Here is a 111,315-nt window from a genome sequence, read left to right on the forward strand (position 1 = left end):
ATTTTGCTGCAGATAAAGTTTGGGACTCTTTATTTTAACGTAAATATTGTCTGTCACTGTTCAAACAGCCACATTCTCCTTCCTTTTGAAAAAAAAGCTGCTGTTGTGAAACATATCACTTCCTGTGTGCCACATGCTCCTCCCACAGATATGTGGATTTTATCCAATATTGTCCAAATGGAAAATCTTTGTTGAACTCACGTCGACTATTAACACCACTCGTTTAAAGACCATCCTGTCCAGCTCGGTGTGCCTTCTCGTGTGTCATTAAGCAAAAGGCTTGACCCTCCTTCAGTTCACTTCATCATGTGGATGGGAATCTGGTTAACGTGAGCAGCAGTGACTCTCCAGCTCTGCCATATTGATCCCAGCTCTAATTTTGTCATTTAAGTGTCCCTTCGTCAATTAAATCACTGTTGGAGCAGACACTAATGTCCATGATACTGGATCAATTCTAGTCATTGACATTTTGTATTGGTTCTCTGCAAGTCGTAAAATAAATTAATGCAGCTTTTAGACTCTAGATAGGAAGTGTAGTTCCTCTGAGACACTGGGTGAAAGGGTAATTAGTCCACTTTCTTTAGGACACGTTATCGCAGGTTCAGACTTGCTACGGTGCTTTTGTCTCCCTCTTCTGGCAGTGAGAGTATTACACAAACACAGTCTGATACACTGACATTTCTAGTTCCAAGATAGGAATTCATTATTTAGGTAGAGTAAATGCAATAGCTAAATAGCCAACTCCAAATATTTTAACGTGTCGAAGAGCAGTAAGGGGTCATCAGTCCCTCCTCTTCTGTCAGGGAATCTGTGTTGGTCCTAGCCGTTGTTCACTTCCAGTAATTCTTACTCTGAACGCAGTTTGTTTTCTGGTTTATTACAAACATTTTATTGTATGCTTGGTTTCTGTGAGGCATCCCTGTCAGCTCACTCCCATTGGTTATTGTGGGTTTCTGCTAGCTGACCCAATTCTTCATATAGACAAATCTCCCCGATGTGACATTCGTTAACATGTAAAAGTCCTGCAACCCAGCTTCAATCAGGTGAAATGATGTTGTCGTTTACATGTGGCATGCAAACAGTCAACCACGTGTTGTTAAATTACATGCAGCGAGAGCAACAGAGAGGTGTTTTGTTTTTCAGATAAGTGACATCTCCTCTAAATTAACAGTCTGTCTCATTTGATGAAGTCTCCAGATTGTAGGTTGCGTTTCATTGAACATAATTTCGGCTCCATTGTTTTGTTTTGAGAGATGCCTGGCCATTTACTGTTTTTAGCACCGAATCAGTAATGTGTAATTAGTGTAATCAATATTAGTGAAATGAATCCTCCCCATGTGGGGCCTCTGGGCTCCCTGCACAAAGGGTAGAAAAACAACATAATGCTTTACCAGTCCCACACTGACGTACATAGAAAATAACATTCTCAGTTTTAGTGAAGTTTAAAAGACTCCAGTTATTAATCCTCTTTAGTTTTTCCATCAAATCAGCTCTGACTCTTAACTATTTTTGCACAATGTACACTCCGCTACCCTGTGAGCTTTCCTCCTTATCCTAAATGGGACAAAAGCTTGTTATATTTAAAAGGCGCTTGTCATTGCTCTGTGCTTCCTGCCACCGCTGATGCCAGAGTGGGAGTGATCTGAGTTTGAGCATTGTCTGATCTGGCGTAGGCTGGTTTCCATCTATCAGTAATAGCGCATGATCAGAGAGAAATTTCAAGTCTCTCCCTCACCCTTGACATTGAGTGCTAATTCATTGGCAATTTGCTTCTAAACATCTCGGAACAAATTGTTTGCTTGCTTGTAGTTTTAGCCCTCTGCGTTCTTGCTTTCAAAATGTCGAAGAAATTTGCTCGGCATTAGACGAGAAGACATTTCCTCTCTGCATGTTTTCTTAACCTTGTTTGCTTCTGTTGCTGCAGTTCAAGGATACTTAGAAGAGAATGGAGTGAGTGAAGCGCTGGGGCGATATAAAAACACCCCCTGTGGGCTAAGACCTGTGGTAAATAGATTTGACTGTGTTTTATTAAATTTTTTTGGGGGGGCGGGGGGGGGACATTTAGTAACCGCCGGTAATCCAAAGAGAAAAGGAAATCAAACGGAAAGCTAAAGAAGACAGAATGGTGTTAAATGTAAGGCAAATGAAAGTTTTTAGATTAGAATTTTAGATATGTATATTCTATTTTAAATCTTAAATTTTGATTGAGCATTGTTATAAGAGAGCCTGTGACCCAAGCATTTCATTGCAAGCGACTGCTTAATGTTATCGTTGTGCATATGACAATAAACTCTTGAATCTTGAATCTTGTTGGACAGATACCATATCTCAGTGGGTTTTACCAAGGTGTGGAATGTGCTTAGCAAATGCCTACCTCCACATCTCCCCTCGAATCGGTCACACCCTGACTGACAACTGCAGACATCTCCTGCTCCTGTTCCTCATGTACCAGTAAGAGTTGCCCGCCCTGCTGCTCTGGCAGCGAAGAGCCGCTGAGGCAATCTGAGCAAAGGCATGTTATACTCTTATCTGTCAGCACGGGCCAGAGACAGGCGACACTTTCCTAACACGGAACCAACTGATTGCAACAACTCTTTATCTCCTGCAGCCCCACAGCCACAGAGATCCAGACAGCAGAACCAGAGCCCCTGCCCTCCCTCATCCCCCCCAGGCAGAAACCAAAACCCCATAGTTGGATTTTGATAGATCTGGTCCTCGGCCTTGGGCGAAAGCAGCGATGATTCCTCCAAGTGTTCATGTCAGATATATATGGGAGTTTGGGCTCTTAGTCACAAGAGTAAAGTGAGTACAGTGGATACAAATGTGCACACAGACACATGCACGCTCCTGTATAGATGTATAGATCTACAAACACCAATACAGTGGAAGGTTTTCTCCCCGTTTTTCAATAAAAAGCACCACTGGATATAAACTGTGGAATCTGGACCAGCCAGACTAACTGGCTCGTTTCATATCAAATAAAGATGGGGATCTAGCATTAGCACCTCTCTTCCATAGGTCCAGTGAGGATGTTTGTTACAGCCACTTCATTACATGTCCTTGTTTGGTAAAGTGTGTTATTATGACGTGCTTTGTATAGGCAAATATTCAGTCAATGTATGTTTGAATGGTGGACTATGCTAAATTATGTTTCTATCATTGTTTTAATGTGTTAGAATACATTGAAATTGTTGCAGCTTATAACAGGTGATGTGCTGTAATTGGGTTTGGTGCACATGGGTTAAAGGTTTTGTGATTGAGAGGTCAGCGAAGGATACGATCGATACAGATTTTTGATGATGTGATATTTAAAAGGATATAGCGCCAAGTAATAGAACATTAAATCAAACCCTTGTTCAAGTGTTTCTGCCTTAAACTAGAGTACACTGGGTTTTCACAAGAAAGTTGACTTTAATTTACTGGAACAACAACAAGACACGAAGTGGACCAATAGGAGCTGGGATCATAATAAACAGCCAACACCACTTATCCTTTGAGGGTCCCATGGGACTAAGGCCAATCCCAGCTGACAAGAGGCGGGGTTCACCAGTATATCACAGGGCCAACATACGTAGACAAATAACCATCTATGCTCACATTCACACCTCCGGGAGGAAGCCGGAGTACCTGGAGGACACCAACACAGACACCAGGTGATCATCAAAGTAATAAGCCAGTGTCTGCCAGACGTACAGATCATAGACGAGACTGAAATGCTGTTTCTCCCAGACGGCGGCGTAAACATACGAATATACAAGCAACACAACGGATAAGAGCTAAAGCGAAGCACACAAAAGAAATACACAAGCAAAAAAAAAACTGTAGGCACAGGTGAGATGCTGATAGCAGCTGCAGTGAATAATTACAATGCAAATGGGATAAATTGTGCAAATACAGCTTAATGCATGGATTTGCAAGTTATGTATATCCACAGGATGAATAATTAGCAGGAGATGTATTGAGTCTTGAAAGTGACAACTCCACACATGCACAACCACCTTGCGCGTTATAGATTGTAACTATTACTCTGAATCACAGAGCAGCACAGCCTCAAATGACAATGGCATGGCTAACAACATCTGTCCCCCAGCTGTTACCTGTCTGCGTGAACAATTTGAGGCAATTTGAACTGACACCGTCATTTATTATCAAAGAGAGATATTAAGCTGAGCCTTTAATAAACTGCAGGTTTACTTCATAAAAAAAATCATTAAAGGTTAAAATGAGTGCAGGTCTCATTCACACAACAGCTTAAACAACCAAAGCATTTTTCAGCGAGATTGTATTTCTTCCCACCCACATTTGTTTCTGATGAGGGAATTTTAAGGAAAACTCAAATCGATTCATTCCCACACATGGAGCTCCTCGTGCATCAGTTCATAATTTACAACCTGCCTCTAAAAGAGAGTATTATTGTACAGAGAGAAGGAAACAGTCCCGATCTTTCTGTCACCGCGTGTTTGTCTCTAAACGCACATGTAGTAAAATAATACAAATATGACTGAGTGTGTTTTGACAGAGCTATAACTGGACTGGAGATATTAAACCTGTGTGTATTCTCCTCAGGTGGATGTGGTGACACGCCGTGTTTTCTTTCTTGAAAGCTGGAAGCATGCAGAGGCGTCTGGACCAGCGGTGTGACATCTATCACCATATTTCATTAGCTGCTGGCTGTGTTTGTATAACCCCACAGCTAAATGCAAGCAGAGGAGTCGGCGGTGAAAACAAACCTTGCACAGATGGCCGACAGGGAAGGGAAGGAAAAATAGCTTTCAGGATGTTGCTGACAAAGCAGACATAATTCATTAATACGTATAGTGTACTCTTTCCTCTCAGTTTCTTTCTCCTGACACACACATGGCGGTAGTGGAGGGGACACAAACATTTGTCTTTGAACCCAGTGATCAATTAATTTAGACAATACAGCTTTCATTAAAAAAAAAAAAGGAGGCCAGACTACTTTATTTTATTTTTTCTGTCTGTATAATAGCTAAAGTGCTCTTTGGCTTGTTTGTCGGTTTGTGGAAGAATGAAAAAAATAATAAACATAATAATAATGTTCTAAGAGCTCTTTGTTTAATTTGGTTTGAGGATGAAGGTGACTGCAGGGCTACAACTCATGATAGTCACTTTTAATATGCTATTTGGAAACAGACAAGCAATTAAGAGTTTAATTGTTTTTACCTGATGAGAGCAAAAGACAAATGATACGGTCCAACAGTGAATACATGGTACGTGATTTATTTTTTGTCTTATGAGGCAGTGATAAGCACAGGCAGATAAGTACTTTGACCGGTACCAGGGAGTACATGGGAAATATTTGAATGGTGCAATTAATTTGACAAAAAAAAGAAAACGATTTAATTGAAAAATATGTTAGCTGTAATACCTGAACTCTGTGCCAGGGTTGCGGCCCGTCCTTATTTGAAAGGTTGGTGGTTCGTGACTGATAGACAAAGCCCTGGATTTTGTTTTTCTGTTTGTTTAGTTGTGAGTTATCAGGATTACGCAAAACCTATAGGGCAGATTACCACAGAACTTGGTGGAAGGATGTGGTATAGATCAGAGAAGACCCCAATAAACTTTGGTGCCGACCTGGATCCTGGATCAGGAGGCAGATCCAGGAATTTTCTTTTACTGTCTTCAACTTAGGGGATTTTTCAATATTTGCGTTGATTTCTCAAAGAATAAATAATGGATCTTGATGAAAATCAGGCATGTCTATGGGACTGAGATTTTGTGCAGATCCAAAAATCACATCCATGGATATGTGGACACCTGTGTATTTTTTGCATGACACTTTTTTTTTAATGTTTTGTGTTTCTGTGCAAAGGACCATCTTGAAAATTAGATTCACCTCAAGGTGTTTATCTTACTAGTAAATAGAAATTGAACACATTACTTTTAGAGAACTATGACTGACATGATGCAAACAGAGAAGAGCTGCACACATTAACAACAAACCAAAATGGTGTGTTTACACGTTTTGTTTGATTGATCTGTTTCCAGCACCTCAGTGTCAAGGCTGGAGCACTTTCAGTTTCTTATCTCTCTGGTTTACATCGTCACTCCACCTCGCACCTCCTTTTATTTCCCATCCGGTGATTTCGGAGTCACTAAACTCTTGGGTTTTTATTAGCCGCAGAAGCTTTTTCTACGATCTCATTCCATTTGCTCCATCACCACTATCTTCGTCTGTTCCACCTCTGCTCTATAGCTCTCCCCCCCGCTTCTCCATCACTCCCCTGCCTCCCCCTCCCTCTATCTGTATGAAGCTGTTCCAGTATGTGATCAAAGCACAGTGTGCTAGAGTTCTTTCCTCCTTCTGTCAGAAGCAAAGAGACATGGGAAACAAAGGATCCACAGTAGTCTGCCACAAATAACCTCTTCCCAGCACAACACTCACTCACTCACACACACACACACACACACACACACACACAGACACACACACGCAAAAACGTACATACCACTCAGCCAAAGTGGCAGCGGCAAAAAAAGTGAGTAAGGCAGATCAGTTTGAAAGCAGCAAGTGCACGCTGCCACTTGTTGGGTCTCTATAGTGATCCCCGGCATAAAAGGATGCAGCTTCTAATTATCTCCTATTCACACCAAACTGACACGACACACAAAGAATGACTCGCCTGGTAGGGGAATCGCCCGCTGCTTTGTGCTGCAGAACGGGAGTTTAAAATCTGTCGCAGCCTAAATAAGAACATGAGGAAATTAGAATACAAGAATATGCGGTTGTGTTCAGACTACTCTGTTATCATTGTCCACGGGTTGGGTTTTTTCCACGAGGTCTGCTGTCATTTGACCATCTATTTTCTGAGAGCCAATCAGGAGAACTCTGAATGATGTTCCAATTTCCCCTTGAGCCAGGTCCCATCGAGCCTGTGGGTAAGATCTTTAAAGCAGCTACACTGCAAAACCACAATGTTTGCATCCCTTTTCTGCCTTCCTCCCTCTGCACTCACATCCAGCAGCACTCCACTTGCCCTCCATGAAACTCTCCAAGCTCCCCCTTCACACTTACATACCACGTTATGCAATGTTTTTTGCATTAATCAGAAGCCAAGTTAAGTCTTTCAGATCAGATGCCTCGTTTTTAAATGAGACCTGCAGGTCCAACAAACCCTGTGACTGATGTTAGATCTGAACAGAGCATCGGAGAGGAGGCAGCGGGACACTTTGATATTACTTGTTCCAATTTAGCCTCCAGCGACAGCAGAGTTTAATGAGAAATGTCTGTTGTCCTGTGTGGATGCTCGTAGATCCGGTGGCCAACAATGAGGGTTACTGCAGCAATCTCTGGGAGAGCAATGCAGGGACTAGACTGTGTAACTATGGTGAACAAAAAAAGTTGTGTTATGATAAAGAGGTCTAAGTGAGACGCTCATAACCAGAGTCATCATATAAAAGCACTTTATAGGGATGAAAAACAACTCACATCATCCACATTCTCCTTTTCACATCTTTCTTTTCTGTTTCTTTTTTTTCTTCTGTATCGACAGAATGTCAGGGATTGCGGCACCGGGACTCTCCAGTTACCAAGTCCCTGCTCCATGTCTGCTAGGCAGCGGGGGAAACTGTGTGGCTCATTATCCTCCATTAGGGTTTTTGGCTCAATCAGCGTGGAGGCAGCTCTGGGACGGATAATGAGAGTGGCTGAAATCACAGAGGAAAGGCTGCAGCTAACAGCCTCACAGAGCAGGTGCCGCTCGAACACAAACCACACTGTGCCCAGTGCATCTCCGCCAGGACTGCAGCGTACAGTGACACAGACATGCACATATACAGTATGCGTGCTATATGCCCACTCATGCACATCTCTGCACACACAAACAAAAGCAACGCGCCTACACACAAATCGATGTCGTCGTTCAAAGAAGAAAAGCAAAACAAACTCCCTCTGACAGTAATGAACAGAGCCAGGCTCAGTAATGAGGCTGATGCTAGTTGACATATTGTGTGAGGACTGTCGTCTATGCACTTTTCTCTAGAGTAACACTGTCGCCACAGAGATCTCACTTGCCCCCACTTAAACACTTGTGTCACGTATTAAAGGTAACAAGGCTTTCACTCATACACAAAGTTCATCCATCTTGATTTCTGACTCTTCCATCGAGTTTCTGCTTCACAGGCAAGAGGCTACGCTCGAGTTGTTCTTCAGGGCCACTCTGGTACGTCTGGAGTGACACTGACACGTGTTTACTGTGTAGCTCAGAAACGAATGTAAAAGCAGTTGTTTCTCTGTCCCTCTCATTCTGTATCTCTCTCTGCAGATGGGCCTATTGCCTCCAAATTTACATGGGCGACAACAGCGAATAGTCCTATCGCACAATTTCACACCTTCAACGGTGGAGATTATGCTCCATTAACCTTCTCAGATTTTGAAATGTTATCAGTAAATTGTTTTCATGCTATGGATTAATCTGCCCTTTTTGTTCATAATTGGTGTCTTGTCGCCCATTTTCTGTTTGAACAGATATTTGGATGCGTCCACAGATATTGTTTGTACATCAGCTCTTCATTTGGATGAAACACTGCAGTTACAGTGTTTGAACTACAAACATAATTGCCTGGGGAACAACAGATTGACCGTTGACAAAACGTTTTACCGCAACAACCTATTGTCCAAGCACAGTTTAGCAACCATCATTAGGCACCGCATAGCTGTCGAGCTGTGGTGGTCTCAACAAGCTGGAGCAGCCTCTGGTAACAGCGAATCACATATAAAGTGAGTTTCTTTCTTTCCCTCCAAAAGTTATCAGAGCAACAGTGAAAAGGAATGAATAAAACAGTGTGTTTGCCTGCAAAGCTTAATTAGATAACCAGCCAGAGGTGATCATCAATCCATCAATCCATCCATCATTTATAACACTTATCCTTTAATGCAGCACTCACACGTAAGTGTTGGAAGCTTCAGTAGATACGCTGCACATTCACTTTGAATGACGTCTTGCATTGCGATTGCATTGCTTTGCTTTGCCTGGGCTGTTGTGCAGTTAATGTTGGACAAAGCTCCACTTTTCAAGCGGCAGCCCCAGTAGCAGCCAATCCATTAGCATTGCATTGACAGCTAGCAGGAAAGCCGGCTATGTTGTGTGTCCCGAGCAGGATACTATAAGTATTGTCGTCATGATGATCACGCCAGTGCCAAGCATGGAGCAGGCCCACCATCCCTCTGTAAGGGTTGCATGGGGTAGACGCTAATCCCAGCTGACATTGGGGTAAAGGCGGGTGTAGATGGCAGGCCACCAACCCCATCACAGGGCTGACGTATAGAAACAACATGATCAATTTAACATGTCTTTAAACTGTGGGAGAAAGCCAGAGTAAAGCAGACACGCAGAGAACATGCAAACTCAAATTACTTATGTCACATAAAATTTTGATTGGTAATCTGTGCTCATCATCACTGTAAAGTGCGTATGTGCCTCGTGAGATCAGAAAGCTTGACATACAGTAATCAAGGAGGATGGGGATGAGCCAACAGTCTGTTGTGTATTTTCTTGCTGCAACAGGCAAAATGGCTTTTCTTTAAGTCATTGAAGTTGTCAGGACTAAGTGCTCTACTGCCACAAGCACAGATATGTACGGTTCACATGATACACTGAACATTTCGTGTCAGTGGACTCTACATCCCCTTCGTTTCTGAGGCCACCACAGCCGATCGCCACACGGCTTCTTCACTGTGGAAGAAAACCCATCATCCGCCGCGATACCTCCCTCTCTTTGTTGGCTGCGGGCTCACAGACTGAGTCAGACTCTGAGGCTGCACTCTGTGGAGGGCTTAGGCTGAGATCTGCTCACTAGCTCAGCCATCTAAGCGCTACAAATGACCCACAATATGCTAGAGTGCCCACAGGGGAAATAAAGCTTCCAGACATGAGACTCCATCACCACTGCGCTCAAGTGCGGGAAGTGGAGGGGCAGAAAGCGTTTAACCATGCTTGCTTCACTGGCCTCCCGCGTCTTGTTAAAGGCCTATGGCCACTTATGACAGAAGGGATAGGCGAGATGATGAAATGCAATGGGCCAAGAGGAAAGGGTCTCGGCTGAAGAGGTCTGGGAAGTGAGGGGGAAGAGGATCTGAGAGCAGATGGGAGATTTGAATGGTCTTAATAAAGACAGGGAAAGTTATGCTGCTGCCCACACGCAGCTTGTGTGTGTACGTGTGTGTTACACACTGGAGCCTGAGGGGCTTTGTTCTGGGGTGGAAGGAAAAACATCAGGGCACTTACTTTACCTGTTGCACTGTTGTACCAAAAGTGATTCAGCACTTATGTTGCTGTAGATATCAGATCAACTTTCAATTACATTCCCCTCCTACCAAAAACTACTCATCTACTCACCAGCAGCTTCATGTTTATTGTTGTGGGGAAACATAAATCCAGTCTCTCTGTGCTTAGCTCCACCAACAATAGCAAGTTATGAATAACAAAAGTATCTGTGGTGCAATTTTCAGGTTGTAGAGATAATAACTTCTGTGCTAGATGTGCTTTTATGATAACTCTTAATAATGAGAAAAGCCCAAGTGTCACGAACAAGATTTACAATGACTGACTTATATTCATGGCTCCTAGTAAGTCATGACAGGGTGACAGTGAGCCGACATCATGCCAAGATCTGGAAACTGAAGCAGATAAATTGTGTTGATCTATCAGCCAGTTTATTATTAATAGAACGGATTTACACGAAACTTGGTGGAGGCATAGACCCTATATGCATAAGATGGACGACATGACGGCTCACCAAGGTGAAGCCAAAGCATCTCGATCACCACGTGGTAGCTGGCTGCAGTATAGGTCACAAATTTCCGCGAGAATAATTCATGGATCATGATGAAAAGTCAAGCATATCAGGACTGATATCTATGAGTATGTGCAAATTGGTGCAGGCTTGATTCAATTTAAGGGGACTGTTGGACCTTGGCGAAGCTATGTGCTCTACCGTGTGCCATTCTAGATTACTCTTGTACCATTCCTGTTGTGACTTCAAAATGGCCCATATTACCAAAACTGGCAACCTCACTGCGCCTAGCAGACAATGGGAGCCTGTTGTTAGTCCTAAAACTCCATTTTATCTGCAATTTACAATAACAACCCTGACTGTTTTCCTGTACCTTTTTTATAATAGAGTGCTCATTTCAGGCAGAACTGGCTCCCAGTGAGTTTCGAATGGGTTCCATGCAGTCAGACTGTCAGGATACACATGTTGGCAGAGCCTCGCTGGTCGTCACCCTGCTGTGAGAAGGTCAGCGCCACGCTGATACAGAGAGCCACGCTGCCTCCCCTGGAACCACTCCCACCCTTATCAACGTGCATGACGGCTACCATTTGTGACAGGATGATTTACCACTCGTGCCATGCTGACCAGAGAAATATAAGATCCAGATTTTCCCCTACCTGAATTTACTGCCGGTACTGTTGTTGTTCTTTAGGAATCAAAATCCTCTCCAGTTTATGGAACGAGGCAAAAGACCCATTTGTGTGTGAAGTGGCTGGGGCAATAACGACACACAAAGATGAGGCCTGCACCAAATTGCATACGAGTTTAAACACCTTTGAGTACTCACAACTGCACTGTATCTTTTAACATGCTGCCCCTGTGTCCTCACTCATCCTCCACCATGACCAGCGCTCAGGCATCCAGAGGAAATTACATTCTTGCAGCAGGAGATGTCCTCTAGCGAACCATCTTCTCGTCAGCCTTTGGCCTTAGCTGTGTTATTCTCCCAGGAAAAGATGAGGAAGTCTTATCGCTGCGTTTCTCGAGTGAAATGCTCGCAGCGTATGTCCAGGATTAGGATGATGGAGAAAAAAAAGTGCCACCATCTCCCCTGAACTTATTTTCAAGACATGTTTCTGCAACTAAAAGTCAATTGAAGATGTTTGAGGCTTGGAGTAAATTCAGCCATTCCCTCGATGAGATGTTCATTATTGTGAAAATAAGATACAATCAGGCAGAAGATTTTCTTGTCTCGGTCAATTAGTTCTTATAGAGGCTGATGTAAATTAGCTTGGAGATCTGAGCTCTGTTAACTAAACATGTAGCAACCCATTAAGAAGCCGATGCTCGACTGTTAAATGCAGCAATTGACAATTGCATGTCGTCGTAGGCCCCGTCTGGAAGAAATAAAATCACTTTATTAACAAAACTGATGTCATACTGTCCACGTGTGATCTGGAGATTCAGTTCAGTGTCATTTTAAAATAAGATAACAGCAGAGAGTGCAACTGGAAGAATGTGATTTGACAGGTCACAAGAATGAGAGACTCTCCGAGAACAAAAGCACGTTTAAATATGACAGATAATTTGAACCTTGAGATCAGAGCATTCATCAGAATTTGTCTTTGTTCTAGTTTTTTTAATCGAATACATTCGCTCATTACAGACCATGTGAAGTAAATGACCTGTTAAATGAAGAAATTTCAGCCGTGACTTATATGTTGAGATTTTAGATTTCTACCGTGTTTCATTAAGTATTTTCTGGGGAAATGTTGGATTATTAAAGTCAAGCTAATGATCTGTTAATATGCCATCCTGTTATGGCTTAATGCAGGGGCACATGACGAATAACTATGGCTGTAATGATGAGTTGATTTATTAAGACAGAGTATCAGGGCCATTTAAGGGGGGAAATTTTTTGTCCCAAGAATAAAGTTATAATTTTAGTCAACATGTCATTTTACAGGAATATCATGTTGCCTGTGTTAAAATGAGGAACTTGACACTTCTTGATAAGTTTTAGTCTTAACTCTGCAGCATTATCAGTAGTATCAGGACTCTGAAAAGAAAGAAAATGTTTGGTAGTGGTCGTCTGGTGGTTACATCGTGCTATTTAAAGGGGTTTCGTAATTACTTAAGAAACAATGCGGTTTAGTAATCCAGATTTTGGATCTGGGGTGGGAGAACTAAAGTGAGCTGTTCTCCTTGCTGTTCCCCTTCTTGAAGTATTATAACTTTTTTTCCTCATTAACTCCCAATTTTCTTTTCTTCAATATGATCGATTTTTCAAGCAAAAGCTGCCAAATAGATGATGGTTCGGATTCTCAAATGTGAGGCTCTCACTGCTTTGCTTGTTTGTGTTTTCTGATATTAAGACAGTTTATTTGTCGACCAAATGATTCATCGGGAGAGAGAATAATCATTAGTCGCAGCCCTACTACTGACAGACAACAAAACAGCTATTATACAGTAATCCTAAATCCCAGTTTCAACACATCATCCACAGTGACGCATCCAGAGGAGGAGTGTTTGAGTGCAGTGGATTAGAGGTGATTCAGGGATGTCAGTTTGTCGGAGGTGTTTGGAGGAGGCAGGCAGAGCGGGGACAGCGGTGCAGCACAGAGATCACGAGTCCTGACCACAAAATGAACAAGTGAGACCTGTGCTTCTCAAACAGAGGAGAACCCAGGCATGGATGATGTCAGTCTACATACAGAGATCACTGTACTTAATAGACATCCATAGAGCATAACAATGACTGCCCACTTTTAGAACAGCTCTGGTTCCTGAAGTACATTTTTCCATTCATTTTCTCCATTGACGTTCCAGAAAATCCTTATATAAAGAGTTTAATATCTGGAATGAGGCCGACCAGCTACGAGATGATTCGCGACCATAAAAGATTTGATTCTGGGCAAAAGAGAAAAGATTGGAAAATGGAAAAAAGGCAAAGGTAGAAGACTGTACATCATTAGTTCAATAGTGAAGAAGCTACGTGGTTGCTCTGTGGTAAACGTATTCGATAACATGATTTTTGCGGTTGTGCTAAACATTTCCATTTTCCGCGAGCTCAATCAATGCTTTGATGTAAGGCAGGCCTTGTTTATGCCTCTTTATTTTTCACAGCTTTTATTCTCAACGTCTACACTTGTATGGCCTGCAGATGAAAATTAGCCTCTGTGGCTAACTCTGTCATATTTCAGAAATGTTATTAAGGTGCATTGTCAGATAAATCAATAAAGTAAAGTAAATTCTCGGACTTGTTGCTTCCGACATTGTTTCCCAATCTAGTTGCTCTACCTCGGATGATTGAAATATAATGGCGGATAATCAAAATCTCTATTCAGAAAATGAATGGGATTTATTCCTCCACCATCACGCTGTTGAGCTCTATTGTCGAATGGTTATCAATTCAATCAACGACTTTTACCTTGTTCTTCTGCTCTGTGACTCAAAGCCTTTCCTACCAGCTGTTAATAGAGAGCTGGTCTATAAAAGCAATTACATGACTCGCATCATTCCTGATGATGCTTTACATCATCGTGACTCCGTATGGATGTAAACTGATTCATGCATTAAGCGTTACAGATTTATCATTCGGGCTCTTTGATGTTTCTTAAAATAAGAATGTGTGTTATGCTGTTGCCTCCACCTCTGTTCCTGGCTCCAGTGCCACCTCCTACCCTGTTCGCCTCAGGGGGATTTATGCCATCCTCCGGTTTGAGGAGAGAGCTCGGGGACTCATAATCTGTGTTCAGCTGTCAAGATGATTTATCCAGCCAGCTGCAAACATATGGCCCTGTGTGTGTGTGTGTGTGTGTGTGTGTGTGTGTGTGTGTGTGTGTGTGTGTGTGTGTGTGTGTGTGTGTGTGTATTACATGTATATTTGTGTGCAGCGTTGTGTGCTTGTAAGCATATGTCAGTGCAAAAAAAGAGGGAGACGGAAGAAAAAAGAGAAGCTGGTGCTGGTGAATGTGCTCATCCAAAATACTTTCACTTCACATGAGCATGATTGTAATTTCAAGCCTCTCAGGGAGTCATCATGTGGCGCATTGACTGGAGGAAGATAACTGGCCGAGGCAGCCTTACACATCCGTGTTCTATTCTATCTACACATAGAGCCCACTGCTCCCGTTTCGGTGTGCGTGTTGTCTATAACAAGAGGAGCTTATTGCTGCAAATGTTTTATGCACTGCACATAATGACTCTGTGTCATATCTCTCCCCCCTACTGGATACCTGCTGTCACATCTTCAGCGGGTGTGCACACAGATACCTGCCGTCCCTGCAGCGAAGTCCGCTAAGCCAGCTGCACTTGCTCGCAAAGATAAACCGCTAAACCTTGAATGACACATCGAGCGCTTTGGCGTGCGGACACACACACAACCTCATCCACGCAGGTTTGCACAGCTATCCTTAATGGGACTTTGCATCGACTTCAATTAATTGTGGACAACCTAACCAAAAGTTTATGCCTGACCTCTACTACAGTATAACCAGTTCATGTCTAACCCTCACCTTAAAGGTTCAGAGTGTAAGATTTAGGTGAAGGAGATCTATTGGCAGAAATTGAATATAAAATAATCTTAGTGATGCTTTCACTAGTGTGTTTCATCTAGATTGTACCTATTGTTGTTTTCTTTACCCGAGAATGGGCCCTTTATGTTTAAATACTTTATATTTACATCTGGAGCGTGTCCCCTCTACGGAGGGTGCCATGATTTTTACAGTAGCCCAAACTGGACAAACTACACATCAGTTTTTATGACAACTGAAGTGAGGTGAGGGGTATTCAGCTGCAACATGCAACTTCACCACTAGTTGTCACTAAATTCTTCACACCGAACCTTTAACCTAACCACAATTCCTACTTACCCTTAAACTTAACCAAGAGCTCAGAGATTACCTTTTGCCTCATTGAGATCAGGCTTTGGTCCTCATGAATGAGGTCTAGTTGTCCTGAGAAGTTCATTGTTTATGCTGGAAAAAGTGCCAAAGAGGAAACAAAAGTAAGAACACATACTCTCTCCCTTTCATCTGTCATTTTCTCTCTCTTTTTTCATCTTTCAATGACTCACTTTTGTCTCAGCTGGGCCACTTCTAATTCTTCTAATGCAACAGAAGCATAGCTCTCATTATGTCAAAGCAATTGTTTACAGATTATTGCCATAGTTGTAGCAACTGGAGTTTTCCCTCACATGTAAATTGCACAATCAAAAATCGTCAATGTTGATAGATACGTCAAACTTGTCTCAAAACTGTTGTCTGCAGGATGGCAAGGATAAGAGGCTGCAGTGATTACAGCTGGAAACACACAGCTGATGAAACAGTGGGAGATATAGCAGAGAGGAGATGAATGGGTTGAGTGAAACAGACCTGAGCCTCTAAGAGAATTTTCAAATATGCAGACGTGTGTGGGTGAATAACAGTGATCAATATACAGGGTTAGGAATCGTGTAAACATTAAAAAAAATGTATCATTTGACATTATTTCCATATTTTCTATGTGCAATAAAGTTTCATTGCCATCTGCAATATACGATACAGGCGATTCAAGTGATTTCATCATGTGCTGTACAGTTCATATGTCATATAAACCACAAAATCCTGAACGAGAGAGTAAAAAAAGGTACATGAGGAGGTTTGTTATTATATATACCATCAACAGGGCTACGTTTTGTTGAATTCTTCCCATGACGCATTTCAGTGAAGTCAACATCAAATGTTTGTTTCAACACCAATAGTAGAAGCGAGTTAGAAAATAAACATGCGGCTCCCACATGTAGGAAACTGAAGCAAACAGCAGCTGGTTGATGAGATCAGGACGAATCCACGTGGGAGTCAAGCAAAACTCCAAACAAGAGCAATAACTTGTGTTTTCCTTCTCTTCACACACGACCACATGATCTCAGTCTGCCGAGATTAAGCATGAAAAAGGAGCATCAAGCCATCGCTTAAATACTACAGCAGTAAACGGCCGTGACAATGGCAGCTCAAGATGTTTGCCTTCAAGGATGGCTTCTGCATACGGAGCAGGTTGGAGTGGATGACTGTGTTGACTTAGTATTTTCAGATATCTTTGGTTTATTTTGATTTTTCAGTTTTGATTTGTGCGATATATAATCAGGTTGCATTTCTGCCAGAAAGCCTGGAAGGCAAACGTCTCGCATGTGCCATAGAAAAGATCCTCTGACATCTCCACCCTCGTGGTTTCACAACAATTCGCACCTCCATTCATGTGGATCTGATGACTCTGTTACATTACTCCCACGTGAGCGCAACAACTCTCATGTGACACTGAGCAGCAAATCAGTCATTTAAATGATCACCCGTTGTTCAGTCAATAGAACTGCACCGGCCCTCTCACTGAATCGTATTACATGATCTGTGGGACATGTACAATTTGTCTTCTGGCATCTGGAATGTCTTTTAAATAACCTAACTAGGTTTACATGGACAGCAATATTCAGACTATTGACTTTATTAAGAATAAGACATTACTCAATGATATTTACGTGTGCTGCTAATATGAAAATCCATTCATATTTATAATCATATAATTTTTTTTCTATCTTTATTCGAGAGTTTGTTTCTTTTAGTTTAAGAGTAGTTGCTCTGCTTGTGCTAATACTGTGCGTTACACTCAAATATTTTGATATAGAGAAAGGGTAAAAAAAAAACGTGCATATTCCCGTTTACATGTTACATAAACATTACGGCCACTACATCATATGTCCAATGTTCCTGCCAGCACGTTAAAACCACAGCCTGAAACAGCTTCTTGGTGTTTTCTTTCAAATTTTATAAAAAGGCCTCAGCACCTTGTTATTGTTTACACTTGAACCCAGGGCATATGTTGTCAATCAGTTGGTAACTGCTGTATGACGATGTCGCAAAATACTGTGAAAATGCCAATAGGATGTTATAATGTGATTAAGATACATAATCTGGTCTCCTCATACATAATGAGGTCAGAACACTCCACATCTCTTAATTTGATTATTGCTCATTCTGGGTATGACCTTATTCAGGTTCAGGTCATCAGAAAATGCTGTTTGCATGTCAGTATCTAATTCATATTGTCTCAATTAGGTTACTATCAGAATACTGGTGTCCATGTAAATGTATTTGTCAAATAAAAAAAAATAAAGATGAAGGAGAAGTTGCTAAAGCTACGAATAAGAAGATGATTGAGGCTTCTGTAAGTTAAGCAACATAACTGGCAGTGGAAGCATTGAATCACTGACAAAACAAACTGTCCAGGGCTGCAATGATTATTTTCATCATGGATTCATCTAACCCTAACCCCTGACTCTAACAGAAAAAACACCAGAATTTAAGAGCCCAAAAAAAAATTTGCTTCAATATAAGTAAACAGAAGATGTGATTTCTTAAAACTTTGATCCTGTGAGTGAGTCAGTGTGTCAGAGGAGGAAGGGGGGGGGGGGTGCAGGAGACCTGGGGGGGTGGATAGGTGAGCCACGCTGTGGGTCAAGCATGGAATCACACCCTGTAGCACTGGCTACTGTGGCTAGAGAAAACACTGCTAATCTGATCAGAGTAGGTCAGGACACATATATGCGCACACTCACAGGCAAGTACACACTCTCACACACACACACTCCATTCGTAGCTTTGGCAGAAGCGCACAGGCTCCTCAGAGTGTGAGCAAAATGACATTCAGTGGCGTGAAAGAGAGGGAGAGATGAAGGGAGGTTATCAACGGTCCATTTGGAAACATCTGGGTCCACACTCAGTATCTCCCTCCCTCTAATAAACTTCCTCTGCATCCTAATTTTCCCTCCATCCTGTCTTTTCCATCTTTCTCCAGCAGCAAATCTCTCCTCTCCATGTCACCATCCATCCTTCCTCCCCTCTCTTCCTCCTTTTTCCCCCCCTCTATCACTGCCCCCAGAGGCCCATATACCCCTCTGGTTCTGCTGTAATGGCAGCAAATGCAGAAGCACAGCGCTCCAAAACACAACAGGTACACACAAGTGCACACACGCATGCACACGGTTTGATGTGAGGTTGGTTTCTAATGCCATCGTCATGGTAACACTCCCTCGCTCGCGCAGACGAACACAGCGCATATCCCAGGAATCTGTGTGGATTCTTATGTAACTACATAAACCCCACGCACATTCGCAGAGACAGACAGACAGAGAGACCGACTGACGGACAGATAGATGGGAGTGAGTCAATGCAGCACAACATAGTGAGAGCATCTGTCATCAATGTTATACCTTTGACAAGAACAGTATGTACCACTGTTTTACTTCAGCCTCATTATAAGACACACTCCAGCACACACACGCACCCACCCACCCACACATGCACATAAAAGAGGCTTCTTCAGCGCTCCACTACGTAGTGAGAGGTGGAAATAGCTGTTTAACTAGTTGTGGCAACACCACAGGTTCATGTATCAGCATAGTAATTAGTACTTGTCCTCCCTGAAGGCGATGTACATGGAGATGGGGTTGCCTAAGTGAGGGAGCGGGGGAATGGAGAAATGAGAGCGGGGTCAGTAGAGGCATCACTATGGATATAATAAAGTGAATGGTAATTTCTGGTTTTAGAGCAACATGGGAGTCATGGAGGAAACAAATGCGGAGATAAAGACTCTCTCTGGCCTATTAATATGCATTGTATGGGTTTAAGTGCAAAGGAATGAGCAAAAGTGCAGGTGTGAACGTGCATAAGTGAGGCTGTTTGGGGGAAAAGGGAAAACTCCTGGACGCTGCTCTCCACCTCCTCGACTGCAGGCACAGAACATTTGTATGCGTGTTTGGTGATGCTTTGTTCTCCCCAGTGCACAATAAGACCACATGCCTGGCGCGTGATTTATTGATTTATGAATAAAAACAGGACGCCAAACAGGTGAACATGGTTTGATCCATGCCTCGTCTTCATTGAGTCCGAATTTTTCCGCCAGGATGACCTAAGAGGACGAAGGTCAGCCGTTTATGTACACAAGTTAACGTCTGCACAGGCTCCACATTTAGCAGCCTGCAGAGTTCCCTCAAGAGGGAGCTGCTCAGTCATTGATCAGACAAGCTCTACACCTGTAACACCTGTGGGAGAGGAGAGTGACAGCAGCAGCTGTTTAGACCTGCAGCTATAAGGCAGGTTTAAAGCTGTGGCTTTAGGGGATACAGACCTGGTGTTTCTCCTCAAAAATGTAGCTTCACATCAGGGCCACTGTGGCTACAGGGGGGGGGCTGTGATTGGTCAGCATGGACTTCCTGTGATTTCTCTTACAAGTAGAGATTAATCGGGTTGAAAACATGAGGCAAGTTGGAAAAGGCTCAGTACTGTCTCCTAATCATTCTCTACGATCTATGTCTTCTGCACACAGGAAAGTTTCAAAGGACTACGTGGACCCAAGGCAAAAGGGACGTGGGGGGGGCTACATCGAACCAAACCAACGCCTGTGTGGCGAGAGTGTGGATACCTGACCCAGGTCCCGACGGGTCGGGCCAGTTTCAGACAAACATTTTGAAATTATGAAATGATATTTGTGTTTGGGTCGGGTGCGGTCACGTTGGCAGGGCCATCTACTGGGATTTCTTATACATTGCATGTGCCTGTTAGAGGGGAAAGCATCGGGCTCGGCTCAGGTTCGAACACAAAAAAAAAATGCATGACAAAATGTTTGGTTTTGGGTCAGGCTCGGTTAGTTCTGTCTCTGGCTTGCACAGGTTCAGACAAAACTGCAGCCCGATCCACTCCATTACACTCCATTCCCCCCCCCAAGAAAAGAAATGATACCAAACCAAATCAGTCCAATCTTCAAACAATTCTATTATTATCAAAATTATATTCAAAGTTAATACTGTGCACACACATGAATAAGAGTAAAGTTGTGAAATTTAAGTGCAAACCTCCACATCCATCCCAGGCCCATTGAAAATGTTAACGTTTCAACCAAACATAGCCAATTGTAGAATTTAAAGGGGGTTCTCACAAAACTGTCATTGCTGTGCACTCACAAACAATTCCCTCTTTGGCCTGCCCTGTTTCAATACTCCTAACTTCGCAGGTAACAAAACAATCTCCACCACAGCAACAGCTCTCTGTGGTGAGTTAAAAATGAAATGCGCTGGCACAATGAATCAGTGCAGACCATCCCACCACTGAAAGTATACAAACAGTTCCTGATGGGAATTAAATGAAAGAACTATTTTATGAAGCATCTCTAAGTATGCCAGTGTCACCACCTACAGGTAAACATTTTACAACTACTGTTATTTTCATTATGTGTCTGTGATTGATGTTTTAGGCAATTTATTTTATACAATCTGAAGCGAAGTAACTGTGTGAAACTATCGTCAAATTCATGTGAAATAATCAAACAAATCTGATGCAGAGTCTGTGAAATATCGGGCTTTAAAGAATTTTGAAAACTCTCTAATACCACAGGGCTGTTTTTTTTTTTATTCAAAATTTGAACTTTTAATTAATAATGATCTCACCAAAGTTTTAAAATGAAGTGCAGCAGACTGTGTCTTGTTCTCTGATGGGGGCCTGTCTGTAAAATGCACTGTCACTCTGTTTCATTGCCTGTTGCCCTATCGGAAAATTAGGAAAGTCCTTCATGCAAATAAACGAGAAAAGACACGATGATTGGAAAAAATCGTGACACCAAAACCACTAGTGTGGACTGAACATCACCTCGTGGAGAATGAATAATAATATCTGACAGAAGCGTAATCAAAATAACAAAAATGAAATCAGTTCGATTTGTCAGAACCACGTCAATTCTACAACGTACTTTGGGATGAGGTTCAAATTGAATTGAATGCATTGCTTATTAGTTGTCATTATTCAAACTATGGCAAAACAATACTTTTTCTGTCTTAATATCACATAATTGCTGAAAGTATTTACCGGAGACTCCCTCTGTTCTAACTGGCGAGTGTGTTTTCTTATTGTCAGCGAACGAGCAGTTCAGTATCTGCAGTTTTTATCTCAAGTTGCTTGAAGGAGGTGAGGTGAGGAGGAATGCTAATCAGCGGCCAGTGGCTCCGTCACAACTGGCTCCTCTAAATCATCATGTTTGCTTCCCAGAGGAGCTGTGGGCCAATCATCCCCCCCCCCCATCACTCCAAGAAAGAGTGTGTGTGTTTTGTGGCACAGCCTATGGTGCATGAAATCTGACTGTCAGGGTCTGCTGACTCACCTGCCTGCAGACACGTAGAGACGCATTTGCGCGCACACACACACACACACAGACAGAAGCTGGTAATTGGGCTCATGAAGCCAAAAGGACAAGAACGGCAAAAAAAATCTCACTTCCCCGTCTTTGTGTAAGTGTGTGTGTTGAGGGTGAGAGTGCTTTTTTCTGTGTTTCAGTTCAAAATGCCCTGGCATACGCTCGCCCTCCTAAAACCAGACAATTTCCTGTGAAGCCATCGGAGTGTGACAGCGGCAGGTGCCTAATGGGCAAAGCTTTAGGAAACAGGGCATTACCCAAATCCAGCAAACTCAATTGTATTAATCCTCGGGATTAGCAGCTTTAATTCTCAACACGTTTCCAGTTTAAAAGTCTTATTTCCTCTCTGAAAATGGAAGCCGCATGTGAGGTGAATATTCAAATGTTTCAAGTGCGGCAGAAGAGTTTTTCTTCTTGTTTTTAGTTAGTAAAAAGAATGTTGAAACTTTGGGCCATGACAGCACATTATATATTTCCTGGAGAAAAAGCAGAAGCACAAGTCTGGGAAGTCAGGACGTCGTTTTTCAACATGTCCCCTCAAATCTCTGGTCCAGCTGTCAGTTTCGTGACGACCATGGTTCTGGCTAATTAACCCTGCGATCAATCCCTCGTTGATACTAAAGACCCATTATCGTAACCCCACTCTGCAAAATAACCCTCAGACTACTGAAAACTGTCAGAATTAATCTACCTTTCTGCCTTCCGCCTGTCTCTCTTACACTTACACACACACACACACACACACACACACACACACACACACACACACACACACACACACACACACACACACACACACACACACACACACACACACACACACACACACACACACACACACACACACCTTTCAAATAACGGATTTAGATTACAGTGAGCAGCCCGAGCGTCATGACGATAAAGTGTGTGTGTGCTCCGAGGGCGAGCCTTATTGGAATTCATATGATGTTTGTTGACTCCCTTCATATAAACAGGTGGCTGTGTGGAGATAACGTGCAGCATTTTGTGCCGACAATGATGCAGCCGCACGCACGCACGCACACACACGGTGTTGTGTATGTTTTTTAATCCTAAAGCAGTGACAGGGAGTTGTTTTTTTAATCTCTCTATTTCAGAAGAGAGAGAGCGCCGAAGCCTTTCAGGTGCATGAGCAGGGATTCCTGAACAGATGTCACCTTGTATCCACCCGGTGTGGAGCTGCAACGGCAAAACAAAACCAGGTTTGTTTTTGTTGCCGCCGCTGCAGAAAAAGGTGAATAATAAAAGGCTCCGTCGCTCTGTTCTCCGTCGCCTGCCTCCTGCGTCTCCACAGACCCACGTTCGGTTAACTGTCGTGGCTCGATTTCACCTATTTAGACAACTCCCCAGGTCGCATGAGTGGACAGGAGGCCCCTAAACAAAGAAGAACACATTGTTTTGAAAAAGAAGAGGGAGTGAGCAAGGTGGAATTGTGTGCATGTGGTGTCTTCTTTTGTTTTTTTCAAACCTGAATACATTCAAACACACACACACACGCGCATCCTTTATTCAACTCCTCATTGTCAAGGTAACAAGAACCCAGGCATCATCTTATTGATCCACAGCTCCCTTTGAATTGAGGATGAGAACAAGACAGAAGCCCCGAGAGCGTGTGCGTTTCTGCTGAAAGTGTGTGTGAGCGCGTGTTACTTTGCTTTCCCTGTGTGTTATTTCACTCTTATTCTACCTCTGTGTATGAACTGTGCTTTATAAATAAAATTGCCTTGCCTTGCCTAAATCAAACAGACTTTCAGACGGCGCTGGAATGATTTAGAACCCTTGTTAACGCTGCTTTATATAAGTCTGTGTTTTTTCTATTTATTTTACCTGGGCTGCGGTTCACTATCTATAACTGTTGCATAAATATGTATTTTCTCTTCGGATGATAAAGTCAGGTCTCCAATTAGTCTCCTCCCTGGTTCTATTTCTGTCCAACATGACCTGTTCCAGAGACGTGAAGACGTGGCACTTTCTCGCTCACCGCTCTAGACGTTTTAGACAGTTCGGTAATAAATGACCAGATGCCCTCGCTTTTGAAAAGCCAGTGTGACTCACACGGCCCACACTGCCTTCATGTAAAGTTACAGTAAACCACTAATAGCCCTCTTGCTGTATAAGTTCACGAAGGACTACATGATCGCTAGCCAGACAGATCGATGGTGTACAGCAGAGAAGCATGAAGTACTTTGAGCTTAACGAAGGACTTCAAAGCAAAGGCCTCAGCTTGTGTCTGCGTCATCACAACTGTCAGACTCCGAAATAACAAGGAAACTGATTGAGCTGGAAGACCGGTCAATACCAGTTGCATGGCAGAGATTGTGAGACTTGACTCACGCTGCTATGGAAGTTTTCTGGAAGCTGGTGAAAGGAGAACTCAGGCAGCAGCTGATGTCTTATGCAGAAGATTTTAATGTAGACTTGATGCATCAAGGAGACCAGAAGGTGGAACAATATACAAACGCTAACAGAGTAACATGAGCAATTGTCCCCCCCAAGTCTGAAGATGTCTCCCACAGCTTCCCCATCTATCTCCCTCACCCTGCGTCACTCATTCCAACAGCACATCCATGAATGGCTGATGTTACATGTAGGTGTTGGCATCCTATTGGGTAGTTAAGCCTAAAGTCTGTATTCCTAAATCACATTGTGTCCTTACGTCTTGCCACTGGTGAAATACGCAAAAGAGTGGGAGTTGGTGCCTCTCTGTCTGGGAATCTGAGTTAGATATGAAAGTCCATGAGCGTAGACACTACAATGTTCTGTTGGGTGGTCCTTTATCTGTAACCTGACCTTGGGTACTGCTTGGAGAGAGAAAGGAGCATGTGTGGAACCAGGAAGGCCCCCACTCTCCTTATGGTGTACAGATGTAAATTGTAATATACATAATATATCGTGGTATATACAGTAATGTGTGAGGATGGTAAATATTCCTCATCACACACTTCTCCCCCGAGGTGAGAGCAGAGGGACCCTTTAAGACGACAGTGATGTGTTAAAGCACGATGACGATCAGCTGCTGAGCATTATCCCATCTGTGTTTCTCTATAGGACATAAAGACATCCTCAAAACAAAAAGATTTGCTGCAGAAAAGTCCTGACACACGAGTGCTGTTTTAGCATTTATAAGCCCGTTGGATTGTGGCACCGTCCTGGCAGGAAACAGCAAAGAAACTTTGTTTGACGACTGCAAATGGACTCAGGTTGATACGAGCAGCTGGCTTGTGTTCATTTTGTTTTAAACTTTAATGGGCATTTGGGTGGATTTTTAATGTTTCTGCAGCATGCCTTTGGCCGGAGGTTTAAAAAAAATGTATTGCACAAGCGAGACTTAAGTTACACGGTATTAAACATTCATGTGCTGAGCGGTTTTTACGATCCCAGGTGAATTAAGCAGAAGCTGTGCACAGCGTTTTAAAGCTGAATGCAAAGTGTTGGCCGGTGCTTGCTCCCGGCTAGTTTAGCCTGCAACGCTATCCCACCATCCCCAAAGTCACGTCTCTGTTACCATAACCAACTCTGAATCATTCATTGTGTATTTGTACTTCATACACTACTATGTAAATGTTGAAGTTTGCAACTGTTTAAAATGGAAAGCAGTGGGCCTGTGCTCATTATCAACAATGAATGATGGCTACTAGCAAAAGCACCGAGAAAGACAAATGAAGGATACTAAAAAGCTATGGGCTGACAGCTGGAGAGGTGTTTGATATCCAATGTGTATTTCCCTGCGCTTGATGTGTCCATGTGCTCAAATACCACCAGACCTGCTCCACATTCGCCCACCCTACTTCCTTTACACTCACGGTAATCTATTACTATGTCTGTGATCATTTATTACCTATGCCAAGGAGGTTATGTTTTTGTATGCATTTGGTTTTTTGTCTGTCTGCTAGTAAATAAAAATCCGGATCAAGTGAATTTAAATGTGGTTTCATTCAGGGACTGTTGGGTGTAAGCAGAAGTTAGCTCCCTACTGAGTGACGTTCTACTTTCTAGCTATTTTCCTCTTTTCCATTGCCAACATGTTTATTACTATGTAATACAGATGATCAGTGTTAGATCAGTGTGTCATTCTATTCTACTCTTCCTGCTGTTGTGTTACGAGCTGCTGTTAAATTGTGTCATTTCAGCTCCCTCTACTGTTCATTTGCATGTCCTTGTACTTTTGGATTTATCTCTTATGTGTTTGACAGGCCTGTAGATGTCAGAGAGTTGGATTTACAGTCTGCCAACACGACTGCACCAAATGAGACAAGCTTGCTACACTGTGTGAGGTTTGGTGGATGTAACCCCAAAATCTGATATTCAGACATACATTGAAAGGGAGAATTAAGAAATTTTGGAAATATTTCATGAACAATAATCACATAACAAATGTAAGATGTTTATCTGGAAAACAAATCCCGACTCAACACAGACATAGCTGACATCAGATCCTGAAGAGAGACACTGACCAGCCACAGTCTGGACATTAAGAGACAAATCCAGAGAAGGTCCCTTTTACAGCAGCAGAGACTAAAACTGAGACATAAAACTGATGCTGCAAAATACAAAGAAGAAAATAGAACTGAAATGATGGAACAAGCAAAACTGTACAACACTCCCAGTGTCTTAACTTAGAGGATTTGCAGGTTTGCTATGAAGGTCGTCTGGCTTTGGACAAAATGGGACATTTAAAACTTCACCTTGTGCCTTTGGAAAAAGTGATCAGTATTCTCCCCCAAATTCCTAAAATGTCACTGATCAAATTGAAAAATTAAGAGGTTAATCTGTGATGAAATTAACTGTTAGTGGCAGAACGAGCAGATATTTGTAAAACACAAGTTGTGTGAAATAAATTAAACTAAACTAACTTAGGCTGGACTGATGTTGATCTACACTGCAACATGCACGGCCTTAAACTTAGGGACATCATTTGAACCCATCCTCAACACTCTGTTGCTTTTTTTTTACTAACTTCTTACTGTAACAACTTACCACACTCGGTTTTGTTCCACTCAAGGCAAGAGATCACTTTTCATACTGCTTTTGGGTTTGGTTTGAACAAACGAGAGAATATGTTTGTCTTGCACCTCGTTTGCTCATTTAATTAAAAGAAGCAGGGATTTAAAGGACTGATCATTTGCGTAATCCTTTCAGGCCCTCACTTGTGCACAAGCTTAATGTATGGCAATTTATCCCTAAGCGAAAGAGTACGAAACACCAGAGGAAGGAGAGGAGGGAGGGATGCTGTTGAGACAAGATGTATGGAGGATATTTACTCTGATGTGTTGAGATTCGCAAACAAAGCCCTAAACACACACACACACATTACTCTCTGATACCTGATAAGATGCATCACAAACGTGTTTTGTATTTATAGCAGCGCTCTAATCTTCCATCTATGTCTCCCTCTCTCTCGCTCCCTCGTCCCTCATCTCAGTCTCCATCTCCTCTCCTCCCTCTCCGCCGCTTCTGTCCTCCTCTTTTCATCTCTGTCACTGTCCTCCAGCTGGCTAGGTGAGATAACTCCTCCACGCCGATATACCTGCTGCTCATTGGCCTGCTGATAGAACACGGGGCACCAATCAAAAACTGCATCATTAGTCGTGGAGAGATCATGAACGGAGGGAGTGTTCTTATCTGGTCTTGTGCACTTTCCTAACCCATCTTACACAGGGGGAGAAGTTAGCCTTCTTCCTTTCTGCTGGTTTAAGGCAACTCTCCTAAAAAAACGACTCCACTGTTCGTCTGCTCCATTTTTCTGAACAGCTAATTCTTCCGTGAATACAGACTAATCAGATTCATTTGAGAGATAAGTCAGCACTCTTACTATAAGTGACAAAGTAAAAAGACACATTCTCTCAGGCCTCTGCATATCAGAGTTAGACGTCTTCCATTCTGTTGGTTTAAGGCTGATTAAAAGTGCCGGGCAGGATTTAATTTGTGTGAATGTGGTGGGTAATTACACTTCAGCCACAAGTTCTACTTGTGGAATAACAATGTCTCGTAGCCCACTCTAGTGCAAACACTTCAACTCATCTTCTGTCAATTTGGATAATGGAAAGTAACTTAAGCTGATGGAAAGTGAGCCTTGAGATGTGTCTAAGCCTGTTAACAGTTCACGAGTTTCCCTTATAGAGCACAGCCAACGCTCTGTATCCAATGAGGGAAACTAGAATAGCACATACCTCCACCATGGCCCAACAGTCCATTAATGAAACCACATTTAAATTCACTAGATCTAGATTTTTATTTGGACCTGCACCCAATTGCCCACACTCATAAATATCAGTCAGATTCTTTCATCAGGATCCATGAATTATTCTCTGAGAAATAAACAAAAATGTGGGAAAACGCCCTACCTCGCAATGTGAATGAAAGTGAAAAATAGCCCTGGATCCGCCCCCTGATGCACACCACCGTGGTATCCCGTCCAGTAGTTTTTGCGTAACCTTGTTTACAAACCAACAAACAAACAGACAGGGGTAAAAACCTCTTTTGCAGAGGTACAAATTAAAGAAAGAGGATAATTGATTGTTGAAAGAATAGCCATTTAGCGGATTAGCTTAGCATATCTTATCATAAAGACTGGACACAAGAAGAGCCTGCCACTGCCCAAAAGGTCACAAAATCCTTCTCCCAGCACCAACAAAGAAAAAGAACTGACACATTATCTAGATTTTGAAAAGGGGGAGTCGTGGTTTCACAGGCATTTATTTAATTGTCTATTTCTTGAGAGTGTGTTATTCTATAAATTAAGCGTCCACATATACAGTATGTTTATCCATGCAGGGAAAAAGCAGACCATTTTCAAAAGTAAAAACCATGTTAAATCCAAGTTATCCATGTTGACAAGAACATGCAATAATAGACCAATAACATCAAGGTGATAGTGTAGGTTACACTGAAGAGGACACATTATTAATTAGACACAAGATCCTAAATCATGAGCACGATTGTGACTCCTCCTGGGCTCAACAAAGCACCTGGCAATAAATCCATACATTTATAAATTAACCTATTAAAGCACATTTCCCAAAATGTCAAACTATTCAATTAAACCTCTACACCGGCCAATGTGCATTAAACACAAACCCCACAGAGACCTGCGCCTGAATATTAAACATGGTGTGAACTTATTTAGTCACTTTATAAATGTAGAAAGAATATCCTCATATCCTCTGTAACCTGTTAATTTTTAACATGAATTAAAAAGTATAGAGAAAACGTGCCAACAGATTAAAGACACGAGTGCATTGCACGTAGGACACTGCAGGTTTAGTTTCCATATGAACAACAATAAATGTTCATTTACTTGAAACAACAATATCTGGATCTCTTTGCCCAGTTATTTGAAATACAGGAACATGACATTAGGATTCAAGCTGTTACAGGCAGTTATGATGATAGACTGGGGAATGAGCTCGCCCTGGTGGTCACTTAGAGACTGTTCACCTCATTGCGGCGCTCAACCAGAAAAAGTAAAATAGTCCTGTGCTGCCATCCAGTGTTTACACCACATGTGAGCATGACTCTTTACTGTGCACTAACAAAGCCTCCATAACATTTAATGACTATAACAATCATCCATGCATCTTTAGAAACATCTTAGACTGCAAAGTGCTGCCATCCTGCGGCTGACAGCGCCTCAAAGTGTGCGGTCGTACCACTGTTACTCTCCACACTGTCAAACAGCACAGATACTTGATCCCAGGAAAAGGTTTACTGGTCGATTGCCATCCGCTGACAAGCAGCAGGCCGTAAGATTTTTTCCGACAGGTCATTTGGCTGCAGAGTTTGACCTTTGTTGGCGTGCGTCTCCTCTCCGAGCCTCAGATATGCTAACATTCCCAACAGAAAGGTTAATAGGAGGGCTCGGCTCAAATTTAGAGAAGGTCAAAGATTTTCTCCCCCCCTCCTCCCCACATCCCCACAACATTACAAAGAAACAAACCGCTCAAAGGAGACGGGTCTGAAAGGCTGAGTCAGTGAGTGATTTGGAGAGCGCTGAAATATAATTAGCTCCACTGGGCCGACACATATAGGTTAGCCCGGATGATTAGGTGTTGTGTGTAGCATTTAGCGATCCTTTTGTCGAGTTCAAGTGTAACAAGGCAGCATGTGATTATTCATCTTGTTTGTGAGGCCCACGTGCTCAATGGCCGCTTCTCAATGAAGCAGTTCCACACTTTAGCCAGCAGGTGGCGATGCAGGCTTCTTTGCAGAGCACTCACAAGAACGAATGACCTCATCATGACGTGGGGTGTAGTCCAGTAAAACCCAAAGTCATCCAGGAATAAGAAGCAACACATTAACACAGGGATTAATGGGCACCCACTTGCTTGGCTCACTGGATCATTTCAGAGGTTGATGTCATGTTGACTCATCATCTCTATTCTGAGATGAGCCGTCTGCTGTGAGATGCATGTCCCCAGTGGGTTGGCATCAGCAGCCTGTAACTGCACCTCTGAGGGAGACTAAAGAGGGAAGACCAGCAGGCTTCATGATGTCAGGGACGGACCAGGAGCTCCACACATCACAGCTTTATTAGAGCCTGATGTAATCAAGAGCCGCTTGATCAGTATGTGACAAATTAATGCTAAAACCACTGTCACACACACTATTAACAGCTAAAATGTTGCCAAATGTTTGTATTGTTCATTTGTTAAATCTTTAATTGTGTGTTTGATCTCATTTTTAGTGTTTTATTTTTATGTCTGTGTCAATGTTAACTATAGCAAAGTACGAATTTCATTGTGTGGTGTACATTTGACAATAAAAAAATATAATGCAATAACTGTTTATAATTATTACTGACAGTGTATATAATAATTTAATTGTAATAGGTGGCGATAGAGCTGCAACTATCATTTACTTTTATTTAGTAATCTTTATTCTATTTTATCATTTATTCTATTATCATTTATTATCAAAATTAACTGTTTCATTAATAAAACGGCAGAATAGGAAGAAAATATCCCCAATACAAATTCCTAAAGCTCAATGTGATTTTGTTTGTCGTATCAAGACATAAGTTTCCTATCATAGGGGACTAAAGCAGCAAATATTCACATTTGAGAGATTGAGTGAAGTTCATCTTTAATATTTTTTGCTTGAAAATTGTGAAAAAAAGTTTGAGTGCATCTCACGGTCAATTTTGTGTGTCACTGTGGTTTGTTCAGTTTTGTGAAAATGTTAAATTTGAATTTTTTGTATATATACAAAAACCCTTCTAAGGAGAAGCATCTGCTTGGGCTATAAATGCTGTTGTATCCGACAGCGGCCCATTCTATATATTGCTCCATATTAAAAAGAAAACATTACCCATGATTTTTTCCGCATGACTTATAGAAGAACTATACACATTCATATAGAGCAAATACGATTAACTTCATTAAGTTTGAGCATCATGTATAATTGTTTTCATGCTGTTGTGTGTATGTGCGTGTATTCGTCTTGTGTTGTCTGTGTGAAGGCCCTTTTAAGGACGAACACTGCAAACAAGCTCAGGCTATAAAAGCTGAGGTATGTGGCATTGGTCCATGCCATGTGCTCGTCCTGGTAAAAATAAACCTTATAATATATAAAGAGACTCTTGTGCAGTGCTATCTTTGTGCGACTCTATTAAATACTCACAACACTTCACATACTGACACCATACTTCGCATTTTGACACTCAGAATTCACAGTATATGTGGATTCTTGTACTGGTCATTACGATGACAAATGGGCAAAATCGTCCTTTTCTGCCATCTCATGCTGTTTATGCCTACTCAGCAAAAACACTATATGATAATCATAACAATTAACTGAATAATTTAACATAATCTAAATGAGATGATCTACATGGCACAGCTGTTTCCTATCTGGGGCTCCTTCCCTCTAGTCTCTTCCCCTGAGAATATTAATATTGATGACAGGGAGGAAGGCTGACCAAGCTCTCAGTAATTCTCTCTCTCTCTCTCTCTCTCTCTCTCTACCATCTCTCTCCCTCTGCCTCCCCCTCCCTCCCTCTTATACCCACACCCTGGATGCAGGCAGGCGTGCACACACCGGCAGATTGACTCAGCTTCCGCATCGCTCTCCCTTCTCCATCTCTGCGGCTCTTTCCCTCCCTGCTAGCTCTCCTCTCCTGGTGGATTTTTAGCCCAGTGGCTTCGTGGAACACCGGTAAGAAAGACTCGTCCGTGCTTCGGTCTGTCCTTCGTCTGTGGGTGTCTGTGTGTCTGTCTCTGGACTGTGTTTTTCTGGGAGTCAGACAAAGGATTGGGGTGTGGCTGGATGAGGAGAAACTGACTGCTGATGACAGCAGTAGAATGTTTTGAAAGACGAATGCTGCGGCGGATGATGATGATGATGGTTGTGATAAAGAAACAATAGAGCAGATGTTTGGATGAATAGGTTTACGTGTGAATTTAAAAAGATCAGATTCTGACTAGTGTTGTTCATGTCAAGGCTTGGAGGAGGTGGATGCACAGCAGGCACCATTTGCAGCTCAGGGTAATCGAGAAATGATTCGCCATGCCTCTTTCCAAGAAAAAGAAAACCTACGAAATCTGGCCATGAGCCCAGTGTGGCTATTTTCTATGTCAAACTGATTTTATTAGGCTCCTTTTCAAATTCAAAGTGGTGAGAATGATTTTACAGCGGCTTGGTTTGCAAATGACCGGCTGCAGGCTAGTGAGGGCTTGTCCCATTTGCACAGCAGCCTCTTTGCCCAGCGGTGGTTCAAACAGGCGTGACCGGCCCAGACTGTGCAAGACAGACGAGTAAAAGACCTGAGGCTAGGTCAGGATTATGACTGCAGAGGAGCCAGTGGAGCATCGCTTCCATCCAGGAGGCTGCAGGGGTGGCTGCAGAGAGAGAAGGAGAGGGAGAGGGAGAGGGTGAGAGAAGATGGAGAGAGAGAGAGAGAGAGGATGCAGAGGTAGAGAACAAAGACCTCATTCTAACAGAGAGGGAAAAGCAAAGACAAAAGAATGAAGAGACAGCCTGAAGAAACTAGGCACATGTTAGCTGCATAGCCATTTTGTAGAGAAGATGGAGCATGTGTGGGAGGCAGCCACCACTCACAGGCATCCATGTGGACGTGTCTGAGCTGCACAGGTCGTAGCCACTCCCTTTAAGTGCAGCTGCTTGAAAAAGACCATTGGAGAAATCGGTCAGAGCCATCTCGATTTCTGACAGCTCTTTTGATCACCTCAACATTTACAGCCCGAATCTAACACAGATTTATACACTCCTTTGTTATTTCATGCTGCATTATCAGAAAGATGTCCGACAGGAAAGGTCAAACCCATGTGCTCAGGTATCATTCTCATCTTTCGCAGCCAAAATGTCTGACAAGCCTGATATGACTGAGATCGCCCGTTTCGACAAGGCAAAGCTGAAGAAGACGGAGACAAAAGAGAAAAACCCTCTGCCCACCAAAGAGAGTGAGTGTCCCTCCTGCATTTATGAATGATGTTTAATCCTATAACTCTTTTCCTGTCAGTAGCTCCTCATCACTTCCCGCGCCGCCCCAAACGACCACATGCTCAGCAAGCAGAGCAGCGAAAAGACGCCACATTGCTGCAACATCAGCACGTTGCTGATGTTGCAGCAACCCAGAAATCAGCATCCCCTCCCTCTCTCCCTCCCTCCCTCCATATTCACTGAACATGTGTCTGCTGACCAACACTATCCTCTTCTCGTCTCTTTCAGCCATCGAGCAAGAGAGGAAAGGCGATGCCACACCTTGACTTCTGAGCACAAGAAGAAAAGAACGCTGAGATGCCACAGCAAAAAAGCACTTTGTTTTGATTATCACAGTATTTCAATCACTTTACTTTGTCTTCAGAAAAAAAAATGGGTGCTGTGGAGCTCCCTGGGGTGCTGTAATGGTATATGGCACCCTCACAAGGGGGCTCTCTTGCCACTCAGCTGGAAAAAAAGCTTTAGCCTGGGTGCTGGTCTTGCACCGTTAGCCTACAGCTAACATGTCTCCCTAAATTGCCAAACTAGGAGGTGGTGTTGTGATGTAGCACAGAAAGAGAGGGAGAGTAAGGCAGGCATCCAGGCTGAAGTGGGGGGTGGGGAGCAATCGGAGTTTAATCATGTGGGATGTTTTCTTAAAAAACTTTTTACTTTTCTTTATGAAATAAATATGAAGACGTGGAACCAGTCGATCCTGTGTATGTCTCTGTCTCCTATATGTCTATGATGTGCAAACTGCAGAACCTATGACACACACACACACACACACACACACACACACACACACACACACACACACACACACACACACACACACACACACACACACACACACACACACACACACACACACACACACACACACACAGATTAAATAAAAAATTGTGATGATACACGTGTCACATGTCAGATATGGTGTAACACTTTTTCACCAGATTTGTGAGGAGAAGTCAAAGCTTAAAACACCAGCAGGGTCCATATTTAATAATGGTTTAATATAATAAGGGTTCGCTACAAACTGTTTTACACCTTAACTCTAATATTAATAAAATAATAATGTGCTCCATGAGGATTGGCTAAAATCATACACATAAGCATATGCATATAAACAGAGTACTAAACCTACACATTAATAAATTAACTACATAGCTGTACAATGCAGGTTTCAATTTCTCAAAATCATTATGAAAAGTAGTTTCATCTTCTCTTGTAAAATTGGATCAACAAGGCAGCTAAGAATCGAGCTGCTTAACTCGTGGGTTTTCACTTGGCTTTAGAGCTGGAATGATCACTATGATTCATTATTTGATCATTATTTAATCACCTGTGTTATTTTCTGGCAAGAACTCCAAAGGTACTGTGGTGTCGTATTGAATATTTCTGATGATTCCTGTAAATAAAGTAGCTTTAGTTGTTGAACTGATTTGGACATGACAGCCAATCTAAAGATGTCACATAGGGCTCATGAGCTACTGGAGTTTTCACTATTTTCTGACATTGTGTTGACCTATTAATCAATTACATATTAATGGAGAACTGCGGATTAACCAGTAGTGAAAACAGTCTCCATTGTAGCCTTTCCCTCGCCATCGTCAATAACTGTATTGTAACAATTATGTCAACATATAATATTAAACAAAACTATCACTGAAAAAAAGCTACACCACCATGGAATAGGAAAAATAATGTATCACTGTGCTTAATAAACTTTTACAGTAAAAATACAGAGATAACATAATAAAGACTGATAACACAATAATATGCAGTTTTTAAATTATTTATTACAGCTTATCCATTTATTTTAAATCCAATACCAACAGATCACTCTATACTGATCATTTATGGCCCTGAATCTCCACCTCGCTGCTTGTTGGTGTGACTGACTGGCGTCACCAGACCTGCCACCCTCCCTCCACTCTGTCAAAACTGTCACCTCCTGCGCCTTTACTGCTCCATTTCTCTCACTCCGCGCTGCCATAAATCACGCATCAGCGCACCTCGACGTGTCCGAAATGTCTGTTACAACAATTTAATTAACCTGCATGTTTAACCTCCTGTTATTGTAAGCACAGTGTAACTCACAAAAGGGACTGACCCCCGACGACAGGACTGTCAGGTTTGAGGCTGTGCTGGAATTCACATCATGGAAAAGTGGCATGTAGGTAAAAATCCACATGGAGCGTTTACATTATTAGAACTGATTTTTTTAAATGGTGACAATAACATTTACATTAAATTATTATTTTCACAGTTGAGCCATTTTTTTTTCCTGATCATCTTGGAATTAACGATGTGAAAATAAACCTATTTCTTTAAATGCAACCTAACAGCCCACTTGGTGAGAGTTTCGATGTTTAGCGGACCAGTGCAGAAACACGCCCAGCTGCAGAGGCTGCCATTGTTTGCACGTTGTTAGCTCATTTAACCCATTAAAATAGTCACTCAGGGCCAAATTATGAAGCGTCCCAGATTGATTTTTAATCGCTCCGTATTATTTGTCGGCCAGGTGATGAGGGGCTCTAGGTTTCAGTCATACCGCAGAGTGAATGTGGGTGATATGTAATTAGTGGGGATTATCCTCACCTCCACTTCAGCGCGGACCTCGCCCAGCCGTCCGCCTATTGTCCACGGCGCTGAGTGGAATTGTTGTGTTCAGGGATTTTGAGTGGCTAAATGGGGGATTTGACAAATGTAAGCCATTTAATAAAAAGCTGTAATGTTAATCACTAACGTGTCAAATCATAGTATATGGCAGAAACCGACATGATGACTGGCTGATGATGAGATAATCAGCAGAATTAAACGCTGGATGATCCTGGATTTCTTTTACGCACATGATCAATATGAAAACCAATCTATTCTTGTTTTTAAATTTGAAGTCTGCAAATCAAACCCCATCGTGCACAAACATTTTACAGCGCACCAATAAACCAACTTACTGTTTAATGGCAGAAACATTAAAGCTCTTATGTGTTTATGCTCTTGTAAATTCCAGACTGTTTTCGCACCATGTTGTTTCTTGGGGGAAACATCTATTATCCTATTATCACAACGATGCCAATGTCGCCGATGTGTGAGGGAATATTTACATGACTATATACTGTCAGGCCCTGAAAGACTTTATGGCTTCTCAGTCACCGTCTCTCCCCCCGGGACGCTGGTGCCATTTCCCAAACGCTTCCAACTACACATGAGGCCTCAGTGCTGCATTCAGTGCGCCATGACGCGCAATGCGCGGGCCCGTTTGGAGAAGACAGAGTTATGCAGTGTCTGTGGCCTCTGTGCAAAAGCCAGCTTCACTGAAAATCCTCACATCCTCTCACAACAATTAACTCGAGGCTAATTTTCCAATATACCTTATTAAAATAGTATAATATCGTGTGTCCAGTGTTTGGTGATAGATTTTCAGAGACAGTGTTGTTTGCCCTTAATAACCTTACAATTAAATGATTGATATGTTGTATTTGTCCAATATGTTCCTATGACCGCATCATCAATATACTCATGCACTAGATATATGTTTCCATTCATGGGGAAATTGTATAAGGCTTAAAGCCTGGGAAAGACAGGTGAATGAATGGGTGAATGAATGAATGAGGGGCTGTTAAACCGTCTGCGTCATTTCTTTGAAGTGCACTTATGCACCGACGGCTCCTATTTGTCTATAGGACGCAGCAATCAATGTCGTCGTTGGCGTATTTTCACAGTGAAACGTTACCTGCAGGACAAATCTGTCAATCAAAGGGGCAAGGCCATATAAATATCATCAGCGTGGGGTCTGGCTACAACTTCAGTTGCCTTCTTCTCTCTTGGCATATTCACATCTGGGATACGAGCAAGCAGGCCTCCGCTTGGAATACAGCTGCTATGGGACCATTCTATCTCCTCACAGCTGCGGTTCTGTGCATGTGCTGTCACCTTCAGTTTGCATTAGCTTGGTATGTCGTTTTCTTTTGGAAGATTTAATTCAAAATAACACAGTGTAGTGTGTGTGTGTGTTCTGGTGGCATAGTGATCTGGGATAAACCTGAATGTTTTGTTTCCTTTATAGGACGGTGAATAATTTCCTCATGACTGGACCAAAGGTAAATACATTCGTCCTTTTTTTTTTAATTTGGCACGTTGTGACTTATAATATCCAGCTCAAATATATCAGGTGCTTTGCAAATGTAGATGCATATTTTTATACAACAACAACTAACAACAGAATTTGCTTTCTCTCTCAAGGCTTTTCTGACCTACGCCAGCAGTGTGCAAGTGGGTGCGCAGAGTGGAATACAGGAGTGTAAACACCAGTTCGCCTTGGAGAGGTGGAACTGCCCAGAGAGCACGCTCCAATTGTCCACACTCAACGGCCTCAGAAGTGGTAAGACATTTTTTATCTGCATATCTGTATCATGTGCATAACATAGTGTTGCGGGGTGGTGCGGTGATGAGTTGAATTCCAGCATCGCGCAGCTTGTCTGATGCGCTCTCGCGTGAAGCTTATCCTCCAATGCACAGACGGTGCTGGAACTCACCGCGCGCTCTAAGCTCCATGGAGAAGAGCCACAAACATTAAGTTAAATTCTCTGCTGAAATACACTGCAGAAACAGCCAAAATACTAAAAAATGGTTATAGAATTCGTCTCCAAAAATGTCTTTACGCATGGTTTACGCGCCTTTTACGCACAGTATATGAGCAGCTATTTATGGCGACAAATATGATTTGACAGCAATGTGTAACATCGGGGTTTGCTTTCTTTGTCAACTATTGCAGCCACAAGGGAGACTTCTTTTGTACATGCCATCAGCTCGGCCGGAGTGATGTACACGCTCACCAAGAACTGCAGCATGGGGGATTTTGACAACTGTGGCTGCGATGACTCCAGAATTGGACAGACAGGTAATTTCAAGCTGGGTCTGTTTACTGTTAGAAATAATTGTGTGACTTTTTATTTGTTTGAATTGAATAACAGTGTGTATTTCTATTCACCAGGAGGCAGGGGATGGATTTGGGGAGGCTGCAGTGATAATGCGGCGTTTGGTGAGAAGATCTCCAAACAGTTCGTGGACGCGCTGGAAGACGGGCATGACTCGCGCGCAGCAGTCAACCTGCATAACAACGAGGCAGGCAGACTGGTAAGATATGATGTTACTGCTACTGGAGTTTCTTTAACTTGACATTAATTTAATTAATGATGTAGTGAACCTCGGAGGAGGAAAAGTTTTATTTTTGTAATATCGATATAATAAATATCTCATGTTATCAACATTTAGGCACGAGTTTACACACGTAAAGAAAGACAAGAAAGGTTGTGCAAGTCTGATAACTACATTCTCTTCCCTCACTGTCTCTGCAGGCGGTCAAAAGCACAATGAGAAGAGCCTGTAAGTGTCACGGAGTGTCCGGGAGCTGCAGCATCCAGACCTGCTGGATGCAGCTGGCCGACTTCAGAGAGGTTGGGAACTATCTGAAGATGAAGCACGAGAACGCAAAGAAACTGGAGATGGACAAGAAGCCCGCGAGGGCTGGGAACAGCGCGGACAACCGAGGAGCCATCACGCACGGTTTTCGCGGAATCCCACGCACGGAGCTCATCTACCAGGAGGATTCCCCGGACTACTGCGTCAAGAACAGGAGCGTGGGCTTCCAGGGCACCGAGGGGCGGGAGTGTCTGAAGGGCAACCAGAACATGTCCCAGTGGGAGAGGAAGAGCTGCCGCAGGCTGTGCTACGAATGCGGCCTGCGGGTGGTGGAGAAGCGCATCGAGGTCGTCAGCAGCTGCAACTGCAAGTTCCACTGGTGCTGCACGGTGAGGTGCGAGAAATGCACGCAAACTGTTACCAAATATTACTGCGCGCGTAAAGAAAGCGGGAAGAAACCACATAATAAAACGAGGCGCAGGCCCCGTGGGCGCAGGCAGTGATCGCCATTTGTTACAGAGACTTCTGAGTCAATGTGCTCATCACTTTTCCGCTCTCACAACATTATTGACACCAATAAGCTTTGTACAGATTTATAATATTGTTATTTTCAACTATCACATTGCTGAAGCCTTTTAATGCACTTTATCTGTAATGAATTGATCCTGTATATAAATCAAATTATGTATCATGAGAGAAAACCTTCCTAACTGGTTTATGTTGGTGCTTGGGGGTCATTTCTCGGATTTGTTGCGTTTGTCTTTTGTGATGTCTAAAACTTCTAATATTTTGTAGGCCTATGTACTTAAAATTAAATAAATATTTTTGTAATATGTTTGACTCCGTCTGGTATTTCAGTGATTCCGTTATTTGTGTATTAGTGCCCTGGTGCCATATCCTACAGGGGTAGAAAATAAACTGTCCCCTATAACGCCACCCTTTGAAGTGCGCATAAAGGCGTTTCCTGAACCCGTCAGCCAATCAGCTTCCTCGGACCAAGAGCGAGAAAGCACAAGAGTCCCATTTGTCCTTCATTCATTAAGAGAGAAAGTTTCTCAGCGCAGGGTCAAAATAACTGGATCTCTCTGCTTTTGAGGGCCAACAGATGAGAATGGTGCAATTATTACTTTGGCTGATTGCTCTTTTATGCAAAATTTGTCCAGGACACACTTGGTAAGATACTTTCTTATTTGCTTGCATCTTTTATACATGTTGTTTGAGCTGAATATGGGCTGATCCTTTTTTATCCTCTATCTCCATCGTCTCAGGGTGGCCAGTAACTTTCTTATGACGGGCCCTAAGGTAAATAGAGAATTGTTATTATGCTGGAAGGTTGAGGGTAACAATTCCAAATGTGTTTCGATCATAAAATAAAAACGGTCACTGCCTCCCCTGCAGGCCTATCTGACCTACGCCAGGAGCGTGCAGGTGGGCGCGCTGAGCGGGATTGAGGAGTGCAAGCAACAGTTTGCGTGGGATAAATGGAACTGTCCGGACAGCGCCACGCAGCTCAAAGGCCTGAGACGCGGTAGGTTGAGAAAATTAATTTCCAGTAAATATGGAAGGTGATTAGTGAGCTGTGTTTGCACGTCAGTAAGTTAAAGGGAAAGAAAAAAAACATTCGTGCGTAAAATGTGTCTTATTGTTTGGATAATACACAGGAAACATGTACAGTAGTACAGTAGGTTATGGAAACACTAACATTGGCTGAATACGGTCCCATTAATATGAATGTAGGTACATTACAGATCTGCATCACATTAATTAGACGATAAGACCATTAGAAATGTGTGTATTTTTAAGACAAAGTTGCAGTAACAGTATTTGCTATGCTTGCAAAACAAATTAATTATTTTTTTTATAGTAATCTAATTAATTAAAGTTTAACATGTCTTTGACCTTCATTCGATAAATATATGACTGTTCATTTCCCCTCACTGACAGCCACCAGAGAGACTTCCTTCATCCACGCCATCAGTGCAGCAGGGGTCATGTACACACTGACCAGGAACTGCAGCCTGGGAGACCTGGACAACTGTGGCTGTGATGTGTCAAAGAACGGAAAAATTGGTGAGGATTAAAGCCCATATTAATCAGAATAATTCAAATGTATCGAGCACGTTTAAACACAATTTTGTTTGTGATAATTGTATGCATTTCAGTTTGTGCTATGTTCTATGGGGTTTTAAGTTGGTGATTTGATTTCCAGTGATATTATTGTGTGTGTTCAGGTGGTCGTGGCTGGTTGTGGGGTGGCTGCAGTGATAACGTGGATTTCGGGGAGAGGGTTTCCAAACAGTACGTGGATGCGCAGGAGACAGGTCAGGACTCCAGAGCTGCTGTCAACCTGCACAACAACGAGGCCGGACGACTGGTGAGTTACACTTACACACACACACAAACACCACAATCACTCATCTGACACTGCAAAGTTTGAAGTTGTCTGCAGTCATTTGATTTAGTGTCTCTGATTTCCTACAGGCTGTGAAGGCAACAATGAAGCGCATCTGCAGGTGTCATGGCATGTCCGAGAGCTGCAGCGTCCAAACCTGCTGGACGCAGCTGTCAGATTTCAGAGAGACCGGCAACTACTTGAAGATGAAGCACAGTCAGGCCCAGAAGCTGGACATCGACAAGAAGCGCATAAGGGCCGGCAACAGCGCGGACAGCCGCGGGGCCATCGTGGACGCGTTCGGCAGCATCGACAAGACGGAGCTCATCTACCTGGAGGACTCCCCGGACTACTGCAGGAGGAACGTGAGCCTGGGCCTGTATGGCACCGAGGGCCGGGAGTGCCTGCAGCACGGGGACGGGCTGACCCAGTGGGAGAGGAGGAGCTGCCGCCGGTTGTGCCATGAGTGCGGCCTGAGGGTGGAGGAGAGGCGCACGGAGGTGGTGAGCAGCTGCAACTGCAAATTCCACTGGTGCTGCAAGGTGAACTGTGAGGACTGCTCCCAGGTCATGGTGAAACATGTGTGCGCCCGGAGGGAGGCTGGGGACGGACACGGCTACAGACGGAGACACCGTGGACCCAAATGAACAAAACATAAATCCTATGAATGCGTTTTATACGTTACAGTTGTTTAACCTCTGTTTGCACTTTTTCTATCATTTTTTTTCATGTCCACTTGTATAAAGACTTGAGTTTCTATTTATGAACACTTTATATAAATAAATAAAAAAAATCTAAAACAAGAGTCCTGAGTGCAACGTTTCATTCCAGTCGACAGGAATTATTTTACTTAATAAATCCCGCATGCACACAACTCGTCTGTTAGAATAAGAATGGACTGAATACACTTAACAGAGGATTACATGGATAAACATGGTGCATTTCACACCTTCACCAAGGTGTTGATCCAGGGTTGATCCACCACTACCACTTTGATGTCAATGTGTATTGATTTCATTCAAAAGAGCAGCGAAGCTTTGAAAGACAAATTAGGGGAAGTATTTCCACCTTCCAGTTGGAGGGTATTTGGCCTGATAATCCGCAGACGCGGTCACATCCCACAGGCAAATGCAAATCACGACACATCAAAGCTGGAGGGGGAAACACATTGACAAACTGTCACAGGAAAAAAATGCCCAAACAGCAAAAAAACAGGGTCTTACTGAGGTCCAGTTATTACACTGTATATCCAAGGGAAACAAGCCTGACTCACATTCCATGGATGGGGTTTATTTTCTAATCTTATAATTTGCAGGGAATTAGGTCTGAGAGAAGCCTCCTCTCCGCCCACCAGCCTATCTGTGTCTGAAGGAGCCATTCATTCCCCCTCCTACTATCCCCTCTACCCCCTGTATCTCCCAAAAATCTTACTCTCAGCTGGACGTGTCATAAATCTGTCACTGACTCAGCTAAATGAGTGATGGCATGGATATTGCCTTCATCAGGGGGTCCATGCCTTGGGGAAGAGGGTGGGGGTCTAACAGACAGGGGGCGGGGCTGGTTACAAGTCTTTACAGATCAGTTACTGTGGAAGCAGTAAACAACAAGCTAAAGTGAGAGATTACAGCATGAACTAGAATTGCACTCTATAGATCACATACCTCTACCAACGCAGAACAATGCCCAATAGTAAATATAAAGAAAGAAATATCATATATTGTCTGTATTGGTCTGTATAGTATAACAAAGGCACCATGCGGGAGCCTGTTACAGCAGCTCCTGTTGAGCTCAATAATTTCCCAATTTGGGATAAATAAAGTACATCTATCTTTTTATATAGACAGAATTAGTCTCATAACATATATCATTTATAGAGTTCTAGACAAAATAATAAAAGAGAAAATAATATTGCTGGATCTAATCCTTGATGCACATTCACACCAAAATAGGCCTATTCTCTAAATACACCAAGTTTGATGGAAATCGATAAGTAAGTAAGAAACAAACAGGGCACAGGGGAAAACATAACCTTTGTGATTTAGGTGACCAAATTATACATCATCTTGAGACACCATATTGAGAACTGAAGCATCGATAAAGTCAGAGAAGTCCTGTTTGGGCATAGTGACTCAGAGTGCATACATCCACCAAGGCCCAAGAGTAAATTCAATAAAGCTGCACCAAATCTCACACACTCACAGATAACAGTTCCCTAAATGTGCCTCATTTGTTTCACCACATCCATCTGCAACGTTTTGCAACAATCCATCCAATAGACTGACAAAAAACCCCGGAAAATTACACCACATAACCTTTGGTGTAATTACAGCATAGAATGGTTCATATCCCAGCCAAGGCCGAGCAATCCCACACATGAGTGTCTAGGTCTTATAGTAGAAAGTTGAAAGAAAAAAGGTCTGGTAACAGTATTTGATTTATTTGTTGTAAAACAGTTAAAGAATCAGTATCCACACCAAAATGTAATTGGTTCTTCCCAGGCCCCCATCCAGCCAACATGGGTGGAAATCAATTCAGTCGTTTTTGCCTAATCCTGCTAACAAATAAACAAACAATCGAACAAGAACAAAAACAAACGCGACACAACCACTGTTATCATTTCATTATAGATCTGGAGTCAACACATCCCTAAGAATAAAAGCAACAATTTGGTCGAGGAAGCTCCAGTTGGGTCAATACTGCTTGTGGTCTTTAAAAGATGACATCAGTCCACTAGCACTTGTTTAAGAAAACACATGAACTGTATAAGAAACACACCAAACTCCTAATAAACGATGAGTAGAGGGGTGAATGTATTTTGAAGGAGCAGGTAACACTCTCACAGACACTCACTCCCATCCTTCTCCATTTGTCTGTTTGCTCCTGGGGACGTCCTGTATTTCCCATGCTATCCTGCTGTGTGTTAATGAAGGTTTAGCTCCACTGGAGTCCCCTCACCGCTCCGCCCCTTATCTCTGCTCTCCACTGGGTACATTATTGGTTCCATATTGGCCCCATATGATGCAAGTGAGATGACCACATCTGTTGTGTCGTTAATTTCTGCTGAAAAAAAAACAGTTTCCTAAAAAGTAGAGACATTTAACAGTAACAGTTCTTTAGGCAACATTTTATAAAATGTTCTGCTGCTTAATATTATAGTTTTAGGATTATTTAAACCTAAAGGTGGCTTTACAGTGATACCATAATGTTCAGGCCTCCACTACAGAGGCAGGATTGTTGTCTTCCATTGGGGGTATGTTTCCCAATCAGGACAGAAGAGGAAAACAGTGGGAGGGTGGATGATCGCCTACAAGGACCCCCCAGGAGGAGTCATGTATTCACCCAGACATGCCTGGGGGTCTTGGGGGGATCTGAGCGTGATTGATCATCCCCTCTTCCCCTCTCCCCTCCTCTCTCACCTGGGTGTGAGATGCCAAGAGGCCTGACACGGGACAGGCTGCGGCTGGGACACAAGATCTGACGCGGCCTCCAATGTCGCCTTGCTACGAATTAGAATAAGAAGCGCGTTTGAAATCACAACACCACTCAGAAAAGCAGTAGACTCAGCAGAGCAGACTCCACACAACCATCACAGCTTTGTGCATGTGGTTGCATATCCATGTGAAAGGAAACCATGTTTAGATAGACATTCTTTGCAGAGTGCGCACACACTTTCATACATGGTGCATAACACAATAACACACACAAGTGTGATTATGTAGAGAGCAGAGAGGTCGCTCTAAACTTAGCTTTTATAAAGATATGTTCAAGACTACAAGATGAACAGTTTTTTTAGCCTGCAGCAAAACAAAAAAAGGCCCCGCTGTCAAGAAGACCCTCGTTTTTTCTTTATATGAAAGAAAGCAAGAGTTTAAACAATGTTCCCTCTGAAGAGGAGGTGATGTGATGGAATCCACAAAGTCTCGCTGACTACAAGAAGACAGTGAGTAGAAAAGATGTTTCAAATCGAGACATATCTAACTAGAATGTCACTCAGTGGAGCCCAACAATCCCCTAGAATTCAATCAAATTGCACCAAATCTCTCACACACACACACACACACACACACACACACACACACACACACACACACACACACACACACACAGATTAAATAAAAAATTGTGATGATACACGTGTCACATGTCAGATATGGTGTAACACTTTTTCACCAGATTTGTGAGGAGAAGTCAAAGCTTAAAACACCAGCAGGGTCCATATTTGTCTTCTCTAAGTGTCTGACATAGTTGGTGACCCCAGCTTAAGTTTCCAGGCTGTGACAAAGTACTGATGAAAGGAGACAGAAGAGGAGTTAAGGGTAAGTCTATCTAAACTTATTTCTTCAAACATGTTTAAACTTGTTATTCTACGATTGTAATTCAGTGGTTTCTTCTATTTTTTTAATAATATTATAATCTGCATTATGCAGCAAATACCTGTGGGTGACCTTCATGTGTTCTTTGTGAGTCTACCTAAAAATATGTTTTTCCTGTTGAACTAATATCGATGCTAATGACTACGAGCAGGAAGAAGAGGAAGATGACTACTTGAAGCCACCTCGCCCCCTAAGAGAAGCCTGACATCAGGGCTTTCCCTCCAGACGTAACAGAAAGAAATCACGGTGGTGTGCACAAAGAACTGCAGTCATATGAAGGAACATCTCTGTAGATCTGCTGCTTTTCACTTCCAAACCAGACCCAGTGTGCATTTTGCCAATTTATTTGTTGTGTGCAAGAGGATCCAGTTCATGAAACATCCTCTGCTGAAAGGACTTCAAAACATCCAAATCCTCTCCTGCCAGGAATAAACTTTTTTTTAGCAGAAGCTGTGTACTGAAGATAATAATGCTCTTTGGATTTGTTCCCAGCTCAGGTATTTGGTTTGGTTGCATTAACACCACCCAGTCAGTTCCATCTGCATGTTGACAGGAGCAAGAAGCCTGGACAACCAGACCAAACCATTAAAAAAAGAAAGACCCTTTAAACTTAAGTAGATGCTGCTAATTATGTTGTGTTTGAAACAGATAAACAACTAAATCTTGTCTCAATAGCACCACATTTCTGTTTCACACAATCCATGGTTTCCACAAGAGGGCAGCGCTGTCAAGGCTACTAGCTCAAACAAGGCCCTCCAAACCCAGAGACATGTCTAACAGGTCATTTAAACAATTTATGACTCAAGCAAGCAATGCATCCTGGGTAATGCAAATATGCAAGTTTGTAAATATCTTTTTTTAAGTTTTCAATATTGCTGTATTTTGGTTATTCATCTGTCTGCTACCAGATCAAATAAACTCATTCCACCTTCTGCAGTGCCAACACAACCTGCCATTATGAACAATTCAATATCAGGAGCAAAACCAGGTGAGAATCAAAAGCTGAACCACAATTTCTATGTATAGTTTGCTTACAGAAGAGTATACAGGATTGTTAAGGGTGAACTTGACTGTGCAATCACGTTAAGCATTTGCGCAAAGGAAACAACAGATGGCGACGTTGTACAGAGACGTAGAGGAGCCCTTTTATTGGCTGTGTGAGAAATCAAGAGACGGCATTTTATTCCCTGGGCTGAGTAACAAAGAATATCTGAGTAACATTTCTTATACAACAGCAACTTTTTAAAAACACATTTCTGTATTTCAGAGACAACCTTGGAGTTGTTTTAGTCCTTACTATGAATGATTTATGCTTCATCCAGGGTTTGGGTTCCAGTTGGAGAGGTGAGCAGACATCAAGCTGGAGTTGCTTTCAGAGAGTTGAACAAGGTCAGGAGCTGCCTCCCACAGTCTCACATATCTCATCCTTCTTCTGCAGCAGAATCACAAACCTACACATGCACAAATGTGCTGTTGGGACCACAACTGATTGTGTGTGTGTGTGTGTGAATGTGTATCTGGGGCAGAACATTTGTGGTTAGGGAGAATCTCTAAAGGCTCTGCTAAAATCCCCCTGAAGTCAAGGTTTACAACATTAAAATCCGTAACCAAGAGAATCCCACTCCTTTGGCACTGGCCTCAACAACAAAAAAGTAATGTGAAAAATTTACTGTGTGTATCTACATTGTTAGAATGAGGGGAAAATGCCAGTGAGTTCAAAGTAAACTTTAAAGTTCATATGTTGTGAAATGGCCTCGAAGACAGTTTGATGCAGACTTGCTGCGCTGCGTCATTAGGCCCCTGTCATCTCTTTTTGTATGCCGTGCTGCAGAGTTTCCCTGGGGTGCAGGAGATGATTACCCATCACACACCCGCACACGCACACGCACACGCACACACACACACACACACACACACTCATACACCGCTGCTGCTCACTGATGCCACAGACCGGATCTCTGAAGCGCAGAGCCAATGTAGTATGCTGCACCCTGCGGGACTCTGACCAGCACCAGCCCTAATGTGGGTGTTTGTGTGTTGTAGTGTTTCCGTTTGCTAATTTGTGCACATGCATATATGTGCCCTGTTCGGAAACCTTTTTAAGAATATCCCCAAAAAAATGTCTAAATCGTAAAAAGGTTGTTGTTATTTGGGGTATTTTTGGGTAAATAGAACTAGAGAAAAAGAAAGGCTTTTTACGCAGGTGATGATCTGTATAATCTATGAAACTATGTCCTCCTGACACACAACATTACCTCTGTTCTTCATGCTTCAGTTTCAGGTCAAGCTGGCAGCCGCTGCTTCGGTGCCGCCTGGATTTTTCAGACAAGGCAGCTTGTCAGGAGAGCCAACACAAACGATCAGATCACACTGCTTCAGCTGGGTTTTCACTGCAGGCGGAAAACAAAGATCATGTTTTACAATGCTGTCACTTCTCAGATGCCCAAAAGGCACATTGCAAAACATATAAGGTTTTGCAATGTGATTATAAACATCAATGATTATAGCACTCAACAGCAAACAGCCTGAAAGAAACACGTGCTACATAATTTTAGCCATTGATTCCTGTTCGTTTCTGTGATTGTTCCGTGTTTTAATCTTTTTGTTGTGTTCTATCATATTTTGTTTGTTTTATCTGTCTCTGCTTATATTTTAAAACAAGAAACCTTTAGTTGCTGACCATTTCTTGACCAGGTCTCCCTGGCAGAAGAGGTATGCATCTCAATGGGACCTATATTGTTACTGTACTTATGTCAGATTATATGTTTGACTTAAATAAAGGATAAATAAATTGAATTAAGTATGCTGCGTTCCTCTGTTATTTCAAAGAGAAAAAATGTGTGACTGATACACAACACATCATTGGGATATTGGTAATGTATATTATTTCCCTGAAACCATCAATTGTGCTTCTGTATCCAAAAGTAATCTGCCAGTTTCATCCTGCAAACTAACTGAAAGTAAAACAAGCAGCAACAGATACACTGGTATCTGTCAGAGAACTCCTTGTATTGTTTTGTCTCAGTACAAGTGAGAAGATGTATCTCTTTTGTAAAAACTGCCAAGACAATAAACTGTGAAGAAGAGACAAAGCATGAAGTGTCACAGTAAATCTAATCCTTCCCTTTAAAAAGTTGTATTTTGGACCAAGCTCTGGTGTTTGTTTCCAGCCTGTGAGTTCAAAGTGAGTGCACAGTTATAATTACGACAACATAAGAAGATTGCTCTGACTGCCTCTTTGCCCACATCTGTCCCCCATGGCAAAAAAAAAAAAAGAAGTTGCAACATCACACCTCACATCAAATGGCATGATGGAAAGCAACGTGTGTTAAATCCTACAGTTACTCCTATCTACCCATCAGCAGGGTGCGATCTGACAGACATCATGTAGCATCATGTACGTCTGCGCCACTGACACCTACAAGAAAAGGCTAAGCTGCGCAGCTGTACAATAACTCACTTTTGACTATCATGTTTCAGATCTGGGATAACATCATACGCTTTGCATATTTGTAAATCATCACGGTCATCTGACTGACAATGTTATAAAGGGCGTGGATGGGGATAAAACAGTTTATACATACATGCCAGTTGATTCATACAGTTAGACATGGAGTCCAGCCCTTTCAGTATGATTTCCACATCGATGTAGGCGGAGGAGGGAGCTTGTTCTCTGGTTTTCTCCGTGTTTTCCATCTGAAAAATAATCAAACAAGAACAAAACAGGTAAAAACGCAATTACAATAAACATTAAACTGCATAAAAAGGTCCAACATTCAAATTTAAAGTCAAATATACAATAAAGGGACATTGGCATGGTAAAAATAGAGGTCTATCTGAAAAAACAACAGTCCACAGTCGTAGTTTTATGTTTTTTATTTATTCACTTTAACAAGTTGCATAAATCAAATGACTTAGTTACTTACAAAACGAACACCATTTTAACAGCAACTGTTTGTAAATCAAAATACTACAGTCTACATTACTGAATAAAACGTGTTTTTTTAAATATACATTTATTTGAATGTAGTCAGAAGCAGTTACATCGAACTTCCTGCTTCCCCCTTAACAATAAGATCGCCACAGCAATTACAATATTTACTTGAACAAAACACAATAATAGTTGGATCTAATTCTGCTTTGACAGCTTCACTCCCTTTGTCTCAGTTCAGTTCAGCAGTGAGCTGGAGAACAACATCAGATCTGAGCCCGGTCCTCCAGCTCGGGCTCCTGGCTCCGGTCTCCGCACACAGCGGCTCTGCAGCGGTGATACGCCTCCTCCAGCCCCCGCAGGAGGGCCCCCAGCTCGGGGCTGGTCCGCAGGGCCACCAGGTCGTAGGCCATCCAGGTCAACTGCACTGCAGGTGGACGACATCAATGCGAAGACTCGTCAAATACACCCGAATCCCCGTAACACGACACGGAGGCTCACACTGACGCTGCGGTGAAAGCAGCGAGTCACTCACCTGACATGTTTTCAACGCATTCTGTCATCTTCTCTAAATCGTTGTTCAGCTCCAACACGTCGTCCTTGTCCGCCTGAGGACGCTCGGGGGATGAGTCGGCCATCTAAATTACAAGCCGACATGTTTTATTTTGTATCAAGCTGTCAGTCCATTAAACAGGCTACTAACGAGCTAATCGAAGCTAGCTGACAGCGCCGCTGATTAGCTGACGGTGACGGGTGAGGGCAGCCGTCTGTTAGCTATGGGGGCTAGCATTGGAAGCTAATCTAAACTTCGGAGTTTAACCGATTAAACGTTGAACCACCAAGAACCACCCGCGTCCCCATGTACTGGCTGGAGTTTGTATGAACAGCCAGGGAGGCGACGGGTTGTTATTTCATTCAAAAGTTCATCCAAACTTACGTTACAAAGCTTTTCTTCGGAGAAACGGTCAAATCTGTGGAGCGGGGAGTTCTCGCGAGAACCTGAGGGAAATCACCGACGTGTTGCGCGTTCTCTATTTCAACTGTAACCGGATGTAACGTGTCGTGATTTCAACGCAACTGTTTAAATCCATTGACCCATAACCAGGACTGTTTAGAGGTAAGAAACACTGTATTGGCAATAATATTATGATCAAAATGTATTATTTGTTATCGGCTAACTATATTACAATAAATATTATCTAACATATATGCAAGTTTAAAAGTCCCCTACATCTACAGAGACTACATTTACTTTGTCTTAGTATTAATAAAATATTATACCCGATGATACTGAATAGTGTAGTGACAATGCTGTTCCTACTGCGCTCAGCTTTTCCTTCTTCTGTCATATTTCTCCTGCCATAAAGAGGTCACAATAATATCTCTATAACTTTGTCTTGATAAAAAGACAAAGTTATATAGATAAAAACTTGATAAAAACTAATAATTGTTAATTTATCATAATTGTTTTAACTAGATAAATAAAAGAAGGAAAGACTGGACAGGTTGTGCACCTTTATGGAGACTAATCTGTATCTACATTATAGCAGGGCTGACATGAAAAAAGGGAAAAAGCAATTCAACTATACTCTTTTATTTTTCTTTGGAAAAAGTCCAAACCTACAGCCTCCATTTACAGTACACCGACTAGTAATTATTAATAATGTTTGAGTAACAGCATGTTGTGGAAAATAATTTGATTGTGGCTGAAAAAACCTGTGGAGTGACTGAAGTAGCTGACACAGGGGAAAAACTGAGAGAGCTCACCTGAGAGAGCAGCCAATCAAAAGAGATGGGGCGTTTCCAGGGAAACAGATAAAGCCGGTGTGACAGGTGACATCTTGACATAAACCAAGGGCAAACAGACAAGCAAGGGCTGGGGAAGATAAGTCTACCACTGGGAAGCTTTCAGAGCATTACTTGGATCAACTCACATTCAAATACTCACAGAGGACTGAACAAGGAACTCTCAGGGGCCACAAAATCAGTTTGATATCAAAAGGAAGAACATCTGCAGCAGAAGGGTGAGAAAGAACTTGACAATGTCTTCATTTGAAGCCCAGGGCCAGTCTCCTCCTCGGTGTGGCCCTCAGTTCCCCAGCCTCGGACAGGAGCCCCCTGAGCTCAGCATGTACAGCGACTGTTACTACCCTCCTCCGTCACTGCCGAGTCCTCAGCGCACCACTCCGACCTCCTACGACCTGAGCGACTACGCCACCTCCACCCCGAACCCTTACCTCTGGTTCAACGGCTCCGGGATCAACACGCCGCCATACCTGGCCACCGCCGGCCCGTCCGGTAACCCCGGCCCCCCCTTTGTGCCTCAGCACTACGGCATGCAGAGGCCTTACCTGGGTCCGGCCGGAGCTGGGGGCCCAGGAGGGGAGCTGAGCTGGTTCTCTCTGCCCTCACAAGAAGACCTGATGAAGCTGGTCAGGCCCCCGTACTCCTACTCGGCTCTCATTGCCATGGCCATCCACGGAGCGCCCGACAGGAGACTGACACTGAGTCAGATTTACCAGTATGTCGCAGACAATTTCCCTTTCTACAACAAGAGTAAAGCAGGCTGGCAGAACTCCATCAGACACAACCTGTCACTCAATGACTGCTTCAAAAAAGTACCCCGGGACGAGGATGATCCAGGTAAAATTTTATAATTCAAACGTCCTTTTTTATTTATTCCGATGTTTTAAATAATTCTCTCTAACAGAAATTGGTTTATATGATTAATTCACTTCATTTCAAGTGCTGTGTGATTATATTGCTGTAATTTCCATGGTGTGATGTATCTTGTTTGCCCAGTTTTAAAATCTTAACTGAATCTCACAACTCTCCTCCTTGATATCACAGGAAAGGGCAACTACTGGACGCTTGACCCAAACTGTGAAAAGATGTTTGACAACGGAAACTTCCGCCGCAAGAGGAAGAGAAAGTCTGACATCCTCCCTGGAGGTGAAGGCAGTTCGGGGGCTCCAGAGTCAGGCGACAGTGAGAGGGGCAGCCCCAAACTTTCTGGAAACCCTGCCCTGAACATCTCCGCCTCACCGGACAGGATCCCGTCCCCCTCGTCATCGGGTCCCGCACCGTGTCTGAGCAGCTTCTTGTCTGAGATGTCTGGAGTGACCTCTGGCGCAGCTAATGAGGTGGGAGGTGACGGGTTGAGCAGGCCGCTGCAGATTAACCTGCCTTTAGATGGGTCTCTTAGGCCCACACAACCCGGAAGCTTCAGCAGCTACTCCCCCAACTCGGTCGGCTCAGAGTGGGTACCACAAGTGTCTGCTCCCCCTGTGCTCTCCTCCTCACCCACCCATTCCTCCTTAGGGTACTCAAGCCCCATCCTCAGCCAGTACAACAGCTCAAATGGGCATTTCTACCCTATGCTGGGCTCGTCAGGGATCATCTACCATCGCGAGGGCACAGAAGTTTGATGAGACAATTAAGAGGGGGAAAGTTTGTTTTTAAAAGACACTCAATGGGAAAGTGTACCTGTCTGGTTACTTGTGTTTTTTAGAGCAGTGAAAGACAATACACACACACACACACACAAACACACACACACAGAGTATGTTTGCGCTGACTGCGACAGTTGAGATCACGACAGCGTGTGACACCGGAGTAAAAAGACTTTGATTCTCACAGGAACAGCTGAGTCAGCCGCGGCGGAGCAACGAGTGTCACTCCCTGAAACCGCACTCAGCCTCTCTATCAGATCCTCAGTCAGCTTTTATTCAATCCAGAGGCGCTCTCTATCAGATCTGACTCATTATTAACAGATTCCAGATCTGATCTGCTGACACCAGGCCATTCCACACTGTTATCTGGGATTCTCTGATGCTATCTCACACACAATGCTCAGGCAGCACATTTAGAGGAGTAGTTAAATTACACCATTGTCTACGACATGTTGTGTAGTCAGTGGCTTCCCTAGAAATATAACAAGGTGAAATAAAAATGAGTTCTACTGCTTAGTTCAACTATCCGATGAACTAACAGTCTTGTAGTTTGATATACGAATAAGTGTAAATATGTTTATGTGTCGTGTAACGTTATACATTTGTATTGTTGTTTTCTTGGTGTACAAAATGCATTGTTGATGTATACTGTTCATTTTGTGTTTTTATTATGAATAAAATCTTTTAGAGGTCAACTTTTGCATTTTTTGCCTCATTATATATTAAGTATTAATAAGTAAACAGGAGCAGATGCTACTCTAAGATTTATCTACAACCAGCCCCACACCCTCCTAGAGAGAGACAGTTACAGACAATAAGTTCTTACTGACAGAAAACAGTCCTGCTAGAAAAGCGATGACCAGCAGCGTAGATCCTGCGTGTCGGTGAAACCTGATCCGTGTGTGATTGATAGTTAACTGGTTCTGCTCAACAGTGAAAATCTACATTCCCATAGAGGCTTTCCCTCTCTCTCGGCTAAGCTAAACACAGAGCTCCGTCTCTGTCACACGATCTGCACAGAGATATAGCTGACTGGATGCAGGCGGCTTTATTTGGGCGAAGGGACCAACTGTAAAAAACAGAAAGGCTGTAAAGATGCTGAAGTGTGAAATGAGTGTTGAATAAACACAGCGACTGAACATGACTCACAATATGTTGATTCATAATTACTCGATGAGTTTCACCATTACATGGTTATGTGACAGTGGAGGGTCCAAACTGTGCATCAAATACCAACATTATTCAGCTCAAGCAACAGGAGTGAATTCAGCCAAAAGAAATAGCTATATTGTCTTATGCACAGAGAAACGTGTGTATTGTACAAATAGGGTTATAGAAGGAAAATATGTAAAGTAACATGCAGTATAAGTTCAATGTGAATTATAATATACATTTGTAAAAGCAGACTTGGAGAGTAATGTAAATTTCAGGTGCACTTTAAAAAACTAGAACCTGTACAATATATTTGAATGTATCCATGTGGTCTGTTATTCGTTTCAATGTCTTTATTGTCATCATGCAGATACAGAACTTAACATACACACAAGAAGACACACTACAGTCTAATACATAAATATGAACTCACAAGCAATAAATAGAATAAAACAAAGGGTTTCAAAACAGATAGGTATATGTTTACAGTACCATTGCACATGATAACATTGCACAGTGGGTTATTATTGCACTTGGTTTAGTTCTCTTTTAGTTCCCTTTTAACTTGGACAGAAGATAAAGGAGTCTGGAAGTTTTTTAGGACCTGAGGGCAGACGCTACAGGCCGGAATGAAAAGTGAAATACTGCACTGCTCATGTCAGTCTACTTACTCTATTTGCACTATTTTTAACAGAAAATAACTTTTAGCACTTTTGTGTTCATGTAAAATCGTTTTTTCCGATATGAAAAACAGATTCTTACTTGCTCGTACAATCATCCTGTGCCACTTCGCTTTACTTATAACATTTCATACAAACCACTAAGTGAAAAGGTGTATATAATTTACATACTTAGCATCTTTTTATTTAATTAAAATTTAAAATTTTAATTCTATTGCCTTTTTATATTTCTTTATCCTCTTGTCTATCTCATTTTGACTTGCCTGCTGCTTTAACAACTGAATTTCCCGGATGTGTGGAAAAAATTAAGTTTTATCTTATCTCTTATCTTAAAAAACTATATGTTGTGATACAATTATAATCTAACGTTTATCTGTAATCTAAACATTATATTTCATATACTTGAGTCCCGGATTTCACCACTGAATAATACATATTGGGTATATTTACTCATCAACCAACTTTTGGTATAGTTTAGTTCTGCTTTGATTACTGTAATAACCAAACACTTATTAACTGTGACTTTCACTTTTCTGCAGCTTTCCTTCCACTCAGTTCTTCAGTTATCCTGGGCATGTTATTGAAATAAATAGAAATGCTTGGATTGGTGTCAGCCTTAGGCCTTTATTTACCCTGAAACACGGGCAGCATGACAGCCATTTACACTAAACACAGAGAGAGGGGACGAAAGAAAGAACAAAAAAAGAAGGAGGGAAAGAAAGAAAACAGAAAGTAAGTAAGTAAGCACACTTTAGAGCCAGACCAAGTGGAATTTGACATCCTGGTAGAAAATAAAAAGTGTATTAGTCGGAGATTAGGGGGCCAACCTGTCTAAATTTGCATAACTGATTTCAAAGCAAGTGATGAGGTTGAATGGATCATAAGTCCTGCTTTATTAGCCGTACCAGACTTGCAGACATATCTGATTGAGGTGTTCTGTCTCAAACTGTGCCATAAATCTCAGAGCTAATTCAGGTAATTATGTCTATGCCAAATTCATAAGCAAATACGATATCTTTAGCCACAGATACTTGCAGAGCGGATCAGGGGAAGAAGAAAAAAGGGGGATTACTTTGAAGAGGGGAGACAAAAGAGAAAGTACAGTAAGTACTGGATTTCAGCTTTCCAGCATATCATCACTCCATCTGAAGTAGTCTTGGTACTATGAAACGTGAACAAAGCAATTTACCAGTCTTTGTTTTTTATATATATATATTGAGACTTTTAAGCAGGTGAAAAATTTGACATTAAGAGCAGGGGTGGCCTCTGGCCTCTGCCGATCCTGGAGTGTATCTGCCAACAAAAACATCACAGGGCTTTTGTCTTCATTAACAGCAGATACCACCTTCTGCTCTCTTATTCAGACAGTTTCAGATGGATGCAAATTTGTAACTGTTATCACGCCACGAACGGGGATGACAAGGTTTTAGGAGGGGGGCAGAATGCTGTAATCCAGATGGAGATTTGCAGATAAGACGTGGAAAAAAACCTGAGGGATTTACCTTACCGACTCCTTGAAACCAAAGTCAATTTGCTTTTCTTGTATCTCACAACACAATGCACACTTCGATGTTTCGGGAACTTCCCTTAGTCCGTTTGTCGGTTTCTTTGCAGCAGATCTATTCTTCATGTGGAGGGTTACCTTGTCCACCGATTTCACACGTTGTTAAACTTGATAGAAAATCAAGGTATTGTATCTCTTCTTCAACCTGGTATTTCTTCTACACACTCTTTTCTAGACAGTCTTACCTGTTACCAGTTCCCCTTTTAAAGCACTCAAAAAGCATTCTAGTGAAAGCTAATACTCATGTAGCGTGGAGCCCACAAGTGTCTGTATGACTGAGGGGAGCCCAGCACAGCATCCATCAATCACATGTTACTGGAGCTATAGACCTTCCTCGCCTCGGGCAGTGGAATTATTGCTCAACAGGGTGATACAATTAAAATCTATAAATTCTCATCTCCACCTGCCGCCTGGCTCGTGGCGGTCTTCCACACACCTGTCGGACTAACGGAATGCGCCCTCACACACACACACACACACACACACACACACACACACACACACACACACACACACACACACACACACACACATATTCGTTTATGTGTGCGTGTGCGTACGCGTTGGTGCAGTGGAGGGCGTAAAAGGGTATGATGTTTATAATATAAACTCAGACAGGGAACGATTATACCAGAGCTCGTTCTGCATGAGGGATATCTGTGTTTTTAAGTGATTTATATCTCTGTAAGAAGAAGAAAAAACATGTCACACCTCGCTGTGTGTCGGATAAAGACGTTTGTAAATCTGTTCCAGGTGATTCCCCTAAAAGTGATCGGAGGGCAATCCCTCACTCTTTGGATAACTGCTACCTGAACGGAGAGCTAACTGTTCTGGTACCAAATCAACCCAAAACACACACATACACACACACACACGCGCCTTCTGTATTTACTAAAACAGTCATGTCCTATCAAGGCTGTTTAGTAAACGGCAGCAGAGAACATCAAGCCTGGAGACATGTCGTCATGCCCAGTGCTCCAGCGCTGCATCCCCAGCATGCTGTTATTGTATAAACATCCAGACACACGCATGGAGGTGATGAAAGAATGAAACACCTTGCTCTTGGTCTGGAAGTCATTGAACAACCTTTTCTTTTTGTGTGTGTCCTGTAAAGGTCAGTGGAAAAAGCTGGAATTGGTACATTTCCCCTCAGCTATGCTGGCTGTTAAACACACATGAAACGCTCTTACTTTGAAAATCTCCAGATTGTTGAATTAGCAGCTGTCCAATCAAGAAGCTATTGATCCTATTAAAACTGCTCTACAAAATATTTCTCCACAATCCCCATATATTCAGATGCTCCCCTACGTTTCCATCACGAATGTCGAGCAGCCGTTGTCCAAAGAGAAAACGTCCCACTTAGCACCACATCTCATCAAATCTCTCCAGGTACAGGTACAAATGTCTCAGGTCCTTCTTTGTTCAATACTGCAGAGCATCCCAGTGTCCCACAGTCCAGACAATACGGCAGTGAGTGATCTCCCCCTTTCCAAACATGGCTTATATACACGATTTGGAGAAAAGTGAAGTTTAAAGACAAACACAGGGCACAGTGAGAGTGTGTGTATATATGAATCATTGCTATTGCACCCTAAAATATTTTCCATGTCAACATGCAGTAAACATGGCGATATGAGGAGGGCTTTGCAGTGAGGGAGGGAGAAGAAGGAAGAGTAAGAAGGGGGGTATAACGTGTCTTTACGTCGGAAACCTCTTGTTATGTAAACCCCTCTCTTTACTTGTTTTATGTTTTGCATTTTCCTGTTTACTGACGAATGATTCTTTAGAACAGCTTATATGGAGCACGGAAGTAGGTCAGAGGTGTTACTCTGTGTCAGTGAAGATGTTATTTAGAGAATAGAGTAATTTCTTTAGAAATGGTGGCAGCGTGGCCATGAGGATGTTAATATCAGTCGGTTATATCACCATGATCCCCAGAGGATGAATCCTATCAACTTTGGCTGTACCCCTGGTGCCATCATCAGTATATCCACACGTCAACTTGTTGCATTGTTTTTTAAAAATGTCATAGAGGATGGATCATAAAACCCCTGACCTTTCCTCCAGCACCACCTGTAGGTTTACATTTGTGGTGAAGAGTTCTGTCTACATTTCGCTGTCGACTCTTTTGTTATAAATAACCTTGGTCAGAGTCCTGCACGGGTCCATTTTTGCAAACCTGCACCTGCAAAGCTCCGTACTACACCCGACCGTTACCCACTATTTTATCCAAGTCAAATCCGAATCCGCCCAGACCTGTTAACATACGACCCATCATTAAATGCTACGTACACTTTAAATGGGTTATGTCCTCCTTTTCCTCCCATTTTGGTGGTTGACTTGTGCTCTTGGAACAGTGTCTGTGAATTATCAGAGCACCTGTTTTCTCAGCGATGACGTGCCTAGCTTGCGGCTACGAAAAGCTAACACATGGTGGCAGTTTATACAAGCAGGACAGCTGCTGACAACAAATTCACCGCTGGCTGTTTTTGTCTTCATGTGATCCATTTTGATGTTTTCTGCTAGTTTGGCGTCAGTTATTTGAGTGGAAGTGAAGGGCTCAAAGGTGGAGTCATAGGCTCTCACAAGCCCTGCGGCTGAATAGATTTCATATAAATGTTAATTTAGATGTTAAAAATACTGCACAATAATTTTGATTTCAGATTTTTCCATGGAAATCCTGGTAAAGGCAAAGTGGAGATATATGTTATTCCCAGGGAGTTTTATCTAATATCATTCCTCCTGCATGAAACCATGAATGAAATGATTTTATCAGATTTAAGCCTGCCGGATTACATCAACGTCTTCTAGATGCCAGCTGAATCCCACAGACTTTATGAGGCTGTATTTTAGCATGCAGGGCAGTGTGTGCACTAACACACTCTGTATGGAAGAGACTCACATTTATTTCCATTGACCAGGTCTGAAAGTGGATCAGACAGCATCCGAACGGTGTCCACTTTGATGATAAATTACTTAACAGCAAACTGAAACCAAAAAAATGAAAGCAAGAAAAACAGAATCGGCTCAAGTTTCTGTCTGCAAATGTGGCGATTAACCTTCAGACATCGAGGCTGCTTCAATTCTGCCTCAGGCAGCATACGAATGGCTGTTTGCATATTTTAATAGAAGCTGATTTGAAACTGAAAGAAAGTTTCTCATGGAATTGTCACATCGGATCACTCATAGCTGGATGATTATGCAAAGCGGTGGAGTTGGACCTGTTACACAAAAATCACTGTTTCTAATGTTTTTTGTTTACACAAGTGCCTATTTAGTTTGTTTGTCTTTGTATTTGGGTAAATGATCATGATTGTGTTGCACATAAAAATGTCAGGCAGTCAGACACAGCACAAGTCAGTTCTGTTTATGATACAACTAACCAGGACATTTACAGCTCAACACTATTGTTCCATAACTAAAAATCCTATTCAATTTTCTGAACCGAGTGTTTGATTATCAGCCGTAATATTGTAACCATCTAAGGTAGACTTACCACAAGCTAGGCGATTGTGAGACGATGTTATATGCTCCTGTAAAAGCCCCAAGTCTGTATGATATCAACTGCGTTTTATGAAATACATGTTATATTTATGATGTCAAGGGGAAGTACGACACTACCCACAATCCTCAGGTGCATTTGCAATGTCTGTTACCATGGAAATGTTTACCACAACTTCCAATCATGTCAGCTATTACGGATCATTCAGCGTTACATTATGTTTACCACAGAGCAGCCATGATTTCCCTTTCTACCCTGCCAAGGGGGTGAAAATCACCACAACAACGTTGAATTAAAGATGAAGTCATTGAAAAGGGATCATTCTCAATGGTTTATGTGATTGGTAGTTCTTTCACTCTTGAAATAATTGTGTACACACTCTTAGAACTTTACCCTTTTTCTGTTTCCCAATATTTTTTTAATTTGCCCTGAATCATTATTCATCTCATTGCTAGTCAGCCTGGAACTAAAACTTATAACTTAATATGTTTAAGGATTTTCTGGAAAAAAACTGTTGAAAGAAAGAAAATGAATGGGAAATGAACTCGCCGAACTAGAGCCGTTCTAAAAGTGGGAGGTCATATGCTCTATTAACATTTATAGAACTAGTTCTCATCTTACTCATCGAGACATGGTTAGGTATAAACTCACACAAACTCTTATAAAAACAGATTTAATAGTGTAGTTGTACTTTGCTTCAGGTGTAAATGCCGCCCACACACATACAGAAGATATATTGGCACAGACTGAGGCTGGAGCATAATCAGCCACAGTGAGAAATCTGAGGACGCAAGAGATCATTTGAAAGCACTGACACTCCATTATGTTGTAAACCGGTGCCTTAGTGCCTTTAGTCTGTTGTTGTTTACCTCTGATGGATTACATGTCACTTATACTGTATATGAATAACAGCAGAAAAACAGTATGAGGCAGACACGTCTTCCAAACCCGCATAACCTGTGTGTTGTGACACACTGCTCTGACTCCAGGGACAAAAACAAGGGTCCTCACTCCACTGGTTAGATAGGTGCTGTTAGGGATTTTCCGGTTGCTATTTGGAGTCTTGCACAAAGAGTAATTAAGGTAAATACATCTTTGATACTTAAAGGTTCAGTGTGTAAGATGTAGGTGAAAGGGAACTATTGGCAGAAATTGAATATAAAAAAAATCCTAGTGATGTTTTCACTTGTGTGTTTCATCTAAATTGTACGAATTGTTGTTTTCTTTACCCTAGAATGGGCCCTTTATATTTGAATACTTCATATTTACACCTGGAGTGGGTCCTCTCCACGGAGGCCGCCATGCTTTTTACACCTTTTGAGTTTGTATGACAACTAAAGGCTACCACGAGTCCTTTTATGTTTGGAAGGGGAGGGTAACCCTATTCAGCTGCAACATGCAACTTCACCCCTAAATGTCACTAAATTCTACGCACTGACCCTTTAAGTAGTTTGCTTCATATGTGCAGCTGCACAAAGTAGAACCAGAACCAGGTCTTGTTTCAGGTATGAGAGAAAGTGGAGTTCTGAAGGGAAGATTTTTGACATTTGCCCACAGTTTTTAGCTCAACTGGCAAAAGAACAGCAGCATAGTATGATGATCTGAGTCTGATGCAGTGGATACAGATTGACAGGACTTTATGAGCCCATATGAGGACTAACAAGGTGGCAAACTGTTAAAAGCTGAGGATGATCAATCAAGTTTGTCTCCTGAGTTTTACCTGGCTGCAAGACACATTTCCCACTGCCGACAATTAGGTCAAAACGGACACTGATCAAACATAATGTATACAAAAAATGAGTTGCAAACTTTAATAACTACAAAAGTCCTGGGATTAGTAGCAATATGGATTTTAGTTTTGTTTCATTCACAATTCAAATGTTTCTCAACTCAAAAAAAACATGAAGAAGGAATATGTTGGTGCTCGGTAGATCCAGTTAAGGCAGCTGTAAAAAGTCTCTGGGATCCTGGTTACTAAGAAAGCATCATGACAACATAAGTTAATACTCGATGTATTGCGTGCTGATCTGCTGTGGTGTGTGTGAGATGTAAATGTCAACGCCCCTGTGCGGATGTCCACATGCAGCCCAGCATCTTTGACCTCCCTGAATGTACACAAATATCAGGAACACCAGCTGGGTGTGCACTGGATTCTTGTTTTGATGGTGATGCGGTTCATGAGTTCAGTTCATCTCTTCTTACAACTGCCTCTTGCCATGTGGGTACAGCAGCTCCTTCTTGCCTTTCCTTGCGGGAGTAGCAACCTGACCAGGTGAAACATGAGCAGGAACAAGTATCGTAAAAGCAAAGGGTCCATCTAGTGGTCGCTGACATTTACAGCAGCCACAGTTATCACAGCCGTCCGGTGGAGCACACACATATGCAGTGGTGCATTTGTGCATCTCTGACATCTTTGACTTAATGAAATGTTGTCAACAGCGTCAGAAAGGTACCGCACGACAATCCTGTAGGTCTGTTAATGAAGATACAAAAGCCAACAACCGTTTTTTTATTGCATGTCCATCAGATTTGTCATTACTAGGCTGATCTTTGCAGGTCAAAGTGAGAATCGATGGTGAGTTAATTACCCACTTTGTCTGAGTGAAGTGAGGGTTTTTATTCATGACTGAACACCAGAGATAATCAATCCCCTGGAGGACTGTACTCCTTCGACAGTGGCCACTTAGTGGGTCTATGAACACACCCCAATTTCCAAGGGATATTTTTCTGCTTTTATTTGGCGCTATGGTGCAATTTCTTCATGTACGATTGAATAATTGAATGTAACTTTGTCGAATGGAGATGCAGGATTTGACTCTGCAGGTACAGCGACTGATGTTATGCTTAATTATCTCAACATCCAGGGAGTGTCTGGCCGAAATAGCTTGCGTCAGTAAAAATTGCAGGCACATACTTGACATGTCCACATCACATTTAAAGTGTACCCTGACTTATCATCCCCACATGCACATACTTGGGCCCATACTCATTTCCATATACATGAGGCCCAAGAGAACATGGAGAGAACAATACAACCTAGGTGGGCTGTCTTCCGCTCTGAGGGTTTGGACGAAGCAAACAATGAGGGAAATTAGAGGAGAGGGAGACAGAGGAGGCTGGAGGAATAACAAGTGTGGGTGTTGGAGAAAGAGTTATTCACGAGTGTCCAAGATGGGGGGGAACAGAAAAAGAAAACAAGGGAAACAGAAGATAATTTGTTTAGAGAAAGTCATCGAAGTGTGACCACTTGGTGGATCCCAGGGCAGGAATAAATGAATTTGCTTTCCACTTGATAACCATTAAAACAGAAAATATTTTCCCAAGATGCAAATCCAACGAGGACTCCACTGCTCACCTAGGTATTACAGTATATTGTATAGTTAGCCATCATACTGTGGTACTGTATCATCTGCATACAGAATGTCCTCCATGTTGTTCATTAATATGAGATTTGTCAAAACTGTACACAATCTACAAAAACTACATGAGACAATTAATTATGTTATATTCTATATATGTGGGGAGTATATTTCTCATTTGCAGGGTGACAATTGGTGTCAGAAACATTTTATAAAAATTCACTGAAAATTTAAATAGAGTTCCATTTGCTGAAAAACTCCATCGAACTTTGGAATAAATTATGAATAGCTTTCAATTAGAAAATAAGGTTTTCTAGGTTTTTTCCTCAAAGGCTAGCATTTTGTTCAATAGCGAGAAGATTACACCATCTGTATGACCTAGAATGTACCTCTTCAGCAAGCTGACAGGGAAGGACTATAAAGAGAAAACTCATTTGTTCGTGTCTTCACGTGTGCATTCATTAATCATCATGAAAACTAATTGTGGCTACAACGAGCATTAAAGCCACAACGGGTACTATGTGAATTTGAAATCCCATTATACCATAATTGGCTATTTAGCTGAAATTGCCTCAGAAGTCATCACACATCCAAGAAACAACTGTGCGCCTAATTATTCCTTCTGCAGGCTCAGATCCTTCATCTTCCCACTGGGCTTTTCTCCAGTTCCTGGTTAAATCAACTGGCGCGCAGTAATTGGTGTGTCTTTAGCCCTGTGGCAAAAGGAGGACTAGTATGTGTGTGCATGCAAGCATGTGTGCACACGTGTGTGCGTATGTATGTGGGTGGAGAAGTCTCCACTGGACCATGCAAATTAGTTGGGTCTTACAACTGCTGCAGGAAAAATCCTTAATTTGACAGAACAGTGGTTCTATTTAGACACCTTCCACTTTCGAGCACATGCACACACTCTTCAAAGAGGTAAATACTATGTTCTAAAAAGGCATTTTATTATAATTTTTCTTTTTACCATGTGGCTTTTGTTTTTATTGCTTGTATGTTTTCATGGTTTTTATTTTAGATGTTTATGTATATGTGTATATGTGTTTATATATATGTGTATACATGTGTGTGTGTATATATATATATATATATATATGTATTTTAGATGTACATGTATTATTATTCTTATTCTTCGTCTTATTACTATTATTAGTCTTCCTAATGCAGCTCGGGCCTGAAATCCACACAAATTTTTCAGTAATCATATGAGGATTTTTGTCGCTTCCACTTATCTGAGCCGTGCAGGCTGTTTCCTCCTGTTCCCTGTCTGTCAGAATGTGCTATGCTAAGCTGTTCATCTGCTCTCTTCAAGAAGAGGAATAGGAATATCTGCACAAAATAATCCTTTTACTAAAACTTAGTAAAGAAATAAAAAAGGATGCACAACTGACCCATAAATATCTGTTTGACATAGTTGCCACACATTCATCTTTGAAGCAGCTTTCCAGACAGCCCCACTGTGAAATATGTCGGAAAATATCTGAGTGAGCCCATTTGAAAATACAGCAGCATTTCTGGAAAAAATTCACAGCGAGCAAGTGGGAGTGATGATGACGTTTCTAACACGCAACAGACGCAAAACTGTATTTCACTTTCGATTCTTTCATTCTGAAGGAAAATAAACATTACTGCTGATCAGTAGCTTCTTCTCCCACCTTCCTCAAACTCTATGATTTCAGCAGCAGAATTTATAAATCATGTTCTGCCTCCTGTGTGCGTTTTAGTGTTCCGAATATTTTCCTGTTTTTCTGAACGCGTCCAACCCAGACAATCTCCAGCTCGCGTTCTCATATGTGAAAGGCAAACTCGTGTCTGAAAACAGTATTAGACAATCGAGATTTTCTCTAAAAAAAAAGAAAACGGTCAAAAAAACTATTCTGATAAAACATGGAACGTATTCCCCGTCCATCTCCTCCCTCCTGTGGAATGAAATGAGATGTCACCCTGATCCAGATGATAACCACTCCTGACACTTCACTCATTTGAATTTCAAGCAGGGGAGGTGAAGGGGACAGGACTTGCTCCAGGGAGACATGGTAATTCTGGAGGGAGGGACCTCGGGTGAGCACACTGATGTGACGAAGGCAGGAGGTGCCATGATAAACAGAATACAGCCAACAAATTGCATAGGAGTGAGAGGTCGTTGCCGAAGCTAATGCTTCAATAGCAATTGAAACATAATGTAATGAACCTGAGAATCACAGGGAATTCACTTGCACTGCTTTGCTGCACAAACTGGGAGTGTTAACGTGTACTTATCCCCTTGACCCGTCTTTTACCACGGTTACGGTCAATTAAATGACCTGCATCAGCAAGAGATCTTAGGGACCTGCAAGCCTGCTTAATGGATTCACACCTCAGCTGCCCGATAGACTGGAGCACTTATTGAAGAACGACTGACCGATAAAGATGGAGACACTGAGAGAAGGAAAAAGGAACGCAGAGAGATGGTGTCAGAGAGGAGGGTTTAAAACAAGAGGTTCAGAGCAGGCATGAAGCTTCGGAAATGTTCAACAGTAAACAACAGTAATGTTGTTTTTGCCTTTCAAGCAGAGGTTTGCCATTTCAGGAAATACAATGATTTGCTTTTTTTAATAAGAATTACATGATAAGTTAAATACCACTCTATTATCTCATGGTAGCTTTATTTTAACCTTGCAGAAGTAAGAGTGGGGTCAGATTCTCTCCAACTCTTCACTAGACCAGTGTTTTCTCAACCCAGACGTGACCCACCAATATAACCAGGCTGGACATATTAATATGTAATGTTTTTATCTCCACGACAATCTGGCAACCCCCAGAAACTATCTTGCGACCCCTGGGGGGGTTAAGACCAGGCCAGGTTGAGAATCACTAGACTAGAGAAAAGCATTTTCCCAGAATGTTGACAGTCAAACTCCTTTTACAGGGGGTTGTATCTTCAACTGGAAGAGAACATGAGAAAAGATGGTCCTCATCATAACCATGACAACGGTCAATGGTGGAACCAAGAAGAAAAAGGGGCAAGACAGAAAACCTGTGTCCTGTGTGGCAATTGTTTTCCAATGTGATGAAACAGGATATTCATCATTCAAGACATAGTTGTCATATTGACTTTCAGAGTGTGTGAGGAAACACTCCATTTTAAAAACAGCTGTTAGCTGCCAGTAGCCTTTGAGCTGCATAGAGAATAAAATCATTTTTTTCCAACTAGTCAAGATGAACAGGGTAATTAACAAAATAAAACAGGAAGTGAGCTGAAACTGTGCCAAAACTGAAACAAAAACATAACTTTGCTTGAGGAACGGACGTGAGCCGTTTTGTTCATTGACCTGTATGGTTGATGCTGGTATGCAGCCTTCTACATGGTATCATCTAGCCTACTTCTTAGCTAGATGTTTAGCTGACTGCTATGTAATATTCTCAACATGATGAAACTATTCATAAGGTCAGTCTTGTATTTGTGAGTTTAATTAAAGTTGACTGATGTATCTAAACTTGCTTTAGCAGAAGCATTTGTCTCACAACCATCGAAACGAACCACAATTGACCAGCACATGGCATCGTGGGTGTGCTCCAGCATAGCACAGCACCTCTACAGATTATCCTCCACATTATATCACAGCCTCGATGTTTTCTCCTGCCCACGTCCCACTAGCGCCTTATAGTTTATAAATGTACACATGCATTTAAAAAGCATTTCCTTGCAAACGTAAAAACCCTTGTTCCACCTTTATCTCTTGACAGAAATTGAGATTGTATGATTGAAATGAAAAATCGCGAGCTCTAATTGGTGCAGCAGTGCCTCACATTCCCAGGTGAATTGGAAGTGTGATGGCTAAGGGAGTAGCGAAGTCCCACAGCTATGCTAGTGGAAGGTAAAAAAATGACAGTAGCTTTCAGTCTTCTCTGCCACTAATAACAGCCCGGCTGGACCTGAGGGAAGAGCAGGCAGGAGCTCCATGGCCAGGAGAGAGTGGCTCTTACGTTTTTTTCTTCCTCCCAGCGTGCAGACAGAAAACCTAAATCCAATGTGGATTAATGTAATACAGCATGAAATCCATATTATTATTGTATCAACACAATATTTGCCTACTACAGAATGTAAGAGTTTATCCCTGAGGATAAAAAGATCGTTGTTGGTTTGATAAAGACGGGATTGGAGGCAGATATGTTCGTGGGTGTTATTATCTAGAGAGTAACTGTAACAGCCTGTTGAAGTCATGCAAATTTTCTCTGCCCTGCCAGCTATATTTTAGATCAAAGAGTTAATGACTGACTGACTCAGGTGGAATTATACAGCACTTCCCAGTGTCAGTTTGCTCAAGAAAATGATCTCACAGCTTTGGCCACAAAGCTGAAAGAAAAAAAAACTTAACTGTAGCTACTTGCAGAGGGTATACCCCGCCACACATGATGTTTTCCAATTTGCGGGGATACAAAAGTTTGAACCTCCCAACCATTTCAAGAAGCAGCTGGGTGAAGACGGAAAATGAGATGTTAACATCGAGGGAGTAAACAGATTATTTCACACTGGATTATTTGATTTTCACCCTCTGTGGGATCCGCTCCAAATCCCCAAGTCCTCATGGGAAAGTGGCAAAGCAGCTGCTCTTCTAATGACTCCAAAATATTAGTGGTGTGGCTCTGACTGCTAAGAGTTACCTTAATAGGACTAAAAGGAAAAAATCATCTTAGACAGACTAATGTGCATGCATTTCTTATCACTAAAGAAGAATATAATTCATTGTGCACACAGGGATTTAGGGTCAAAACATGCAGTGACCTTTCTTTAATTTATTCTCAATTTTCCTCAACTGTGGTGTTGCTGGGCCGATAAAGGATTTTCATGTTTAATACTCAATATTCAGAATCAAATCATCCTTGGGAGTTCAGCCTTGTCATTATATTTAGTGTGTGTGCAATGGATAAAGCTTGATTTCGTGAAGAATACATATTTTCTATTTAAATATTTTGCTGTTGCTAGATTGATGACACCTGATTTACCTACTAATTCCACAACTGTCTGTATGTATGCGGAAATGTGAGCCGTTTCATCTTATTGGCTTCACGCTAGGCGTCTGTATCGTTAATGGCACAGGGAAGTGTGGTGTACAATTTGGTATGATTTGGACACGTGATACATTCAATATTAATAAACTTTAAAGCACTCTGCTCTTTAAAGACTTAAAGATGGGACATCAGATTGGTACATAATACTCACCAATGCCCGACCTGGCATTTTCTGCAGTATTAGGAGCATTTCGGATGCTGGTCTCGGTATTGGAACTCACTATAGATCCTTTTGCCTGTATTGGTTCAAAAATGAAGATTTATAGCAATATAAGACCTAGTGTGAATGCTCATTGGTTCTAGCACAGAGCACTGATCCAATACAAATAGCCTGGGGGCGTCTGAACCAGACGCTCCCTTCAGCTCTTATTTGGTCGTGCTGTTTCTAATCCCCCGAGGCTCTGTACTTTTAATAAGGTACTTTCCTAATGTACCGTGTGCAGTTGTTTGTATTCCTAAAGGTTTCTGCTCCCAGTCCCACACAGAATGCTGTGTCATGCTATACGAACACTGCCTTCAAAGCATTTTAATTATACTTTAGTGGATACATAGTTCTTGAGAGACCAGACACCTAATATCACATTAGAGATAGTTTTAATTATTTAGAAAACAGATAAACACACTTAAGCAAAACTTTAATATCAGAGAAACTGTAGGAGGATGTTGAAATGTAGAGGATGGTGATAAGACAGTCGACTGCTTTGAGATCAGCAAGTTCAGTGGCGAGGGGGATTTAAACTGCTTTATCCAAAAGTCTGCTCAAAGATAAGAGAGTAAAAAAAGAATAACTGACTTAGGATCAAGCCAACAGAGCCTGTGAGTAGATCCACTCAGAAACAAAGGGGGATGATAAATTACACTTTTATGTCGACTGCATCTGCAGAAAGACACTTCACAAGTAGACACAACAATCACTCAGAGATATGACAGCTGGCTGAGAGCGGGGTCTAGTGCAGGGGGGCTCCGATTCTAGGCCACGTTGATTCATACTCGTTCCTTCTGGACAAGGCAGACGTCACTGTCATTTAGGAGAGATTTATCTCCGTCCCTCTCACGGGCAGTCCTGCGGCAATTCCATTTGCTACATGACACGAAATCACCAGGCCGATCCGCAGGCACATGACTTTTCCGTTTTCTGGTCCCTCCCATGGAGATGAACACTGAGACATGGTATTGTCAAAATGCATATTCTCGTTGATGGAGAGAGGGAGAGAAAGATAAAGTGAGTTCAAGACAGAAGCAATGAGATTTAGAGAAGTAGGGGATTTATAGGAAAGAAACAAACAGAGCATGGGATGTTGGCCATAAAATGATAGGGGAGGATGTAGGAAGGAACATGGAATTCTTGGATGGATGGATGGAAGGATAGATGGATGGAAGGATGGATGGATGAGAGAAGAGGCTAGAAGCTGAAAGATGTAAGGTTGAGGAGATGAGTGACGTGAAGGCTCTTACAGCACTAAACAAGTATGTTCATACCTAAAGAAACCAGCATTCAATGCAGACATGTGTAATGAGGAGTCTAACTACTAGGTTCTATTACAGTTCCATCAATACTAACTACTTTAAGTATTGATTTTCTAACTGGGGTTTCCCAATCAAACCTAAAGCAGCTAACCGATAATCATCTGCTATGATATTAGCGAACAAAGAAGAAGAATCCTCTGAGTCTGTAGCTCCTCGGTCCTTGTAGTGACAATCAGCTCATTAATTAGCTGTCTGGTCCTTGACTTTACTGTTCCCTCTCACTGCTCTTGAAGTTCTCAGCAGTATGGAGCAGCTGCCTTCAACAAAAGAAACCTCTACAACCCATCATACCCCACAGTATCAAACAGACACTGCAGTTATTAACCAACAGAAAAAAAGCAGAGCCTAAAGAGAGAACCACTTCCACCACAACGACTCCAAATGAATGCTAATGTTGCTTCATTTATAACCTAAAGAAACACCCAACTATGAGCTAAGTTTCTAACTTTGCCAAAACACTTTTGCTCCCAATTGGTCATATTCATATATATTCAACATGAGAAGATCGATAACAGTCTTATTTCAGTCAGTTAAATGAAGTACAAGGGTATGTGAGCAGCTTGGTAGCGAACTGGAAACAAATGTTCATTCAGACATTATTGGTTCACACTTTATAATTTGAGGTATGTTGCACGATTATAATCAAATGTCAGATCATGTGCTGACTATATTGTTCCTCATTCAATTTTGCTACACTGTGGATTTTTTGTAAAGCTGGCAGCCCTCTCCTGGTCCAGAAGGCCATTTTGTTTGGTTTGGAAAACCAACTGGTGCCAGTTGTGTCCCAGCCAGGCTCAGCCAGGCTCCATCGGCTTTTGGCACATTTCTAAAAGACTGGACATGTGGATTTAATTGCAGCCACAATCAAACCAGTCAGATGATGTGAGAAGAGGTAGAGACAGAACTACAAACAAGAAAACATGAAAACTGAGCTGGCTAATAGATGAGAAACGGAGAGGTGGACAGATAAACAGGAATATCTTATGCATGCTGTGGTGAGAGAAAGGAAAACCTACTCATACGGGGTTGATGAAGGAGGCAGTAAGACAGAGGCAGCCAGGTGGATGCTGACTAACACTGAGTTGTCTGCCTCTGAGACACTGCTGCTCCGAGTCTAATTATTCTTTAACCCCCTAACTCACATATCAATCATTTACACCCCCCCAGGTTCCTCACTAAAGTCTACATTGGTCTCATTCACTGTCATGGACGGTGTGTGCGCTCCCATGATTCTGGAGGTGGATGCATCTCTGATTATCTCATGTTCTTTCAAGTTGCTTTTCAGCCTTTTAATCCATTACAACTAAAAGACCCCAGTTATTCCAGAATATAACCATGCCGTGCCACAGCAAGGAACTGAGGATAGAAGAGCTTAGTGAGAACACTGTGCTACTGCGACACTGAATAAACCAGTAAAGCCACATATCGGCTTGTTAATGACCAGTTAAATCATTATACTGGGGAATGGGCTGCAGCAGGTTGAGTGGCTGCACTGAAATCTAATAAGGTGTTATGTGGCACTATACCCCCGAGGCGTTCTCTACACATGCTGCAGCCCCTGCCAGTGGACTGTTTGGGGTCAGGCTATATACAGTGCAGTTGAAATTGAAGCTTGAAGCTACCAAGCCAAAAGAGAGCAGAGAGCTAATAGAGATTAAGACTTAGTTAAATTCACCATTACAAATATCAGACTATTGCTCCTATCCAATAATCAGCATCAGCAACAAAAGAGACATTAGATTTGGAAATTACACATTTGGGACTACAGCGGAGAAGCAAGATAGGAGACACATGGGGGTTTCATGAAAGTGAAGACGGAGGCAGGAGAGGAAATTTATCCAGATAAGCTGGAGGTGAGGAGGGAGAGGGCATGTCTGAATGGGAGAGAGTGGACCTTTGAAGCCCAGAGGGAGGTGCTGGTGTCGGTGCAACCTGGAGGAAAAAGAAGGTAGCTGGAGATTAAGGGAGGGAGAAGGTGTGGGAGGTAATAAAGAAGTGGTGAGGGCAATCCAACTTGACGTTAATGTGTGTGCATGTGGAGTTGGGGGGGAAGAGGGGGATAGATGCAGCGTAAGTGAGAGGGTGAATGGCATAAACAGAGAGGGAGAGAGAGTGCAAGAGGAGGAGGAGGAGGAGGAGGGGAGTGGGGTGGGGGGGGTGGCACAGTGGCTCTGTGGGGAGATGAATACAGATGTGCAGAGAGTCAGAGGGAGACGCACAAACTGTAAAACAACCAGTAGCCACTCACACCAGGACCAAATAACAGAGGCAGCTGTGATTTATTGGTGGATGGGAGCAAACGCTGAGATTTAATCGGTGAGTAGAGGAAGGGGAATAATCCCAGCCACTGGCAAGATTACAGGGAGAGGGGAAAAACAGAGGAGTGTGGAGGAGGAAACAAAGGAAGGAGCAGAGACAGAAGAGGAGTGACCTGAGGTGGAGAAAGAAAACCAGAGGACTGAAACAGGTAGGAGAATTAGACGGAAAGAAAAATGTGAAAATGAAAGGATGGTGCACTTGTAAAAATGTAAAGCTGCAGAGAAGATGGAATGTAGAGATGGTTCTCAGTGTGTGCATGCCACTTGTAGCCAAAGTAAAGAAAAGAAACAAGATACTGCAGAGAAATATGCTAATCTGTAGTTTGCCAATACATGACTTTCCAACAAGTGATTGATGAAGTGTGGACTCAAAGAGGAATGAGAGGAAACGAAGCACAAACCAGTGAAGAACAACAAAATCTCCTGACACCTAAACTACAAAGCAGTACACAGGAAAATGAATGAAAAAAGAAAAATATGTTGGCATGAAATAATCATGACTGCAATGTGTAGAGAAATTAATTTAATGATGTTCTGCCACTCTGAAACTGTCATTTCCTCCATTAGGATGGAAAAAACAATCAGTATTCTTCTTGTGCTGTGTAAATAATACATTGAATATTTAATGGTATGGCTTTTTCTAAGGTTCTGGCAACATGTCAATACAATGTTTGCACAAAGTGCTCTGGGGATAGCTGGAAACACAAACACACGCATTACAGAATCTGATTAGTGAGAGGAAAGTATGATGGCAGTGATATTTATCTGAAACAGAGAGGGGAGGTGGTGAGAAACAACCAGACAACCAGGAATCCTTGATGAGTTGGATACAGGATTAGTTATGAGGGAGGCTTTGTGAATAAATCATGAGGAAGTGGACATTTTCATCAGCAGGTGACGACTCTATACGACACACTTGTGTGGTGTAGGAAACACACAAAACACCTCTGTGTCCTTATCTAGACACTGCGGTTATTACCGTGTGTGTGTGTCCAAGGTATTCTGTATTCTGTGGGGAACTACACTTGTTAACACAATCTAATTACGCTGATTTGTCTTCCATATCGAGACAATCCCCATAATGTAAATCATTTGGGTAATATTAGGATATAGTAAGGATAGGAATAAAATATTAAGATTAGGGAAAATTTGGATTCGGGTGAAATTGGTATTAGGGTAATATCAAGACTAGGGTTAAATTAGGATTAGGGTAATATTTGGATTAGGAAAAAATTGGGATTTAGGTAATTTGGGGATTAGGGTAAAGTTACGATTAGGACAATATCAAGAACAGGGTAATGTTAGGATTAGGGTAAAATAGGATCATGTTAGGATCAGGATTTTGGTAGAGTCATAGTTAAGGTTAGCGCAAGTTAAGAGGAAATAAATATCATGTCCTCCAGAGTCATGGAGTGTGTGTGTGTGTGTGTGTGTGTGTGTGTGTGTGTGTGTGTGTGTGTGTGTGTGTGTGAGAGTGTCAAATAGAGCAGTCATTCATAAAGGCAGGGGGGAGTAAATCAATACCAGCTTCTGGTAAATTTGACGCGTATTGGTGCAGGGAGAACTCACACCATGGCGACACTGCTCTATCCCATTAAAAATGTGCTGCAGTGTGAGTAGTGGTCAGTGATTCATGTAATGCACCTGTATCCCCCGGCCAGAGCTGCTGACCTTTGCCCTGCTGATCAACAATGTCTGTGCAGCCGCTCACGCTGATGATCCTCTGCCTGACGATCACAGAGGAGTGAGTGACCTTAGGTCCCACACACACACTCACACACACACAGTCGAAACCACACACTGATATTGACAGGCAATACAAATGCTCTACACAAACAGCTTTTGTCCATTTTCCTCCTTCACCCTCTCTCTCTTTTGCATCAGTGCTTGTATGTTCCATAACCACTGGGGCGAGTGGAATGACTCTCAGCTTCAGCCAACCATTCAGAAGCTGATGAAAGGATACAACCGCTACCTCAGACCTAATTTTAATGGTAGGAAGGAGCTTGAAAAATGATCGTTATATTAACATTCTTTGAGTGGTCTTCCATTTCAAGGCCCTAATTGAAAATTGACTCATTTGATCTCTCCATATCTTTGATAGAGGGTCCTGTCGAAATTGGAATGAGCCTCGATATCGCCAGTATCGATGCCATCTCCGAAATCAATATGGTATAGGACCCTGGCAGCTTTTCTGTGTCACTGGGTGAATGAGGGAAAATGAATGAATGACAAATGACTGGTGGTTTACGTCATCTTCTCAGGACTACACTGCGACCATCTTCTTGCGTCAGCGCTGGCGTGATTCCAGGCTGGTGTTTCCTGGAAACGAGAGCGTCAGTCTGGACGGACGTCTGGTGTCACTCCTCTGGATCCCGGACACCTTCATCCCAGACTCCAAGCGTTCCTTCCTGCATGACGTCACGGTGGAAAACCGCCTCATACGCATCTTCAGCAATGGGACTGTTCTATACGCACTTCGGTACTCTTTTTTTCTATGAGGTTTAGATTTGACATTTACTGACATTTGCTGCTTATCTCACAAAATAAGCTTTTTAGATGAGGCTTAATTTTCAGAATAGAAAATGAAAGGGGACTAGTCACACAGAAATGTTGGAAGATAAGAAGAAATTTGAAGATATTTTCTTACGTGATTGTCATACTAATCAGCAGTGACTTGGCCTTGGGTTTAAAATAAACTCTTATGTATCATCACTCGTCATACAGTTTAACTTAAGGGAATTACTCTGAATTCCTGTCGCTCAAATAGTTCAGATTGTGTGAGGGAATGTTTGCAGAGTCGCTCCCGGCCACAGAAGAACTGTGTCATGACGTCCTATCGGTCGTGTGTCACCGACTGAGAGCTTTATTGTGACTGAACAGCTTTATTGGAGGACAGTGAGGTCAATTCTCTGCAGGGTCATTTTTTAAATCATGAGGGATGTAGGAAAGCATTGTGATTCCTGACTTTACTGAGTCTTTTTCCTATATAAAAGTCCAATTCACTACATTAGGACACATATACATCAACAGAAGAATTTAGATTCAAATGCCCTGCATCTCTATTACATCATTATATAATTAATTCTTCATGCACAGAAATGTTGGCACTTCAGATATGAGTCTTTATCTGCTCAGGGGCAGAGAGTTTTCCATGCTCACTAATTATTAATTACCCTGTTCTACATCAAACGACTTAGAGATTTTGAAGGTTGCCAACGTGTTTTTTTCTTCTATGAACACACACACACAACAGCATCACAGCTACGATCGCCTGCAACATGGACCTGACCAAGTATCCCATGGACAGACAGGTGTGCACTCTACAGCTGGAGAGCTGTGAGTAATACCTGTGAGGCTCCATCAGCCCCCCCCCACCTCATTATCATCACCATTACCATTTTCATCATCATCCACATCAGTTTCGTGAGTATCAATCTTTAGAGACAATGTTTTGCTCGCCAGGTCAGATTCAACATGACTTATGTGTGTGTGTGCGTGTCTGTGGTCAGGGGGCTACAACCTGCAGGACGTGGTGTTCTATTGGACCAGAGGGAATGATTCAGTGAAGGGTCTCAACACGCTGCGTCTGGCTCAGTACAGCATCGAGACCTACTATACATCGGTGTCGGAGGCTGTGTACGAAACAGGTGCAACACTTCAAATCCCAGAATTCACCTCACCTGTGGAGGGAACCTAAGGTAGAGCACAGATGTAACACACTGTCTTCAACATTTCATCGTGTGTCTTCACAGGACAATACCCAAAGCTGGTGCTGCATTTTGCGCTGCGTCGAAACGTGTTGTTCTTCATCTTGGAGACGTATGTTCCCTCCATATTGCTCGTGGTTCTTTCCTGGGTCTCGTTCTGGATCAGCCAGTCCTCTGTGCCTGCTAGAACCTGCATTGGTCAGTACTATCCCGATTGCTTTTACTATACTGTATGTTCATGTTATATCATTTTGACCCAAATAGAAGAATAACTTCCAGCGTACAACATGAAGCTAATTAGGTACTGATTCACACAGTGTCCCTATATGATCATATATGATTCACATCAGCTGATGCCTCCATCATCTGTACTGCTATACTGGAGGAGCTGGAGCCAATCCCTGCTGGCATTGGGCGAGAGGCGGGGTGCACTCTGTTCAGAGCCGCTATACAGAGAAACAACCGTTCACTCTCACCAGCTATTAACCATGATGCAGTTCAGTGAATCAAGCTCAGAGATGTATTCTACTATCCTGCATCGATTGAACACACATCACTACCTCAGAGCAACACGAGTTAACCACACACAGCTTGATGATTAGATTGTTTACTCAGACCACTGGCCAATCAGTAACTAACTGGAGGTCAAATTAGTGAGCCGCTAGATAATTAAGGGGCTGCACAAACATGTCTGAACCGACTTCCGAAGGATTATGTATAAGACAACATTATGTGTTCTACAGGCGTGACTACAGTCTTAACCATGACCACTCTGATGATGGGCGCCCGGACATCTTTGCCCAACGCCAACTGCTTCATTAAGGCTATAGACGTGTACCTGGGCATCTGCTTCACTTTCATATTTGGTGCACTGCTGGAGTATGCCTTCGCCCACTTTTACACCATGCAGAACCAGACCATCGAGGATTTACACAGAGTAAGCAGCATATTTGTACTGAAAAAACGAGATGAAAAAGCAGAACTTTCAGTTTAGATGATGAAGACATTGTAAGTACATCTTTCTGTCCGTCTGTTAGGATCTTCTGAAGGAGTTCATCGAGTCCAACGGAAACAGCTCCATCCCCTTTGTCAGATCCACCCAACCCAAGCAGTCTGTGGCGATCAGCTCCACGGCAGAGGAGCCAACGGAGCGCTCGGAGAATGGCGACGCCATGAGCGACACTGGACCCAAAGAGAAGGTGTCGGGACAGGGGTGCGGCCTGTCCGCGGTGAAGGATGCGTCTCGCAGGGCTGCATCTGCCTTCACTGTGGAAAACCCACACAACATTGACCGCCACGCCCGCACAGTCTTCCCCACTGCATTCCTGTTTGTCAATATCCTCTATTGGCTGTACTATCTCTTTTTCTGAGCGCTGGTTCCAAGCTGCTACATTTAGTCAATGTCACCATTGTGAAGCTGATCTACCTCCTCATTCGAGACCCAATTCCAGTCACCACTGCCTGGATCACAACTGACCAAGCAACCTTTTTGTACCATACATAGAAAACCTGCTTGTCCCACAGATAGGGCTACAAATTAATGAAAATCAATGGGCTCGGGCTGAGGAACCAGCTTTAGATTATAAATCAGTATTGAAAGCAGTTTGGTGTGTGGATGGATGGCTACCTAGAGATAAACATGTAAAAGTGAGGATTGCTGACAAATCCATATAACAAATAAGGAAGTTACCTGGCTGCCTGAACTGCGCCACACTATACTGTGCTGCAATGAGTTGCCTTCATTAAGTGACTGATGTAGATGTGTTTTTTGCTTGTTTTGGCTTTCATACGCTGCTTGTATGAGATCATATATTGTGTACGTTCTTCACAGCATCTCATGTGAAATTAAAAGTCAGTACCTGAACATACGTAGGTGAATTTTAATGAAGAAATCTCTATTGTAATGTATGGCGGAGGAAAGAAGACATTTTTTCTCTTATCCAGGTAGAAGAACGATAAAGTGCAAACGACATCCACAGGTTCAGAAGGAGAAGTTGTTAAAATGATAGAGGGCAGATTTTCTCATTCTCAAGGATGGTTTGTGTCACTGCTTTGTTAGTCACTCCGTTTTCTATAGCGAGGTCAAGTAGATGTAGGGTTTGGTTTCAGCCAGATCATTAAGCAGACGATCACTGAACAGCTTTGAGTGTCAGAGAAGCTGAGTGCAATCAAAAAATATTGACGCGCCATCGATCCACAGCACTGCAGCTGAAAACTCATATCGGGTAAATCATCATGATGATGAGAAGTAAAACATTGTATATTAGAAAAAGAATAAAGTATATAAAACAGTAGTCATGGCTCAGTATGTACAGGCAGAACATAAAGACGTTAAGTCACATAACAGGCACATCATGGCTTAAACTGCCCTCTAATCCTCTTCTTTTCCAACACATCACATGTCTTAGTTTAACTTACCCATGTGGCATGTTCACATTTCACTTAATGCAACACTGGTTCCAACACAATCCTCTGTTGCTTTTCCATGACATTGCATTCTATACTCTCTTCAATACACTTTTCATGAGTCTTTCTTCAACACAAGATTTCTCTCTGTTTCAGTTTGAACCACAGACAATGAAAATACTTGGATACGGAAGATGTGAAGTCCTCTGAGGAAGATAGGAGAGGATATTCAGTGGGATGTACCTCCACCTAGTGGCGGAATTCTTTCATTACAGTCAATTTATGTGGAGGGAGGTTGTCCTTTGTGGGATTACAGGTCCCACCTTGATACATCAGTCCTTTTAACGATGCTTCTCTTAGGTTCCTTTCTTTGACTCCCATTCCTGAAGAAATAGAAAGGTTAGGAGATTTAATTATAATGTGAAAATGAGGCAATTACTTCAAGAAATTAATTTCAAATAACCACAGATGAAGAGTAGTAATAAGCTATACTGAATATACATGCCAACAAATGAAACAAGTTTAGTTAACATAGTCTTATATAATAGAGAAATGTGTCTACATACAACTAAATAGAAAAACACAAAACAAAAAAATAGATCTAAGTCAGTTGAGTAATTTGTAATTTACAGTAATGTAGCAGAATGGCTGTTCTAGACACTATTGTTAAAACAAAATAATCAGCAATAACAAATACAACACAGCTTTGCGAACAACTTTTTATATAAAATAACAAACAAAGGCGAATTAGGAGGCTAAATAATTTAGGTTATGGCTGAATGACTGTGTAGCACTGCAAGCTACAGCCACTATCACAACACTCAAAGTAATGTCTACAGCAATGATCGCATTAATCAATAATGAGAACATATAAATTATAAATACATTTGGCCTCCACTCAGACAGTTGCAGAAGTTATTTTGTTTACTCGTACTCAAAACCCCAAGTAGCAAGTAACACAATGTACTAGTTTATCACACTGACTTCTTTTCACTTAACAATTAATGTAAATCAAAGTCCAAGTTAACATCCGTATAAACAGTACAATCCCTGCTAGCTCCAAAAAAAAGACTTCTTATATTGTATTCAAACATCTAACATCCACGTGTAGTGACCGAATCCAATTTGATCACAATCACATAAAGTACACTCACATACAGGTACTTCAGTGTAAATGTCCAAAATGACAAAGCACCAACACACACAAACACCCAGACAGATTATTTGTTTGTGTGAAAACGCACTCGATGATAACAACACATTCTGCTGTCGTTCTATTTGTCGTCCTCTCTGATAAAGAAATAAGAATAGACCAATAGGAATTGGATGATTGTTACCTTTGCTTTCTGCATGACGGTTCCTGTAGAAGCATAGACAGACGGAGGTCTCCTACGTATTTCTGAGGCACAATTTACTGGTAGTGACTCACTGTAGATGTTCTGCCTCTTTTTGTTGGAGGCCTACACACAAAAAAGTAAAGAAGTAAATAGAAGCATGTACTCACAGGTTTGCATGTAAGCAAATCTTTCCACATGAAACAACAAAATATACCTTAGAAGGTGGTTTAGCCTCGACTGGTGCACCCAGTGCTCCACCTGCCTGACTCTTCTTCAGGTTTTCTTTGACCTCTGAGAGTCGCAGCTCCAGGTCCACCCTCTCTGCCTCCTTAGCTCGACACACTTCCTCCAGATGGGACACACGTTTGTTCATGGAGGACTTCCTCTTATCTGCAAACACATGGACGTATAAAACATATACACAACACAATGAGACAAACTAAGACTACGACAGCAGCATTTGTATTTCCATGTCCTCTAAATACAGGATGGCTTTCAAAATAAATAATTATAATTAGTTAATAAATTTAGAATGAACCAGGCATTACTTATAATGTTGTGTGTCACCATCAAATCAGAAATTATGCTTATTTACAAATGTTAAGATTACTACCTTGAAGTACCTAAACTTAGCTACAGCATTAGAATGCTGCTTACCTTTTTATGTACGGTTGCAAAAAAACTATTGCAACAAACTTATTTTTATAATTGATTACTTTGCTGATAACTTAATCTAGAAAATAGTGAAAACTTCTCCCCACATCCCAACTTATCTGAAATGGAATGTGTACATGAGTATGTGTGTACTATGTGAAACTAGATGAAATTAATTAGATTTAGAAGGAATTTAGTTTTAATAAGAGCAATTAGGTGGTTTATTGAGGCCTGTAGGGAAACTCTCCGCTCACATGGCCCTTTAATAACGGAGGTCAAGGTCACATACAGAGCAGAGATGTCTGCATTTGATATCCAAGCCTTGTGTGCAGGCTTTCTTCAATACTAGAGTATCCAGCAGTTCAATATAATTTCTCAATAAACATATAAAAGACAACAGTCGACACATAAAAAGGTTCAGTTACATTTTTCTGATTTTGGAAAGTCTGGAGTGAAATCCACACATTACCAAAAACTATTTGAGTAGCATCTGCAGTTGTGTTTTAAATCTCCGTACCAGAGGCCGTCTTTAACTCTTCCTTCAGCTCTCTCTTCTCTTGTCGTAGGGTCACCAGTGTGTTTCGTATCCCATCTCTCTCCCTCTCCAGCACCTCTGTGTCTTTAAGGTAACGCTTGGCATCCTCCTCCGCTCGTGTTTTCCCATACCTTCCATACTGATTGGCATCTGGGCGGGAGCAAAGGTGAGAGGTCAGACGTGCAGGGGTTATGGGAAGAAGACAAAATGTCTCACAGTGTTCCGTCTTCTCATCTTGTTTAATATCACACTCTTCACACGAAGGGAGTGACACCAGCTCTACAAGTCATACAAAACTGCAGCACTCTCATGTGACCTTATTTCTTAATTCAAGAATGTTTGTGAGGGAACAAGGATACGATGCACAAATAAAAGATAAACACACAGACTCCTGTAGATCAAGGAGGCAAGACAGCGGATCTAATGCGAGTGTCCAATAAATCTCAGGTTACATCCTGAAGCTTTCAGCCCTGGAGAGCGCCGGCTCTTTGAAGTGTCAGGACGTCACAGTGAAGGCCTGTGAAACAGCGCAGAGAAGAGCACGGAGCTGTCTGACCACACCAATATCACTTTCCTAAACCCTGGACGCTCAACTTCTTTATTTGTAATGTTAGAGTCCGACAGACATGGTGGAGCAAATGGGAGCGGACAGAGAGATGGGATAAGATTATAGATGGAAAATAACAGGATGATTGAGAGGAGAGAGAAGAGGGAATATTGAGCCGGATGAGAGCTCAGATTTTACGACTGTCAGTGAATTGGCACACCACTGAAGTGACTGTATGAATAGTATAAGTTACAATAAAACTAGAGCTTTGGAATATATGACTGCTGTGTGACACAATATATTATAATGGACCATCTGTAAAACTAGTTGTTTCCTTCGAAGGGCAGCAGGCTGCTATAGTTTCTATTTATTTATCTATTTATTTTTCAGAGGGATAGATGGAAATGGAGGGGTGCAAAGTCGAGAAGTCAAATCTAATAAGATTTCATTGAACTGTACATGTATCTCAGCTGCTTGGCTGCCTGAACAATAATTTTAAAAAGATCAGATAAAAACTTGCATTGTGCAGGTGTATTTATTGCTCGGTCATAATGTCTTAAATATAATATAGATGCCAATATGTGAGTGAAGTGACCTACAGATTTTCGTATGTTAAAAATTACTTGCAAAACAAATCTTAATGTGTTGTGGCTGATGGTGTTTTACCTAAACTTCTTAATGTTAAAAAAAGGTGTTCCACAAGGATCAATTTCAGTTCCTCTTCTCTTCACAAACTATATCAATACCATTCATAGAACTGCAGTATAGTTTTTTCACTTAACAGCTTAACATTGTTGTTGAAGAGGAAAAAAAGAATAGATTGTTTTTTCTACATCTTATAGTCCTAATATAGAATGTAAATTCACCAGGAAATGGAATTGTTTCAAAATACAAAGTTACACATACAATGTTTAACTTTGGCCACTGGGGGTCTTTTAATCAAAACTATCTTTGCCCCAGAAGCTATAGCAGAAACAGACAAAACCATGAGTACGAAATATATAACACAGGTTTTGTAATTTTTTTACATTTGAAAGACAAATTGTTACATATTATATCTTCAAACTACAACTTGCCTCATTTACAAGACACAGTCCGTTTAAAAAGGGCAGAAAACAATTAGACCAACACAAATTCATGAAGCTAGTAGACACTGTGCCCTTCCTTTATTCATTTGAGAGAGCCATCAGTGCATTCTTTACAAAACATCTATCCCACAGGTGAGAGTAACACTGTCCCCTTTTCATTCATAAAATATATTCGCAAAAGCTATTTGCATATTTAAATCATCTTCTAGTATAGAAGAGTCAAGGCTCTAAACCCCATATGTGCACGCTGCAGTCTGCTAGAACAAGCTCAGAGAATTAAGACCACCTTAAGTAAATTGACTTTTAGATGCTATGCACCTTAGATATAAAATACATTTCCCTATAGAACTAATGTGTTTCTCACAATTAGTCTCTTTAATTGAAATCCACCAGTTGAATAAGATGCTCATGTAATTACTTAGTTGCCTTTTCAACAGAAGACTTTGAATAAGCTTTGCATGAGGCTTTGCTAAAGAACAGACCAATAGAAGTACAGCAGTGTAACTTTGGAAAACCAACCAATCACACTTACTTGAGCCAGTCCGCTTGAGGGAAACTAATGGTTTAGTTCTGTCGGAGTCGCTGCTTGAGAAACTTGAGCGCCGCTTCCCTTGATTCCCAGACTGCGGCCTGTGGTTCTCCCCTGACTGGGTGGAGTGCAGAGGAGGGGAGGGAGGACATGACAGATGTGAGAAGGATGAAAAAGGACGAGGAGAGAAGAGAAAAAAGAAGGCAAAGCAATAAACTAATCTTTAGATTCATTGGCTTAAGGCCGCTGAGGTGTGTATGTTTGTGTCTGTAGGATGTGAGTGGGTCAGTGTTTAAGTGTGTCAGTGAGGTTAAGAAAGAGGTTTACAGGCTGTAAAAGTGCCCTGACCTCTTGCTTTGCTGTCATCAGTTTGATTGCTTTTTTTTTGAGTCTTTTTTCTCTCCTGTGACCACACAGTACTTTGTCTCTGACCCACAAAAAGCCGTCATTGATAGGCGTGTAACAGAGCACTGTCTGTCTGTGGGGGTGACTGATATGGGGCGTCATATTCAGACGGGGACCATCCCAAACAGCTGCACACACAGACACACAGCCTCTAATTTTGTCATATTAAAGTCAAGCATTACACAGGAGATTTAAGTGAACTTTGGGAAAGTGTGTGCAGGTCTGTGCACATGCAACCCACCTGCATGTCCTCATTAGAGACCTCATCATATGTTCTGGAGTCTGGAGAGGCACCGCTGGAGGAGGTGGCCCACCTAGGATCAGAGAGAAGGGAGAAATTAAGTCAGAGAAAGGTCAAAGCATCCCCGCTCTGGTCGGTGGCCTTGCACTGACCTTATCCAAATATCCCAAAACCCCATCCCCCCCCATTTCCACCAGACAGTCTCACTCACAGGAAGGAATTACGTGCAGCGTCACGGATATTAGCAATGGTTTCCACATCAACATAGTCGTAATGCAGCGACTCTGGGTCTGTGGTAGAGCCTGTTTCTGCCAAGAGGACACCCAGCCACCGTCCAAGTTCATCAGAGCTGGCAGCCTAAAAGGAGACAGGACGAATCAGTTTTGAAATACCAGAATTTGAACATTACAGGTGGTAAAACAGTGTTTCTGGCAACATGGGGCCACTGAAACAAGCCGTAAACACAACATTATTTAGCAATAGTAACCTCGTTACACCTTCAGATAACACAGCAAATACAGAATTAATTTGAAGTATCTCCCCTCTAAACTAATGCAAGTAAAACATCCACTCTTCTTTGTGCTTTGTTTTTGGTCTCCACCACCTCCTGAATCTTAGCAGCTAAAGTACAAATGACTTTTCATTCTGTTTGGTGTTGGACAGGAAGCTTACATTGTGTTTATCAGAGCTTCAATGTTGAAAGCCGTTTGCTGATGCTGCTCAAGATAAGGTTGATGAGAGCAATAAAGTTGAAGCCTTCTAAAGGGAAACGATGAGCTGAAAGGTGATAAAATGCTTCGTAAATCTGAGGGAAACTGCAGAGTCCAGTGATAATTCTCTGTTATTCACTAGGTGCTGCTCTCATCACATCACACACAGTCCTTTGACACTAAGTTATATAAAAATATTGAGTAGTGCAACTATAAAGTAAGATAATCAAGGTACTCTACCTCCATAGCAGCCACCTCTTTGCCGTTGCGTAGGATCCGAAACGCAAAAGGGTGTTTGGGTCCAAGCCCCGGCACCACCTCACAGCTGAGGAGAGGAAGTGAAGGCAGAGAGGTTCGAGTGTCTCCCTTGTCAAGGTAGAAGTACAGGAAGCCTCTGCTCACACAGCACCACTGTTCCCGCCACACCTGGTTCACCAGCACCGACAGGTTGCCTGTGTTGTGAGGAGGGAAAATAAAATGAGGCGTCTACAATCTTGTGAGAACTAAAGAGTGATGCGAGGCAGGGTCTGACCTTGTCGAGGGTCGCCTAAGGACGTCCGGGGATCACCAGGCCGAGGGGGCTTCTTCTTGGAGAAGCTGATGATGCGAGTGATTTTTCGGCCTGCAGCGATAGCTCCTCGTTTCACCTTCCCTACATGAAAAAGTTAAGGATTCCACTGTTGATCTTTCGTCCAAATTCATCTTTAGAATATGACACTTGACATTAACTTAAAACATGAGGGAACCCCCTTGAGGAAATTCTAGATCCTGACTCAAGATAAAACATACTAGCATTTTTTCCCAGAGCTGCATCTCATGGTCTTCATCAGCAAATGCTCTGTTTTCATGGAAATAACTCAACTGTGTTGAACTTTGCTGTGACCTAATGCTGCATTTATCTTCCTGACTTGTAAACAGCCCACACATCCCAGTGATAATTATGACTGGGAAAGTCAGAGGTTTCTGAAAGCCCTCGTACATCCCATAATAGAGATGTGGCTGAAATCCAAATAAATATGGATGCAACACAGTACAGTTTGCCATTCACACACATATTCATACAGTGCATCTATTAGCAGTACTTTTTTAAATGCACAGACTACATAACTGTCTCTTTCATTTTTATAGACATAAAAACTTGTTTGGTTCATCTTGTGTATCAGTGGAAGCACCAACATCACCAGTTATCAATACTTGTGAAAGTGTCTTCTCTGTATAGCAGCTGTGTAGAGTGTAATTTGGGCAAATTTTTCTGGCCGACCCGAGCCCAACCGAGTAGTGACCGAGTGACTGTTCTGTCCGAATCCAGCCCGACCCGTCCGAGTCACTTCACAGAGTAATGAAGTCTTATCACATGAGAGAAGGTTTGACCGAGATTAGGATCTGCTGTTAAAGGTAAATCAAACGCTGGATGTTTTGGCAGAGAGTGAGACACAGAGAGAGAGAAAGAGAGAGAGAAAGAGAGAAAAAGAGAAAAAGAGAGAGAGAGAGAGACAGACAGACAGACAGACAGACACAGAGAGAGAGAGAGAGAGAGAGAGAGAGAGAGAGAGAGAGAGAGAGAGAGAGAGAGAGAGAGACCTTCTTTAAGATCTTTTATATTATTATGACACATCTTGTTTAATGTCCGGTCTAATTGGTTTATTACCCAGTGGGAAAGTTTAAATTTTTCATTTATACATTGTTGGCACAACTGTCAGTGGAAGATCTGTTTAGTGGATGACCCACTCTAGCTGGTAAATGGGCCTTTTAGTGGAAGTTTATTTTTCTTTTGCTGTGTAACTGGTGTACAGATTTGAGGATGTGCGTGTCTGTCTCACCATTCTCTCTGCAGTGATCTCCAGCTGACACACCCACACTGTCTGAATCAGATGTGTTCCTCTCTGCTGATAACCTCTGAGGAAGACACACACAAACACAGTTTCAGAATTAAACTAAATTTCTATCCCTGAGACGAGCTGGCACATGTACCCACCTCTGGATTCTTTCATTCTCTTACATACTGTCTCATAACCACAAACATCCGCTGCCTTTTCTCCTACCAAATTTATGGCAGCTCTGCTCTACTCTCTCTGTGCTTTTTGCAGTTTAAGTTATGACAGGTAGAACATTATAAAAGAGGATCTGCCTGTTCCAACACTGACTCACTGCCACCCCTATCATTTCTTAACACCCGATCACATTAGATCTCCTCTTTGTTCTGGAGGCCAAACACAGGTATAACTGTGCACTATAGAGCCAAACTGTTGTTTAAGGAAATTTATGGTGACAACACAATTGCAGCCTGCTACCTACTTTTCCTCAGCTCGGCTGTGAAAATGAATTATTGTCTCGAGGATAAAAACGACAGGATCTAACTTACACAAACATCCTCTCTGCTACACTTACCTTGTCAAGTTCAGTTTTTCTTGGACTGACGGGAGATGCAGACTCCTCAGGGCCTGTGCTCTGACCGCACACCTCTCTAACAACCTGCAGGGATATTTTACATGTGTCAACCTCCATTTTACAGTGAATTCCTTTAGACGTTTGCCAAACCCACTTCCAGTGATTGTCAGCATGACTCCTGGCTGTGTTACTGTATAACTGCATACATATGTATCTAAGCTGGAATACAGAGCAGAGTGCAGCTTACTCCAAGCCATCTGTGGGCCTGTTCCTTGCTTTGCACCGCCAGCACCAGCGCATCGCCATTAGGCAACGTGAACCGGAGCTCATGGTGTTTCCTCTTGCTGTCTTTGGGTGCATAGACCACAGTGCACTGGGGCAGCAGCAGGTCCACATACGGGCATGTGTCCTTGGAACTCTTATAGCACTGCAGAAAGGAGGACAAATGTTTTTCAAACTTTAGGTTTAAGGAGAGAAATATGAAAGTTAAGAGCTTTTATCCTTTAATGAGTGTGTGAATTCTAACCTGTAGTCTGTTCTCCCGTATGACTGTGAGCTGTTTGGCCCACTGTCCGAAGCGTTTCTTGCGCAGCAGGAAGGCACAGATGCGACAGTCTCTGGCAGGAGGCATGGAGCTCTCATCCGACGGCCACTGATGAGTGAGTTGGACGCCGGGGCTCCTCTCTTCCTCATCCTCCTCGTAAGACTCGTATGAACTGCTCAGAGCGTCAGAATCATTGTCTGTGAGAGCAGCAACAGAAAACATGAAGTTAATTTATTCCTTTTGTCTGTTTTTATCCTGTAATCAGATTATTTTCAGGGTTAGTTTCTTATAACTCACAAGAGTTTTTACGGTGTGAATTTATGCAGGTAGTGGGGTAGTTATTTTCAGCATCTTCATATCCATCTTCTATAGAGTTGGGAGGACTTGACCTGACTGTAAATGGGAGAAAAAAATATATAATAATAATTAGTGCTTGTGTTTCATTGTGCCCTTGATTGTAACTTGTACTAGTGCTGTATGTCAATGTAGTTGCTTTCAGACATGCACTGAACTCCGGACAATCTCCTGAAATTATCCAGAGGGGCTGTATGTGGGAACGTAAATGAGTGAGAGGCTCCAGACTGTCTGTTGAGTTTCTCTGGCCAGGCCCAGAATAAAAACTTGGTTAAACTGAATAACATCCAAATGAGCCCATGTGAGAAAACAGATGGAGATCTACCGGAGGATTCCGCACAAGTGAGTGGGCAGATTCAACAAACAAACAGAAAACAAATATCTCAAGATGAAAAGCAGTGCCATTCACGTCGAAGACACTCACAAAGATGTCATAAGACAGCTTTTGGTAATAAGGGCTGATGCCAGTGTCGAAGTGCTGATAACAAAAACATGTTACAGACCCAACCTAATTTGTTACATCCTGCCTCTGCATCACTCGTCATCTGAACGCTCTGGAGATTTCTGTGTTTTTGTGAGCACTTCTTATGGAAGTATCTCCTTTTATGTGTGAAAGGCAAACTCTGGACCTCATTGTGTGGGTATTCTCCAGAGTTCAAGTCTGAAAACATCTTATGTGTGTGTGACTTAAATGCTGAGCAGTGACTTTGAGGTATTTACACCAAAATGACATGATTGCTGTGAGTTCAGCGGAGGCGGGAGGATGCTGACCTCGAGTGATGATGTACTCTGGCAGTTTGCCAGGACTGAGCGGTAGCGCCTCCTCGTAATACTCCTCAGGAGGCGGTGTGGTGGGCAGAGGGGGAGGAGAGTCCGCTGAGTGCAGGGCCGAGGAATCTGCACAGCTCTGCCAAAAGGAGACACACAAACATAGCTCTCAAATTTCCACCACAACCACTCACATTTTTTTTCACACCCAAAGAACTGCATCATCAAAGAGATAGAGTGTATAAGCCTAAAAATGAGATCCATTAATTAGACACATGCACTCTGAGTGGATCCTGACGTTTTAACTCTTCCAACAGCTGGCAGAGTGACGTGTACACGGGAAGCCCCCACAACAAGGAATATACTCCCAATGTTTCTCTTTGCTTTGCCTCCATAAGTCATTTGTTTAGAGGTGCAATGGTTCCTTACAAAGCTGGATTTGGATTTGAGTGCTGACAGGATGGAAATCAAACAACACACATCCCACACATGCATTTAAAGCCAGTATTTCATTTGTAATTGATATTTATGGTAAAGGAGAGGGAGTGTGGAACTTTTGGCAACTTGCCTGATTTAAAGTGTCAGTTTGGGTGTTGTTTTCTTCTTTGACATCATCTGCATCATCCTTCAGGTCTCCGAGCTGGCAGTCTATAAATGACAACAGCACACGGTTACACTCCCACTTCTTTACTGTATGAAGAAGGCATGACCAGCTCGTATGACGACAATGCTGTGCGTTTTACAGCACTGTGCTGGAACTCAAACTCACCAAATGTCTCAAAGAGGGACTCGACAAAGCTGGTGCCATTTCTGTAAACTGCTGAGTTCATGTAGATGTAGTCTGTCCCCGGCACTGAGAGAGAGGAAGAGGAAAATGTGAAATAACTTCCTGCGTGGTAACAACATGCTGAGCGTCAGAGGATAGGATGTGTGGAAATCTAAATGAATGGATAAATGATAAATCCAACAAAAAAAAGTGGATGATGCACATGCTGCAATCATTACCTCCTCCAAACAGGAGGATTTGTTTGTTAGTTAGCAGGATTATACAAAAAACTACTGGATGGATTACCACAAAACTTTTCTTTAACATTGTGTGATAGTTTGTTTGTCCACATTTTGTGAGTTTCTCAAAAGTCTCTTAACATCTCTGACTGGGTGAATTTTTTTTGCTGATCTGGATTTTTGTGAATCATATTAATTATATTGTAATGGTAACTGCTGTAACTACAACTTCAGTACAATGAAATGCACCAACATTTTCCATGATACTGTATGAACAGAGTTAAGTGAACAGTCACTGTGTCAGTGATTTCTCTCTGACCTGACGGCTGTAGCTGCTGCAGGAGGTTCCACACTGATGTCTTCTTCTCCTGGGTGGAGGAGCTGAGGTTTTCCTGGTCCAGCATCTTCAGCAGAACTCCCAGCTCATTCACCAACACCTCCATGGCTGCACAGGGTCAGGGGGCAAATGTCAGAGGGGGCGCAAGTTCAGTGTATCAGCAGAGAGGGCAAAGGTCGGGCTGACAAGTCCAAACAAACCCAGGAGTAATGTCAAAGAGGCCGATTCTGCTTTGCTTCCCGTGTTTTCTGTCACTTTGCTTCACAGGTTGTCGATATCAATCTGACACCTTATCACGGTCTGCCTGTTACTAACCAGACTAAACAACAACACCAGGGAGGAGTGACAGGAAGCAGGTTTGCTAATTGCTCATTAGCCCAGAAGCAAAGACAAGTGAATACAAAGCCACCAAAAACAAGAATCTTAAGCAGAACAGAACATCCTGCATGAATAAAGTTCAGCTGCACCTCTGACATGATGTTTGCTCAAACACATGATTGGCACAAACCCCAAAACTCCAGAGCAAACCAGTGAGAGGTTTAATTCACAGGGACGTGATCTTTATCCAACAGTTGAAGTCATGAGCTGACTCAGACCCCCCGGCCTCCACATCATGTGTTGATCTGGGAGGTGGGATTGGTCCACTCCCTGTTTTCAGAACAGAACTTAAATAAACTGTCTCCCTCTGACAGCAGTGGGACACCCTGAGAACAGAACCTCTGCTGCTGTTGTGGTGTGTGTCTGAATTCCTCCTTTGTCTGATTTCTTGGCAGACGCAAGCAAGTGCCACCAGTCCCTCTCCTTATTTTTCCCTTTTTCCTCCATAATTTAATTTTTTTGTATCCTCTTTCTTTTCTATTGCTGTGTCCTACTATTCATTTTTGTATGTCTACTCCCTCTGCCAATTTTCACAGTTGAACCACATCAGAGCCACTGACCCATGAATCTTCCTGGAGTCAGCCACGGGACAGCCACTGAGTCAGAGAGCTTTTTTGTTTGGTGTGCGGTCATTTGGAAACAAGAACTGTTACACTACACTAACCAGTGCGCACGCACGCACGCACGCACGCACACAGTTGTGTATTTAGTGAGGTGGTTTGAAAATGAACAGTTGATCATTGTACCTGTCTAGAAAAGGCACTTAAGTCCGTATGAGTCCTGGTTAAAGTTAGTGGTAAGATGTGTGTGTTCCAGTTATTACTCATGTTGTGGGAACCTAAATCTGTTTACGGTCATTTTATGGGGACTTGTCTTCCTTATGGGGACAAAAATAAGTTCCCATAACATAGAACATTAAAGTTTAAGGTACAGACATGTTTTAAGGTTAGGTTTTGGTAAGGGTGAAGGTTCAGGTTAGACAAGTAGTCCTCTGAATTTATGGAGTGTGTGTGTGTGTGTGTGCGCGTGCAAGGAGTGGGAGCACACAGACTGCTCCCACTCCTTGAAGACAGACATACTTTCCTGAGGTGGGTCTTCCTATGGGCCGACACAGTGCCCAGCTAAAGCTACACAAAAGGTGTGTGTTTGTCTGTGCATGTTTGTCTGTGTCTTCTCAATAGAGCAGCTTCCATCCATTGAAAAAAATAATAAATATGCTTTTCATGCAAGGATCTGTAATGTTACCTAATTAAGATCTGATTCACAAAGCAGAAATAAGTAAGTGGAGTTCAGGGAGGGAAACTCATGAGCGAGGGATGTGTTGGCCTAGTGAATGCTGTCTCTCTGCCAGAGGTTTCAGCTGTTCAGATTCTGGCTCGAGTGCACCACTGGGCTTCCCCTACCCTAGTGGAGGAAACTTCTCCACAGCATGACTCACTCCCTGCACACAGAGAGCGATTTACACCATTCAGCACTAAATCAAATAGTGCACAGAAATCAAGGCTGCAGTGCTTTTAAGGAGTCAGCATGAAGTAGGACAACACACTCATAAAAAACAACCCACTTGGGCTGCAAGTCCAAAAAGCTGATTATCTACATTTACAGAAAAAAAGAGGAATTACTTTGCAGTATCTGGCATGTGAGGAACTTAAGACCACCCTTCAGTCAGCAGTCATGCCTGTATAATCAACACTGCTCTTCTCACATGGGCACTCACACATCTCAAACAGCACATGATCCCTTAAATCTCTGCTGCAACTGTTCATAGGTACTCTGTGTGTGTGTGTGTGTGTGTGTGTGTGTGTGTGTACGTTTCCCTCTGATGTCTTTCAAAAGCCAGATAAAACAGATTGTGAGCCCAGCACCTGAGGGAAACTACAAGCCCCCATATGATGATAACACTACATAAAAGCAGGTTGGATAAGGTTTAATCAAAGACATACAGAGGGGAAATTGAAACGTTTGCAGCTTCAAGAAGGACAAACCATGACATTAATCCGAGCTCTGATTACAGCTTCTTTTAAGCATTGACAAAAACATTATGAGGGGATATTCCAGCCTAACCCTACAAAAGATGGGTAGGGGAATGTAGAAAGCTTTTCAAAGCATTGACACATTTCCCTCCTCACAGTTCCCTGACAATAGCTGTTAAACACCACACACATTCCTCACCTTGTTAATAGTGCAAGACTCTGCAAAGTGCATTTGTGTGCGTGTGCGTGTGTGTGTGTGTAGCAGAGGGAGTAGTTAGTTTAACAGTGCAGACTCAGAGTTTTAAAAGAGGCTTACATTAGAAGACTTTCAGAGGGAGTGAAAGAGAGGAGGGGGAGGAGGATAATGTCAGTGAGTTGAGCACCTGCGCTAACACAACCAAAAAATATGACGCATAATGCCACCTCAATCAGATGTGGCTCTCGTGCATGCTGAGCTTATCTCTTTTACACAAAGTTTCCCATGCGTGTCAAAAGTGACAATTTGTTCATTCCGCAGCCCTGTTGCACAATAATGTTGCTGGCAGACCAGCTAACCACACATAGAATTTGCAAACCAAAACGAGGCTTTAGAGGCTTAAAAAATTTTTTTAAAAAAAAATCACAATACTGCATTATGAAGTCTGGGTGGCAAACTGTTGCTTTCTCAACAATTCAGGATTACTGCCTTTCTTGGCATTTCATCAATCTGGCATGATGGTTAAGGCACAAAGTAAACATCACCTGACCTCTCAACAGTTTCTACGTGTTTAGGTTGTTGGGTATACATTTCCATATCTTCACCAATCCTTCATCAGCTTAATCTACCTACAGCTCTAATCTGCTGATGAGTTATAAAAACTTTCTACACTCACCCTCAACAGCAGTGGATGACAGTCCCACCATTTTCCGGAGGTGAAAAAATAACATTCACTCATAGACACACAGATACTGCAGGAGATGTTCCACATTCAAAGCCTTTCACTGTGTGTGTCCTGTTCAGTCTTTGTATTGAAGCTGAGCTGCCTACTGCTGCATACACACTCCCCTTTAGCTCTCTCTTCCTCCCTCTGATCTGTTATCTCACTCCATCCCCTCCCACACTCCATCTCCCCTCCTCTCTTTTCTTTGGGTGGGGTACGAAGGTGGTGGTGCTCTGTGTTTTGTGTAGCTCTATTGAACCCTCCCCCTCCGCTGTAATCCCAGGGATCGTATAGCACCTGGGAAAGGCCTGCTGTGTAAACACACACATGTGGACTAATAGCTAACTCACATTCTTTATTCCTTCACATTCTTTCCCTCAGTGCACATTATTAACATTTAACTAGCTGTACACACAGTCTGTCGTCCACAAGATGCCAGCGAACCCACTGACACAACCAGTAAGGCGTTGGTACAGCAGCCTTATCACCATAATTTAAATCAAGCTGCAGTTGATCATTTCAGTATATAAATGTTTTTCAAAACACAAAGTGAATGATAAAGGAGTGAGTGAAGGCTGTGCGATGTAGGTAAAGGCAAGTTGAGACTTTTCAGGAGTTCCACTCGGTTGACTTGTTGCCTCAGGGCAGACTCGTGTGTCCTAGCACGATGTGACATGCTGCCTTCAATCACACTGGCACCAGCGTTGCACAAGCAAAGCCTCAAGCGCACATTGACAAATTAAAAGCAGTGTGTAACAACAGTGCAAAAACTCACACACACACACTGACAAAACACACTGCTTCTCCTGAGTGGAGACTTTTACTATACATCAGCTGCATAGTGGAAACAGTCAGCTGGTGGTAGCACAGGTGTGCACGACATGTATGAGATTTTTTACTTTAGTGAGAGACGGCATATCAAATAATGTAATTATCTCTGTAATTTCTTTACACAATTTCAGTTCATGTCAAAGATTTACATGATGCAACAAAAACTCAAGTTGTCGCTCAGTTATCAAAGCCTTGAAGGTCGGGTTGGTAATAATTTTCTGAAAAGCCTTTTATCTTATTGGTTGAAATCCTTTTAATGTTCCGATAGCCATTAATAAATAAAGTTGCCTGACAGAAAAAATAAAAAAAGCAGGTGTCTGTGGCCCTCACAGGACTTTAATAAACATGAACAATCATTTCTTTCAGTCCTGGCGTACCTGTCTGTCACTAACCGACCTGCCTGCCTGCGAGGACACTGAGAATGATTGGAGGCTTCACAAGCTGAAGAGTCATACACTGCTGAAGCCGAGACGATGGCCAGAAGTTAGCGAGTGAGTCACAGAAAGGTCTTCTAACAATTGTCAGACAGTGTACAGTCATGTGTTACAGTCATGTGTTTCGGGGCATAGCCTTGACAAGAGAGCTGATGGGGGGTGGGATGTATTGATTACATATTTTGTAAGTGTAGCCTGCGCTTGGTAGCTTTTCCAAGGTTTTACTATCACTAGCTTTATTTTTCACTGATAAATAAAAGTATAGTTGACTATACGTCTCTATTTAAGGAAAGTGCATTTAGAAATGTTTTTCTAACCAATAACGGACACCTGTTTTTGCGTCTTAGGGAAGCATACATCTGCAAAACATTTAGCTTTAGCTGTGCGGATACGCGTGACAGGCATACAGTCACTACAATGTGCATCAGAATAAACTGCGTACATGCAACCCCACTCACAGGCCAGGCCTACTAAGTCCTCAGCAGACATTTCTGGTTTTTATTCAGAGATTGCAACATGTCCACATGCTGAGGGGCTGTAAGGTTCCAACTGGATGAATTACAATTAAATTAAAAATAGCAAAGTTGTCTCCATCCATTGTTTTGTGCCTTTCTTTAATGATGCCTCATTTTGAAACCATAAACATGTTTTTTCTGCAAAACCCTTTTATTTTACTTCACAAAAGACACCAAAGCATTTCAAAAAAGTAAAAAGAGACTACAAATGTGACCAGACCTTCTACATATTGGTACTTTAAACTAAGGTTTGACATCCTGTCCTACTATACTTAGACTAATTATAAAACAAACTTTTCAAAGAAAAGAGACATGATACAGAACTAACCGTGATCATTGAGAAGAACAATGTGGAAATACCACCATAGACAGAAAATACATTAGTCATACAGAGGATTAAAAATATATTACTCCCAGGGTTGTCAGTGATGATGATGATGGAAAATTCACTTCCTAATTATGTATGCAGGAAGTCCTCCTACTGTCTAATTTCATACACTGATCAGACCTTCCCTGAGGCTAGTGTGGTGTTTCCCAACTTCTCCAAAACCGTGATGCCACAGACACACCCTGACAAACCTCTCCTCTAAATGTGATCCTGCCAGCAAAGCTGTGAACTCACACAGGACAGTAAATACACAGAGGAGACGAGAAAACGCAGAACTCGGTTAAATACACATCACTTTACCTCTCGTTACAACTACTGGGTAAATACTGTAGAACTCATGAGTAATATTTAAGTATTCCGGATAGGTGGTTGGTAAAAACACATTTGAAACTTGGCAATTTCTAAAAAAATAGATTCATATTGAGTTTTAACTGTAATTAAATGTCCTTTTCTTGAATCTCTTTACCATTGCTCATATTGCATTGCCTAGCTGACCTTTCCTTCTTCATCCCCCCAAGTCTGAAGATGTCTCCCACAGCATCCCTGTATATCTCCTACACCCTGTGGCACCCATTCCAACAGCACATCCATGAATGGCTAGAATTGCTGTCACTCTTTGTTACATGTAGATGTTCGCATCATATTGGATAGTTCAGTCTAATGTATGTATTCCTAAATCACATTGTGTCATTACGTCTTGCCACTGATGAAATACGCAAAAGAGTTGAAGTTGGTGCCTCTCTGTCTGGCTCATCTGAGTAAGATATGAAAGTCGCTAAGCGTAGACACAACAATGTACTGTTGGTTGGCACTTTATCTATAACCTGACCTTGGGTCCTGCTTAGAGAGAGAAGGGACTTTCTGTGGAACTAAACAGGCGCTATTCTCCTGTACAGATATAATATACACTATACATAATATATAGTGGCATATACAGTAATGTGTGAGCATGTTCAAAAATTCCTCAACACTTCCCTGGATCATGCTCCCCCCCTCCATAGAAATCGGTTGAGTATAGTTTTTGCGAAATCCTGCAAACAAACAAACAAACAGATAAAAACAAAACCTCCTTCATAGAGGTTAAAAAACATAAATATAACCATATAGGAGGTAAATCCTGTTTGACAAAGCTGCTGTGAGAACCTCAAAGTACCATCTGTGAATCCACAAGAGATCAGTATCTAATGAAAACTGCTGGGTTTTTCTGGGAAGTCTCCTCTTCCTTATTGTCTTTGGACACGTTGGGTATACAGTGCAGCCATTTCCCAACCTGATCCGACATGAAAGAGCGCTGCAGGTTGAAGACTCTGAGGTGTCCACAAACACAGTGTGGGACTTTCTTTGTCTCATCACTGCAGAGGCCAGCTGAACAATACCACCCCGCAACTTTCCCATCATGTTAACAAGTCACAGGAGAGGTTTGAATGTTATCTTCATACCGTGTGAGAGTTATCTTAATACCACCATCCAACTCAGTCATCAAAGCTGGGCCATGAAGCTGAATCACAGCTTTAAGACACACAGATGAGGAGATGTCATATCTCCGGTTCAGAAACCACAGGCTTTATCACACCCCTCCGGCTCTGCTTAGATCACTAAGGTGTGTGTGGAGCCAGCACACTAACAAAGGTGAGCTAAACCAGATGGCCACAGTCGTTTAATTATATTAAGAGCTGTGCCAACGATGTCTTCTCTCACCAGCCTGTGCCCCATCATGATGAAATCTCCTCCCACTCGACTCCTCAAATTCCAGGCATTTCCCAAGTGTGACGGTTCTCCTCTCCCCCAGCACTAAACGTGTCTGGGCATTCTGATATCTGCTGAGCCCGTGAAAGGTAAACAGAGACGGTTCTGGTTCATTGGTCAGATGATAAAAATCAGCATGATGACTGCATCTCTGACCTGACTGACTGACTGATTAAGCTTGGCTACTGTTTGCTCAGTGTAGTCATCAACCTAGCCTGAATTTAAGTAGGATTATGAGAGCCAGATGCTATTTTTATGAACGCCTCAGATTTCCTAAACCTACTACATTCAACATTCTAATTATAACAATTAAGAAAATTACGACATGTTCGTGAAAGGGCCTGCTTGCAATAATAAACCCACCAAGAAATATCTATGCTCTATGGAGCATATTAGCATCCTTCAGCTTATTGTTTTAATTTTAATGCAAGTAAATTGCCTGTTTTGCTCCACTGCCCATCCCTATTAGCAAAACTGTTTTAGGATTTCGATAAAGAGTCAGACAGTTCCCTCAAAAATTGGTTGACAGCAACAGTGTTAAAACAAGAGAATATTGGACATACATCCATTAGTTGGACAGAATTGACAAACTTGAAGGTCATCGGCAAACTTAAAGGACTCGTCTCCCCTGTTCTTCCTCTACGGTTTTACAAAAGTATCATCCAACCCATCCTGCTTTACTGTTCCACCTGTTTCTTCCACACACCCTCTGTCACAAACTGAATAAAACTAACTAGATATGGTGCAACAGGGTCCTCTTCGGGAAAAGCTTTGGCAAAAGCCTTGTACCTGCAGCCATAGCAGCATGTTCGACTCTAACCAAGCACTATGCTGTCCCTTTACTGTCCATCAATGTTTAATGTGAGATGTTTTTGTTTGTTATTGTCCTTATTGTTCAATGATGATGTGTGTTGCTGTTTGTTTCATGAGACGTGTTTAGTGAAGGTGAATATGAAGTGTTGTGAAACTGAATTTCCCCTTCCAGGACAATAAAGATGCTTTCAGACCTGCACTGAACTCAGATAATCTGAGATTATCATGAGTAAGTGAGATCTCAAATGTCAGAGTCAGTGCAGCGGACATTTTCCATAGTTTTTCCTGCCAGTCCCATAGCAAAAAACTCTGGAGAATGTTCAACTGAGCCCATGTAAGAATCCAGCAGGATTATGTCCAGACGATTCACCATGAGCGAGTTGGCGAGTTGATGATATTTCTAACAGGCGGCAGATGCAAAACAAACCAAAAAATGAATTTAAGGATGACAAAAGAGGAACCATTCACATAGAAGACGATGTCAACGTGGAAAGGCAACGAGATTCAAGAGCTTTTGGAGATAAGAGCTGATGCTGGTTTTATGTCCTGCTACCTGCATGCTGTACTACCTCGCCTGAAAACTCCGGAGATATTCCTGTTTTTGTGAACTCGTCAAAGTGGATAATCTTCTTTATATGTGAAAGGCAGACTCTGTTGTGCAGACATTCTTGGGAATTCCTGTCTGAAAATGGCTCAACTAACCAGCTTGAGATACGACTCCGAGGACAAACTAATGTTGCTCCACATCTGCTAAAATCAGTAAACAGGCAACTGACATCACATTGACTAAACATTTTACAATATGGCAGGTTTGTGTTTGCAGCTTGTCTCCATTGACCCCAAACAAACAGTTAATGCTGGTTTAAAAACAACTCATTATTATTACTGGCACTTTGCATTTTTATTAATGTATTTTTTATTCATTTGATTGTCTAGGAAATTACAGTGATTCCCAGGAGAATGAAGAAATAGGAAGCACATCAAAAAATGGCAAACACATGTGGATGGAGAATCACAGTCTTGTCAAACAAGCAAATATACAGCGATAAGGCTGAGACCATCAGAGTGGACATTTAAAAGGCCATGCTAACTGTGATAAGCCAACAGCTGAAAACCCTCACAAACTGATTTCAGTCTCATTGAGCATGCTGCCAACAAAACTTGTTTCCTGTCCTACATTAGTTAATGGGCTGACCAACTTTACTGCGATGCCCCATGTGCTCCCTATAGAGAGGGAGCTTCCTCCCTCTGCTGATGACATCACCTATCACCTCCAGCCTTCTGTTTCCTCTTCCTGTCAGCTGACCCACTCCCACTTTTACTGTGCCGTCTCTGGTGACCCTATTCTCAACGCATTGTCTACATCCTGCGACAATTTTGACTGACTTCTTTTACAACTGTATTTCAAAGGTGTGACAATATAATGGAGCTCTTAAAACGCACCATTATTACAAAGCTTTATTTAGCTACTGCAGTATAGTCTCCCTCGAGAATGTGAATTCCATTTTCATAGCTTTGACGTGGACATTTATCATGTGGGTGGACATTTTAGACAAACATACAGAGCACATTCCCTTTACATAACATGCTGGAGACGAGCAGCAGGTGAGGGGCACATGTGGAAAAACTTATTTGGTTTGGAGGAGTAGTAAAGTTACACAAATTGAGGCGAGAGGTGGAAAACATGTTATGCCCACTGTTTTTATTGTAGACGGTAAGATGCTTCAGGTTATCATAAAACAGTCTACAGATACCGCACTCTATTTTACTCAGTGTAGAGAGGAGAACTGCCCATGGATATATATGCTTTGGATTGTTTTGTGGATACTGCAGGTAGTATTCTGTCCTTGTTTTGACTTCAGACCCAAACTATTGAGTGGAACTGATTTCTTAGATGAAAACATCAAATTCATTATCTTAAATAAGGCTGAACTTAAAATAATTCAGAGCATTGTGTCTTACTTCAAATATTCCTTTAAAAAAAAAAAAGAAAGTCTGTTAAATGCAAGCATGGATTTTTACATATTAGTACGCATCATGTAAATGAGGTGTGTAAGTATCCTGCAGTCAACGTCTCGAACTAATTTCTAGCTTGAACGTGCATCCTCACTCCCTCTAATTAGGCCGCTCTAATGAGCTCGTCACAGGGAGACTAATCTAGTCTAAGTCATTAGGCCTCTCAGACGGCTGGGACGTTTCCATGCTGAGTGGGTGGGAGAATTATGGGTTGGTGCACTCCCTGATCACCTGTTTAAGCATTATCAGGCTTTTGAAGGCCAGCAACGGAGCACTGAAGCTTTTGATGTGCGCACACACACAGAAATGTTATCAGCTCAATTATAGTCAAATCTGACAAAGGTGGGGCTACAAGAGCTATCTATGGAAAACAACTACATTGTGTATAATGTGACATGGTAAAAACAGGCAGTAAGGAGTCTTTTAAAGCTCAGAATGCCTTGAAACACAGACATTTGGGTCAGAATGTGTTGTTCCATTGCTTGTGCTCATTTATCCTCCCAAAATCTTATGCCCCCTGTTAATCCATTACTTCCTGCCTATCGTGTAAATAGCTGGTCAGTGTGCCAATTTAGTGCCCCGATAGGATCAGGAATTTTCCAGGGGATTTCCTAATCTTTCTTTCCTTTTCCCTTTTCTTTTCATTCATTCATTCTGGGACATACTCATGTTCCCACAGACCAAAGAAAAGCAGGTAAATCATGGAAATAAGAGTAGAGGTGGTGTAATCATGGAATAGTAGCACACAAGACTGTATATATGCACAAAGTGTAGCACTGGTCAGAGTGCTACGCTCTGCAAAATGTGCATCTGCGCTTCTCTCAACATGGCTTTCGGTCAATGGTCAAAGGTCACAAAACTGCTCATGATGGGGGCTATGTCCGTCTGTTCTACTTCTCTTCCTTCTCTCCCATTTTTCATCTCATTTATTCAAGTCCGGGGTTGGCACAGAGGGCTTGACTCAGCCTGCTGCCAGACAAAGGCTCTACAGTATTATTTAGATCCCGTATCTGCCCTGAGTCCTATGAGATCACCACAATGCTATGTCTCGCTCACACTAAAGTATTCACACACTGAGAAAGATGCTATTCTGCAAGTGGAAGTTCAGCTCTACACTGATGTTGCACAGACTCTGGTAATTTACACAGAACACACATGCACACAGGCCAGGAAGCACACACTCACACACACACACATTCACACAAGCACAAAGGGGAAAAGGAACTGCTTTGTCTCCATTTGGGATTTTTTTGTGTTAATGGGATTTTGACCGCAGTAACGTCTTCCGTCTTTCAGCAGAAAACTAGGACAACTCTTGAAATCTTATAGCTGTTGTCTGAATTGTATTCTTCATCCAAATTCTCAGTGATTATCTGAGGTACACTTTGTATTTTGTGTCAACTAGTAATATGAAGGGGAACCACCAATATATGAGCAAATTCTTAGAAAGAAAAAAGTTCCACATCAATGCTGTTCTAGTTTATTGTTGTGGTTTCATATATCTGCACACTGTCTTAAGACTAAAAACCATTTCACCACCGTTAATAAATCACTTCTGAGTTAAAGTAATTTGATGAGGGGATAGGGGATATATAATATGTCACAATTTTCAAATATCATCACAACACAAGACAAATAATGAAGCTGAAAGGTAAGTTGTATATCATTAATTGAAAAAGATGAATGTAACTTTGAATTAATACAAAACGGCTACAATGCAAGCATTAAAATGTACCACAGAATTCACTCAGCACAGTTTCACTACCAAATGGACATTAATTGTAGTAGTAGTAGTAGTAGTAGTTGCAGACTACTAAGTATTTAAAGTTTGTGTTAGATCATCAATACTAAAAATGAATGATCAATTATTTGTTAGATCAATAAGCTAACAACATCAAGAGAGTTCTCTGCAGATTAAAAGTCTCTACAGTGCAAGCACAAAAAAGCAAAGAGTGAGTGTAGGCAGTGTGAAGACCAGGGCTCAACCATTGTCTGTATTTAACTTTTTAAACAAACTTCTTGTTGATGCATTTAACACAGTTATACCTGTGGGATAAGTAGAGAGATAGTTTTACAGACTCGATAAAAGTCCAGAATCACATTGTCAGTACAATCTGTGCACTGTTCTGTTTGAACCTGGATTCTCCCTTACGCTTACAAAATACAATTTCTATATATGTATAATAACTAAATCATATATCAGTGCTAAATTATAGCTGTCAAGTAACATACATTAAAACTAAAAGATAATAGCTCTTATTCTATCCAAGAGTCATATATTCTGCCAAGTTTCTCCAATAAACCTTCCCTCTGAATATACTGCTTGTACGTACCTGTGTGCATATGAACCCCAGGCAGCGTCACTTTTCACCCTCTGCAACACAAGAAAACACCACATTTCTGAGTGTCACACACACTCTATAGACCCCTGCTGTAATGTTGTGCAGCATATCTCCATGGAAACTCTACATAAACAGCTGTGCAGAGAATGACCATTGTCTATACATGGTGGACATGTGCACGACCCCACACACACACACACACACACACACACACACACACACACACACACACACACACACACACACACACACACACACACACACACACACACACACACACACACACACACACACACACACACACACACACACACACACACACACCTCAGACACATGAATCATAGTGATCTCCTCATTATTGGGTTACAGAGGGGAATTCCACTTCTTATAGGGCTGGTCCACAGCGGTCATAAATGATTTACAGCTCAATGTCATGGTGGGGCATATAGAAATATATAATAATGTAAGTAATAAAAAAAAGTACTGTATGTAGGAGTGTCAGTGAGTTTGCACAAGTATTTATGTCTGAATTTCTGATCTGATAGAGAAATCAATACAATGAAACTTATTAAGCTTAGGGGAGATTCCCCTTGTTTCCATACAAGGCAGAAGTAGTGGACAGTGCTCTGCTGGAAACGGCTTTATAACAGAGCTGGAGACACACAGACACAGAAGCAGATAGATCAAACTAAATAAAAACACACAAACACATCAAAATTAAACAGGAGGTGTTTTTAAAGCTGGAAAGGTCAGTATCGGCCTCACTCAGCTGCATTGAAGAGTTTCTTCAAGGGCTGGTCAATTTAACTATGTCAATATTAATCGTAACATAATTTATATAATAACAATATAATAAATGTCCGATATACATCAATATAATGATAAGGAGGTACATAATTGATCAACTTCAGATTTGTAAAATGTTTTGCTGTTTATCAAGTGTTTATCATTCTCTGGTCATAAAGAAGAGTTAACCATCACTCAGGACCAAAAATCTGTCTTTACACCTAAAATAAATAATAATGTAACACTTAGTGATGATTGATATGAAATGTTTTACCTTGATATGATATTTGGCCACATTGCCCAGCCCTAGTTTCTTCTGACTGGAAACTTTGGTCCACAATCAGGACAATGACACCATTACATCATAGTTAGATTAGCTAAAACTGCTTAACAGGCTGTAACATACTGGAACAGTCTTTAAACAATGTTATAAACCATTTCCACAAACACTGCTTTTGTTGCGTGAACATGCAGATTGCAGCATACATAATCAGAAATGTGTTACACGTGCACACACTGTGAGGTCACTGACTGACCACCGGCTAGATGACGACAGCACAGTGCATTTTAATCCTACTCATTTGACCTGCTAATCTAAACCCAGCGAAAACAAGTTTTAATTCAAATGCCTACAATGCAAATCATTGTGAATGTTCAAAGAAGCTCTCAACAAGCCTTAAGACTCAGCGTTATGCCAAATTAAAAGGAATTCTCTATGCATCTTAAATTGCATGCACAGATTCTCTTTTTACAGATTTCTCAGAGGAACGTCGATATGTGGAGCACTTCAACCATCTCATTAGAAGATGGTCACCGATTGAAAAGGGATTTCTCGAGCATGCAGCCGACTTGTGCTTACATGAGCAGTATGGTTCATTTACAAATGATTGCAAAGTCCACAGCAGATCACCGTTTTGTTCACATATGCCAAGTATGCTCCTAAACAATCCGGACAAAAGCTGCAATTCATAATATCTGCTGGACTAAATCACAGACAATCCCAGCCCTGCAATGCATGTCAGCGGGGACAGCCTCTCCCCGCTCACACCCACCTGATGCTCCGCTTCTCATGAGGTGACGGTGGAAACAAAACCTTTATTACGCTGCTGCTCCAGCTGGCTTGCACAGCGCATATTAAAATGCTCCCACCATTCAAGCTCATACCTGCCTCTTATCAAACTTACCAAGCTTGAACTTGTACAACTCCACACAGCAAGCTGATAGAGTCGGAGACGTAACCTTTGAGACAAGTGCTGACGTAGGTAGTTACAAGGATATTAATTTCAAACATCAGTAATCAAGATTTGATTTTAACGATGTGTCAAATGGGTGCTACTTGTAAAGACAATCCTTAAGAGAACTATTAACTCACATTATCACTCCATCTCAGCTTTTGTAGCTAAAATCAGACAGAGATTACAATGGAGCAGAAACGTGCGTTTCAAACAATGCAACCATCACTGCTCACATACTTCCACATGTTCTTTACGTTGGCATGGCTGTTGAGCAATACATCCTTTAGAGGGCCTGACAATAAGAAACATGTCGATGGTGGAAGAGGTTGTGATGATGCATCTCTTAAGAAAGAGACATCAGTGGCTGTTCCCTTTGCCTGTAGTTTGTAAGCAACTCACAAAGTCTCTACTCAGAAATTTCATTCATTGTTCAAATTTTATTCTTGTGTTTTATAGTTGAACTATTGGCTACACTCCCCCCTACTATTTCCTGTGGTACTACTACTCCATTTCATCTTTTTGGTCCATATCTTTGAGCTTTCAGAAGATGAGCACAAATACGGGCAAAATGAACACAGAGACTGGACAGAGGGCCCTGTATGTTTTCATATACATATTTAACGTTGAGCATAAATAAGCTTTAAGAGCAACACTTCTGTCAGGTGTTAGTGAAGAACAAAAATCTAAATGGAGCATGAATATAGGACAAATATCAGGTTCATCAGGTTGACACAACAATGAATGAAAGCTAATGTGCTCTGCTTCCCAATTCTGGAGTCATGTCGTTTGGAGGATTTGGTCTACAAAGGAAGGGTCTTTGTAGGAAGAATAGACTGCAAAGGCCAAAGAAAAATGAATCAGTCTGGTCTACAGAACATTGCGTCAACAGCTTGTCCCAACCTCGCTGTTGAATTGTTAGCTACTTTGAGCCCCTGCACTAACCCGCAGTTTGGTCCCCTGCGTAACTAGCTTGTTAGCTTTGCCTCTAATGACTCCTTGAATAAGTTGGCCAGAGAAAGATTAATCTTTTGTATCCTCCTTCGTTACTTTGAAATTTGTCAGATGCACTTCAAGGAGCCTTTGCAATGGGACAGTTTAGTTGCAACACTATAATGCAATCTTAAATGCAGCTCCTTAGGTTGCAGCCACTGAATTGGGACACAGCACATGTTTGCTAGGTGTATATAATGCTGTCACATTCACCATATCATTTAAAATGTTTATAAAATGATAATACAATATGTCAGAGTCAAGTTTCAGCTCATTGTGCTGCCCCCGGGTGGCTACAATGTCAATGAATGCGGCTTTAATTTAAAAAGCACCATTTTGAGCTTGCCAAGAGTATTTGTTATTGTTTGCAATTAATTTATACATTCGCTGATAACTAAACTAACCATTAGTCACTGTTCTATTGAACAAAAACAAAGGCTAAGTAGTTAAGCAATACACAATCTGGTCATTTAAAAGAGCATACAAACAGTTGGGTGCTCCCTTGGGATCACCAGCCGTCACCAATGCATTTTCTCCTGCCGGGTTTAAAAAACAAAGCTCAGATAGACAGTCGGTCAAGCTAAATTCCTGCATCTGTTTGTGTGTTGACAGGGATGAGAGTGACAGACTAAGGTTTCTATCAACATGGACAACAGCTAAAGACACATCCTCCTTTAGATACTTTGTGTACACACTGAACAGACGGGTAACATCCACATACACTGATGAGCCGAGGAAGGATGGAAAAGAGTTCAGTCCAATGCAGTTAAGACAGAAAATAAGCAACTACAAATAAAGTCTCTAGCAACATACTTTTTGCATGTATGCGATGAGACTATTAAAACAGCTGCAGGAAATAAGAAGACAGAAGATAAAGAACCATGTGCGGTTCGTCCCATTTCCTTTCACCTCCAGTCAGTCGAGTTAAACTGTCCATAAAGTGGATTCCTCATAATCATGATCACATGTTTACCTGCCGGGCGGCTCGCAGCAAGTCAGTGAGAGGCACACAAGTTTTTCCAGCTCTGTGAGCAGTAACATGATACAAGAACATCAGCTGAAGTGTAACAAAAAAAACTGATCGGACAACTTTAGATCAGCTGTAAACTGAAATCCTCATAAACGCTGCGTTGGGCCACACCTCTTCCTGTAACTGCTGTCATTTCCAATCTTACTGCCAAAAGCCCACGAGGGGGCTACATCTATTTGTTTGCTTTGACAATGTGGAAAAATGTTGTGACGTACCCCTCCCAGAATAAAAACCCACATGGAGCAAAAAAAAAACAACATTTCTTATTCCCAGCTTTTAAAACAGTGTAGATGTCTGCATGGGCCTGCATGAACGATTCTCTGCAAGTGGTGTGAAATATCAGAGATTACCATGACAACCTGATCTCCAAATATATCATGCATTACATATAATTTCATCCAGATATCGGAAATTGACTCGGGGAGTGGGATTCACTTTTTCAAACAATAAATCAGTCAAGGATCAGAACGTGGCTTTAGGTCTTCAGCAGAAGCAACACTGACATTTTAAAATGTGCACCACCAATCAACAGACAATTGATTTGATCGAAAATGTAAATTTCGAAAATATCACTTCAGCAAATTGTGCAATTTGTCAGAGATTTTAAAAATGCTCAAACTTTGAGATGAAAAGTACAAACTGCCAGCTCTCTCCCCAGTAGAGGGGTAGGGGGGGGGGGGCTGCAGTCACAGGTGTGAGAGGAAGGAAACACACGGTGGGTGTGTGAGAGGGTCTCACCCTGTGTGTGTGACCCATTAACACGTAATGCAAGTCTCTAGAACCACATGAACAAACTGTGTAGAGACACGAAACAGTGAAAACTCACGTTTAACTTTTCTGCAGCAGAGTTTCAGGACAAGAAAAGTCAACTTACATTTGTTGCCGCGCGTGTCCATCCCGCCGGTGAAGAAGTGTGAGGCTGTTGAAACGCAGCTCCCGGACCATGTGTGCGTGTGCGCGTGTGTGTGTGTGTGTGCAGTAGTTACTGGAGGCTGTTGCTTCTCTGCTGGGTCCTACAGTCTGCCGTCATTAATCCACCGCCATGTTTTACTACACTGGCGCGCGCTCACACTCTCTCACACACACACACAGGTGTTTTCTGATTACATCTCGGCCTGGCTATATGGGCGTGGACATGTTGACTGACAGCTGTGGGCGGGATGACTTCGGACCTGTCGTCTCTCTCATTGGTGCTCAGATTTTCGTGACGTCGGAAATTAACATGTGGGGAAACCATAGACTGTACATGGATGAAGACGTAAAGAGAGTTTGTTGTGAGGATGGCCGACACCCGGTGTCGATGGGGTGTCAACAAAACCATGTGATCTCTGCAGCGGAGTTATTACGTGATGTACAGCCTCTGTATATTTTGATGCAGAACAATAAGCAGAAAAACTAAGTAAACATACCTTGGTTAAGTAGATACATAGTCTGTCAGTGTCTTTCAAAATAATATAATTAAATCTAATAAAAGGATAGTGCTGCGGAGAATGTGTGTTTTCCAGCTAAAATACAAAGGAATAAAATATAAATAGATATTTTTTTTTTTTTTTACATATAAATGTTTGGTTTTCATCATTTTGATTGTGGACCAAACATCAGCCACAGCGCTGGTTGTCTGTTTATTCAAAGTTAATTAAAAAAGAAATCACAACAGTCTCAAAAACTGCTCTTCAATCGGCCTTTGAATAAACATGTGTGTAGCTGATAAGAAGAACAGTTCTTGAGATATACAAGTCACATACTGACAGAGCTTTCTGGAATCACTAGACAGAGGAAAGGTCACTGTTATTGATAGATCGTTCTTTTTTATTTTCTAACACATACAGGTAGATGGAGGGTGAGGAGGGGAGGGGAGGGAAGAGGGTAAGGAGGGGAGGGGGTTAAGGTGTAAGGTAGTGGGGGGAGCTGGGATGAGGGGATGATTGACAGGGCAGAGGGAAAGAAAGGATGGGAGAGGAGATTAGGAGGGTTGAAGAGAAAACAGGGGAACCTCCTCCTCGTCGTCCCCTCATTCTCCTCCTTCTCTCTCTTCTTCCTTTCTTTCTTTTTCATCTTCTCCTCCTTCTTCCTTTCTTTCTTTTTCATTTCCTCCTCCTTCTTCCTTTCTTTCTTCTCCATCTTCTCCTCTTTCTCCTTCTTGACCCTCTCCTTGTAGCTGTCGGTCTTCAAGGCCTGTTCCTGAAAACACAGAGACAACATAAGTTTCACTCTTTTCTTTTTCAAAGTCTGAATCGGAAACAAATCAACAATCCAATATTATTCAATCAGAATGAGTTGGTGTAACGTACCTGAAGCACAATGTTCTGCTGGATCAGGAGTTTTATGTCGTCCTCCAGCTTGATTTCCTTTTCTAGGGACTCCTTGTGCTCGGTGGACCTCCTTTCATCTAAGTCTCTAATTTTTTTTTGCAGCTCCTCTATTTCCTCGGACCTGCCCTCATCTTTGAGGATGTCGTGCTGCAGCGTGTCCTGCTGGAGCTTCAGGTCTGCATTCGGGGAGACGACCTCTTCCTCTTTTACTTTAAAGCTCATGTTCATGTTTCTGAGCTCCTTCTCTTTGGCTTTTTCAGACTCCACGAGCTGAATCAAGCTGGTCAGGTTGTCTTTGGACTTCAACAGAAGTGAGGCAGAAGACTCCAACTTCTCGAACATCTTCTTCCTCTCTTCTTCCCAGGAAATATGGTAATGGAAATCAGCCTCTAGCTCCTCCAGACGGGCGTTTTTAGCCTTCAGCAAGGCATTTTCAGCCTCTAGCTCCTCCAGACGGGCGTTTTCAGCCTTCAGCAAGGCATTTTCAGCCTCCAGTCGGCCGTTTCGTACCTCCAGCTCCTTCAGCCAGGCATTTTCAGCCTCTAGCTCCTCCAGACGGGCGCTTTCAGCCTCCAGCTCCTTCAGACGGGCGTTTTCAGCCGCAGTTCAGCAGTTCTCCCTCTGCGAGTCCTGGAGGGCTCGGCGGAGCCTTTTCTTCATGCTGCACTTGTGTTGCTCATCTCCTGAGCACATGTTTAAACACATGTTTAAGCTGCATATATAATAAACAGAGCTTTAAAAAATACATAAAATGCGCCTGGAAAGCTCATTTTAAAAATGGAGACTGCACATCTCCAGCCTTGACTGGGGAAAACTGCACTTGAACCTACTTGGGGATACAATAAGATAAACAATATAAAATGAATGTATGCTATGTGAGTGGGCAGCCACTGTATCCTATATATCTAAAATTACATCAGAATGACCGAACTTGGAAAAAAACAACCACAAACATTTGAAATAAAATATTTGACTCCTCCATATTGTAGTTGGCATGAATCTCTCCAAAGATTTCCCCACCTTATATAATGCACAGGGTTTCATTTACTTACCTTTAACTACATTATCAATATCTGCATTTCTTATTCTCTTTTCTCCTGTGTATAAAATGTCTTTGTCTTCTCTCTACTCAAACCAACCAAATAAACTACTGCTCGGTAACCTTTTGGGTAAACAGGTAGGATGAGAGCAAAGGAGTATGTGTGTGTGTGTCTGATGGATGTGGAGATGTAAAGTGAAGACACTTCTAATGGACACAAGCACTAAATCTCATAGGAAAGAACAGGTGATCGTGTTCTCCAAAGACTAAACTGAATAATGATTCTATGTCACATAAAACATCTGCAGTTATTATCTAATTGCATGTAACGTAGACCAAAAATGTACTCGTCACCACATGGACTAATAACTATCAACTGTAATTAATGTTTGATATTAGTTGTCTATATATATATAAATATCTCATGTGTAAAGTGAATCTGTATTGTTGCTTTTTACCAGAACATGCTGAAAGATGATGAACTCAGATTCAGTGAACCCTGGTGTAACAGCTGAGACTCTGTGCCATCCCTCTCCACCCGCACACAGAACTTGTCTCAACAAACCCCAGGAATGCTCCCACATTTCTTTAGTGTTACATTCACAGATGAGCCAAAGGTATTACAGCGTCCTCCTTGTTTTCTGTTTTAAACAATGATGTTGTGAACGTCTGCAGTCCAGCAGCCACTGCGACTCCTGAACTTTGTCTCTATTTCTGAGAGAGCATGTGAGGCAACACCACTGTCTGTCTGTCAGTAGGTCTGGTGTTATTTTGTCTTCATTCGATTGGAATCTGTCTTTTATGAAACAACTTAAAGGTCAACTAGCACAAAGATGAAATGTTTGCAAATATAAAATGCTTTCTGAGCAGATTTTTAGAAGTTAGGGCAAAGTAGGCAAATTACTCCTAATGAGAGCTGCTATGTTTTTACAGAACTACTGTAAACCCTCCAAATTAATTCAGAGTTGTCTCATATTTTATCCTGCAAACCCAGAGAATCATCATCAGGTGATATTGAAATGTAAACACATTCATTCACACAGGATGATGTCATTTATTGTGTGAAAACCACAAATTGGTTATAATTCATTTCAATTTTCAATAAAATTGTATTTGTATAGAGCCAAACCATAACAAACATTATGCAAAAGCCCTCTACATAGTAATTATCAACGGAAACCGGTTGGCTTATAAAGTTATTTACTTTTTGGAAGCTGTAATCAATATCAATAAATGTGGCTTTTCCTCAAATGGACAATATCAAGTCTTTAACACATAATGAGAACAGTGTGAGCTGTGGTAGAGTTGCATAAGGCACTGTGGGATGATGGAAAGCAAAATATGTGTGGCCATTAAAGATTCAAGCAGCCTGTAGAAGTCAGAATTCTGTTTATAGCAGCAACTAAAATAACATAGAGGTGTGAAATATGCCTAAACCAGAGCCAAACTAAGGATCCTATGCGATGCTGAAGAAGAAAAAATGTTTGTATCCATCAGTTTGAGCTCAGATGATCCTGTCTTATGGAAAGCTTGTTGATTTTTCTTTGGATAAAATGTAAAAATAGAGTAATAGTCTTTTTTTACACTCCTCATAAGCTGCTGGTCAACAAACACATGGAACAGTGCACACAGTCAAACATCATGTCTTTGTATAATGTTGCTCCATCAATATTTCTTTATCTACTAAAACCAGTGATGTTTGTTTGCGCTACACTGCCCCCACCTGGTGTAGAGGAGTAATGACCATCAAGCATTAAACATTTTGTTTTTATTTTTCAAACCAGAATTTCATTTAGAGATGCAACTCCTGTGCTTCATGCTGTCTTAAATATTCAATATGAAGTACAGTGTTGGTTTGTTTTATTAAAGTAT

General features: G+C 42.0%; 7 protein-coding genes across 9 annotated transcripts; 5 read left to right on the plus strand and 2 right to left on the minus strand.

Moving 5' to 3' along the window:
* Positions 1-31,962: 31,962 nt before the first annotated feature.
* On the plus strand, positions 31,963-34,116 carry tmsb2 (thymosin beta 2). The gene is made up of 3 exons (XM_035162164.2): positions 31,963-32,121; positions 33,282-33,386; positions 33,655-34,116. The coding sequence occupies exons 2-3, from the start codon at positions 33,287-33,289 to the stop codon at positions 33,690-33,692; spliced, it is 138 nt and encodes a 45-aa protein (XP_035018055.1). The 5' UTR covers positions 31,963-32,121; positions 33,282-33,286; the 3' UTR covers positions 33,693-34,116.
* A 3,177-nt stretch (positions 34,117-37,293) lies between these two features.
* LOC118112405 (protein Wnt-8a-like) lies at positions 37,294-39,335 on the plus strand. The gene is made up of 6 exons (XM_047340592.1): positions 37,294-37,364; positions 37,478-37,511; positions 37,654-37,792; positions 38,186-38,311; positions 38,405-38,547; positions 38,769-39,335. The coding sequence occupies exons 1-6, from the start codon at positions 37,294-37,296 to the stop codon at positions 39,333-39,335; spliced, it is 1,080 nt and encodes a 359-aa protein (XP_047196548.1).
* Positions 39,336-40,104: 769 nt separating this feature from the next.
* On the plus strand, positions 40,105-41,926 carry LOC118112679 (protein Wnt-8-like). The gene is made up of 5 exons (XM_035162184.2): positions 40,105-40,134; positions 40,231-40,360; positions 40,777-40,902; positions 41,064-41,206; positions 41,314-41,926. The coding sequence occupies exons 1-5, from the start codon at positions 40,120-40,122 to the stop codon at positions 41,869-41,871; spliced, it is 972 nt and encodes a 323-aa protein (XP_035018075.2). The 5' UTR covers positions 40,105-40,119; the 3' UTR covers positions 41,872-41,926.
* Positions 41,927-49,458: 7,532 nt separating this feature from the next.
* Positions 49,459-50,576, minus strand: syce3 (synaptonemal complex central element protein 3). Its single transcript, XM_035160681.2, has 3 exons — positions 50,466-50,576; positions 50,064-50,166; positions 49,459-49,955 (listed from the first exon to the last, which is right to left on the minus strand). Exons 2-3 carry the CDS (start codon positions 50,164-50,166, stop codon positions 49,795-49,797), a joined length of 264 nt encoding a protein of 87 aa, XP_035016572.1. The 5' UTR covers positions 50,466-50,576; the 3' UTR covers positions 49,459-49,794.
* Positions 50,577-50,981: 405 nt separating this feature from the next.
* Positions 50,982-53,675, plus strand: foxi3b (forkhead box I3b). Its single transcript, XM_035160657.2, has 2 exons — positions 50,982-52,171; positions 52,379-53,675. Exons 1-2 carry the CDS (start codon positions 51,571-51,573, stop codon positions 52,954-52,956), a joined length of 1,179 nt encoding a protein of 392 aa, XP_035016548.1. The 5' UTR covers positions 50,982-51,570; the 3' UTR covers positions 52,957-53,675.
* Positions 53,676-71,998: 18,323 nt separating this feature from the next.
* Positions 71,999-77,625, plus strand: LOC118112461 (gamma-aminobutyric acid type A receptor subunit pi). Of its 2 annotated transcripts, XM_035161792.2 has the most exons (10): positions 71,999-72,286; positions 73,799-73,881; positions 74,022-74,131; positions 74,242-74,309; positions 74,402-74,619; positions 75,394-75,476; positions 75,650-75,787; positions 75,893-76,045; positions 76,591-76,784; positions 76,885-77,625. In XM_035161792.2, exons 2-10 carry the CDS (start codon positions 73,829-73,831, stop codon positions 77,215-77,217), a joined length of 1,350 nt encoding a protein of 449 aa, XP_035017683.1. In that variant the 5' UTR covers positions 71,999-72,286; positions 73,799-73,828; the 3' UTR covers positions 77,218-77,625. The 2 variants fall into 2 exon arrangements, with proteins under 2 accessions (XP_035017683.1, XP_047196543.1); XM_047340587.1 differs by lacking the exons at positions 71,999-72,286; positions 73,799-73,881 and having other exon boundaries at positions 73,942-74,131.
* An 82-nt stretch (positions 77,626-77,707) lies between these two features.
* On the minus strand, positions 77,708-107,189 carry afap1l1a (actin filament associated protein 1-like 1a). Of its 2 annotated transcripts, XM_035161791.2 has the most exons (20): positions 106,967-107,189; positions 102,043-102,083; positions 89,678-89,803; positions 89,123-89,206; positions 88,922-89,001; positions 88,357-88,492; positions 87,529-87,624; positions 87,214-87,428; positions 86,935-87,114; positions 86,688-86,771; positions 86,120-86,195; positions 84,832-84,951; positions 84,540-84,751; positions 83,801-83,946; positions 83,590-83,662; positions 82,947-83,061; positions 80,762-80,929; positions 79,805-79,980; positions 79,591-79,713; positions 77,708-78,636 (listed from the first exon to the last, which is right to left on the minus strand). In XM_035161791.2, the coding sequence occupies exons 2-20, from the start codon at positions 102,050-102,052 to the stop codon at positions 78,610-78,612; spliced, it is 2,247 nt and encodes a 748-aa protein (XP_035017682.2). In that variant the 5' UTR covers positions 102,053-102,083; positions 106,967-107,189; the 3' UTR covers positions 77,708-78,609. The 2 variants fall into 2 exon arrangements, with proteins under 2 accessions (XP_035017682.2, XP_035017680.2); XM_035161789.2 differs by lacking the exons at positions 102,043-102,083; positions 106,967-107,189 and adding an exon at positions 92,919-93,189.
* Positions 107,190-111,315: the final 4,126 nt, after the last annotated feature.

This window comes from Hippoglossus stenolepis, chromosome 7 (assembly GCF_022539355.2).
Source record: "Hippoglossus stenolepis isolate QCI-W04-F060 chromosome 7, HSTE1.2, whole genome shotgun sequence".
NCBI classification, from domain to species: domain Eukaryota; kingdom Metazoa; phylum Chordata; class Actinopteri; order Pleuronectiformes; family Pleuronectidae; genus Hippoglossus; species Hippoglossus stenolepis.

Bases quoted from the DNA above. Each gene is read 5' to 3' on its own strand.
- tmsb2 (XM_035162164.2), top strand. From the start codon at position 33,287: ATGTCTGACAAGCCTGATATGACTGAGATCGCCCGTTTCGACAAGGCA. The intron at 33,387-33,654 runs GTGAGTGTCCCT...CGTCTCTTTCAG, and splicing joins CCCTCTGCCCACCAAAGAGA to CCATCGAGCAAGAGAGGAAA.
- LOC118112405 (XM_047340592.1), top strand. From the start codon at position 37,294: ATGGGACCATTCTATCTCCTCACAGCTGCGGTTCTGTGCATGTGCTGT. The intron at 38,312-38,404 runs GTAATTTCAAGC...TCTATTCACCAG, and splicing joins CTCCAGAATTGGACAGACAG to GAGGCAGGGGATGGATTTGG. The intron at 38,548-38,768 runs GTAAGATATGAT...CTGTCTCTGCAG, and splicing joins ACAACGAGGCAGGCAGACTG to GCGGTCAAAAGCACAATGAG.
- LOC118112679 (XM_035162184.2), top strand. The intron at 40,361-40,776 runs GTAGGTTGAGAA...CCTCACTGACAG, and splicing joins GCTCAAAGGCCTGAGACGCG to CCACCAGAGAGACTTCCTTC. The intron at 41,207-41,313 runs GTGAGTTACACT...GATTTCCTACAG, and splicing joins ACAACGAGGCCGGACGACTG to GCTGTGAAGGCAACAATGAA.
- syce3 (XM_035160681.2), bottom strand. From the start codon at position 50,166: ATGGCCGACTCATCCCCCGAGCGTCCTCAGGCGGACAAGGACGACGTG. The intron at 49,956-50,063 runs GTGAGTGACTCG...GTCCACCTGCAG, and splicing joins ATGCGTTGAAAACATGTCAG to TGCAGTTGACCTGGATGGCC.
- foxi3b (XM_035160657.2), top strand. From the start codon at position 51,571: ATGTCTTCATTTGAAGCCCAGGGCCAGTCTCCTCCTCGGTGTGGCCCT. The intron at 52,172-52,378 runs GTAAAATTTTAT...TTGATATCACAG, and splicing joins CCGGGACGAGGATGATCCAG to GAAAGGGCAACTACTGGACG.
- LOC118112461 (XM_047340587.1), top strand. From the start codon at position 73,960: ATGCTCTACACAAACAGCTTTTGTCCATTTTCCTCCTTCACCCTCTCT. The intron at 74,310-74,401 runs GTATAGGACCCT...TCATCTTCTCAG, and splicing joins CCATCTCCGAAATCAATATG to GACTACACTGCGACCATCTT. The intron at 76,046-76,590 runs GTCAGTACTATC...TGTGTTCTACAG, and splicing joins GCCTGCTAGAACCTGCATTG to GCGTGACTACAGTCTTAACC.
- afap1l1a (XM_035161789.2), bottom strand. From the start codon at position 92,973: ATGTTATTTTTTCACCTCCGGAAAATGGTGGGACTGTCATCCACTGCT. The intron at 87,429-87,528 runs GTGAGTTATAAG...CTGCTCTCACAG, and splicing joins TTCACACCGTAAAAACTCTT to ACAATGATTCTGACGCTCTG. The intron at 83,062-83,589 runs GTGGGTTGCATG...CACTCCACCCAG, and splicing joins TCTCTAATGAGGACATGCAG to TCAGGGGAGAACCACAGGCC.